At 38.8% G+C, this 132366-nt stretch overlaps 3 protein-coding genes across 3 annotated transcripts; all 3 read left to right on the top strand.

Annotated features, from left to right (window-relative positions):
- The first annotated feature begins 4097 nt into the window (after positions 1 to 4097).
- Positions 4098 to 26870, top strand: LOC146384938 (neuronal acetylcholine receptor subunit alpha-3-like). Its single transcript, XM_084930410.1, has 8 exons — positions 4098 to 4636; positions 15552 to 15691; positions 16672 to 16716; positions 19052 to 19161; positions 20403 to 20610; positions 21859 to 22470; positions 23619 to 23888; positions 24976 to 26870. Exons 1-8 carry the CDS (start codon positions 4579 to 4581, stop codon positions 25099 to 25101), a joined length of 1569 nt encoding a protein of 522 aa, XP_084786536.1. The 5' UTR covers positions 4098 to 4578; the 3' UTR covers positions 25102 to 26870.
- A 14716-nt stretch (positions 26871 to 41586) lies between these two features.
- Positions 41587 to 64425, top strand: LOC146384937 (neuronal acetylcholine receptor subunit non-alpha-3). Its single transcript, XM_084930409.1, has 8 exons — positions 41587 to 42012; positions 57970 to 58121; positions 59525 to 59569; positions 60754 to 60863; positions 61005 to 61518; positions 63008 to 63198; positions 63421 to 63637; positions 63842 to 64425. The coding sequence occupies exons 1-8, from the start codon at positions 41937 to 41939 to the stop codon at positions 63974 to 63976; spliced, it is 1440 nt and encodes a 479-aa protein (XP_084786535.1). The 5' UTR covers positions 41587 to 41936; the 3' UTR covers positions 63977 to 64425.
- A 7733-nt stretch (positions 64426 to 72158) lies between these two features.
- On the top strand, positions 72159 to 114851 carry LOC146384936 (neuronal acetylcholine receptor subunit alpha-7-like). Its single transcript, XM_084930408.1, has 10 exons — positions 72159 to 72646; positions 80947 to 81086; positions 88855 to 88899; positions 94325 to 94434; positions 101921 to 102000; positions 103209 to 103376; positions 106491 to 106685; positions 107224 to 107310; positions 108948 to 109057; positions 109863 to 114851. Exons 1-10 carry the CDS (start codon positions 72577 to 72579, stop codon positions 110463 to 110465), a joined length of 1608 nt encoding a protein of 535 aa, XP_084786534.1. The 5' UTR covers positions 72159 to 72576; the 3' UTR covers positions 110466 to 114851.
- The last annotated feature ends 17515 nt before the right edge of the window (positions 114852 to 132366 follow it).

The raw sequence follows: 132366 nt of genomic DNA, 5'->3' as shown, positions 1-132366 counted from the left end.
ACATTCTGTATCTTTCTATATTCTGATTCTGATTATATAAAGAGATAATTAAGGAATACAGAAAAAATTGCTGAACATAATATAAAAAAAGGGTTCACTTTCAAGAAATTCTTATTTAATTCTTATTTAATATTTGTACATACATTTACTGACACTTTATTTGGTACACCTTACTAGTACCAGGTTGGACCCCCCGCCTTTGCCTTCAGAACTGCCTTTAATTTGAAAAGGTACTGAAATCGTTCCTCAGAGATTTTGTTCGATGTTGACATGATACTATCACACAGTTGCTGCTGATTTGTTTTCTCCACATATAGCTCCACCATATCCCTAAAGTGCTCAATTCGAAGGAGGTCTGGTAAATCTGGAGGCTATTTAAATGCACTGTCATGTTCAAGAAACCAGTTTGAGATCATTTGAACTTTATGACCACAGTGTGCCCATCTTCTGATGGTTATTTCCAGCAGGATAATGTGCCATGTCACAAAATGTACCCATCTTCTGAGTATTGAAGCAGGCTGTGGTATTTAAATGACATTAATATGACATTAAGGGAGACAAAGTGTGTCAAGAAAATATCCCCCACACCATTAACATCACTGGCCGCTTGAACCATTGGTACAAAGTAGGATAGAGTCAAAATTTCATGTTATTTAGGGCAAATTCTTACCACACCGTCTGAACGTCTCAGCAGAAACTGAGACTCATCAGACCAAGCAATGTTTTTCCAATCTTCTACCATCCAATTTTGGTGAGGCCATGTAAAAACCCTCAATTTCCTTCTCTTAGCTAACATGAGTGGCACATGGCTATATCAAGTGGTTATTTGAGTGAGTGTTGCCTTTCTATAAGGTTGAAGCAGTCTTGCAATTCTCCTCTGATCTCTGACATCAATAAGTAATTTTTGCTCAATAAACTCCACTCACTGGATATTTGTTTTTGTTGGACCATCCTGTGTAAACCCTAAAGATGGTTGAGCAAGAAAAGCCCAGTCGATCAGGAGTTTCTGACATACTACCCCCAGCCCATCAGACAACAACACACAAACCTCATTTAGAGTCACTTACATCACCTTTCTTTCTCATTCTGATGTTTGTTTTGAACTGCAGTAGGTCATGACTATACCTACATACTTAAATGCTTTGAGTTGCTGTGACTGGCTGACTAGTTATTTCCCTTAACAAGTATTCGGACAGGTATACCTAACAAAGTGTCCAATGAGTCAGTAAATCTATGGATAGGCCACAGTTCTTATCTTCTTATATATTGTTAGATGAAAATATTTGATCGGAACTTCTTGTACTTTTGTGATACAAGTGTACCTAACAAACTGGCAAACCGATATAAAACAGCACAATTGCAGGACTGTTGATGTGGAAATAAAAAAAGAATCCATATTGCTATAATAGTTCAGACACATGAAACTTATAGAAGAGTAAACTTCAGGTAGTGCATATAAAAGATTTTGGATAGTCCAAAATGTAAACAATTTTCCACTTTTAGTCATTTTTTAACTGACTTACTGCATCTATTGCATTACAACATCACAATGTACATGTGTTATGCATTATTTTAGCATGCAGGCCATTGCAGGAAAGGCTATTGTTGTTTCTTTAGCAGAACTGATCTTCTTAGAAACTGTACTCTCTGCAGCCCTGACCTCTTTACTGTACCACACTATCCTGTCTTTCTTCCTCACAATATAGGGAAGACATGATATCCACCTCCCTGCCTCCGGGCAGCTTCCAGAAACTCTGATCATCTCTGCTCCATTAAACCCACCTCTGCAAGACGACCACGCCAGAGAGAGTAGAAAAGGGCAATCCAGATTTCATTACTTAGGGTTGAAAATAAAAGCACTTTTCTCAGGTTGAAGGGATTTGGTGCAGATATGTGAATGTGAATAATTCAACATGGTCTAAAAGTTGTAGCGAGGGAGATAGATATTTTTGTGTTATGTTTCACTGGAGGAAGAGAGATGGCACCAGTGTACATTATATGAATGAGAGCAAGTGCAGAGGAAAAAAGCACGAGGTGAAAGGAGATGGGTGAATGAGAGAAGTAAAGAAAATCAAGTATGGTAAGAGGACTGAGGGAGAAGAAAAGCATGAAGGGAAGGCCAGAGAATGACTGATTGAAAGTTGGTGAATTGAGATGGTGACTGAAAGAGAGGAAGTGAAAATGGATGGATGACGCTGAGCAGACACAAGAGGATGACACTAATGGCTTGTAGACGTCTGCATCCAGCTTTTAGGAAACACATGAATTAAACATTGCCTCAGGCAGAACACTGGAACAAGCTGTGGTGCGTCACGCTAAACAATCCTGGCAGAAACACTGACTCGCACCTAGTTCCTCCTCCAAACTGCTTCACTAATAAGACTGGCGAAGACAAGCGTGTCATGACGCCACACTGTGAGCACAGCAGTTGTCAGATGGTGACACCAGCAACAGCAAAAGCACATTATCCCTGTTGTGCTTATTCTCTTTTTCTTCATCTGTCCTTTTTTATGTGGAGCTTGTCTGGAGGGATTAGACTCAGTAAACTCCTTCCAACTGCAGAAGAAAGCAAAAGAAGGAGAATTGCACAGTGTTTTGACAACTGCTTGTGTTGAAATGAAGGGATACTGACTGCTGTGACAGCTCCCAAATAGGAAAGTCATTGTTTTGAATTTTAACACTATTAATGATATGATATGGCCTCGGGGTGAGAGGCTGGTCCTGACAAAGTGTGTTTATGTGTTTGCGTAAGCAATAACTTAGGCATGCACCTGTGATTTATGGACTTGCAGAACATTTAGATCACATGGGTGGAGTCTGACTAAAAGGGAGGACACAATTTTAAACAGTGCAACATGTTACACATGGGTCATCTCTAGTTTTGCTTTAGAAGGTAACTGTGTCTTGCAAACTCACCTCTCTGTAATTTTGGGTTAAATAAAGTAATATTAATAAACTTTTTGATCTATACATTGGCTCAATAGTTTTTTGTTAATAAAGACTTTTGGTTTGGTACTTACTAGCCTACAGCCACCTATCAATACAAAAACCTTGACCAAAAGATCTTGCTTTTAAAATGTCAGAAGGTCAAAGGGCATTAAAAGTCTACATATTATAACACACGTGCAGTCTGTTTTGAAATCATATTAAACTACGAGCATTAAGCATGCTCTGATACTAAAAGAGAACTGCTGCTTTAAGGGCCCTTAAAGCTACAAAAGACTCTCCGGATCTTTTTAATATTATTCATCATCCTTTAAACGGTAACTTATTTCTTATCACAAACAACCAAACAAACAAAAAGGTAAGTTTTTTAGTTGTCCTGACAGCCAGTGACGGTGTCCTCTGAGCAAACGGCACATCTTAGCAGGATATACTTTCAGTATATTTGGGGCTGATGTGGAAATAATGCTCTACTTTAAGTCAAACTATATTTCATTCTGTCTATATATTGACTGAAGGAAGCATCTGTTCGTCATTGTGTGTTTGTGTCTGTGTCCCCAAGCAGGTGTGGACAGCACCCGGACACGTCTCAGAGTCATGTGTCACTCCCTTTCTCGCCACTCACCTTAGGCTTTTGTGTCGGCTCAGTTCACTTCAGCACTGCTCCGCTAAGCCTCCTCTCCTTAATGACTTTCTTTGATGACGTCAAACCAAGCGTGTAAAATCATGCGCTAAAATTAAACTTAATCAGCGCTGGTAAACAGAAACCTGGGGAGCTTATAATGCGAACAGCGTGTTTCAAAGCGGCAGGAAGCATGCTTCCGAGCAGATAAACTTTCCTCTTCAGATCAGCGCAGTGCTGCACTTCAGTGGTCGGGTGAAGACACAGCATGCAAAGGGGTCTAGCTCCAGTTTTTGGAATTCAGCAAACTCGCTGGATTAATGCAGTACTTGTTCTCGAACTCGCTGGTTTATGCGGACGTGCTTCAAAACGTTATTTCAAACAAGAAAACGCCGTGAAGGCTAAAAATGAGTCAAATAAAGTAAACTGGCTGCTGTGTGGACACTTCAGCACCACGGAGAGCGCACACTAAAACTCACTGACCGTCTCACAAACAAATCATTCTGTCCTGCGTGTGCCGTGCAACTTTCTAACCAATATGTAGCAGCTGGAATGAGATAAAGTATCCGCAGATTTTACTGTTGGATCTGGATCAGATCAGACAATGTCACACTGAGAGCCCCCCCCCAAAACTATTACAGCATATTACGCGTGTGGCACTTAAGTTTGAATGTGTCATACTTTTAATTTTAGGTTCATATCCTCTTCGATCTTTGACATTTCTCTTTTTGCCAGTGTTGGGATCACTTTGCGCATGTTGGGACGGTTTTCCCTCCCTGTGCTGATCCGTATGGATGCGCCAGAGGAGATTTTTGCGCTCGTAGGGGAGGGACGTGCGAAGTCAAGTTGGGATCATATCAGGAAGGAGCGCACCGACAAAGCGAGATAGACGACACCAGGGGAGAGAGGCACATTTTCACGCCCTCTCACATTATTTCTCGTCTCATCGATTAAAGAGACAGGATTCCTTCAGGAAAAAAGTGAACAGGATCCCCAAACGACACGAGGGAGATATGCAGTCTGTGGAGAGATGGACTTTGCTGCTTTTACTCGTGGGTTTGAAGGCGCAAGGTGAGTGGCGTTCATTCAAGGTAGAGTTATATAGTATATTCTGCAGATCACAGACGCATGAGGATTTTTGGCTGCATGGTTTTCAAGGCTCCAGGACACTGGAGCCTCTCTGCGCGTCAGTGTCTTGATAGTTAACTTGGTGATTCTGGGGTGATTAGGCTGAATTACTGTGCATTCTCCGAGGCGTCTTTTAGTAACTTTGTCTTTTTCTGCCATCCTCCAGTGCTTTGTGGTCATCGCTATGTCGACTCCAAACTTTTTCTCGTTTTTATCATTTGAATAATTAGCAAAAATATCGTCAAAATATGCAAAAGATTTCCTGCCAAAACATTAATTGTAGGTTTTTGCACTAAAACTTATTTTCTTACGACTCTAACACTAGGTCAACAAAAATGAAATGCGGAAAAATCTGGAGAAAGGCAAATTAATTTTGATGAATGCTAATTTTGTTTTGAAGGGTCGATGTGATTTCACTAAGCAAAACAGATTACAGTTCCGTTTCCCCGTTTACAGGTAGCGAGACTTTTGGAGGTTATACGAGGCCTGTGCCAGTTTTGTTTATTCACACAGAAAGCAGATATGAGGGTTTTAGTCGGGAGGAGGGGGCTTGGTCTGCTGCAGGCGTTTGATAAAAACCCTCCTAGCAATGCGTGTCTTCGGATGAATCTGATGACCTTATTTCGTTTCACCCCAATTACGACACTAATTAAAAGTTGTATTCATTTCTTGTTTGTTCTTATAGTTTGTAGCAAAGGATAGGAACAAAACATTACATATTTAGCATGAGATACTTTTAAAGTTATCTTGTTGAAGGCTCGTTTGATTGTTGTAATAAAGTTAAACTTATAATCATTAAGGTATTTTCAACTAGCAGTAAAAATAATCGACTAAACTAAAACATACAAAAGTGTATGTTTTTTTCAGACAAGAGCAGCTTTGTCCAGAGAAGATTCATAAAATATATATAGAAAGGTAGGAAAAGAGGGAGGACGCAAGAAATGACTGATAGAAGGAGGAAAGAAAGCTAGACAGTGAGGAAGCGAGGAAGTCGGGTAATGAAGGGTTGAAGATAGCAATGGATGAAGGGCGATGAGAGAGAGAGGGGAAGAAGATAAAGATGAAAACAAAGAAGAGAGGGGAGATAGAAGAAAGATTGGAAAAGAGGGAAGATCTGGTGCAAAAAGATTCATAGAAGAAAGAAGGAAAGATAGCTGGGGTAGAAGGGAATAGGAATGAAATGTCAAAGATAAGAAGGAAGTGAAGGCGAGGAGGAGGAATGGAGGAAATGAGAATGGAAGGAAGAAATAGTAGGAAGCCAGGATAAAGGATGAAAGAGAGAAGGAACGAGGAGAAAGGGGTAGGCAGGGCAGAAAGAAGGAAAGGCATTGAGATGAGGCTCAAGGAAAGGAGATAAGGATGCCATCCAACTTGGAATGATGAAAGGGAAGGAAGAATTTGTGATTATTGATATGCAGCCAGTATCTTAATCATTGACCGCAGCTGAGCAGAGAGCCTGGATCTGACCTGGAGCCACTATGTGGAATAAATTCAGCGACAGTAATTATGCTGCAGCATTTCCAAGCTTTAACGTAAACATTTGCTCCAAGGGTATAAATAGCAGCTATCTGATTTATGCATGGTGGCAGGCAGACGTTCTTATGGTGTATCAGCCTTTATACACATTCTTTATTCCAAGTCCATATCACGTCTGTACCTAAAGCACATCACATGAATCTTGGAAAAAACTAAACTTGACCCTTCATCTGTTGTTGTAACTAAATTTAATAAACACTTCTAAAGACAGTGAGCTTCTAAGAAAGAAGCTGAAGCATTTTGATCAGGTATCTCACAAGATTGCTAAGATGATGCTGATTTTCATGCTTTATAGTGTAGGAAAATTTCAATGTGGGGCATTTAAATAAATTTAGGAACACAAATTAATTCTAATAATCAGATTAAATGTCATGTTTCTTGGTGATAATTTAATGACCAAATCCCATGTTTTTACAAATTCCCAAAACTGAGACCACTGAGTGCTGGTTCCTCCAATCAGAGATGATGATGATATAATTGAGAGAAACTCTATAAGGAACATAAACATAACAGTATCATAAAATCCTGTTGCAAATAAGACAAGATTAATGCTGTTGAAAATTGTTAATCTTGGGATTTAGTGCACAGGGTGGTAAAAAAACCCAATTTTTATTCCAGTTAATTATTTGAATGCAGAATGCACTGTTTGTTTCTAAGAGGAGCTGCTGCAGATTAGAGCTCTGAACTTTAAATTGGATACAATTAAACATTAAAGGTTACTGTGCCATAGCCTGAAAACAGAGACGTGGAAATTCCTTTAGTTTGTCTGCTGATCAAAGCGAAATTCATTTTATTGATGGAAAAGGCATTCTTGGTACGTGTTCCAGTAGTTGAAATTCCAGCTGAGTAAACAAGAAAGACTTGGAAGCTCAATTCTAAGCTTAGAATCCAGTCTAAAAATATAAATAGATATAAAAAATATTTATATCTATTTATATTTTCTGCATCACCAGCTGAATATGTGCACATTTCAGTGAATGTGCACTGCACAGTAAAGCTGTAGGCTGTAACTTTACAGTTGGGTTTTATTTGTGATGGTACTGTAGTTCCTGCTTAACAAGTTGCACAAATACATTCAACAGGACAGAATACATACTGCACATAAAAAAATAAAAACATGGCACTTCCAATTTTACATTGAAACTCTGCTCTTGAGCAGGTTATGCATTCAGCACAAGTTACCATGGTGATTTAACCAGGTTAAAAAAAATAGAGCCTCTTTCATGACACACAAAACTCTGACTTTAAGCTCGACATAGCTTCCTGACCCATAAAACTTGCTTTGTACTACTCCCCTCTGACCAAGTGAGGAGTTGGATGAGCTGGGCACGCAAACATTTACTCCATCACTTCAGAAAGGGACATTTTAAAGCACTCGTCTTCTTTTTCTGTTTCAGCACAATCTACAGCCAAAACTGGCTCATGGGCAGTTCAACATTCGCTTCTGACCCTGTGTTCAGTCAGCCTGCACAAAGTTTGCACTAAGTTTGGAGACACTATCAGAATACAAACTTCTGTACTGGTAAATGGACGGGTATATATATATAGCACTTTTCTGCTCTTTCTGAGCACTCAAAGCATTTCTGCACTACAAGCCAAATTCACCCATTTACACACATTCATGCAGTGCTTTATTCTATGCACTTTAAGCACTTTTTATCTGTCTCATACACACTCACTCACACTCTGATGGATGCGTCTCACTCGAGAAGGTTCAGTATATTGCCCAACGTGAACTGGAGGAACCTTGGAATGAACTACAAACTTTCCAAATAGTAAATGGCCTGCTCTACCAGCTGAGCCACAGCTGCACCTAATCTCAAATTAGCACTGGTAATGGTCTTTAGTGATTTGTGACACTGATTAATATTACTCGCATGAATTTATCCTTTTTGAAAGCTGTGAATGTGCAAAACGTGGAAAAACTTATGTAACCATACCTTTAGCTGCAGTTGTGTCCATATATTTGGATAACACACAAACTGTAAACACCAATTAAGCAAGCAATGTTTAGTTTGCCTCTAGTGATTTCAGAAGTGCTACTATTGTGTGTTACTTTAACCTGCATATAGTCACAGCACTGTCCCTTGTATTCAAATAAAGGCAATTCTCATAATGTAATTGAATGCATGACTGATGATCCGGTCAGTGAACTGTAGTGATAAGGTGTGTGTGTGTGTTTGTGTCTGTGTGTGCCTGCATGACTGCAGCTGTGTGGTAACGAGGCTTATATCACGGTAACATTTATAGCGCAGAACACAGAGCAGAGGGGGCGTGGCTAAATATGAACTGAATCACAGATAAATGTGTTGAGAGGACCTCATGTTGCATCCCTCGCGGCACATCCGCCGGTTTTCATAAAGGCTGAACCTGTTTGTTGGAGTTCAGTTTTTAGAGTAGAAGGCTTCGGGTGATGTTTGTGAAAATGTGTCCATTGTCAGTTGTTAAAACTTATTTTGTGGATAAATGCGATCCTTTATGTTACAGTTTTACAGTTTTTCTAATGGAATATGGAGCTAAAGATGTCAACATCAAACAATGGCTTCTCAGTTTGCATGTAAAATAGTTCTCATTCTGGCATGGCCCAAAGTCAAAATGATATTTCTCCTACATCCAGAGAAAGGAATATATGGGCACTTACATTCCTGGTCAGGGTCACATTTGCACCTAATAATGACAAAATGCACATGCTAAAATGAGAAAAGGACCACTGAGATATTGAACTACAAAGGCTGAGCGCTTTTCTTCCATGAAACATATTCAAATTCCTGTAACCCACTTTTTTGTGAGCATGCCTTCAGGGAAATTTCTATTAGATCTGCTCATTTCAAAGGTGAAAAAAGTTAAAAATGGATGAGAACTGCAAAATGTGTGCAGTCGAGCATGAATGTCATAAGTCCTTCAAAAAGAGCTATGCATGACCAATATTAGCATCTGCTGAGAACATCGGGACAAAAAGAATACAATAAAAAAGACAAATCAAACAAAGCTGTTTGTAGATTTTGCCTGAATGCAAGTGTGGAGCCTTTGCTGTTAAAGGCATCAGTCACATCTCATGGTATTCCATTAACTGGACACACATACACACACTCACTGCTCCACGATCCTATCTTCCTGGGCTTTTTGCACCTGTCTCTCACTTTTCTGTGACTTCGCCTCTTTCTCACTCACTAATCTCTCAGGTTCTTTTCCTCTCATCGGTCTTTTCTCTTGTTTTCCTCTCTCTCCTTTTCCACTCCCACTTAATCTCTGTCACTTAAATTCAATGCATTTCAGCTCAGTTTACAGGCACACAGGAAAAATAAACACTTCAGCTTTATACAGTGTTTACCATATAAGCATTGTACATAAAAAAAGAACCCTCGTCTATCTCCATTCCTTTCTGTTTCATTCTTTCTCACTCTCCTTTAAAAGCATTTGCATGCTCAGGGGAGGCTAAAGGCTAAATGGCTTACTCTTACACCAGCCTCTCACATGGCCAATAAAACTGTCTCTTCTTTAACAATAAGCATTATCTGTCCGGTATTCCTCTACACCTGCTTGTCTCCTGTTTCCTGTTTCTGTACTTTTGAGTCCATTAAGTGTATATGTTGTTAACTCAAACCAGGATATTTCTCCCCCCCCCCGTATCATACACCGTAGCTGTCTTATTTTTTGAGTCCCATCAAAAAGATGATCCGCTTAAACAGTAAAGAACAGAGCTGTGCAGTGGTGTCAAAAGACAAACTGAGATGCTTCCTTTAAGTCACTAGAACATCTCTGTAGGAAAGATAGCTAAGCAGTGCAGGCAGAAATAAAAGGGCCTTAGAATCTTCTCTTTCCCCCATTTTTCATCACAGCAGTGGATTAGTGCACCATATTTGCAGTGCAGGTTAAGGTGGCCAAACTAAAGACATGCCCATGCTAAGGAAAATAATCAAATTAGAGGGAAAAAAAGAGAAAATAACTAGGAATCTGCAATATAAATATGATAATTCAAAGCTTATCTCGAGACAAGTTGTAACTCCTCCCACTCAAGGAAATAATTAGGCAACTATTAAGTAAAAAGTGCACTTGTAGCAGAACTTAGTTTATTTTGGAAAATGCAACTGTTTTAAATTAATATTGGAAAAAGGTTACCCTCGGGGTATCCCATGGGAGCTGTTCAGTATAGGGTGTCTGCCTTGCTGTTACAAGTCATTGGCCCCTGTAAAAGTAGAACAATATCTTGGTGTGTATTGCTGGCAATAAGTTGGAGTTGTTGCCAAGAGGTGTTGGACTTTGTCACCGATTCTGTTCGGAGGTTTTAATGGGCAGAATTTCTAAGTGGACATTCACCTTGGTGATTTTGTGCAGATGATGTGTTTCTGTTTGCCTCATCAGGTGGTGACCTGTAGCTCGCATTGGAGCAGTTCCCACCCAAGTATGAAGTGGCAGTAATGACAATTAGAACCTCCAAGTCCGAGGCCATTGTTCTCAGCATGGCCCAATATATTCTATAGAAAATGGATGGATGGATGGATATTAAGGGAATAATCCTAACTACAGAATGCTTAAAATCAACACATTGTCCCTAAATCATCAAAATCCCATCCTTCATACCATCCCTGGCATATCCCCTGAGGGATTTTATGTTATATGGAGTCCAAAATAAGCAGCAGTGATTGACAGTTCCTGGGTCCAAACCAGAAGACAAGGTACAGTTTGTAGGATATTTGAAAAACATATAGATTAATCAAATGCAAAAAAAAAGTGTCCTGATAAACAAAAGACGGATTTGACGAATTGCACATCATAACGTATTTTTAGTTATGCTAACAGTTCCTTCAGCTCCAATCATGCTAAAATTACAATTCTAGTGTAACTGCTAGGGATTAACGCCTTACTGAATCTTTCTCCTTTTTTTTTAAACGCTGTTCTTTAGTATAGCTCTATATACAGCACATCCATATTTGGGGATCAAGCTAAGCTTGACAGACTCATGTGCTTGGTAAGATATGAGAGAGAGCTTAATGAACTATCAACAGCAAAACCTAATGTAGTTAGAGTCTTGAGTACAGAGAAAGGCGCATGTGTGACCGTGATTTTGTTCTTATGCACCTTTTCCCAAATCTCATTTTAATTTTCACAAGTGTGTGAAATATGTTCCTATCTACATAATTATTTTTTTTCCCACTCTTTACCCCATTTGATGCATTAATCCTACTATGATGAAAGTGTCCATTAAGAATTGGGAAGTTCTGACTGGTGGACTAATAATTGGCAAGTGAGGGTAAATGTGATAAATACAGATGAAAGTGAGTAGATCATTTCACTTCAACATGTTTTTTTTAAGTCTCAATGGGGAATGCATCTGACCAAGCTAAATGCAGGCATACATATGTGTGTGTTTGTGAGAGAGAGCGAGTGTGTGTATAAATGCCAGGTTTTGATCAAAGAATTGGTTTAGTCAGTGGACGTGTAGCAGGGAGCAGCTCTGTCTTTGTAATTATACTAACAAGTAGATGAAGCACCGTGACAGCTCGTTTTAGTCAAACATTTTTTTCTACTCCATTTCTTTTATATTTTAATTCAAATTTCATTCTTTTCTGTTTTTGTCTTTTTCAGTCTATCGCTTGTATCCTGAAAAATATAGTCATTGTGCAACGGACTGTTTCCTTTTTTGGATCAGATGTGAAGTGTCTGTTACCATACTCCCTTTAAACTCTATTTAGCACAGCATTAGCACATGCTAAGTAGCTACCAGACAGCAGGCTATGAAGTCTGGAGTCATAATCTTCTGAGTGACATCTCAAGAAGGCTTTGCTTTCAGTCTGTCTCTCCTCTCCCTTACTCCCTTCTTCTCTCCCTCCACTTCTTGTCTTGGTGTTTCTTTCCTTTTTTCCTCTCTTGTTGTTCTCTCTAGAGGGCTGTCATCAGAAGTTCAACACCAGCTAGGTTTCTGGTGTCATTGTTCTGTGCATAAAGACGGTTATCTTCTGCCTTTGAGCGAAGGATCTTGATGTAATAGGGTCAGCAATATTTCATCATCAGGATTTCAAGGACTTCACCAAAGAAGTCTGTTTTAATTAAAACATTTTGCTCTCATGTATCCCAAACTCAATTTGACTGCTGTTAGTCAAGTAAGAATAGCATTTATTAAAACAAAAACAAAAAAGTTTGGGAAATAAATAATGAAACACCCGAAGGTAAAATCTGCTTGTGTCTTTGAGGTGAAGAAGTTCTCCTGAACATTAGATGTCTCTTTGTCTTCTGTCTCTTAATTGTTGTGTTTTTGTGTACCTGCTGTTTTAGCTGTTTCTTTTGTCCCTTATTTTGTGTCCTCATTCTCCTTGCAAAATACTCTGTCCTGCATCTTCTCTCCTCCATTCAAGCTGCCCTGCAGAGACGAATGTGGTATTGATCTAGATATATTTATAGAGCGTGATGGGGAGCGTGAGCGGGATTTCTGCGTGACAACTCCAAGAGCACTGGGGGGTCTTGAAGGATGAAAAGTGGGTGATCATCCTCACAAACTGCAGGAGTGTAAATGATGTGACTCAGTTGGCTTCAAGGCAGCAAGCTGTGTGGGGAACTTTAAACTTATTGCTTTGATACAGCTCACTTTGAAAACTTGCACAGCTTACACAACCCCAGTAACCGATTTATCTTGGTCCTGAATGTAGTTTCAGTCTTCTTTAGAATAAATTCTAGATCAAATGTAATGATATTAAAGATTCTAGCTCTGCTGGATTAGGCGATGGATGTAGTTGCTGGTGGTAACAGTAAATGTGGTCTAATAGTCACAGAATCCTGGAGGAAACAAACACTTCTTGAGCATGGACTAAAACAGACACAACTAGTGTTTCTGTTTATAGCACAACCAGACACATTTATGTTCATTCAATATTTGGTCTCTTTTCATCACGCCAAGAACAAATGTGATCTGACTTTGTCTCATGCCAGTAACTCTGTGCCAACTGCACAGCTAAGCAGCTTTGCTGTGATGGCACAGGAAAGTTGTTCACCTGGCTCATAACCTTCTTCCATTCCCGTTCATCAATTATACTAATTATTCTCTTCTAAACTACCTTAACTTGTTTGCTTTTGTACATAAAATCAACAGCTGCTATTAGTTGTAATTATGGATTGTGGTGTCAAATATTTTCCTGTGACCTCACAATAAAACTCACCCAGTGTTTCACTTGGTGAAGATGCAGCAATGGCTAATGATTTTTGGACAGTTGGTCAGCTGGTCCTAAATGCTGCAATAATTTTAAGGTGTTTTTATTTTGTGGCAGTTCTGGTTAGCGTTATAACCTTAACTTATAAGATAAGAGGCAATATATAGTGCAATTATACTGTTGTTACTAGTATCCAGGAGAGTCCACATAGATGGTATGCCACATAGACCTGTACCAAGTAGTTGTTAACTGCTGCTGTGATGTGTTCCACTGCTTTGTAATGTCCTGTTTTGATATTTCTTGGTGTTTAAGAATCAGAAATCAGATGTGACATAAGAGCAGTGGAATCTGACTGTAAAGCTACACGTTCACTGGCTACTGTAATGACATACTTGTGTAATAACAAGTGTTAATAGAGGTCAAGTCAGAAATCCTTTTTCTATTTTGCATAGGACCAGAAGTCTTTTTGCAACCACAGTAATTGCCCATGGTGACCATTATTAGGAATGCAGGTTTAAGGTACTTCTGTACTGACATCACTTTCCATGATACTGGCATATGTGTTTTGGACACTCCATGAGAGTCCAGAGTTTTCACGTTACCCCACAGTGAAGCCAAAAGTTTGAAATCTGAATCCTGAATGGGGAACAAGCTTAAAGAAATAGCAGCTCCCCTCACTCCTCACACACAAAAAACTTTCAGCACCTCATCTCCTGTCCTCAGGCTGCAGTCTGCAGCTCCTCTGCACTATGTTAAAATAGCTTGCTGTGCATTTCCCACTAAATAGACAGATACTCGGCCTGAAGCCTTCAAGGTTCCTTCCTGGAAGTAAATAAGCTCTTCATATTTTGGTTACATACACACCCCTTAAGCTGCAGTCCTGACAAACACCTATATATAGATAAATTATAATAACTCATGCTCTCATACGGGTGAACACTGACAGCTTCCAACACCTACCAAACTATAGTTACCATTATTCAGGAGAAGAGAAGAGGACATGCATGTCACAGTGATTTATTTACATTTAGATATCACATGTTTATTTGAGTTTAACTTAGTTTATATTCCATGCTGTCTTCAGTATGGTAACGCCCGTCCACAGTGCTACACAAGCAGGCAGAAGTAAAATATTCTTCCCTCATGATGAATTACTGCGGTGCTTAGTTCATTACTAGATTCATGTCAAGTCAATGGATTTTCAACAATACCTGTTTAGACTGTACTGAAGCATGCTAAATCCACTGTCACCGTGTTGCACTGCAAAGCTTGAAACCCCACTATGCATTATCCATGACTTCGGGGCTCAGCTGTAGCTAACCTACAGGAAATACTGATATGTACATAAGTAAGTTGTCTTTCAAGAAACCACAGGAAACAATGCTACTAGGTAGCTACCTTGCTACACATTGTAGCAGGTAGCTGTTCACTCTGTCTGCCAACTGGTGCCAAACACCTGGATTACAGTGGATTCTGAACTGGAACTGCTGAGTCTTGGGTCAGACAGATGAACAGTGACTGAGCTAAACAATAACAGGTCTAGTAAGATTTAGGCAGTCCAGAAAGAAGGTGCTGAGAAATGAACAGAAGCAGTGAGACTGAAAATGTTGCTCAAGAGGTTAAGGTGGAAGGTGGGTGTGAGGCAACTGTGTCCTCAATGAAATGATGACCTTATTTTCCTCTTTTGCAGATTTTCAGTTAAACAAATGATCAGAAATGAATGTAAAGGAAATAAAAAAAAAATCCAAATAAACTAGAAAAACAACATGTTTTGTTTGAATTATTATCATTATTATTATTAGGTTTTTTTTGCAGCATGCCAGAATTGAAACTTGACATTACTGCTCTTAGCTTCCTTACTTATCATTCTTCAATTTTCATCATTTCAAACATACTGAAAAGCACCCTAAAGGTTATCTCACGGCACAGACTTGTTCAAAGCACTTTCTTTACTCTGATGATCTAAGCAGAAAAGTTGTAATCTAAAGAGAGTTCTTCATAAATTTTATAAACTGAAAAGACTTATTGATGTTTGGTGCGTTGAATTTCAGAAGAGTCTGATATATATATAATTTTTCTTTTCTATTTTATTTTAGTTCCTTCTTTGTTGTGTTCTCAGTGTTTTTTTAAATCCCTATCTTAGATGAATTTCTCCTGTTACATCCTTGTTTCACCCTCAGACTGCCTCTCATCAAAGGCTGAGGACCGACTTTTCAGGAAGCTGTTTAGACGATATAATCAGTTCATCAGACCAGTGGAGAATGTCTCTGACCCAGTCACTGTGGAGTTTGAGGTCTCCATCTCCCAGCTGGTTAAAGTTGTAAGCTTTATGACACACACACACACACACGCACGCACACACACACACACACACACACACACACACACACACATGGGTTTTTAAAGACTGTAATGTAATGCTGAAAGTGTTTTAAGCATTTTTCCACATTCTGCAACTGTCTTGTTTTATGTATTTGTCACTCATAGCAACTTCTCAACATTTTATGATAGTCTGTGTGAACAGTGAGTTGTCATTCCAAGAACATCTTGATCACATTTCCTACCTTTGAAACTGAAGAGCAAGAAGATAAGCCGTGGAACGAGAGAAGTGGAAGCGTAAAGTGAATGCAGACTTTATTTAGTCTGTTCAATTTCACAGATTCCAAAAATGCCTCACAGTGTTTTTATACAATGCTGCTGTGCTTTGGCAATGTTAAGTTCAAAACTGGTGATGGAGGTGGGGGTGCTGTGCAATCCCCAGTGAAAAGAGGTTTTCACCTCAGAGTGGAAATCCTGAGATTAAGAGGAAATTGCCAGCAGGGGCCTTTTTCCAGACTGGATTGTGAGGTACCTCTATCTGCTTGCTCAGCGAGGTGAGATTAATTTAAAGGTGAGCGCCTGGATGTGAATGTCAGGGTGTGGTAGCACTGCATGAATGTGTCATTATGTGTGTGTTTATGCACACATTTTCACCTGTCTGTTTGTCTACAAGACATGGCTTTTACAGAGTTCTTTAAGTCGATTCTGTATAATGTAAAAATATTAAGACTGCAAATCAGAACTGAATAAGGACAAGGCGTAGAGGATGTAAACTATGTAACCTTTTCATTTATTAGGAACTTGCTCACTATTGATCCTCTCGGTTAATCATATATAACAGAGGACTAAGATGTGCACGTTTCTTGTAGTCCCTTCAGTAGGCTGAAGCAGCAACACAGTCTGTCTCACACATGCACAAGCAGACAGACACAAACACATCTGCTGGCTAATGAGCTCTTTTCCTACTCTGTGTCTCTGCAGGATGAGGTGAATCAAATCATGGAAACAAATTTATGGCTCAGGCATGTGAGTAACCATGTACACACACAAACACAGATAAACACATCACACACAGCATGCATTAACAATTTCACTGACCTACCTTACAGTTGAGGTCTGCAGAGAGCCGGGTAAGTGAAGCCCGACGAGGTTCATATGTTCTAACACATTGTTTACATGTACTAAGCAGTATGGGATGCTGCAGTCTGTCTTTTAGCTGTGACTTAATGTTACATTTAGTTGGAATAAACAGGAGAGCACGAGTGGATAAGAAAACAAAGACAGCTCACATAAACATGGAAATGGAATCAGCCCAGTGATCAATGTTAGCATTATTGCTAGTCACGCTCTGCAGCTCAGCAGATCTATAGCTACAGACCCTGAACTCTTGACCTCACATTGCCAGCCAATAACATTTTCTCTCTTTCACCTCGTTGATAACATTTTGTTTCCTCTTCCCTTTTCCCTCCACTATTAATCTGTGCTTAAAAGATTACAAATACTTCTTGTAAGCATTATTGATTTATTTTTATCTTTCTTAAATTGGTGGCTAATTGCTCTACAAAGCCAAACATTTTGTAGAATCTGATGTGATTCAGTGGTGCTGCTATCCCCGAGCTTTCCAATTAAAATATATTGAAATGCCTGTATAGTACAATCTCATATATTGTTTGTAATGGCGTGGCTGTTTTGTTTACAACAAGTCCTTGCTAATGACAAGCAGTGCCAACACCACAATCACTGACAAAGACACTGGATCACAGCAGTGGGTTTACAGTGGAAGCCACTTTAGAAATCTGCCCCTTGATGTATTTATTGCAACTGTTCTGCAGTTTGACTGCAGGGGATTCTTTATTCAATAGCCTTAACACAATATTTTTAAACATCCTAGCTGTGTACTCTTTGAAATCTAGCTCCACTGACTACTTTATGTAAGTGGGAGGAAAACTTTAATGTAATACATATACATACAGGTTCTTTGAGTACTGTAGATATGTAGACACATTCAGGTGGGCACACGGGCTGAACCTCATGGTTCAAAGTAAGCTTCTATCAAAGACTAGAGATGCCATCAGTCTATTAAAAAATCTAACTCTAAACAAATAAATAAATAGTGAAATACATGTTGAGTTAAATATGCATCAAAATGAACAAATAGCATTTCTCCCTTAAGTTTATTAAGTAGGCAATGAAACAAGTAGAGCAAATAATAAAACCTATTTCCTAATTAATCAGTAATAACATCTTTGACTTGGTCTGCCCTGAAAAAGCCTCAGTTTTCAGGACGATACCTGCATATTAATCAGTCTTGAGTGAGTGATCAGTAATTATGATGGTTACTCATTTCCTCAGCAAAAATCAATAAAGATTCAGACAACTGAGCATCTCCCAAATATCCAAAAATATAGGTTTGGCACAACATGTTGCTATTTATAACTAAGCCAATGTATTACATATTTCTTTAAAACAAACATGTAATCCCATTTGCTAAATGTGTGGAAAATACATGAAAAGTATATAGAGTACACAGACATTTTGCATTCTTTGAACCATAGTTTGGGTTAATATTCTCACTATTCCTACTCTTTAATTGTGACGAGGAGAAAAAACTGTGCTTTCCCAGAACGCTGGATGTCCAGTGGCATAGCCACAATATAACCATAATTACACTGGCAAGCCTATTGTTGTAAACAAACTGCTCTGTACCTGTTTACTGAGGCTAAATAGACCTATATTTTCCTTCTTCTTTCTATTTTTTTATGCTGAAATTTTACGGTCACAACAAGCTGCACAACTGAGCCTATCATGAATTACATCGTTAGCCAATCACAATGCAAACTCTCAAATGAAAAAGGCAGTGTTGCATGAAGTGGTTAATTAAACAGCTTCCAGGTCATAACTGGGTATTAATCTGCCTTTCTAATGAATGAATTCATCTTGAATGACATGCAGATAGCCAAGACTAATGGATATACAGCTCATGAAATGCTACCTACGGATATGTTGAATGCACTCTTCCTTTATTTCTGTCAGGGAGCTATTTATTCATACGCCCCGTCTCTATGCGCTGCTCTTTATGCAGGCTATTGTTGATATCACATAGTGTTATTTTGTCACTCACAAGCTAATGTAGAAGCAAATGAAAGCCTTCAGATTTGTTTTCTCTATAATACCCTTATTTAGCACTACAGTAAAAGATCAAAGAAAGTTCTGCCTGCAGTATAAATATGTTTTTCAAAATATTCCCAAGAAGGGGGATGTCTCCAGTGACTAATACTGTCTGCAGCACACAATGCAAAATATAAAGCAGATGGTTGAATCCCGAGTCTGGTAAAACTGTTTTTCCCTTCCCTTCCGTCAGATTTGGAATGACTACAAGCTCCGATGGAAGCCTGCAGAGTTTGATGGGATTGAGTTCATTAGAGTCCCATCGAACAAGATTTGGAGACCCGACATTGTGCTCTACAACAAGTGAGGCTGTCAACATCATAACACTCATAAATTATATAGCTTAGCTGGGATCTCTGTTATGGCAACAGTATGCGCTGCAATCAGTGATTATAATATAACAATTAAAACCATAATAATGGCCAAAATAAAAATAATTATTTAAAAGAATTCTTTATAAAATGCAAAGGTGAATGATTATATTGATTTATTATTATTGTGATTTATATTTTCCTGCTTGTAAGTGTCCGTTTCTTTAAACCCAGACCAGAATATGTCTGAAATTTTAAACTTGTACTATTAAATGTTTTATTACCAATAGATCTTACATAGAGGTAAAACCACTCAGACTTTTCAGTATAATATTAGAAGTGTTTTATATTCCTCTTCTTCATTGTTTTGGCCTGCAATTTTAATGTGGGTTTGCAGGTTTCGTCCTAGGTTTATCAGCCCTGTTTCCAGCAGCAGGCAGATGTTTTTGTTAAAATAACTCCTAAACTCAGTGTCCTGACCAACGCCAAACAACAAACAGATCATTTAGCTGCTCTAATGGTGGTAGAAGAGCAGCTAACTGTGAAAGGTGAAGAAGTGAAATAAAAATAAACTGTTGATATGTATTTATCACAAGTCAGCAGAAGAGATGTTCCAAATGAATGTTAATGTCACTTTTGTGCAACACCTAACATTTTCCCCTTGCTCATGAATCTTGCGGGTAATTTAAAAAAAAAAAGCACTGACAAAGAACCCTCTATGTCATTTCAGCATGAGAATAGCCTTATTACAATATTGCATTAATGGCCATATTCTCTGAAGCACAAATGTCTTTTATACCTTCAGAGTTTCCAACAGAAAATTCCGTGAAATATGCTAATGGGACTCCCTATTGTTCAGGGTCTGTTTGTGCTGCATTGTATTCTCTCAGTTTTAGCTCAGTTAATTGTAGACTCATTACTTCTTTCTACTTACAACAAAGGTTCATATTATTAATCAAAGGTCGTTTTGTGTTTCACAATAATACATAATGCAGCTTTATTGTTCTCTACTATTTAATCCTAATAATCCTTTGTTCCATAACTGCTGGTTTTATCTTCTCCCCTTTCTTCTGTGCCTTTGTTTTCTCCTTGCATATTCTCTCATTGTTTGACATCTCTACCTTCCACCTAACCTCTGTGTCCTATTCACACCACACGTCTACGTTCTCATGCACTGTTTGCCATGGAAATACATTGTACGCCTTGTTATACATTCACGTTTGTCTTACACAGTGCTGTAGGAGATTTTCTGGTGGAGGATAAGACCAAGGCCTTGCTGAAGTTTGATGGAACTATCACATGGGTTCCTCCAGCAATTTTTAAATCATCTTGCCCAATGGACATCACCTACTTCCCCTTTGACTATCAGAACTGCTCTATGAAGTTTGGGTCCTGGACTTATGACAAAGCCAAGATTGACCTGGTACTTATTGGGTCCAAGGTCAGTCTTTGTAACTGCATTTCAGCCTCGTATAACAATAAACTATCTATTTCATTTTTTTCTCTTTCTGCCTAGTACAGACTCCATTCCAGTTAGATACAACAGGCATTTCAAACCCATTAGTTTTTTTTAAATTCACTGTTTATTTTATTAAAGGGCACCTCCATCAATTTTACACAAACGGTCACTTTGCAAGTAATGAAGAGCTCTATTGGGTCTGTAAAACAAGCTGTATAATGTCTTCTGCAGCCAGAGGCACAGTCAGAGAACCATAACTTCAATGGGGTTCGACAAAAAAGTGATATGTGGCAAATTGCTGTAGGCCAAAGTAGTAATTTCTCAGGCATGACTGCCATATAGAAGTATAGCATGGAGTCTCAAATAATAATCATTTAAATGAAATCCTTAGTTGAGGAAAATATCTGGGATGGTTGCTATAATGTATTCTTATATAAAAAAAAAGGTGGATGGAGCTGATAAAATAACTACAGTTTTAATGTTGGTCAACAATGGGTTGCTGTTATATGGAAGCCCGTTTCCGCCACAAAAAAAAGTAACCATAACTTGAAATTTCGAGTTATTAACTCAAAAGTTTGAGAAAAGTTAAGTCAAAATTTTGAGTTATAGATGCTTTAAAAAAAAATAATTTAGTGGCGTAAACTGTTAAAATATGTCTATGTGGGAACAATTTCTTTAGAAAAAGAGTTCTGCAAAAAAAAAATTCTGCTCACTGGTAAAAAGACAGAGTTTTAAAGACCTGAGCATCTAGGAAACAGTGTGAGTTCCATTATTAGGAATATAAAATCAAGCATGTAGAAGACCACATAGGGAACTAAAAGTTGGTGCTGCTTAAACACTTATTTTAATTAACTTCCTGAAAATGCAACAGTCATTGGTAACTGGATATAGCAAGTTTGTTTAATTTATTCATCTGCTATTCAAACAGATAAAGAAAACAGGTGAATTTTAAGATTAGCATTTAGAATGTAACTGTTTCATGCATTAACCACTTTGCTTGGACCTAGGGGAGGTCCAGTGGATAATCAGTGGCTCCATGACATTTTTTAAATTCAAAATTGGTTTGCAACTTCTTGCAAATTCCCATTCATCATATTTACCTGAAGAAAATAATGCATTATGTGGGTTATACTAACAGAAAAGGGAGCCTTTTTAATATAGCTTGTTGATTCTAAATATGTTTTTTTTCTTCAGATTTTGTGATTTTTAAGATCTTTATCCATGTATTAGGTGAACCTGAAAGACTTCTGGGAAAGTGGCGAGTGGGAAATCATTGATGCTCCAGGCTACAAACATGACATCAAGTACAACTGCTGTGAGGAGATCTATCCAGACATCACCTACTCCTTCTACATCCGACGTCTGCCACTCTTCTACACCATCAACCTCATCATCCCCTGCCTCCTCATCTCTTTCCTCACAGTGCTGGTTTTCTATCTCCCATCTGACTGTGGAGAGAAGGTCACGCTCTGTATCTCCGTCCTGCTCTCCCTCACTGTGTTCCTACTTGTTATCACAGAGACCATCCCCTCCACATCGCTGGTCATCCCGCTCATTGGAGAGTACCTCCTCTTCACAATGATCTTCGTCACACTCAGCATCGTCATCACTGTTTTTGTGCTGAATGTACATTATCGCACACCAATGACCCACACTATGCCGGGCTGGGTGCGCTCGGTGTTTCTCAAAGTGCTACCGAGGATTATGCTAATGCGGAGACCGATTGATGAGAACAGCAAAGTTGGGGGGCTGGACAGCAGTGGGGAGGCAGGAGGAGGTGGAGGGGGAGGAGGAGGCGGAGGAGGAAAAGGAGGGAAAAAACGGAAGAATAGCTTAATGCAGGTAAGTGGTTTTGCTCACAAAACATCTGGTTGTTGAATGTATTGGAAGTATTTTCCCTTGGTGTTGGGGTCATTTCTCCATACAGTCATGTATTACACAGAACACTTTTCTTAAATGTTGTGCAGTATGTTACTTAATTACTCTCAGGAAAAAGATATTTGTTATGCTACTTGTTACGTTACTTTCATGTTACTGATGAATGATCTGAAATACACCATCTCATAATTACAAATTAACAATATAAACCTACAGGCTACAGCCCCACACACCAACACAAATCCCTGTCCTAATGAGGACACACATGATCTTTTAGGTATGAACACAAAGCCGACAACACAAAGCAAAGATGAAAACCAGCACAAAGAGACTTTAAAGTGATCGTCACAGTGATTCTACTGTAGAAACACGAACAGGTAGAAACCAGAGGCTGCAGCCTGACTGCTCATGTTAGCATGCTGTCTGTGCAGATGCTTGCAAAGACCCAAAGTTGTGTTAGCAGCATAATGTGGTTGTTTCTGTTCTGGATGAAGTTTCCACTTTACTGTTGAACTCTTGTCCTTTTGTGCAATGAAAATAATAAAAATTTAAATGTAATGTCCATATTTTTGTCCTCCGGCACATGAACTGAAATCAGCTGATTTCAGGGCCAGTACAAGTGGAATTGATAAGCTGGATCAATAGGCAAACAGACCAACAATTCCAATAAACTAAACTACTGGGAAGTGGTTCTTCACAAGGACAGTGTCTTGATTCCCATCCCTAATCCTAGCCATCAAAAATAGTTTAATGATAAACTTTTTTGATTCGGTTTATCACAAGTGATGTAGGTTGTGTCAGTGACAGCTGTCCTCCTGTTGTTTGCACTGAGGTTATGACTCTGTAGCAGGTCAAATAATGCTTAGTTAGCTCTGCTGCAAAGTTCACACTACATTTTTGGAAATATTTGTGGGTGTTTTCTTGTTTTTTGGTTAGGTTTTTGTACTACTTGAACACTAAGCTTCAGTGAAAAGGAACAAGTCCTTCCTTAATATCAGTTGATGTTTGACTGCTTAGCTCACTTAAATATCTACATATGAAACAAGCCAATGTCTATTTGGAAATAAAGGAGGGCGTATAAGTTAATCGTAATTGATTATGATTCCCAACAGTTTGGAGGAGGATCGCTTAACTGTCTGGAGTTTGGTGAAAGCAAGCTCTCAACTATGGAGGGCTGCACTGGAAAGAAATGCCCCTGCCCTTGCCAGCATGGGAAGGAAACCCCAGAAACCCCAGACCCTGGGAAGATGACACGTCAGCTGAGTCACCAAAGCATCAACACAGTCGTGGCCTTTTCTGTGGTGTCACCTGAGATTAAACAGGCCATCGAGAGCGTCAAGTACATTGCTGAAAACATGAGGAGCCGCAACAAGGCCAAAGAGGTGAGGCATTCTTATCATTTGTCCGTGGACAGTAAGAGTTAAACAAATCAAATAGATGTTCCTATAGCAAAACACACACACAACAACTCACTCAGGTTTCAATTTAAGACTTATATTAACAAAATAAAAAAATGTATTTAAAAAGAAAAACATAGCATGTGCATTTCCTTTGCCCTCTTTGGGTTTGAAAGTGGTTGATAAGACAGTGGGGAAAGGGGTAACTGCTGTCATCTAAAACATCCAAGTAGAATTTTACCAAAATAAAGGTCAGCAAGGTTGCAAAATTCATATACATCAAATTTAGTTTAGCTCATCTATCCTCTTTCTGTGCACTGAGATTATAAAAGAAGTCCCAGTGTGATGAAATCTAAATCCATCATTACATTTGTCACACAGAAGATACATTGTTCCAGTAATTCTGTACTTTATATAAATGTACAGACGTTCATGGAAAGCAAATACTGTACATAGTAAGCATGCATAATGCATTTATGCAAAACCACTCCATACTAACAAAAAAATATGCTGGCAGGGAGAACTGTTGTATTGTTGCAGAGCGTAACCTGCTCTATAAGTTTACAACAATGTAAGTTAGAAGCAAATAATTTTAGATTTGCACTGAACAATCTCCCTCCTCTCTCTGACAGTTATAAATAAAGTGGGTGAAATCTCCCACAAGGCAAAAAGGAGCCTTTGATATGCAAAACTCGTGCCTCAATCAGCTTTGTCAAAACGCCTGTTGCTTATTTATTTATTTTTGACGTTGTGGTTTGAATGTGATTATCATAGTAATTTCTCCCTGTGTAAATTATGTATCAGTTTTCTGTTGACTTACGAGAAATTTTCAGCTGTTCTCTCTTCTATTATTTCCATCTTCCTTTTTTCCCCACACTTTCTCTGTGTTACACTTCACCTCATCGACTCCTGTAACCTCAAACACACTGAGATATTGAATCACGTGTGTCTCTCTCACCGTGCATGCCTTTTCACCTGCTTTTAAATGATCTCTGTTCATGTTTATCTCTCATTTCTAACCACTGACACTGTCTTTTTACACCTCTTGTTTTGTCCCCTCCCTTACTTACAGGTGGAGGATGACTGGAAGTACGTTGCCATGGTGATTGATAGAATCTTCCTTTGGGTATTTGTGACCGTGTGCGTCCTGGGAACTATGGGCCTGTTCATCCAGCCTCTTTTTGGCTTTGTCTCATAACTGCTAGCCCGTCAGGGTCCTCAGTCACCCTGTGCATAGACCAATCTCAAACAAGTAACTAATGGACTCTCAGTTCTCATCCGACAAATCAAAAGACAGAGTTTTTAAGTCCTAAGCACTATCTGGTATGCTGGTTTTGCTGTTTTTTTTGTGTTTTTTCCCTTTTGCAGCAAATAGAAATAAAGAAACAGTGAAGTCTAAAATGTTCTCGACGCATAAGCTCATCTTTCGTGGTAAAACAGATTTTTCTATAACTCCTTTTTTACCTCTTGACCATGTTTATTCATTTGTACTTTTAAAGTATCTTTAATACAAATATTGGACACATAATGATTTCCTGTGTAGTTAAATTTGTTAACAGCCTCAGAGACAGAGCTTTGTGGGTAAAATTCTAGCATTTGCACCCTCCTAAAAAGCAAAACCAGTCTACCTTATTACTCAGATCCATTTAGCTCTCAAAACATACATGCTAACATCTATATCGCTAAAATTGGCTCATCAGAACTGGGCTTTTCTAACCAGTGAGTGATCTTACAATCGTGACGTCCAACTTTTATAGTCCATAGGGGCAATGAAGTTCACACAGCTTAATTTTGACCTATCTTTTCCTTTTGGGAAATTTTGTATACTGCTTTCATAAAATTTCTGCCTCTGGCAAAAAATAAATGTGATAAAGGAGTCAGAAACTCAGATTCATGCCTCATCCTTATTTTGCCAAAATATGTAATTGATTGGTTTTTGTCTTGTAATAGATTTCTGTAACAGTCTGGCTCAGCTCAAAACTTGGCACACTGAATAGTCCTTTAGGACTGGAACCCGGACATTCAACAGATGCTTGGAACTTTGTACTTCCAGCAGAGATGATACAAAAACTGAACTTAACCCTGCAAGATTCCTCCTCTGAGCTGACTGATAACTGTCATACCCGTTACCCAGTCTAATTCATCAAGAATTCCACTGTCAGAGTCAGTCATGCTTGCTGCTTTTTTGTGCCATTTCCAATTACAGTTGAGACTACTGGCATGCTTGGCAGTGCTTTTACAGATAAGGGCAGGCTGTTCTTCTATTTGTAATTAGAAACCATACGTTTATAAATGTTCTCTCTAATTAATGTTCCACGAGGTAATTGGTTGGCCTGGTAAATATTGGATTAAATGGTATTTGATTAGTTGCTCCTGAAATAGCATTACATCTATTAATTCATGAGAGGATTCTATCATCCAATTCCATGGCGACTAATTTAATCTTCTTTTTTCTTGTCAATTTTGATTATTATGAAGCACAAACGTGATGAAAGAAACATGTATCACAGAAGTTTTGATGGCTTTGACCTATGGCTGATGATATATTAATCTGAATTTTGGTTTTGCACATTGTGAGATGAATGGTATATTATTCATAAAAATCAAGATTTAATTGCTCTGGCTTTACCGCACAGCTCCATTTTTATCTCTCTCTCTATATATATATATTTATATATGAATTGTACAGCAATATCAGCTTAATTTAATTTAATATGTTGAATTTAATTTATCCTTCTTTTTCACATCATATTATATTATATTTTAATGTACCTGAAATAGACAGCCTTTGCTGAAAGAAGCAAATATTGTTTTTGCAAAGGAGCTTTGCCATTCTTTGTCAGACTGTCTGAATTTCAAAATAAAACGAGTATTTCTTCAAATAAAAGGGGTTGCATTTAACAGAAAAGGTTTGCGATGATGCTAAAAAAAATCTATGACTTCATTAAACCATTTTTTAAATATACACTGACATACACTGTTGCATATGTGTGTCATTACTCTAACAAAAAGCCGCCAGAGGTATAATCAAGCCCATTGTTATGTTGTATGGAAGAGCATGTTGTTTTGTGCTATTCAGACATAATTTTAGTGTTAGGGTAAAATGCATAATTACACATGACATTGCCATATAATCATGATTATCAGAGGGTCAATCTCCCAGCTGCACATAGCAGTCATTGTTTGAATATTGCAATGAGTCAGTAATTCTATACTTAATGTTCCTTACAGAACACACTCATTTGCAGACATTTTCACAGCTGTGTTTTTTCTTCTACAACATAAAGTGAAACACCTCTTTGGGACTGTTAGCAAGAAGTGATATCCTGCCTTTTGCTCTCAGCTGAGAAGAACTGGAGAGTACTACTTAGTGCTTTCACATAGTTATGACCTTTAAATACATACATTGCAAAATAATTGTGACAGATTTAAGTGTCATATTCTAAAATATGAAAAACCTGCTTCATATGTCAAACACATTTGGATGGTTCACCTCAGAAAATTCTGCTGTCTTTAAACACTAACCATTGCATGTTGTTCGTAATTGTCTTTTAACTTAAAACTAAAAGATAAAACCTATATTTTTAAAAATGTTTTATTGTTTATTGATGATTATTCAATCATCATATGAGTATTTTTGTATTGTCTTTATGTTTATTGTTTTGTTTTTTTTGTAAATTAAATTATAATTACAAAGAATTCTACAAATCCATTCATGCTCTTTCTCCACCTCACCCATTGGACCTTCTCCTTCCCTGCTCCTCATTCCTCAACTAAAGGCTTAGTCTCCATCCCCCACATCAGACCACAGTCCTTCAAGGACAGACCCTTCAGCACTGTTCCCCCCACTCTGTACAACATGCTTCCCTCTGAGATCCACAATGCCCTGACTCTGGGCATTTTTCAAAAACAGATACAGTGTCATGTATTCACTGAAGCCTTTGGCCTTTGACCTTTTTTTTGCTGTTTTGTATGTGTGTGTGTGTGTGTGTGTGTGTGTTTGTAAAGTGACCTTGGGTTCCTTGAAAAGCACTATATAAATCTGAGTTATTATTATTAATATTATTGTTATTGACAGCGCCATCATCCTTCAGGCTTTGGATTATCTCCTGGTCTTCTTTCTCCCTTTCAGTGTGACAATCGTTCTCTGTTTGTTCCTACTGGGTATCTTTCTCCTTTTCAAACTAATTATTCAGCTCTAGTCTGCAGCTAGCTCTTTATGTAGACCACTGGTCATTTGCACTACCTATAGAGATCTAGGTGAACTCGCCATGACAGGCAATATATTTTTCTGTATCCTGCATTTTAATCTTTGAAACCTCAATCTGGGTGCGCAGAGCCTCATTTGCTGCCTGACTCTACTTTAGCTGCTTCGCCCACTTGTGAGAATGTAAAGAATGTGAATCTAATAGTACTATTATTGTTTTTGACATGTGTCACCTTGTGAAATGCTTGGACTGGCATTCTGCCTGGAATATTTAAGGAAGTTGTGGTAAACATGAAAATATTTGAAAGTTCTCCTGCTTATTTCAGTTATTTTCTAATATTTTCACCTAAGTATAATATAAGTGCAAACAGCCACAGTCCACTAAGAGCCAGGACACAAGATTAAATAATGTATGTTATCAAACCCCAAGTTTCTTACTAGTCAAGTGTTTGTTATATTTGTGGAATATCTATGGTATGACTGCCCATCCTTCTAATATTACTAGAGCCTTTATAGCTGAATGGGAGAAAACCTCAAAAGAATAGATGCTGTTAACAATGCTGATTAATGAACATGATTTTGCATTGACATGTTCAACAATCACAATAAGGTATAATATTTTCCATGCACCACATTTTGTTTGTGACATATTTTAAGTCTTTTAACTAGAAAGCAGGCACCATAAGCCCTACCCTAAACTGTACTTCACCAATTTCACCGATTTTCTGCATTGGTGTACAAGAATGTGTAAAGCACAACATTTCTATATAAGCATAATGCATGAGGGAACTTGCAGCACACTCACACTAACATGCAGCCTTACAAGAGATCCTAGTGCAGTTTGACTTACTCGAGTCTCTTCTGGTGCCATCAGAGCATGAAACACATGACCGTAGCTCAGAGGCTGCAGAAGCCTCAGTGAGGCCAGCAGCTAGAGACAGAGCTCTGGGCATGCAAAGGCTTGTCTGGAACATACTGTACATACTGAGTGGCACAAAAAGATTTAACAAATGTTTATAGAAATTAACTAAGTGCTACAGAAAAATTAAAGGTTATTTGGCCGGTATATTGTTTGCATATCTATGTTAGAGACATCATCGTTAGTGTTTAGATTTGCCTACAGTCAGTGAGACGCTTGTATTATGTTGTGCAAGGCTGTTATTGTTAAAGGGTCGTGACCAAGTTGGATCTAGAGTTGATCTTTTTGTACACTGTCCAGCAAAACTATGTAACAAAATAATACAAACTTCAACTTATTCCTCACTAAGTACTTGTTCAATAACTTTTCTGACAGAAAAAAAAGATTTAAATAAACTTTTAAATGTATTGTTGATAATAATCTAAATCAATCAAGAAATCAAGCAGACATTTTAATTAAACAAGCAAAATAAACAAACACATGCATCCAAACAATCAAATGACTCATAGAACCACAAAGGCGATAAATGGCCAAAGGAGATAGGACAACAGCCTGAACTGCTCCCTGCGGTGTGTATTCATGCAAAGTGCACTGAATTGTTTAAATAAATGAGACAAAATGAGAGACAGAGGCAGGGCAGCTGGTGATGATGGAAACGTGGTGATATAAAGTTTTACTGTCAGCAGTGCTCAGACAGCTATTGATTAACGTGATCATATTTATTGCTTCTTTTTGCATGTAAAAGAAAGCATAATGCTATGTAAGGATTTTAATGCGTCTTCATTTGCAAAAGTGGATGACTGGTTCAGGGCTTGATCTGCATTGTACTCCACACATGAGATCCATCGTTTTCCGCTGTAAAAACAGCACAATGTGCAGTAGGGCTGATATTTCAGTGACTTCACATATTGAAGTAATTTCCCCACCATCCCCTTCCTTGGGCAGTGCTGCACCACTTCCACTTCTGACCACTTGCAGTTACACATTTGTATGAAGCTCACTCTATAGTATGTCAAAAAAGGCCCCTTCCGCTTGACTTTCATTTGGGGGAAGAGTAAACAGTCACATGGAGCCAAATCTGGCCTGCAGGGTAGGTGGTTAAAAATTCTGGTTTTTAATGAACTGTGACACATCGTGGCCATGGTGAGATCACAAATCTGCACACGCAACTGCACATTTTCAGAAAGAAAATAAAGAGACTGCACTTTAAGAAATGCAGCAGTGTGCCAGTTTTAAAAATCTGACCCAATCTGACAACTTTTCAGCCTATAGGCTAGGCACATGACTTGCCACTGGTTCAAAATGTATATCTTTTAAGAAGACAGTGTTGATGAAGGTGGTGGGCAAATTTAATTTTGGTATCTTTTTATGGTTTTTATAGTCACAGTCATTTTACTTCCTTTGGAAATCTTACATATCTGTAAACACTTCTACTGAGCAGCTATTTCATCTAAATTATGTGACTTTATTTTATCACATAATTATGCCACAGGTAACACTTCAAGCCTGTGCTTGTGTGGTTTCTCTGGATGTTAGCAACATTAAATATATGATGTTGTGTATGAAAAATAAAGGTAAAACATTGCGATTAAAGGAAATTTGAGTTGGCACATTGATCCTGTCACGGTCGTCAGTGACCCAGTGTTTTGGATATATTAAGGTTTGATTTCTGTTCTGTATTTCTAGCTCTTAGGTTTTGGTTCCTGTGCTCAGTGCTCCCTCTGTTTAGTGTCTGGTGGGTGTCTCTGTACCTGCCCTGGTCCCGCCTTTCCTGTCTAGTCATCCCTATCTTTATGTTTTTGATGTACTATATCAAGTAAGTTCTGTCTGTGTGTTTCCTATTTTACTTTGAAGGTCCGTGTCTCAGGTTAGTGTATTATGTCTCGCTTCCCTTGTCTCGTTTTGGCCAATTTGATTCAGGTGTGTCTCCCTCCTGTGCACCACTTCCTTGTTACAGAGTGTGTGTATTTAGTGTCCGTGTCTGCTCCTACTCATCGTTGCATCGTACCCTCATGCTGTGTGTTTCCCAGTGTCTCCCCGTATACTTAGAATTCTCCCAGTTTAGTTTTGATATTGTTTTGTATTACTTCTGAGCCTGCAATAAAGCTTTTTTTTTTGAGTTCACATTTTGCCTCTGTGAAGTCTGCGTTTGGGTCCTCATGTCCTGCCTGCACACAGCGATTCATGACAGATCCAGTGTAGTTGTTTGGGTTTTGTTAGTGTGAAGCACACTAACAAACCGCCCCTCTGGTCACAAGGAACAGTTGGCAGCACAGGAAATCAAACTCCTTTATCCATTATCAGAAATCAAGAATTTGTCTCAGGAGCCTCATAATCTGTTTATCAAAGAAAGAAAAACGCTTTTAGCATGATGAAAATGGTCACCATCCGGTTTGTGATCAGGTCATAGCAACACAACAACACGATAGGCAGATATGATATGATTTGATATACAGAACATGCACAGATCCTCAGTTACTGATTTTTTTGTAAGGTGTCGTGCATAAGTCAGTCACTCTTTGTGGACTCTGTGATGCAGTGTATTGAGTCATCTAGCCGCAAAGTATCAATAACCCATGCTTTGGAGCTGGCAATATTTTCAGGTTCGGTGCCATTTGATTTCCCTATTTGCATAAAATTTGATTTAGATTTAATTCATAACAGTTTAGCTCAATGCTTAAAGGCAGAAGAAAGAGAAATGAAAAACATTAATGGAGCAGCTTAACACACTACTATGAAGTGCCTTCTACAACAGGAAGCTCTTAGTAATGGAGGTCAAATGAAATTGGGATGTCAAGCAGAGTTGGAATTACATTGTGTGGGGTGATTCATGCTCTATCTTTCAGTGGGATTTGCAAAAGGGAATGGAGCTCAATCCTAATAGGAAATATTATGATGTGTAATACAAATTTACATCCAAGTCCCTCTAGAAATTTTTTCCTTTCTGTACAGTGCTGGCACATTAAATCATGGCACGACTTACTGAAAAGCCTGGTTGTGGGAATGTATGAAGCAAAGAAACCCTGGCTAGGTTCAATGTGGCTGGTGTAATATTCATATACATAATTAGTTTTTTATGCTGCAAACGCTGCCAAGGATTTATGATATATGTGAAAGATTTTATTTTAGGAATAGTATGCAGAGGGCAGAAGAAGCATACTCGGTAAACTGTATGAGAGAGACGATGAAAGTGTTGAAAATTATGTAAAATGCTCTAAATTTACCATTGTAATAAAACATCTTCACCAATTGTAGCACTAAATCATGTTATCTGAGGCCTTACCGCTTTGAGAGTGATTGCTCACACTGATAGTTGGGCTGGTACTGAGCATAAAACAGCTCAGTTTCAGTTTTAAGTTCATTTTCAACAGTTGATTTAATCTTGCAAATATTACAGTAATGTGGTAATAAGTTGGAGATAGAAATACTGAACTATTCTTCAGTTCAGTTCAGTTTCTTATGTCTATAATACACACAAACACACATGCCTGTTGTTTACATAAACATGGATTCACGCAAATACATGAGATCTCTGAGATCTTGATGTGGATGAAATAAAAAAAACATTAAATTTCTATTTCTGAAGCTTCACAACACATGTTTTAAAATTGGCACTGACGTGTGTGTGGAAATCTTTCAACTTTTTTTTAGCTGCACTTATGAGGGCGTTGCTGACATTCCCTCTTTGAGAAAAGAGTTTGCTTGTGGGATACTGGAGGAGGAAAAGGGAAAAAAAGACAGAGATGTGGTCCATGGCAGCAGAGAGGTGTTCCTTTGATGGCTAGCGGAGGCAGGAAATCACAAGATTTAACGTTCGATGTTAAACTGCATAACTCTCACAGGCACACTTCAGACAGAGCAGTGGGAGGGAGATGTACAAAAACACTGTCTATTGGCGTTAGCAAAATTATATCATACTAAGTGCTGTTTCGTAATGGACAATTGCAAACCAATGAAACAGTTGTAGAGATTAAAAACTGCTGCTTCCAAATTAAGTAACTAGATAAAGTGCTTATCTTTGTTATTGTGTGATATGAAACTAAAATTCATTAGATTTCCTGAAACATGAGTTCAAATGAATGATTGTGTTATAACTCTACATCACGGTGGAGGAAATCTTCAGATTTTGTAGGCTATACAATGTGCACTTTATTTTTTTCCTTGTTGAGAAGTGACTCATTTGATTAACTAACTTGTTAAGATCTATTTTGTACATTAATGCATGTTTTAAAGATGACTATATGTGTTTTAGTATTTATATGGCTTTCTGTCAGCACCTGGTTACATCTGTTCTTGTGGTTTTAGTATGTTTACTAGAGTCGTCAGATAATCTGAAATCCTGATTTGAAACTTTCTGTATTGCTGGATTCCCCCTGCAGACCAGCACCTCTGAGCACCTGTTTCTTTGTTTTTCTCAGTCTTATTAAGAACATGGAGAGGATAGTTGATTATATCAGTTGGATTATGTGAGATGTTATTTTACATTTACAAAAATACTCTTTCAGCAATTGTAAAATATTTTGAGTAACTGATGGCGAAATAATATGCTCATGTTACTGACTTGTAAATACTTTGCACTGTTTACACGTTTGTTTCTTTTCAGGCATGTTCGTTAAGTCCCATGTTGGCTATATTAGGTTTTTTAGACCAACAACTATTTTGGTTGCTACTTGGACACAATCTTCAAGTCTTAAATAAGTTTCTCATGTGACATGAAAGAAATCTAACTCAAGCCTCTTAATTACTACACAGTAAACACTCTCTGATGTTTCCCACTGAAAAACCTATTGAAGTGGCTTTACTAGAGAAGTACTTTATACTTTTAGCAAAACAACCAACAAGGCTGAAATGTTTATTAGTTTGATCTATATTTTTATTTTGGAATAATACTCACAAATGCTGTGAGTCTATGCAGAATAAACTATCCTGGGTAACAGTAAGTCCCAAAAAACTGCAGAAGAGCAAAGGGACTACAAAAATCTCAACAATATGTCAGTCAAGCTGATTGGGTGACTGGTCTTATATAGAGGTAGGTGCAGTGGTATATGCATGGATATATACAGTGTATACAGTGAAGGCTAATGTATACTTACTTAAAAAGTGCAGTGTGAGACAGCAGACAGTCTTCCTCTTAGGCAACAAAAGAAACAGCCATGAGTTTTGGGAGAAGTGCAGGATGAAATTTGTCAATAAGAAAAAAAAAACATCTGCCAGTACTTATACAGATGATTGCCACAAGCAGATGGGAGCTGAATCTCCAGAAGGAGATAATGCAACTGATTTAGTGTTAGGAACATTACACCAGCAGATGAGTGGGTGGTGAGAAATGGTAGAGGATTTCTTTAGATTTTGTAAGTTACATCACTGTATAAAAGTAAAGTCAAACATAGGTATTCCTGCACATAAATAACAATGCACACCCTCAAAAAGCAATATATTTATTTACTTCAATTCACTATAATTAGCTGTCAGGGTTTGGGTATACCACCTACCAAAACACCAGGGCACCAATGATGAGTTTAAATATGTAGAGCAAAAAAGTAAGATATGAAGATTACAAAAGATTAAAATATGCACATATCAGAAGATCTGAGTAGCCTTGACTGTGGTTGATGCATGTGTAAATATACTCTTTATTGCCAAAAGTATTCGCTCATTGTTCAGCTGCATATGAACTTGAGTATGTATATAGTAGGCTGAAGTGACCCTTTGACTGTCAAACATTTTTGTCTAACTAAAGTACCTCTTAAGAAAATGTAAAAGCAACACAAGAAGACATGCAAAAACAGCCAAGTACACACAAACCCACACACACCCACAAAGACAGTCACGCACACGACTAACAGGACAGGAGCTTGCAATAAGTAAAACCAAGACTGTCATTTCATCTCTAGCTCGCTGTCTCTTTTCTACAGAAGCTGTCACAAAAATATTCTAATAGAGAGACAGAGATCTGACTCAGTGCGACTCACTGTCTGCCTTCGTGGATGGTGTATACCTTGATATGTGTACGCATTTACACACACACATATGAACACAAACATACACACTCCTTCTGCTCTCCTACCACTAAAGTTGCCACAAAAATGTTCTGGATGGAGAGTTTAAGGTATGACTCAGTCAGACTCCTTCACTCTTCCTTATTTTTTTCTCTCTGCTCACTGCATTACGCACATGTATAACAAAGTGTTTATATACATATATGTGTGTGTGTGTGTGTGTGTGTGTGTTCTCCTCCACAAACACCCCTCTAGACACCCATGCAAAAAATGTTAAACTTACATTGTAACAAATACCTTTACATCCGACTCACCTAGACTGTATCCCTGTCACCATGTGACCTCTTTTGAAATTAATCTCTCTCTTTCTCTCTCTCTCTGTCACGCACACAGACACACATACATGAATCCACACACAAAACCCCATAATACCACCCTGAACGCTCCAGTATCTGAAACTTCTGAAGCCCTCTGGGTGGATAACTGTGGCAGCTATCAAAGAATAATGATTCACCAAGGCTTCCTTAATATATTCTTTTCTATATACTTTCCCCCACACACTGTAGTACTGCATGTATGCTGAAAATAGAAAGTAGCACTTGATTTGTAGAGATTCAGACCAAGGAGTTTTGTATGATTAGTTTATCGACAGTATTGCATGTAGGGAATTCCACTTTAATATCTTGCATTAGAAGTTTTTGTTCCAGTAAGCAAACAGAGAATTTATAGTGAACACTTTGGGAAATAAACCTTGTTCGCTGTAAATCTATCTGGTAAGTCCTAGCAGATGTCATGATTGAAGCAATAAAATGCGTATCAAAGAGTGTAGTGAACACCGCTTTTCATTTCAGCTTAAATAGCAGAGGCAGTTTAACACTTATTCTGAAATATAAAAAGAGGAAGAGAAGACACTCAGAGATGATCACTGTGATTATAAAAACGTTTCTCTTGCCTGCTTCTGTTCTCTGAAGAGCACTTTAATGAGATTGCTAATGTGTGGGTCATTAAAGAAACATTATGATGTCACAGCGCTCTCAGAGCACCATGCTGAGTCATTACTGACAACAAAAGATACAATTCTAAAATCTTTGCTCCAGAGCATACTGCAGATCACGTGAATTCATCCCCCTCATATCACCAAAATATATTTACCCTTTCAAAACAAAGAGTGCACAAGTTAGTTGCAAGGTGAGGCAATGAATTAGACATAGTTTCCCATAAATTCCTACAAATCCTCAATCAGTATGACATGTGAAATGTGGGAAATGTATAATATGTAATATATTATGTTATATATTTAAAAAAATGAACTGAATAGAATAGAATAGAATAGAATAGAATAGAATAGAATAGGGTGATACAGCAGTGACAACCAACCATTTGAGCAGATGTTGTCCCAAGCATCACACTGCCTGTATATGCACATAGTGAATCCTGCTGCCTTTTCCCCCCTTTTGTGATTCAGTTCAGACCACCTTCTTTCACTTATCCATGATCCATGTTTGAAGCTTACATTTAACATGTACACGTACATTTAGGCAGTGGATATGGATCCGTATAGCCTTCTACATGTAAAACTGTAACAATTCAAACAGTGCTATTTATAGTACTTTAGCCAGCCTTCTGTTTAGCTGCACATTTGCAAGCTGCTTTGCAACCCATTGTGCTTTCCACATATGCGTGTGGCATGACACGAGTTCCTGGGAAATAACAATGTTCTATGACAATACTGGTCCTCACAGAACTGCTGTTTTGGTGAAACATAGTCTCAGTCGTGCGGCCACCACAGTTAAACATCACTCTCATCTTTATGCTTACCCATTTTCTTTAGATTCATCTCTTTTAAGAACTCATTGTCACCTGTCAGATAACATATCCTGAGAGGTGCTACTGTCAAGAAGCAGGCTATTGTCAATCAACGCTACTGTATTTGTTTCACCTGTTGGTGATTTTAATGCGGGATTGGTGTGTGGTTAATGTTAGTGCATGTCTCCAGGGAATGAATGCTACATAATGTGATTACTTCATGAGGGAAAAAAGCAAGTGTGAGAGTGCATCTGTGTATTTATGATAGTTTTTTTCTTCCCTTTCTAATCTGTGCATGATTTTAACATCAGCTATAGGCCAACCAGACAACCTGTTTTATTCTCTCTGTGTGTGTGTATACTTCTTCCCCCTCCTGTGGCCCCAGCTTGTGTCAGGCAGTGGGCCCAGCAGGATTTTCCTTGCATTTCCATATCATTGATAATTGACTGGCTCAGGGAATGAAGGAGTGGAATGGCAGAGCAAATGCTTTCCTGCTACTGCAGCTGCTCCTGGCTGCCACGGCAACTGGGGCAGAAAATCGGAGCTATCGCTTTGTCATAATCAACATTCTGGTTTCCAATCTACCCAAACCTTTGTGTCATCCATCCTTTCGTTTTTTCCTTGTCAAATAGACTTTTCCAGTGAAAAGCCTGTTCCTTTTAAGCACCTGAGCCTTCCCGTGCAAACATACTAAGTCCACCATCCCTTGCAGGAACCCTGAGTCTTTAGCACTAAAGAACTTTGTAAGTGTTTGGGTCTTTAAAAACTGTGTCCCTTTTTTGCATCTAAGATCTATTCTGTAAACTCAGTCTGGCAAGACCTTTTGCATGAGAAACAAATAGACAATTGCTGCTCTGTCATTAAAATAATTTCCATGTAATATTCTGTTTTACATTTCTGAGACCAGGGAATTTATACTGGCATCACAATACACAACCTGACCATAGAATTACAAAAAAAAAAAATGGATTTAGTATGTCTCAGAACATTTCTCTTTGATATTTACAACTCACCCTTTATTAGCCATTTGGTTCTTTCGCTTAATTTCCCACCTCCTATCCTTTTTTGTGTCTCATTTTTATCTCCATTAACAATAGCTACTGAGGAACGCTACTTCCTAGAAACACAATTCATTCAGCCACACTGGGTAATTGCTGGTGTGTGAGATTGTGCACCAGCCTTTCAATGTCACCCTTTTGCTTAAGTTTTTACTTGGTTTTACTTTTACTCTTTACCCCGTGTGTCTGTGTGTCTGTGTGTCCGTGGGTGAATATAGACCTCATGTTCAATTTTCAAAGATGAAACCCTATAAGTAATCTCAAGACAGAAAGAGTTATATGTGCATGAATTGCTAGTGATGTAGTCCAATACAAGTAGAAAATAAAAATAAGACATGTCCTTAATATTTACTGTTTTATGAAAAAAATATGAAAAGGTGGGGCAGTTCTAGGTATTACCTCATGCAACATGAAGTCATCACCAGGTCAGATTTTTCCATACCAGTGCTACTATGAGTCAGAGGCATGTTGTCATCAACAAAGGAGATGTCACGGTCTTTGGAAGCCTATTTGAAAACCATTTCATTTGTCACAGTGACTTCATTATGTGACTTTTATGTTTTATGTACATTGAATGAAACATTAGTTACCATAAAACAAAAAAGCATAAATAAATACAAAAAAATACATATAAAAAGGAGACATACAGAGATTTCTAGTTTTATTGATCCAGTTTGCTTAGGTGCAATGAATCTGGTTATAACCTGTTTGGTCAGATATTAGGCTAGCTAATGATGTGGAATAACTCTCAAAAGAATAGCTTATAGCTAAAATATAGTCTAAGGTAATTTAATTCTTGGGCAAATTCAATATTTTCCCCCAAAACTCTAGAAGGAGCTTTTTTTTTCCTTTTCTTTTCTTTTTTGTCGATGTAAAGATAAAGAAAGAAACTCATGGGTACACAGCCAGGGGCAAATGTTCTTATTTTAACTCTCTTGCTGTTTGGAGTGAAAAGGTCACTGAACACACACCAAAGCGAAGCTGCTAAATGGATGTGAAAATGACTCCAGTTTGATAAAGAGGATTGATATTTGTTAGCGAATTTGTCTGTAAGTGTGAGTAGTCAGGTATACGTGCCTTGCATTAAGTTTTGGTCTATTACCTCTGGCTTAAAGGGCAGCACTGATTCCACAGTGACTTAGTAGTCAAGCAACATAAAGTGATATACTCATTCATAAGAAAAAAACATGTACTTAATGCATTGCAGTCAGGGATGAATACCATCATTTAATGTGATGGATTTTCCGCTACAGTCAACCATTCATTTACTCATCAAAAGAGGGGAAGATAGAAATAACAGATATAAAGCTGATATTAAGCGACAGAGAAAAAAAAAGAAGAGAAAAAAACTGTGGACTCATCTGTGTATTCCAGCTCCTCAAGAATTTTGATAATTTCTTGTATAATTAAGGCACAAACTGCTCTACCGACCTTCCCTCAGCACTCATGACCTTAATGTGAACTCATTTTCTTAATTAACTTGGATTGGGAGTGAATGAGACTAATTACTGAAGTAGTCTGCAATTTTAAGTCCATCCAGAATCTACATTTACAACCATCGTTGGATAACAAGACTCTAAAAGCATCCACTTTCAGTTTGTTTACATCGACACAGAAGAGGCATAGGTTGTTTGTGTGTTAGATAAACATGAAGGTTTTTCTTACTTGACAGGAATGTGTTTGTCTATGTGTGTTTGAGACAGATAGGCTGGGCTGTCCCCCCGGGCAAATCTTGGCAATACCAGAGCAGTGATCAGGTGCTGGCATAAGATGGCATTTAATGAGACACACAAAGCCAACAAAAGCAGCCGAGTGGCAGATTTTCAAGCATGTGACCTGCATGTGTGTTTGTGTGTAGGTGCAGGATGATTCACCTTACAGTTCTTCTTCCAGCTGCTGTTAGCTCAAACTTAATTAGCAGAGAGAGTGGGATTCCATCTTCTTCACTAAATCGCCATGAGTTGTTTACGAGTCAACCAACTGCTCATTTGATTGCCTGCATAAATGACACAAAGCAAATGAATCTGAACTGTCTGCTCTGTGTCAGATGGGCTGGCTGCTGGCCTGTTGTGCCTCAATAAATCAACCCCATTCTTCACACTCTATTTGTTCTCTACTAGTTGTCTTTTAAACAGTGACACTGCATTTTATATTACATATGAGAAGGGTAAAGTTGCTTGACCGATTGGGAAGCCTGGTCATTGTCAATTGGTCAAATTCTCTGTCTGTTACACTGCTGACAACTGGTAGTGACGTGATTATAACTAAAGGCGATAGATATTTCTCAGTATCCAAATACTGTATGGAACATTTTAAAAATCGATAGTTAGATCATCGCATCTGCTCAGCTTGTACTGCAAGTAATTAGATAGATTGTGCTGCAGTAAGTGCTTTTCTCCTACTTTACCTTTTATAAGTGAAAGGCGATAGCTTTGGAATAAAAAAAAATACATAAAAATAATTGCGTGAGTATCTTCAGCCTTGTCGAGTCAGGCTCTAATCAAGGTCTACGATGCCCACATACATTATAACCTCTAATCAAATTTAGTTTCAGGAAGTGATGTGCAGAGTCTACAGCATAGTTCCAGTCACTGGATGCTTTTATCATCCCCTGCTCAGTGTATTTATATTATTATGATTGATTCCGTTTCTTTGTGTTATACAACCACACCCAGCCAAAAAGATCGGAGCACGGCATGCATATGTATATGGACATAACATGGCTTGCATAGCGTAAGTGTCTTTTTCTGTCTAGTGGAATGAATGAAGCATCAGTTCCGCTCTCTGATGAGTAATGATAATGCACTACCTATAAAACTGTGTAATGCGCTTCTTGGAAACTTACAGGTCACTGCTTCCTGAAAGATTATCTTAAGCCATTAATCATAAACCAAAGTGCTTCACTACATCAGCACTATTGCAAGTAAAGCAATAAGTGCTGCAGTCCATCACAATTATTTGCTCCTTGTGTGAACATGTAACTTCAGAAGGGTTGAGGAAAGGGAAAAAAAGTGGGTCGCTTCAGCAGCTGGTGTGTATCTTAGCGTGTATCTTTTAAAGTTAGTCTTCTCATTATTAAATTCCTTCTTTGTTGTACTATTCCTGTCATGGCTTAGCAAGCAAACACTGTCTGTTAAAACTCAAACAGGATTTTATGTACTAGAAATTCAGCTCTGGAACAACCTACTTGGTATTTATTTCAAGTTTTGTGGTTTATATAACGTTTTTAGAGTTACCTTACTTGTTGAATATGCAAACCACCGCTCTTTCTTACACTTGCAATATTCGTGTAAGTGACAATGAAGTGCAGTCCGTGCAGCATGCCATCACTTTGTGGTGGGGTAACAGATTCAAGCGAGCATCTCCCCACCACACTCATCACTGAATAAAAAATGTAACAACCTGTAACTCTAAACTAGAGACAACACAGCCAAGTTTAATCTCCTTTTTCATTATGCTTTTTTTTTTTTTTTTTTTTTTGGCATCATTCGTATTTGACGAGTGTCGAATTGCACCAGGCTGCACTACTTTGGAATATTTAACATTAATAATAAGACCATGCATGTAATTTCCTAATCATAGAGGCTAGTACTGCTCACGTAGAAATGTATTTTATTTTTTGTTTCTTTATTTTTTTCTCTGATTGGGGACCAGATCTGTCCTCCCCCCTACATCCCACAGTATGACAAGCCAGCCCTCTTCTGTCCCGCCCTCAGCCCATCTCGGCTCGGGCAGGATCCATCTCTGCGACGGGACACGCACGAAAAGAAGGTGCAGAGAAACCCAACAGGCGACAGAACCAAGACAAGGAAAAAAACTAAACAAAAATACACACACACACATATTCGACACAAGGTGGTGTTTCGCAGCGTGAAGGCGGTGCGTGTTGTACAAAGCCACCAACAACCGACCGTCCTTCATTATTTAAACTGCACATCACGGCGGTGACACTCCGGAGGTCCCACTTGGCTGCTGAGATGCATGCAGGGATGAACAGTCAGATAATTTGATCTTCGCTGTGGAAATATCCACTCGGTCTCGTTGATGACAGGAGGAAAGATGAAGTTTGCGGTTGCGGTGTTGTGGTTCTGCGTGGCTCTTGGGAAAGCTACGATGCAAGGTAAGAATCTGGAAACACTCGTCTTTAAACTGCTGAAGCTGCACAACTGTCAGGACAGAAAATCTAATTTGTACAAAACAAAAGCTCAAACTGACAGAAGATTGAGCAGGAGAATTGTGTCTAGTTAAATCGAAACACGTTATATCCTCAATATTCACACTAATTGGCTAACGTGCCACGGCTCTGCCCAGTGAGAAAGATGTTTTAAAAAGAGGCGATCATGCTATGTAGTTTAAATATGATTATAGTTTTTAATCAGGGCGCAGGACAAAACGATGGGGTCAGGTGAAGGAGCATGTTTATGATTTATTAAAGAGTGAGTTCACAGCGCCCCCCCTTGGGATGTTTGACTAAGAATGGGCTTTATAACACTACAGTAGAACAATAAGGGACGGTATAAATACAATACATATTCACAGCAATGGGAGAGAAGAATTCCCTTACATAATAAAGCCGTGAGCGGGCTATGCCTCATAGAATTTGATATGAAATATATTGAGCAAAATACTGTGACACAGAGATGGCAGAACAGAAATCCACGATCAAACTGCTGTCTCTTCTTCCTGCTGTCATGTGTGTGAGTGTGGGCAGATATTACTTTAACACGCTGACGCAAATTAACAATCTAAAGTTGTTTATCTGTTTGTGTGTTTGTGCACATGCCTGTGTAAATCCACTTCATCTCAGTGGCCTTGACCTTTTGCCTTAAGACTTCATGGTTTAGACGAACAAGGTGCTGGAAGCTTTCTTCAGAGATTTTGGCTCATACTGACATTATAGCATCTATTACATGCTGCAGATATGTCAGTTGCGCATCAAGAATGTGAATCTCCCATTCCATTACATAACAAAGGTGGAATGAGATCCGATGTATGAACTTTGTGACGTGGCACATTATCCTGCTGGAAGAAACCACCAGAAAATGGGTACACTGTGGCGACAGAGGTATGAATGCAGTCAGCAATAATGCTTAGGAAGGACATAGTGTTTAAATGATGCTCAAAGTGCGCCAAGAAAATATCCAATGCAAGGCAGGATGGATCCATGCTTTCATGCTGTTTACGCCAAATTCTCACCCTACCATCTAAATGTTGCAGTGGCTGTGCAAGTTGTAACATTTGTGTGCGTGTGTAAAGATGCTCTTTGCATACTTTGGTTGTAATGAATGGTTAGTTGAGTTACTGTTGCTTTCCTGTCAGCTTGGCAGTTTTACTCCGAGAACTGCTGCTCACGGGATATTTTATCTTTTTCATACCATCCTCTGTAAACCTTCCCAGTAGATCAGCAGTTTCTGAAATACTCAGACCTGCCTGTCTGGCACCAACAGCCATGCCACATTCAGAGTCACTTAAATCACTTTTCATGGATGAGGGGAAATACTGAAATTACCCCTCAGCATTCAAAGCTCGCTTCCTACTTTTCCATTATTATAACAATGAAAAGATAATCCTTCATTAGTCCCCTAGTGGTTAAATGATACAACTTGTAGTTTCTATAAATACGATTCTTTAGTATGTGAATTAACCTGAATTAACCCCCCCCCCCCGAAAATCCTAGTGATTACCATATATGTCATGAGTGACCTGGTGAATGTTAAGAGGTTCAGCTTGGCTGTTTTTGCATAATTCTGTTGACACACAGACAAACCAATAAACATCAAAACCTCTGTCAACTTGCTGAGACTGAAACAGTGACAGTGGAGTTAGAATATAAAGTTAAACTGTTGTTCATATGCACTGGTGTGTGACCAAAAAATGTGTTCCCCTCCAGTTTCCTTCTCTCATATTACCCCTCGCCGTGGTGCATCCTGCTGTGGCTCTATGTGAACAGATGGTAGTCACGGCAAGGTGATCATACCAGTTGTCACCCATGGGGTGCTTCAAATTGAGGATGAGGCAGGGTGCATGTTTGCATGCTGGGTCACTCCTTTGTCTCTATCAATCATCAACAAATTTCTTTTACTCTCTCAGACACACACACACACACACACACACATTCGACCTAATGCATTATAATTTCCCCACAGAGAAACAACCGCATCCTTCCAACCATCACAGTTCAATTCAATTCAATTCAATTCAATTTTATTTATATAGCGCCAAATCACAACAAAAGTCGCCTCAAGGCGCTTCATAGATACAGAGAAAAACCCAACAATCATATGACCCCCTATGAGCAAGCACTTTGGCGACAGTGGGAAGGAAAAACTCCCTTTTAACAGGAAGAAACCTCCGGCAGAACCAGGCTCAGGGAGGGGCGGCCATCTGCTGCGACCGGTTGGGGTGAGAGAAGGAAGACAAGATAAAAGACATGCTGTGGAAGAGAGACAGAGGTTAATAACAGATATGATTCAATGCAGAGAGGTCTATTAATACATAGTGAGTGAGAAAGGTGACTGGAAAGGAAAAACTCAATGCATCATGGGAATCCCCCGGCAGCCTACGTCTATTGCTGTCACGGGTAACGGGAAAGTACGGACTCAGTCGCGGAGCTCAGGATGCAAAGTACACGGTGCGTTTATTTACAGTGCCCAAACACAGTTTTCAAACATAAAGTGAAGTGCAAAGTCCAACAGTGATCTTCTCCAAACTCCCAGTGGTGCGCAGGTGAGTTTCCAAAGTGAGTCCCAGAGTGTGTGTTCTCCTCCAATAGCTTAATCCACGGGCTCCTGCTCTCCAACCTCCAGCTCTGTATCTCTTCCTCCTATAAACGAGCAAAAACCACAGGTGAGAAAGCTAGCCGGCTAAAGCTAAGCTGCAAGTCACAAAACACTCTTCACTACCGCGCTTCGAGTACAATCCAGCGTCGACTGCCATCTGGACACCCAGTTAAATACCTCAGCCCACAACGAAGGATGATCAGTGACAGCTGGGTGGCAAATTAGGTGCAGGTGTGTCAGCCACTGGGTGGAGGAGGAGAGAGAGAGAGAAGCACACACATACACACACACACACACACACAGGCAGGTCTCCCCGGGAAGGACTGTCCGACCATGACAGTACCCCCCCTCTAATGGGAGCCTCCGGGCGACCCACGAAACTTGTCAGGGTGCCGACGGCGGAACTCTCTCACCATACCGCGATCGAGAATCGCAGACCGCGGCACCCAGGAACGCTCTTCCGGACCGTACCCCGCCCAATCCACCAAAAACTGGAAGCCCCTACCGCGGCGCCTGGCGTCCATTATGCGAGTAATGGAATACGCCGGAGCGCCAGCGACATCCCGGGCGGGTGGTGGGGGCCCGGGAGGCGGGCACAACGGGCTGGTCCGGACCGGCCTAATTTGAGAAACATGAAACACGTTGTGTACCTTCATGTTGCGCGGGAGGGCCAGTCGGACAGTCACTGGATTCAGGATGGCTTGCACAGAAAAGGGTCCAAGGAACCGGGGAGCCAGCTTCTTGGACTCAGTCCGCAGAGTGATGTTCCTAGAGGAAAGCCACACCTGCTGACCCACCCGATAGGCCGGTGTAGGGATGCGGCGGCGGTCAGCCAGTCTCTTGTTTTGTGCGCTCGTACGCAGTAGGGCCGCTCGAGTTGCCCGCCAGATCCGTCGACAGCGCCTCATGTGATGTTGCACAGAAGGCACGGCCACCTCTCCCTCCGTGATGGAGAGGAGCGGGGGTTGATACCCCAGGGATGCTTCGAAGGGAGAGACACCCGTAGCGGCCGACGTGCTAGAGTTATGGGCGTATTCGGCCCACGCCAACTGCTCACTCCATGACGACTGGTTGGAGGAAACGACGCAGCGCAGCATGGCCTCCAGCTCCTGGTTCGCTCGCTCAGTCTGCCCATTAGTCTGCGGGTGGAAACCAGAAGACAGGCTGACCTGGACCCCCAGCTCGGTACAAAACATCTTCCACACCCGAGAGGTGAACTGGGGCCCACGGTCGGAAACAATGTCCAGAGGAATGCCGTGAAGGCGGAAAACATGCTGGGTCAAGAGCTGGGCAGTCTCTAGAGCGGTGGGAAGTTTGGTAAGGGCAACAAAATGGGCAGCCTTAGAAAAACGGTCAATGATGGTGAGTATAACAGTTTTACCAGAGGACGGAGGGAGGCCAGTGATGAAGTCCAGAGCGACGTGCGACCATGGCCGGCTGGGGACAGGCAGTGGTCTGAGGAGTCCTGAAGGAGGGGAGTTGGACGTCTTATTTCGGGCGCACACAGGACATGCAGCCACATACTCCCGGACGTCCTGAGAGAGAGAGGGCCACCAAAACAGTCTTTGTAAAAAGGTGACAGTTCGGTTCCTGCCCGGATGGCAGGTAAACCGTGCGGTGTGTGCCCAGTGGATGACCTTACCCCTGACCGCTGAGGGAACGTACAATCTACCTGCTGGACCGGTGCCGGGGTCGGGATCTTGTCGCTGAGCATCTCGGACCACCCTTTCTATCTCCCAGGTGAGGGTCCCCACAATGCACGAGGCTGGCAGAATGGGCCTCTCCTTCTCCTCAGGGTCCGTGTCTGGCGCGAACTGGCGTGACAAGGCGTCTGGTTTCGTATTCCGGGACCCGGGCCTGTAGGTAATGGTTAGGTTAAACCGTGCAAAAAACAATGCCCACCTGGCCTGTCGGGCGTTCAGGCGCTTAGCCGCTTGGAGGTAGGAGAGGTTCTTGTGGTCCGTCCACACGATGACAGGATGTTCGCTCCCCTCCAACCAGTGCCGCCACTCCTCCAGCGCCAACTTGATGGCAAGAAGCTCCCGGTCGCCCACGTCATAATTCCTTTCAGCCTGAGTGAGCCGACGGGAGAAAAAGGCACAGGGGTGTAATTTACCTGCCTTGCGCTGAGAGAGAACCGCCCCAACTCCCGAATCAGAAGCGTCCACTTCCACCACGAACGGCAGGGCGAGGTCAGCCTGGGCCAGGATGGGGGCCGAGGCAAACAGGCTCTTGAGACGGTCGAATGCTTGCTGAGCTGCTGGAGACCACAGGTACGGCTGTTTGGGCGATGTGAGTTGAGTAAGAGGCAATACCACCTTACTGAAGTCCCGGATGAAACGTCTGTAGAAGTTGCTGAATCCCAGAAAACTTTGCAACTTCTTCCGGGTGCCGGGCACGGGCCACTCCAACACAGCTTTGACCTTAGCCGGGTCCGCTCGCAACCGGCCCTGTTCAATGATGAAACCCAGAAAAGAGACAGTTGAGGCATGAAACTCACATTTCTCCGCCTTACAAAACAGCAGATTCTCCAGCAGGCGGTGCAACACCAGTCTCACATGCTTAACATGCTCAGCTCTGGACCTGGAGAAAATCAGAATGTCGTCAAGGTAAACGAACACGAAATGGTTCAAAAAATCTCGTAGGACGTCATTTACCAGGGCTTGGAAAATGGCAGGGGCGTTAGTGAGTCCGAACGGCATTACCAGGTACTCGAAGTGGCCCAGATGGGTGTTGAAGGCCGTCTTCCACTCGTCCCCCTCGCGGATGCGGACCAGGTGATAAGCATTGCGGAGATCAAGTTTGGTGAAATGGGTGGCCCCTTGAAGGAGTTCAAAAGCTGAGGCGAGCAGAGGTAGAGGATATTTGTTTTTGATAGTGATCTTGTTCAGTCCCCGATAGTCAATGCAGGGGCGTAGGGACGCATCTTTCTTTTCAACAAAAAAGAAGCCTGCACCCAAGGGAGAGGTGGAGGGACGGATGATACCTGCTGCCAGGGAGTCGGAAATGTAGCGCTCCATAGACTCGCGCTCAGGTTTCGAGATACTGTAGAGTCGGCTAGTGGGCAAGGGGGCGCCTGGGAGCAAATCAATCCCGCAGTCGTACGGACGATGGGGGGGCAGCGATTGGGCCCCGTCTTTGCTAAAGACTCGACCTAGATCATGATATTCGGCCGGCACGGTCGACAAGTCGAGGCGAGTGGGCGGCCCCGCAGGATCGTCTGACATGCAACCCGGCACTGCAGAGCGTAAACACTGCTCATGGCAATGGGTGCTCCACCCTACGATACATCCCTTGGCCCAATCAATCTGTGGATTGTGTCGCTGGAGCCAGGGGAATCCCAAAACTAAGGGTGTGTCAGGTGCCTTGAAGAGAAACAGGAACATCTGTTCAGTGTGATTGCCGGAGAGAGTGAGTGTGATTTCTTGAGTGCGGTGAGTGACAGCGGCTAAAGGCCTGCCATTAAGCGCTGACACCTGGAGCGTTTCAGGGAGAGGAACAACAGGCAAACCCATCTTGTGGGCCAAAGCCTCATCCAAAAAACTTTGTTCAGCTCCCGAGTCTATTAGTGCATCACAAGAATGGGTGCGGGAAAGAAACCGTAATTTAGCGGGGCAGCTGAGGTGGAGGAATGTATTCACCGGCGCACCCGTCAGTATCCCCACCTTTACTGACGGGCTGAGTCTTTTAGCCGTGAGGGACAGGAGTCCGCGAAATGCCCCTTCTTCCCGCACACAAAACACTCACCCACCAGTTGTCTTCTGCTCCGGGTGAATTTAGTCCGTCCCAGTTGCATGGGTTGCTCCTCGTCAGCAGGTGAGTCCGTTCCCTCCTCTCTCCACTCGAGAGAGGGGAGTCCAGTCGGAACTCCTACACCCCCTACTGACCGTCGCCCATCTCCAGTCCGCCTGCCAAACTCCCGCATATGGTCGTCTAGACTGATACACATGTTAACCAGGGCACTTAATGATTTAGGAAGCTCTTTAGTGGCCAACTCACGTTTGACATTCACATTTAAGCTGTTTAGGAATGCTCCTCGGAGCGCCTTTTCCTCCCAGCCCGTCTCCTCGGCCAGGATCCAAAAGTCCACGGAGAAGTCCGCCACGCTCCGCCGGCCCTGGTTTAAAGTAAACATGCGATGAGCAGCACTGTCAGGGTTAGAGCCTTTGTCAAACACACACCGAAATTTGCTCAAAAAATCACTATATGAGATGGAGGGTTGGGCGCTTAGGACTGCTTGAGCCCAGAGTAGTGCTCGTCCGGTCATGAGCTCCACCATGAGGGTGATCTTGGCAATATCAGAGGCATAAGCTCGAGTCTGCTGCCTAAAAATCAGAGAGCATTGAGTCAAAAATCCCCGGCTTTTGTCCAACTCTCCACTGAATTTTTCAGGTACAGGTAACGTGTGTTCTCGCTGAGGCGGAGGCGGAGATGGAGGAAGGGGACAGGCCGCTGCTACATTTAGAAGCTCCACTGGTGGTTGTGGTGGTGTAGTGGGCTCTGGTGGTTGAACGAGTGCTCTAGGTGTAGCAAGCAACATACCTTTCAGTTCAGATACCACCTGTAGTAGCGCGGACTGCTCCTCGGCCACATGCTGCAGCATTCTTTCATGCCGCTCCAACCGTTCAGCTTGAAGCGCGAGCTCGCGCTGGACGGGAGTTGAGTCCGCTGAGTCCATTGCTGGCTGGATTGTTCTGTCACGGGTAACGGGAAAGTACGGACTCAGTCGCGGAGCTCAGGATGCAAAGTACACGGTGCGTTTATTTACAGTGCCCAAACACAGTTTTCAAACATAAAGTGAAGTGCAAAGTCCAACAGTGATCTTCTCCAAACTCCCAGTGGTGCGCAGGTGAGTTTCCAAAGTGAGTCCCAGAGTGTGTGTTCTCCTCCAATAGCTTAATCCACGGGCTCCTGCTCTCCAACCTCCAGCTCTGTATCTCTTCCTCCTATAAACGAGCAAAAACCACAGGTGAGAAAGCTAGCCGGCTAAAGCTAAGCTGCAAGTCACAAAACACTCTTCACTACCGCGCTTCGAGTACAATCCAGCGTCGACTGCCATCTGGACACCCAGTTAAATACCTCAGCCCACAACGAAGGATGATCAGTGACAGCTGGGTGGCAAATTAGGTGCAGGTGTGTCAGCCACTGGGTGGAGGAGGAGAGAGAGAGAGAAGCACACACATACACACACACACACACACACAGGCAGGTCTCCCCGGGAAGGACTGTCCGACCATGACAATTGCAGCATAACTAAGGGAGGATTCAGGGTCACCTGGTCCAGCCCTAACTATATGCTTTAGCAAAAAGGAAAGTTTTAAGCCTAATCTTAAAAGTAGAGATAGTGTCTGTCTCCCGAATCCAAACTGGAAGCTGGTTCCACAGAAGAGGGGCCTGAAAACTGAAGGCTCTCCCTCCCATTCTACTTTTAAATACTCTAGGAACAACAAGTAGGCCTGCAGAGCGAGAGCGAAGTGCTCTAATAGGGTGATATGGTACTACAAGGTCATTAAGATAAGATGGGGCCTGATTATTTAAGACCTTGTATGTGAGAAGCAGGATTTTGAATTCAATTCTGGACTTAACAGGAAGCCAATGAAGGGAAGCCAAAACAGGAGAAATGCTCTCTCCTTCTAGTCCCTGTCAGTACTCTTGCTGCAGCATTTTGGATTAGCTGAAGGCTTTTCAGTGAGTTTTTTGGACATCCTGATAATAATGAATTACAGTAGTCCAGCCTGGAAGTAATAAATGCATGAACTAGTTTTTCAGCGTCACTCTGAGACAGGATATTTCTAATTTTAGAGATGTTGCGCAAATGGAAGAAAGCAGTCTTACATATTTGTTTAATATGTGCTTTGAAGGACATGTCCTGGTCAAAAATGACTCCAAGGTTCCTCACAGCGTTACTGGAGGCCAAGGTAATGCCATCCAGAGTAAGAATCTGGTTAGATACCATATTTCTAAGATTTTCAGGGCCGAGTACAATAACCTCAGTTTTATCTGAATTAAGAAGCAGAAAGTTAGCGGCCATCCAGGTCTTTATGTCTTTAAGACATTCCTGCAGTTTAACTAATTGGTGTGTGTTATCTGGCTTCATGGACAGATAGAGCTGGGTGTCATCTGCATAGCAGTGAAAATGTATGCTATGTCTTCTAATGATGCTGCCTAAGGGAAGCATGTATAATGTAAACAGAATTGGTCCTAGCACTGAACCCTGTGGAACTCCATAATTAACCTCAGTGTGTGAAGAGGACTCTCCATTTACATGCACAAATTGGAGTCTATTAGATAGATATGATACAAACCACTGCAGTGCAGTACCTGTAATACCTACAGCATGTTCTAATCGCTCTAATAGGATATTATGGTCAACAGTATCGAACGCTGCACTGAGGTCTAGCAGGACAAGCACAGAGATGAGTCCACTGTCAGAGGCCATAAGAAGATCATTTGTAACCTTCACTAAAGCTGTTTCTGTGCTGTGATGAGCTCTGAAACCTGACTGAAACTCTTCAAATAAACCATTCCTCTGCAGATGATCTGTTAGCTGTTTGACAACTACTCTTTCAAGGATTTTTGATATGAAAGGAAGGTTGGAGATTGGCCTATAATTAGCTAAGACTGCTGGGTCTAGAGATGGCTTTTTGAGTAAAGGTTTAACTACAGCCAGCTTGAAGGCCTGTGGTACATAGCCGATTATTAGAGATAGGTTGATCATATTTAAGATCGAAGAATTAATTAATGGCAGGACTTCTTTGAGCAGTTTTGTAGGAATGGGGTCTAAAAGACACGTTGATGGTTTGGAGGAAGTAATTATTGAAGTTAACTCAGAAAGATCAATTGGAGAAAAAGAGTCTAACTTAACATCAATGGTACTAAGAGTAGCTGTAGATAATATTACATCTGTGGGATGATTACTGGTAATTTTTTCTCTAATGATAAAAATTTTATTTGTGAAGAAGTTCATGAAGTCATTACTAGTTAACGTTAAAGGGATGGTTGGCTCAACAGAGCTCTGACTGTTTGTCAGCCTGGCTACAGTGCTGAAGAGAAACCTGGGGTTGTTCTTATTTTCTTCAATCAGTGATGAATAGTAAGATGTTCTGGCTTTGCGGAGGGCTTTCTTATAAAGCAGCAAACTATTTCTCCAGGCTAAATGATGATCCTCTAAATTTGTGACACGCCATTTCCTCTCCAGATTACGAGTCATCTGCTTTAGGGTACGTGTTTGAGAATTATACCACGGAGTCAGGTACTTCTGATTAGAGACCTTAGTTTTCACTGGAGCTACAGTATCCAGAGTCGTACGTAGTGAGGAGGTGAAATTATTAACAAGATAATCGACCTCTGTTGGGGTAGCGTTCAGATAGCTGCTCTGCTCTGTGTTGGTACAGGGCATTGAAGATGATAACAGTGAGTGGATTATATTCTTAAACTTAGTTACAGCGCTTTCAGAAAGACATCTACTTTGATAAAATCTACTCTCCACCGCTGTGTAATCAATTATTGTAAATGTTATCAGGAAATGATCAGACAGGAGAGGGTTTTCAGGAAACACTGTTAAATGTTCAGTTTCTATGCCATATGTTAAAACAAGATCTAGAGTGTGATTAAAGTGGTGGGTGGGTTCTTTTACATTTTGAGAGAAGCCAATTGAGTCTAATAACAGACTAAATGCCATGTTGAGGCTGTCATTTTTAGCATCTACATGGATGTTAAAATCACCCACAATAATTATTTTATTTGAGCTCAGAACTAAATTAGATATAAAGTCTGAGAAATCAGACAGAAACTCTGTGTAAGGCCCAGGTGGACGATAGATGATAACAAGTAAGACTGGTTTCTGAGTTTCACAGCTGGGGTGGACAATGTTAAGCATCAGGCTTTCAAATGAATTAAAAGTCTGTCTTGGTCTTTCATTAATTAATAGGCTGGTGTGAAAAATTGCTGCCACACCGCCCCCTCGGCCTGTGCTTCGAGGTTTCTGGTAGTTAGAATGACTCGGGGGTGTTGATTCATTTAAACTAACATAATCATCCTGCTGCAACCAGGTTTCTGTAAGGCAGAGTAAATCAATTTGTTGATCAATTATTAAGTCATGTACTAACAGAGACTTGGAGGAGAGAGACCTAATATTTAATAATCCACATTTCACTGTTTTACTCTTTGGTTCAGATGTGGATACTGTACTGTTCTTTCTTTGTAATTGTTTATGTTTAAGTTGTTTGTTGCTGGTTTTTAGTTTGTTTTTTGTCTTTTTGGAAGCTGACACAGTCTCTATGGAGATGGGTTTTTGGGGGGGTAGCAGGAGGAGAGAAGCTGCAGAGAGGCGTGTAAGACTGCAACTCTGCTTCCTGGTCCCAACTCTGGATAGTCATATTTTGGGGGGTTTAATAAATTTGTCCATATTTCTAGAAATGAGAGCTGCTCCATCCAAAGTGGGATGGATGCCGTCTCTCCTAACAAGACCAGGTTTCCTCCAGAAGGTTTGCCAATTATCTATGAAGCCCACATCGTTTCTGGGACACCACTCAGACAGCCAGCAATTTAAGGAGAACATGCGGCTAAACATGTCACTCCTGGTCTGATTGGGGAGGGGACCAGAGAAAACTACAGAGTCCGACATTGTTTTAGCAAAGTTGCACATCGATTCAATATTGATTTTAGTGACCTCCGATTGGCGTAACCGGGTGTCATTACTGCCGACGTGAATTATGATTTTACTGAATTTACGTTTACCCTTAGCCAGCAGTTTTAAATTTCCTTCAATGTTGCCTGCTCTGGCCCCTGGAAGACAATTGACTATGGTTGCCGGTGTCTCTAGCTTCACATGTCTGAGAACAGAATCACCAATTACCAGAGTTTGACCCCCGGCGGGTGTGTCACCAAGTGGGGAAAAACGGTTAGACACATGAACGGGTTGGTGGTGTACCTGGGGCTTCTGTTTAGGACTATGCTTCCTCCTCACCGTGACCCAGCCGCCCTCTTTCCCCAGCTGCTTGGGGTCTGCCGGGGAACAGCTAGCGGGGCCTACGCTATCTTCGGCTGCACCAGCTACAGGGGCCTGGCTAGCTACGGGTGAATGAAGGGTGCGAAGCCGAGTCTCCAATTCAGTAATCCTGGCCTCCAGAGCTGCAAATATGCTACATTTGTTACAGATATCATTACTGCTAAAGGAGGCCGAGGAGTAACTAAACATCTGACACAATGAGCAAGAAAGTGCAGGAGGGACAGGTGAAGTAGCCATGGTGCTAACGAGTCGGCTACGAGCTAAGCTAAGCTAGCGAAACAGTACAGAGACAGTGAGTGAATACTTTGGCTATAAATTAGGTAGTGAGTACACAGAAAGTGTGCTTCGGATGAAGCACGTGAAGATTATACTATGAAAGAAGAATGTATTTAAAAGTTGTTAATTAAATTGCTAAGCAAATAAGCTACTCAGAAACACCACTGTGTTTGAGCAGGAACAGGAAGTGATACTCTACCGCAGAGCGAGCGAACACAGTGTGTGTGTTCTGATCAATACTTTCCTCTTTACCTTTGCTCAGTCAAATATGCACACACTCACATAGTGCAGGGTCAGTAAGCATCTCTCTGAGGGAGGGCGTTGGCCCTTGTAGAGGAATCCATCCCTGTGGTGTTTGACTACAGGGGCTCCTGGGTTTTTGTTGATGAGAATCTCAAGATGGGCTGCTTCCTGTTGTGATGGGAGATAGATGGATTCAGCTGAGTGTGTTGTTGCCCCATTTCAAGTCTTTACAAACTGAGTGCGGATCTGATGCAATAGTAGGTAATCTGTCTGCGTATGAACACAGCATGTGCTTTAACTTATGGCAGCACACCCAACAGAGAACAAGAGGAATCTAAAAATGAAAAAAAATACACGGTATATTTGTGTCCATGCACACACACACACCCTTCACATTTTACCCACACTGTATTTTTTTGTCTTTTGCATGTTTTTTCCCTCAATTAATGACCAATAACTATCAAATGTTTGCATTTTTTTTTTTTTTTACAAAAAGCAAATTTATATCTGTTATATGTACAAACATTCAGAATGTTCATTCATATCATTATAGATTCAATGACAGCTTTGAGTCTGTACAGGTAAGTCTCTACAGGACATGTCTGAACTGGGGCAATTTATTGAAATACTTCCGAGGTGTTCTTCTCAGGCACCATTATATTAAATGGGAAGCATCTGTAAACTCTCATCTTTTAGTCTTTCTACAAATATTGCATAGGGTTAGGTTTAGACTCTTGGTAGGGTTAATGATGAGAAACCTGTCCTGAAGCCATGCAAGTGTTGACCTAGCTGGATGCTTCACTCCACTGTCATGCTTTAAGTTTCAGCATCACCACTTCATGAGGTATATCCATTTCAGAAATTCTTCAAGGACCTCTCTGCATTTGGCTGCAATCATTGCTATTCTTTCACCCATTTCTCTGTCCGTGACACAGAGACACATTCCTACAGTGTGAATTGCATGGATTGTACCCACCAGATAATGAGTAGGGATGGGAGTAGAAAACCATTTCCAGATTTTCTAATTAATCTGAATGATATGACTCCAAGCTTTTATTATTTTTACCAGTGCCAGCATGCATAGTCATATATAAGCCTTTCATTTTCCTCTTTTTCTTTATTGTGTTCTGGCTCAGAGATGATTGATAAGGAATCAACAAGGGAGTCAATAAAGCATGGAGTGAGCTTAGAGCTTGGAGTTCTGCTGAAATAGTTCCGTTTGTCTTTCAGACCCACTCAGTCTGTTTCGTTTATAGATATTGCACAAATGCAAGAAAGCAGTCCTACATATTAGTTTAATATGCATGTTGAAGGACATGTCCCGGTCAAAATGGACTCCAAGATTCTGCAGAGAGGCCAATGTAATGAAATCTAGAGTAAGTATCTGGTTAGAAACCAAGTTTGTAAGATTTTTAGGACCAAATAAAATAAAAAGTTGACAGTCTCACAAGTCTCTTTTACTCAAGTGACTTCTGTCTAGGCATTCTACCATAAAAGCTTGAGCTGTTGAAAGCGTTGTCATTCTGGCAGGTTTTCTCTTCACTTTAGAGGACTTCTGAACTTTTGTTATTGCAACTGTCAGGTCTCTAGTCATCTTGCATTACAAGGCTGTTCTTGCTTGCTAAGTCATTTTGGCTCGAATTATTGTGGCCACTAGATCATTATTTACCATGGCCCTCCCAAAAAGCCTCAGAAAAAAGCAACATGCAGTGTTGCACCATGATATCAAGAAATTTCCTAGACAAATGTCTTCACTATGCCATTATATATTATTGAGATTTTTTATTGCTGTATTTCAAACATAGTCAAAACAGAATAAATTATTGCAGATTACATTTTAAATGCAATCTAAAATAAACCTAGTTTCCTATATTATTTATTAATAATTATATAAATAGGGATGCCCTTCTTATCTCCCTCTCCAGCTAAAATATTATATCACGACTGTATACCAAAATGTAGGACGAAAATAAGATTGCATTGCTTAGCAGAGAGCAATGTCGCTGCATTAAGATGCAAGTGGAAGTGGGAGTTTGTTTTCTCACTTCTATCTTTTTTTCTGTCTGTTCTCATTCCCCTTGCCCCAGTTAGTGTACCCTTCTGTAGCAACTTCTCCCCTTCCCCCTGTTTCTGTCTCTCTTATATTCTAGAGGGAATTGCTTTGGGTCACTCTGTCTCACTCTTTCTCTTATCAGCACTCTCCACTCCTCTGCAGCATTCCTCTCATTTTAGAGGCTGTTGATTCAAACTTCTCTTTTCTGTCTATCAGCTTCTGTTGCAACACTACCATAGGCTGTGCCAAATATCGGGCTCTTATGCAGACAATTGCTCCAAGCTTTGAGCTGATAAAGCCACAGAGTTACTGTGGGAGGCTCTTGTGTGACTCTCAAGTACAAATACCACATAATGCTCTGAGCGTCCAACGAATGCTGCTGTCATTTGCATCTTAGTTACACACAAAGAGTAGTTTTTTTCTACTCAGTCTAGGTTTCAAACTCATACATGTATATTTTAGCAAAGATGAACTAAACTGAAATTCACATCATAATCTTGCATGTTCTTCTCTATAACTGTTTACCTAAAAAAACCCAAAAACATCTCCCGGCTTGTTGAAATGAATGCACTGTTCCTTCATTGCACTGTTTCCTGTTCAGCATGAGCGTCACTCTTTAACTGACTATTATGTCTTGTGCCTGACTGCACAAAGCGCTCTGAGCTCTTTTTGTTTCCCCTGGCGATTGTTCTGTCTGAGGTGATCATGTCAGTATGATCATCTTGTCAGCCTCGGGAGCTTAGATGCATTCGCTCGGCCATGACCAGCTGTCAGTCCGAGGCTGACAGTGTGTGCATGCCTGACTCTAAGGCCCTGACTTAATTTTTTATCCCACTTATTTTTGAGACTCCGGAGACATGTGGTAGAGCTCGTTCATGCATAACTTAAACATGTAAAACTTGGAAAAGTGTGACAGTTATGTGCAGATCTGTTTTGCACATGAATGTTGAGTGTATATGAGGTAAGTAGCCATCTGTTTAGAGGTTCAACTAGTTTTACTTTTAAGTAATGCACTTTATGATGTACAATAAGGTCAACAAAGTTTGGGACATTGACATTTTTATATATAATTTTGCCACCACAGTGGAGTAATTCAGAGGGTCTCACACAAGTGTTAAATTAACTGGCTAGCCCATGACAGCCATTTTTACACATAGGCCTCTATTTTCAGAGGCTCAAAAGTAATTTGACAATTAAGGAAATAAAATATCTGGAAATGATTCCAAGTGCTGAACTTGCTATGACATGTTAGTGTGTAAATGTGAACACTGTAAAAATGAAACCTGTTAAATATCATCATATTAACACCATCATTTTGAGCCTTACTAAACTGCTAGTGTGGCGGTGTCTTATAAAAGGTTTGCACAGCTGCACAGTAATGAAACAGCATGTTAGAAGAGCAGCATTGAAAGCCACAATGGTCAAAAGAATGTGAAATCACTGAGTGTAAATGACCTTAATTTAGGTAAATAAAGAGCTGAGTTTAATCATTGTACTTACACACATCAAAAGGAAAGGGGGGGGTCAAATGTAATGTTCAGGTACAGTCTGTGTGAAATATGAGTAATTATGTGATGTGTGTAGTCATCTGCATTGATTCCAGAAGCACATCTATTCCTTTACAAGCTGCATCTTCTCCTGCTTTTTACGACATACAACAGTCTTACATTTTTCCTTTCTGGCTTTATCCCTACTACCTTCTTCCCCTCCTTCCAGTCCAGGAAGATTTTGTGTCGCTGGCAGAGTTGGAGGATTCTCTGCTGAGGAACCTTTTCAGAGGTTACCAGAAGTGGGTGCGGCCTGTTCAGCACGCCAATGACACCATCACTGTACGCTTTGGACTAAAGATCTCACAGCTGGTTGATGTGGTGAGGAAATAACATGCACATCCACAAACCTGCAGGAGGTATACAGTGTGTATAGTAATGTCAAGTTAGTTAAATTGCTCTATAAATTGCCTCTGCTTGTTGACACTGCTTACTCTACCCAATATTTTTTATATAATATTAGGTTACAATTACAAGGATTTGGGTAATTTTGTCAGTTGGTATTGATCAAATTCTTGAGCAAAGTAGATTCAGGTGAATACACAGCTGTGTCTGTGACTCTGCATAAATTAACATAGATTAATATGTAATATGGTTAATACAATCCTGTTATAATCGTCTGAGGAGAAACGGGTTATTCACAGGAACAAGAGAGGAGTGTGTGGAAATAAGAAAAGAGGAGAGATAGCAGCAGGAGAACTAGAAGATAGGTAAGCAAGGCAATAGACAGATGGAGCATACAATAGGTGTAAATGTTATATATGGAGGTAAAAAATGAACTATTGTAGAGATGAAGCCTTCAGTGAGGATAAACAAGGAGAAGGGTGTCGAGAGGGATTTAAAGGACCTCAAAAAGAAGAGAGAGTAACAACAAAGAGAAAAGAAGAAAGACTAAAAGTGAAGTCCAAAGTGGACTTGTACATGCAGTGGGAGAGGAAGTAATGAGGCCATCAAGCTGAGAGGAATCAGATTTCATTTATTATTCACACAAGTATGCGCTCACAAAGCTGCTTGCCCCAAGTCTAAAGAGGGCAACAGTTTTACTACATCAGCATTTCACATTTGTACTTCTCCCTGAAAAGATAACATTTAGAAGAGTGCCATCTTCCGGTTTTCTGTCTAAACTGCAAATATTTATACCAAATTAATTAAATGTTGCAGTCAGGTATGCCTCACAAGCTCACGAGAGTAGACAAAATCGATTTCATAGATTTTCATCTTTCTTAATACTTTATACTTTTTCTGCTCTCAAACTCCACATGAAATGTATTCTGTCTTTGACCTTCTCCTGGTAATCCTCTACCACCCTCTCAAATGTGTTTTTATACAGTGGGTTTCATTATTTTGTATAGCACAAGATAGGAGTAAGATTGCAGGAATAGTAAACCATGTCGTTATTATATACTATTTTCCAAGTGAAAGTTTTCATTTGGAGTAACCTATCTCTTTTTTTTTTGTCTAATATTGTTTGTACTCAAAAGTGAGAAACTCTAAAATATGTGCGAGACCCCAAAAGCTGTTCCACTGCACTTATTAAGTAGGAAGCTGAAGAAGCAATTAACCCATCAACCTTTTTAGGCTTATGTCCTTTCTTTAATGCCACTCAGCTTTTTGTCTCCAGCTTTGGGTTTGCTTCTCACCTCCTCATTAGCTTCACTTATCATTTCAAGTAAGTAGATTTATAAATAATGAACTTGGTATTTTATTCTTTTTTTGTCTTGCAGGATGAAAAGAACCAGCTAATGACTACAAATGTTTGGCTCTGGCAGGTGAATACTAGCTCTACTGCTTACAAATTATAGGATCTTTAATTTTCAGTTTTCTTGAAGTAAGCTAATTTTCACTGTTATTATTCACATTTTGATAAGGGTTTTTTTTTGGTGTCCCTTGACAAGAAGATTTAAATGAGTGAGACTACATGATTAAATAAAGGTATAAATGTACCATTGCGTGTATATAAAATAATGATTATTATGGAGTAATTATCGATTTATTATTATTATTACTTTTAAAAGACAATAAAACTTGAGCACATAAATCTCAATAAAACATTTTCCATTTACGCATATTTCCAGAGGCACATTGTGAGGAGAGGCAAGAAATGTGCCCATCTTTAACACACTGTTAAATTTCGCTTTTGTATATTTTATTAAATTTGGAGAGGTTCAAAGTACATTTAAGAGGAGGATGGATCCTGAATGACTGCACTACAGCAAGAGATGATCTTCTAAAACTTGTGTCGGACTCACGGAACAATACATCTCTGGCCTTGGTGAATAGTAAATTGGCTGACACAAGATGTATAATAGATAAAGATAATAAACATGCATAGATATATAATAGATGAGGGTAGTTTTAACTGTTACATACCGCTTTTGCCTTTTTTTTTATTTTCAGCCTTTCAGTAATAACCTTTTAATGATTCCCAATACATCCTTTAAAATGTCTCACACTAGTGTTACTTTCTGCAAGAGATATCAAACGTCAGATCAGCAAAAGAACAGCAAAAAAGTATTAAGAATTGGCCCCATTCTTATTGCTGTTTACACCTGATTGTAAACATTACTTTATATCTGCCGCATTGTACAGTTTCTTTAGTGTTAATTATTTTAATTATAAATTATTTAGTAAAAATTCTGCTAGTGAGCTCTTGATAGAAATAGAAAGACGTTTTTTTAAACCACAATGACAAGGGCAAAAAAATAATAATCTTAGATTGTATTTGCAAGTAAAATCACCAGTATACTTCTCCTTAAAAATAAGGAGAAATATACTGGTGGAAAACATATTCTAGTGTCCGTTCCATTCCTGCTGAGCGAGCAGCCTGGTGCTGTCCATGGTGCTGCGCATGGATGGTACCATGGACAGTACCATGTGTGCAGAAACTGCATGCACTTAGCTTGTAGGCTTAATGTATCAGTGGGTCATTGTGTTATTGTTCGTGTTTTTATAGGAGTGGGTTGATGTGAAGCTGAAGTGGAACCCTGATGATTATGGGGGCATTACGTCTATCAGAGTGCCTTCGGAGACAATATGGCTGCCTGATATTGTTCTGTATGAAAAGTGAGTTGCACAACACTCTACACACATTGGTACCACATTCTGAGGCAGTGCTCAGTGGCTTTGTTTTTTGCCTCCCTTGCCTCACTTTTGTGACTTCAGCCTTTTTTCCTCTCTTTTCCATTTCTTTCCATTTTCTCCCAGTGCTGATGGTCGCTTTGAAGGTTCACTGATGACTAAAGCCATTGTGCGCTGGGATGGCACCATAACATGGACTCCACCCGCCAGCTATAAGTCGTCCTGCACCATGGATGTCACCTTCTTCCCCTTTGACCGACAGAACTGCTCCATGAAGTTCGGTTCCTGGACTTATGATGGAAATATGGTGGATCTTGTCCTGGTGGACCACTACGTGGATCGTAAAGACTTCTTTGATAATGGCGAATGGGAGATCCTCAATGCCACAGGAGTAAAGGGAAGTAGGAGGGATGGGGTTTACTGGTATCCATTTGTCACATACTCTTTCATCCTTAAAAGGTTGCCCTTGTTCTACACCCTCTTCCTCATCATCCCCTGCCTTGGCCTGTCCTTCCTTACTGTGCTGGTATTCTATTTGCCATCAGACGAAGGAGAGAAACTTTCACTTTCAACATCGGTGCTGGTATCACTCACTGTGTTCCTGCTGGTCATAGAAGAAATTATCCCTTCATCCTCAAAGGTGGGCAATCTATGTCAGTGTTTCTCCATATTCAAGTTTTTACTGGGCTATATTATGATTATTATTTATTTATTTTTTAATCCACTTTTCTTTCTTCTGTGTTCAGTTATCCTAACTACAATCTTAATTACAGCATGCTCTAATTAAAATGGAGCACAACCCCAACCTTCTCAATTACCTGCTGCTTGAACTGCATGTCAGCTCTATTAACCAAGCAGCAGAGAAAAACGAAAAAGCCTTCAGAAAAAACTACTTTCAAAGGCAATGACAGAATCAATGACTTTTCAGTCTGTAGCCCACTACGAGGCATATTTCATAGACACTTATAATGTTGCCTGAATGTTTTATTCAGGGTTAATATGTTATTACAGAGGATAGTTTAAACAAGAAGTAAGTAGAAATGCTATAAAAGTTCTTAAAATGTGTACCATGCTTTTTAAATGTATTAGACTAATTAGTATTTTTTGCAAATGAATAAAATCTATATTTAACAAGCTTTGAAACACATCAGAAATGCACTTTGTTCATCATTAAATATTTTTAAAGCATTTTTTTGTTAAATATAAACAAATTTCATCCATGACAGCAAAAAAAGAAAAAAAAAGGCATGAAATTGTATTTTAAACATCTACACTGGCATCTTACAGTGTTAAACTAAAGCTCTTCTCTGAAACATGTGGGTGGGTGCAGTCTCTGCTTCATTAACAGCTCCTTGAATCTCCTGATACAGTTGCTAAGGTGAAACGACTTATACATCTTGGAGTCTAGGAGGTACACTGAGTTATATGATGTCACGTAATTCCAATCATTTAGTAGCCACGAGCCTGAGCAGAAGTCTTTTCAAACATAATGCACAAAAGACTTGTAATCTTCTGCAGAGTACATGAGAAAAAGTAAATTCTACCACAAGGAATCAAAAGAATTTATTTATGTTATATACAGTGCATCCTAAAAAGCCAGTGAAACAAACTCAGGTCTCTTAACCCACTACTACATGACATTAATTTTTCTTTAAATTTGGCTAATATTCCAAATTTTGCTGATTAGTGAGTGGAGAAAGTATCCCACAGTCTTGTTCATGAGTAATGGTAATGGGGAAGTGACGGACAGATTGGGGCCACTGCTGCAGTTATATGGATGCTGCACCAGTCCAAAGTGGTGAAAAGATAGTTTAGGGGCGCTCTTGATTTACTGGTCGACCTGCGTCCACACCCTATGGTCACAAGCTTTGGTTAGTGATCGAAAGAATGACATTTACAGCTGGGCATGTCCTACTGGGGACGGACCCGGGGTAGACCCAGGATATACTTTGGTGCTCCCCTGGATAAGCTGGAGGAGGTGGTTCGGGAGAGGGAGGTCTGGTATCTGCTTAGGCTGTTGCCACCTTGACAGAGCCCCAGATAAGTGGAAGAAAAAGATAGCTGGATGGATGGAAGTATTACTGATGTTTGTACACAGCTGAATACCTGTTTCATTTTTACATTTATAGGTGATCCCACTAATTGGAGAGTACCTGCTCTTCATCATGATCTTTGTCACATTCTCCATTATTGTCACCGTCTTTGTGATTAACGTCCACCATCGCTCCTCTGCCACCTATCACCCCATGGCACCCTGGGTAAAGAGCCTCTTTCTTCAGAGACTGCCCAGACTCCTTTGCATGAGGGGACACACGGACAGGTAACAAAGATCAGCTTTAGTTAAACAAATATTTTACTTTTCTGCTGTTGTAACTTTAGATTTACTGTACAGTGTGGTATTGATCATTTCATGTAACATACAGAGTTAAGAGAGTTAGTTATAAAATTTCCAACTAACCTTCAAAGCCTAACAGTTTCAGTTAGCAGCTACACATGCAAAATAAAATAAATAAAATAACAGATGTAGTGTCATTATCTGCAGATACCACTTCCCAGACATTGAGATGCGAAGCCCAGAGCTGAAGCCCCGTCGAGGTGCGGGGAGGAGGGGCGTTCCTGGGCACTGTGGCGGTCAGCAGAGAGGCCCCCATGGAGGGAAGGAGGATGAAAACCAAGCTTGGTTGGCAATGCTGGAGAAAGCCACAAATTCCGTTCGCTACATCAGCCGTCATATCAAAAAGGAGCACTTTATAAGAGAGGTGGGCGTGGCCAAACGGGAGACTAGATGTGGGACGAATTGGGTTGCATGCGTGTTACATCATCTGTTTACTGTTACAGAAGTGGCACAGAGTCATTTACATGTCCCTAATGAGGGATGTTTTACTGTGAAAAAAATGTTTGGCGCCAACACAGACTCACACCTGTGTACTTTTGTGTTTCTGTGTCTCTCTTTGTTTCATCAGGTTGTACAAGACTGGAAATTTGTGGCTCAGGTGCTGGACAGAATTTTCCTGTGGGCCTTCCTAACAGTGTCAATCCTGGGAACTATCCTTATCTTCACCCCTGCTTTGCAGATGTACCTCAGCACACCTTCATGAAGGCACACACTCAGACTCGTGAATACTCTCCAACAGTTCGTTCTTGGTTTCCAGTCTGTCTTTAACTATGATTTATTGATAAAGTTCAATGAAACATTCACATTGTATCTTTCTGTTGTAGAGACAAGCCTGGGCAACAAACTTTTACCTCCCTACAACATGGTTTGCAGCCTGTAATAACTACTGGAAACTGTAATGCTCTAGATGCAACTTGTCCTTTGCTGTGAAATGCATGTAGAGGGGTGCAGAGGAGTACAAGCAATAAGCAGGTTAAGGTAGCGTGTATGATTTGAACATCTTTGTTTGTATAAATGTAAAAGTAATTATACATGCAACAAAATGCACAATGTCACTCCATGAATATTGAGCTGTTTTATGTGTCACATGCACTTTGTTGATTATTGTATGTTCTGTAATGATGATCAGAATAAAGAAAAAATTGAATACCACTATTTCTACGTCCTTTTTTGCGACACCCACACATGCTGAACAGGTAGAATAAAGTGTTACATCAATATATATAAATATGGTAAAATGATTAGTAGTAGTAATGATAATAATAATACTAAAAATGGATGTCTGGTACCCATAGCGTCCGCTAGATGGTAATCTAGCACTGTAAACTGCACCCAAGAGCTTCAGTGTGCACTAGAATGTGTTATTGGTTGTAATGACACAGTATATACACTAAGTGGCAGCAGACATCCATTTTTTGTCACAAAGGCACACATGACGGTCTCTGCAGAACAGCAGTAGTCTTTGTTCAACAATGTGGTGGAATTAGCGTTGAGCAACAATGGCTGAGAAACAGTTTCCAAAAGGGTTCATTTTTTGCTTTCCAATTTGCCTACATAATAATGCAACAGATATTAAAGATATTGTACATAGACTATAATAAGTTAGTAAAATAAAATCACTTGATATATTACAGAGGGATGTCTGATAGCTGCTTAGGGTGTTGCCACCTCGACCAAACCCTAGATAAGCAGGAGGAAAAGGATAGCTGGATGGATGGATGGGTTGTTGCCATGGTTTAGCATCAACCCTAGAGAACCCCCCCCCCCCCCAAGAAAAAATGGTTAGGTGCTGTGTCAGTCCTCATCAGATGAGCTCTGCACAAGGGCATATTATCATCACCATCGTCATCATTAGTAATTACACGAGGAGACAGTGACCCTAAATCTCCCCAGAACTTGTTCTCCCAGCTGACCGGGTGTGTATTTGAACCACGAACTGTAACTTTATAATGGCGGTAACTTTCTTACATTTTTAGTCACCCAGATGTTACAAGTGGCAGTCTAAGGCGATATCGTATTGTTGCATGATTTGGCCTAGTTTTTGGAAGATGAGTTTGTTCTCTGACTTATTAAATATGACTGGGATGCTTAAGCAAGAGTCTCCCCTCTTTCCCCTGCACTTGAACAGTCTGACCTCAGCCCACTCTTCCATTATTCACAGCTACAGATCTGACTCAGGAAGACAGGTGTGTGTGTGTGTGTGTGTGACACAGATAGACTGTGACAGAGGAGGGTGCAAGCCCCTCAGGATTGCATACAAATAAACAAGCTTTCAGCTCTTTTAATGGAGAAAAATCTTTGACCGTATGCGAGACACCCAAAATATTTTGAACGGAGCTCTTCTTTCCAGCCAAAAACATATTTCATGTACTTGCTTTCTTTAGAGCTGCTGGGAAATTAATAATTCAAGACAACTAAACTGTATGAGAGGTGGCGTCAGTTATTTGTGTTTAAAAAACTGAAACCCACCAAAGCACTTTAAAATATACCTTTGTCTTTCCTTATTTTCTGTACTGCCGGATCTGGATGATATCATCAAAAGCAGATGACCTTAACATGGTCATTTTAAGCATATAGCTCTGGCTGTTAGCATTGCATCTCCAACCACTTGTTTAAATTTTCTATATATCTAAATATCTTAAAGCCAATGAGAAACGTGGCCAATCTTGTCGTAATAAAGGATTATTATCAACAATGAATCATGCAAAAATAAAAACAATGGTGTGGGACTTGAGCACTTTAATCCCAGGCTTGCTCTGTCCATGACACTGCCTGTGTTAAGCACATTTTGAGTCAGTTTCTATGAATCTGAAACTGAATATAAGTTCAGTGTATTGACTTGAAGTTGCTATTAGCAACACCAAATATTTATATCAATACGCTACGGCACATACCACAAATCGTCACACCTATTTTACAGTTTATTGCTGTGGCGTTAACATGGATGGCTCGGATCTGGGGCTCGAACCGGCAACCTTCCAATTACAAGACGAACTGCCAACTCTTGAGCCACGATCGCCACAGAAAAGAAGGCACGTAAAGGGTACTCAATATGCTTTATTCTAACTCCATATTATTATGATTATTGTCTTTGTTGAATAGCACATTGAATGATTTGTAGTTCCTTGCATGATCCTTTTTAACTTTTTTTATTGGCAACAGCTGAAGTCTGAGTTCATCCTTTGTCTGAAAGAAAGTGTTTGAGCTTGTCTCCCTTTTAGGAAAACCTCACTCTCAGCCAACTATCTTGTGATTGGCTGCCTGTCACAAACAGAAAGTTCTAAACTTCTGTGTTTAGAGAGAGCTCTGTGTCTCTGTCTTTGTCAGTATAGCTAATATTAAGGAAACTGGCTATACTAATACCAAAAGACACAAGTTGAATAAGACAGAAAAACCCAGCTGAATATGAGTATTTTGATAAGTTGTTTATACAAATGGTGAAAAACACATATGACAAAAAGTTTAGTTGATTAAATAAAAGTTAAAAATCTCTCATTTGATCCCAGGAGGAGACACAAATCCCTTGAGGGTTGCATTAGTAAGAGCATCTGGCATAAAAAAAATTGCCAAATCAAATATGCAAAGCTACCCATGGTGATGACCCCTTGTAACAAAGGAAACAGCCAAAGGTAGCTTTGACCATGTAGCAGAAAGCAAGGAACAGATTCATCTTAGTGGCAGAATTAACTCGTTAATGTTTAATAGGCAGTGTTTAACAAACTAATGATCTGACAGTCGACAAGAGGACAGGCAAGACTCTATAGCACAGATTTTACACAGGTGAAAGCAATCAGACACAAATCAATAAGCTAGGGTGAAAATTGCCAAACAGGGAAATGTGAGAATGATAAACAAGTCTCACTTTTGTCCGCTGTGTTGGATAAATTACAAATGACGGACATACATTCGTGGACACAAGTCACTTGGACTCACTAAAGTTGTCATGCAGTATTTTATATTCATAGGGATCCCGACTCAGTTCGTTCCACCTGAATGAACATTCATTGCTAAGCCAGACACCGTACAAGTAAAATTCAGCTTTACCTACCTTTATGTGTCAGGTATTTTCATTTCATTTCAAGGCAATAGGCACTGCTTTACTGTGAGACAGGTTTAGAAATACACGATTAAAGCTCTCGTTGAGAAACATTCATGGTTTCTTTTCTGCTTAGTACTGACTTGGGATATGCATAGTTTATTTTCTGTGACACCAACATACAATTCCAGTAGGAATGAAAAAGAAAAGATTGAAAAGGTGATCATAGAGGCACGCTAGGGAATTTCCTGGCATAAAGAAAGACTCAATTTTCAGCTTTATATCTGTTATCACCACTGGGAACTGCAGCTTATCTGAATGAAAAGGCAGAAACACACAAGGTTCTCTACAAGGTCAGTCTCACAACCATTCTTAATGGAACAATTCCAGGTTGTACATCACTGAGAAATTACAGGGTTGTGGCCCTGGCACTGTGGGTATTGGAAGTATTGGAAAAGACCTGTTCATCCATCCACTTGCTGACCTTATATTTTCATCACATCTACTGTGTGTGTGCATGTGTGTGTGTGTAAGTGTGTACACAAGCCTTGTGAATTCATGACATAAACTGTCAGTAGCACTTACAGCACTACGAAAAGTTTGTAAGGACTGCAAAACATACTCTATTGCACTCCTCGGCCTCTTCATTTAAAGGTGTGATCCTACCTTTCAAAGAAAACACAGACCTATTTCGACGTGACCTTTACCTTTCATGTCTTCTGTCATGAAAACTGACAGTCTGAGTGAAGGGCATTTGCTGTTTTCTGCTCACTGAGATATGAAAGTGAAGAAATTTATAGAAAAATCATGGCAACGAGGTAGGTTTGTCAAGAGGGGTTAGCTGTGAGAAGGTGAATAGGTTGCTATTAGTTATGGACTTCACACAGAGGTGTCATGATCTGTGTGTGCAGATCATGTTGGAGAGAGGGTTCAAAAGCAGAAGCGTAGAGACAAGAGTGGACTTAACAAAAAGCAAGCCGTTTATTTAGGCTGGGAGAAAAACCAACAAGAATACAAAAGGCAAAAAGAGACTAGACTTTACTAACTAAACAAAACACTAAGAACTGGACACATGGATACATGGAGTAACTGACACAATATATACACATGAGGGTGATTTAAGTGGAGACACATGGAAACATACGCAGGACAAATCAGGCATAAGGAGACAGGGGAAGGAAAAACTGAACACAATGCACATGACACAAAGGACTGCCAAAATAAAACAGGAAGTAACATGCACACCAAGAGTCAGACAAGGACACACAGGCTTGACACCAAGACAGGGGTATACAAACATGGAAACACACAACAGACTGGGGAAGATAAAGGATGACAGAGAGGGAGAAGAACATGGAGACAGACACAGAGACATGACAAGGAGTAGACCATGACACAGAGGTACATTTACTCACTGTTAAATAAATCAGTACTAGATATGGAAAAGGTCATGCTAAAATGCTGCACTCATAAAAGAGATTGTCTGTATGTGAAAGTCATTTATACAAAAATTTATATATTTAATTTCTAAAAAGTATTTAGTGAGAAGTGATGTAAAGATAACTCAACAACATATTCATCGCATGTTCTTTGTAGAGTATTTCAGCAACTTTCAGTTCATTTTTTGTCGCCAAGGAGCAGTTAGGTTAGGTGTAATTAAAGTTTCTTCTACATGTAAATTTGCCCTTTCTAAACCACATTTCCAACTGTAACAAAGAAGGAAAACAAACAAACAAAAAAAACTAATCTCTTCCACTCCGGGCAACAAATAGGATATTTTCCTTGGGAGTTAGTGAAGAACAAAACAGAGTGAGAAAGAGAGTGAGTACAGGAATTGCAAATTAATGTTTTTCCAGACCTGCTAAATATACACAAGTATTTGCTAACATGTTTGCTGTCTCTATTATTTAAGGTCTATTAAACTTGAAAAAGGTCAAAATGTTACTTTAAGAAGTAATTATGACATTTTTTATCGGGTACATAAGATATAACAAAACATTTTCCTAATCCTGGATGGAAAAGATTTTTTGTTTATTAAGGTGCAATTAAAAAAATGAGAAAACAACATTGGGACCACTGGTCGTTTTAAGCAAATATGTTGATCATGTTACGAAACAGTTGTATAAATAAACTCGTGAACCAGCTCTTGAGGTAAATATCCAGACTTTTAGCTGCTAAAGCTATAAGACACATGCAGGACTGTATTCAGTATGTGTTGTGTCTTCAGTGCAACCTGATTATTTACAGTGCAATGCATTTTAAAGAAACAGAATAGCACACAAATAGGAGCAGAGTACCAGTAACAAACCCTCCAGGCTCAGCCAAAGGGACCTGTGTTTAATTTGAGTTGATAGCACTCATCATATATGCACAGAACTGTGTCCAGATTGAAGCCTTAGGGAGACAGAAAGCGACGATGGGGAGGCATGGGAAGAAGGGAATTTTTTTACACTGTGGATAAGGCAATCCAGTGAGAGTGTGGTAAATAGTGAGAGCAAGAGAAACGCTACAGGCTCTCTTGTAATGGTCTGAGGATATCATTGTATCTGATGTTCACATTCAGTGCTTCAAGAGTACAAAACAGAGACAAGCAGAAGCAGAGAGGAAGAAGACAGAGACTGCAGTTTGTTTAGGAAAAAAAGACAACATCACGCTTAAAGAGGGATTGAGTGGGAATAGCAGATTAGCAGCGGGAAAAAGAATGAAAAAAATTAGAGGACATAAGGGTGGGTGAAAGGGTGACTAAGAAGAAAAGAATAGGAAAGAAAGAACTATAATATAGTGAACGCAGGGGTGGCATAAATGACTAAGCTAACTGATGTGGAAACCAATCATATGTGCATCACACCAAACCAAACAACAACTTGAAAGGTCTCTATACAGGGTGGCAATGCTGCACGCAAGCTACAACACAAAGTGCACGCACATGCAACACACCACAACAGTCGTGCCATGCAAGGTGTGCTGCCTGTGTGCCCTGAAGATGTTATTCTCCCTACTGACAGCACCACACTGAAGCTCAGGCAACTGCCTCGTTAGAAGTAATTACGTGATGGAATATGCTTTAACAATTGGCCACATGCACCAGACTTACCTCACTGGACAGCTGCCATGCTGATTAAAGACATAACCAGTGGTGCATGCTGAAATGAAACTGTGTTCATCTAACCTAATTCATCATCTGCACCACTGCTGCAAAGACATGCCATGGATGATGTTCTTGGTATAAAATGTTGGTTAGTGACTAACACCAAAATTATTATTATTATTTTTAAATTAACATTGATTGGTAAAACAGGGAGAACCTTATTCTTCCAATCTAAAAAAGAGTAATGTGGAAGAAGGTATAACTGAGAGACCTAACACTGACACTCACTAGAACAAAATCTAAATGAACAGTGAACAATGAAAGCCAAGTAACTTTTGGTAGGTGCTGAGATACCTTTTTAAAGAATGTCTTAAAGACTCAGCATGGCTCCATCTGTGAGAAGTTAACAGAATCTACAGACCAGAATCATCCAAAAATATGTTGTAATTGATGTGTAATAACCTGGAAAAAACGAATGGAGTAAATATTTTGGTCCCTGTCCTTCTTCATGGGGTCCATGATTTTGCACGAGTACAGTAGCCTAGAACAGACATCAATAATTACTCTACAGAGGATGGTTTGTGGTGGTTTTATTGACCAATGATCCTCCTCCAAGCTTTGAGTACAAGTCTAAGATGATTTTCAGGTGGTTGCAGTCTAAAACCTAACCCTCAGATTGCATTATTCATTGTACCTTGAAACAATACTAACAAGTCTGTATATTCTTTGAAATTATTACTGACAATTTCAGAGTAAGTCATAGGGGAACAAAAGCCACATGATTCCACATGATCTGAGCCATGTCTGTTTTACTGTGAAATTCAGTTTTCAAAAGGTTTCTGGGTTTTCATTCATGTACACATGTTTGTAGTCTTATTATTTTTAATGCATCAAAGTTCAAAGTCAACTTTAGGCTGCCTCTCATTACCTTTATTTCCAACTCAAATTTCACTGTCTTCTTTTTGTCATTTCACAGATTACTTCAAAGGGGTCCCTCAGACATGTGTTGTATTGTGATGTAGAACGCTATGCTAATATGACCTTGCACCTACTTGTGCTGTGGAAGACAATTTGAGACCTATGACAATGAAAGGGTAAACATGGTGTAGGCATGGCCATTTGGAGCTAAATAGAACTTTATGGATACAGATATATAGACTGAATATAGACTGAATCACATTGAGAGCTACATAGCTAGAAAGATATATATTACACTTAAAGCTTAAAGCATTTAAAGCTGATTATTTGGCATTTATTTGGTAACACTCTATAAACAAAAAGTATTGCACAGTGAAGAACTAGTATTACCAAGAATCTCACCATTAAATTAGAATATTTAAGTTTTCCCCTTCCATAAAATACGCACAGTAATAATAATAAAAAAAAAAAAGCAGCGACATAGGTGCAATCTAAAAGTATTACTTTCTCAGTGGCAGGTTCCTGGCAAAGGAGCAGTGTGTTAGAAGAAATAAGGAGGAGCTGTAGGAAGTGTGACAAAAGGAGAAGATTTGGCTCTCTGCTCAATGTGTGCTGTTTTCTATACTTGTTTATTTGTTTCTCAGTTGTTTTAGATCCCTGTGGCATGCAGGAGGAGATCTTTTATTACACTGGGTGTGAAATCAGCCGCTTAGTCAATCAATTAAAAAAATAAAAATAAAAAGTGTGTAAAAAGTTTTTTTAAAAGTTGGGTGGGGGCGTGCTGTCCTCTTTTGGAAATGTGTGCATGTTGAGATTATGCGTTCATCGGTTCCTTAGTCATCATCCATAAAGAAGATGAGAATGAGCCTGAAATGACTGGAGGGGACAAACCTTGACGAAGTATTGCGCAGCAGCAGCTATCGGACAGGTGGCTGTCATCATCACCGCACGCACAATCGACCGGAAACGCGCGAGGGTCAGGCTCGAGATGTTTGATATAAAAATACGCGTGAGAGCAGCAGAAAGAGTACAAGAGAGCTGAATTCGATGTGACTTTTGAACAGACCCAAACGCAAAAAGACACGTTGGGTGTGTGCGTGCGTGCCCGCGCGTCTCCTCCAGCATCCGACAAGGGGAAAGAGAGTGAGAGTGAGAGAGAAACAGAGCGAGAGAGAGCAGCACCAGCAGTCTGACAAAGCTGCACTCCCTCAAAGTTTGACATCTCCAGCGGCTACAGAAAGAGTTGTGCTCCGCCGCGGCCATGGAGCCTCGGAAACGCACTGGTTTTGTACTGGTTGGAGTTTACCTGTGGGCAACATTCTGCTGTCAAGGTGGGTCACTGGAGCCTTCGGTCTGTATTCTGTATGCGTGCGTGAAAAGATGGCCAAAAAGACCGAGAGAGGAGCAATGGATTGACATGTTTTAAGACAGACTTCGGATTAGTTCGGATGTTTATCGGTCATGAGATTTGTATCCAGTGTGTTAAAAAAAAAGCCATGCACATGAGTTGTACATACTGTAGAGACTTTTATAAAAATAATAATAATAATGCTTGATTAAAATGTTAAGTCAGCGTGGTAATATCAGTAGTGTGGCTATATATTTGCGGTATATTATTATATGCGCAAAGAGTGAATCCCTAAAGATTGCCACGATTAAAAGTGCTGTATTACTGGATTTCCATGCTTGCAGCGCATGGCTCAGTGGCTGCATGTGTCTGCGCGTACACGATAGTGAGTGAACCTTCTTTAATAGAGTGGCGACAGCTGGCCCACAATAAGGAGGGCGTCCCGGCGGTGATGCACGAATTTCATGGGGCCATTCATCCCTTCAGTGTAATCTGCAATTAAAGGATTGTTAAATGCGCGACTACAGTGGAACTGAGCAAGAGATCCCTCAGACGAGGTTAAAAGTCTATGTCTGAATCCCTTGTTATATTCTGTCTTTGTGCAGTAGTCTTTTTTTGTTTTGCTGCTATTGAGAGGGTGGGGAGGTGGAGGGGGGTGTTGAACAGCCAGTTTCAAAAAGTGATTTCTTTACGTTTTAATTGCTCCAAGATTAATATCCCAACATGGTATGACTTCAAGTAAGGAGGGTGCTGTATGCTTATGTGTCCTCTCAGCTTCTCCCAACAGGTTGCTTACAGCTCTAAGAAGCCACATTGCTATTACAAAAGCAGGCAAACATGCATTCTGTATAATAAAGTGGCTGGAGGAGGGGCATTTCCTGGAGAATGTTCAAGAGCAGTTTCTAAGAGACAAGTGTGAAGTTAAATGTTGTTCACGAGATGAGTCTGTGAATCTTCAAGGAAATTGTCTCGAGTGTAGTGCATCAAACCCTTTTCATTACTCAATGAATTAAGGGATTTGTCTTCTGAGCCCTACAATGCTGCACAAAACGTTGGTCATAATTCATAAGACACCTTTTGAAGGGGGATTTAAGCTGTCCTGAAATGAAAAGATGCTTATTCATTGATACTGGCACTTATTCCCAATGAATGAGCATCATTGAGTTGTTGTTGTTTTTTTTCTTAATAATGTGCATTTCTACCAGCAACACTGAGTCACACAGTCCTTTCAGATCATACAGTAGTTACTCTCAGTATAGTCTGTAAAATATGGTCTGGATCTAGTCCTTTCATAGCTCACTGAACATGATTATTTGCAGTGGACTTACCATAAAATTTAAGCTGCTAATGAGACAGTGTAGCATGATTGCTTATTATCCTGAAAAATCTATGTATACACCCTAAATGGGTAGCCATTTTTGTTGTTGTGTTTGACAACATTTAGGTGTATGCAGCTGATTCAGAGTCGGCCATGATGAAAACAGTTCAAAGGACAATTTCTCTTTGAATAGTTAGATATAAATGATTAAGACTGAAAACAAAACTGGGATGACTCATGGGTCTGTGTTCAGAGTGACTCAGACAAATGTTAATGGCTGCTGAAAACTGAGTATTTGTCTGAATTTTGCAATTTTCAGTTTATTCTTTAGCCCACATCTTTCCTTTTTGAGTTGGGTTTAACTACCATACCATACCATACCATACCATACCATCTTTATTTATGAAATACTTTAAAATAACCACAGCTTACACAAAGTGCTGTACATTAGAATTAAACAATAAACATACATAAGATATAAAAAAAACTATTAAAAAGTAAGAAAAATAAATAAAAGAAAAAAAAATACTACTTCATTTCAATTCTAGTATATCTACAATATACAGCAGCATCATCAAACCTGTTTCTAGGTTGATTAGCGCTGTTAAGAAAAAAAAAAAAAAAGACTGGTACCTAGATGCTGACCATAGTGGAATAGTTAGCAGGCCATGAGACATTTCCCTCTGGACTTACTGGGGATCAGAATACAAAGTAAACTGTTGGTGGTCACACACCATGCCTAATGAAAAATGTTGGTCCTGGATGATAACATTTAAATCCCTCATTAGTTTTATTTTGAAAGTTTGTCTGTTTTATTTACAGGTTGTTACACCATCACCAAGTGGCTAGAAAAAAATTGATGCAGCTTTAACCTCCTAGGACCTGGCGTTCACATATGTGGACATCACATTTTGGGTTATTTAGACCAAAATACTCAATTTTGCTCTACAAGCGCCTGATATCCACTTACGAGGACATTATACTGCTACTATTCTATCGAAATTTTAAACGAATATCCTCATATGTGGCTCTCATTTTTCTTAGAAACAAAAATTAGGTAAAAAGAAAAAATCTGCTAATTCTTTGTTTTTACATTCATCAGGTCATCAGCCCAAATATCAAAGAGAAATTAAAAATGCATGCCATGGAAGAGTTCGGGTCTTAGGAGGTTAAAGAACATTTCTTATAATAAATAATGCAGATTCAATGCACAAATCAATGTTGCTTACAAAAAAAAGAGTATGAGACAACTTGTTTTTGGAATTATTAAATCATGTTTTTGTATTGACTAGAGCAATGGCAAAACCTCCTTAAAAACATATTTCCACTTCCCAGCAAAGTGACTTCATATGATATTCTCAAGGAAACTTACTTGAAACACTCAGACACAGTTGGGCTGTCTTTCTTGCTTTTCAAATTCTGGATATGTATTGATCTTTTGCAGATGTTTGCAAACCATCTGCTTTAATGTGATTCGATTTTAAACTTGGCCAGCCTTCCTCGATGTTCAGACTCGCCAAGGCTAATCAATATTTAATCTGTCTTTGTGGTGTGGTAATTGTCATGATATCTGTTCTTTAGTTGAATGGTATCTGCTTTCATGTACATTCCTTCATGTGCTTGCAGTTGTGATCCTAACTCTGTAGGAGTATTTAAGAGGAAAACTATAATAACACACACAGCAAAATGTACAATATTAATGTGAATTTCTACAATAAACACTGAAGTAAAATTAAATAAAACACCCAACAAGGAAAAACTGTTTGTGTTTGATCTACATATGTGTTATATGCTAGATATGTAGATATTTAGTTATACCGAAACTATGCTTCTGGGAAATAATAAAATCCTTCCATAAATTTTCTACTTACCCAGTTCATGGTTAAGTACAAGAGGAAGGATACACCCTCATCAGGTAGCTAACACAGTAAAACAGAAAATATTCACACTTGCGTCTACAGCCAATTCAGAATCACCAATTAGCCTAACTCCAAACATGTCTTTGGACTGTTGGAGGAAGCTGCACAGGAACACATACAAAGTCCACATAGAAAGGCCCTAGCCAGTCTGTGGATTTGAACCCAAGACCTTCTTGTTGTGAGGCAACATTGACCCAATACCACTAAAGTAAGTGCTCAGATACATTAGCAGGGAAGTGTAATATCACTACAACAGAATTCCAAAGGTCCACAAATTCCACTCAAAGGGAAAAAAAACTTTGATGTAGGAGAGTAATATGTGGAAGCATAATTTTTCACTTTAATGAGTTTTAGTTTTTGTTTTTTACTCACTGCTTAGTTTTGTATTTACTTACTGTTCGGTGCAGGAAAACCCTTTTACTTTCACAAAGTAACCACATTTAATTGTCTATTTTCTGGGTTACACAGAAATGACAAGTAACACCCTATTTAATATGTGACTGGTCGCCTGACAAGAACTGACAGAAGAAAGGCAACCACTTGAACAAAGATATATTGAATACAAACCTATTTGTACAATGCCAAAAACAAATGTAATGTCTGATAACATGGAAATGCAGTTTGGGAGCACAAGTTTTAGAAGTCAGGGCTCAAAATGCGAGTGACAATTTTCTGGGCAGAGATCATACCTCACAAGAAGGACCACTGATAGTTGGTATGAGGGCCTTTATTCCACCAGCTATCAGCTTTTTAAACAAGGTTCAATTTTCCCTGTCGGTTGTTGTAAACACTGACAACAGATTGTTTTCATTGCAATCTCGCTGACGGTCACACTTAAAGTGGTACAATGGTCTTTTATTCATTGTCCTGTGAAATTCACTTTTTACTACTCTGTGTAAACCAGCCTACCTTTTGCAGGCATTAAAGATTGACTCTCCTCTTCTCAAGCCCGTCTTCGGCCTGCTGTCTTCAAGTGTCCCTTTTATTGCTGGAAGCCAAAAGCTGTTAGGGTTTCCCTTTGGCTGGCAAAAGCAATATGGTGTACAGTAAGATGGGAAACCCAGATAAGAATTTGCTTTTTTCCCCCAATATATTTTCAGTTTGTAAAACAAAGTTTTTAGTGTCGTTTAAGGAGCGAAGAATATATGGTTTTCAGTTCAGTTATGGCAATTACAACTGTAAGATTTTGGACACAATGACAGGAATAGATTTTGGGGCAAACTTTAGGAAATGACATGCTGTACTTAACTGCTGGAGTTCCACCTTATGGATGTAATATGTAGTATTGTGAAAAAAAATGCATGATTGCTAGAAATTAAAGGAAAAAATGAAAATAAGAGAAGCACCCCAAGGAAGACCAGTTCTACTGTCAGCTGTGTTACTTTAAGCCTAATTTTAAGTACATGAAAATGATTAATGTCCAACATGCATCAGGTTTGTGTGTAACTGAGAGATTATGATTTGTTTTCTCTGCCAAGAAGAATGACAACAGTACAGATGCCAGTATGTGTAGTATTTTAAAGGCAGCATACAACTTCAAGGGTGAACCACTTATAAACTAAATTGTCTTTCTGTCTGCTGCTGTAGAATCCAGACAATAAAAAAGAAAAAAAATTATTTTCATTGCTGTTAACTACACTGTATTGATACGTCCTGTGCATCTGTATCATTGAGTTCAGAATGAATTAATTAAAACTGAAAAAGAGCTACAGTTGCAATCTGGGTGATGGAAGTATGACTTGACGATGGAAAACTGGGGCAGAATCCTGTATGTCAGTGGCAGGCTCTGAGGGTAAGATGAATATTTTGAGGATGTAGCTATTTGTGTAAAAAAAAAAAAAAAATGAGGATAAGACCACCCACAGAGCATGAGAAAATATTTCCCTAGCTTTTGCTTTTAAAAGCAAAACTAACCTAAAATATTTCTTATTTTAAGTTAATATTCTTAAGTGTTTTTTGGCATTGTTCTCTCAGTGGGTAATGATCGACTTTTTTGGACTGTAGTTTTGGATTTATCGTGATAATAGAAGTAAACATCAGATACAAAAATATAATTCTGTAAAGATATAAAAAAAAACATATTTAAGGAATTATGAAGTTACCATAGAGAAAAATGAACAACATGACTTTTTTGAATCTTCAGCTAAAGCGTTATAGTAGTTCAGGGAGGTTAATATACAACATAGACGTTTTACGCTCCTTGAAAACTGCTGCCTTTTAATTCTCCCTATGTTAAGAATTAACATAATTAATGAGATTTGTATGCTGCAGCAACACTAGAAAGAGTGTAAACATTATTAGATTACAATAATTAACACATGTACAACATCAAGCATTTCTAAGATCTTAGGTTTTACTGTATGTGCAGTCGTGTATTTGAAGAAAAAGAAGAACAACAAAGGGGCATTTGTTGTGAGCATTATTTGTATTTTAGTCAACCAGTCAGCCTAGTAATCTCTCTAGTGTGTTCTGGAGAGATTAGATCTCCATTACATGACTGAAACACTTTACCTAGAAGGTGCCTAGGAGGCATCCTGGTCCGATGCTCAAACCACCTTAAATGGCTCCTTTTGATGTGGAGGAGTAGCAGCTCTACCAAACTCTCCACCCTTAGCTGTGCCTAGAAATTCTGTCCATAAATATTATGAACAGAATTGGTGGTAAAAGGCAGACCAACAGGCACTGAGAACAAGATTTATTGCTGCTAGTGCAAACTAAGCTCTCACTACAGTTGTGCAGGAAACAGAAACAATTACAAACAGCTACAGCTAAATAAACTATAGCCAATTATAACACACAATTTAGCTCGTGCTATATTCAGGATCTTTGTTGCTTTTTAACACAACATTTTTCAGGGTTTTTCTTCTAATGTAAATATGAACCTATAGTTGTTGTGGAGATTTCTGCAGATATCATGTTCGCAGGATGCCCATTCCTTGACGGAGAAGCAACAGTCCTAAATGTTCTAAATTTGTAGATGGCATGCAGCTATTACCATTTCATTATTTTTCTGAAGTCTGCTTTCTTAAGTTTGCTGTACAATAACACATCGCAAGTACACACATACACATACGCATGATATTTCTGTCTAATTGTGAAGGTTCATAGCAGGACAGATTTCATTAATTGCCATGTTGACACCCATTTAGAGATGTATATTATTTGTCGTGGCTCTTTGACAGGTCTCTTTACTGTTCAGCTTGTTTTTTTTCGTGGCTCACTTCATTTTACTGACTCTCAACACTTTTGCTGGCTGCCACTTTCAGCCTTTATGGAGATTTCCTGTCACCCCAAGATTTAGGAGTGGCCTATCACTCGCCAACACCCTCACTCACAAATGAACAGCTAGATGCCTTTGTTTATTTTTGCCTCATTAGCTAATTAGTCATTCACTCAGTCATTGTCGGTGCACTCACGTCTTGGCTGTCACTTGGTAATTGCTGGAATATGTTAAGACAACATCTAATTTGGACATGGATCACTGGGGAGATGCAGACTGAGACCTTTTCAGCGGTGACTGAAAATGACACTGAAGTAGAGAAGTTTAGAAAATTATATAATGTCATCCTTTAATGAGAGAAGCTGCTGCTCTAAGGTTTTGGGGACCTCAAAGCAGAGAGACTGTGAGAGATAAGCAACCCAGGAATCCTAAATAAAATATATAAAGTCCATATATTCTTCCACCAATAACTCAAAAGAGCCAATCAGAAGCTTTAAAACAGCTGAAATGGGAAGCCAGTGTTGTTGTTCTGGAGAAGAAACTATACACTTGATGTTCACATCTGTGTTGCGCACACATTTCTACATGTTACTATAGGAAGAACATAGTCAGGATTTTCATTGTATGTTGCATGGCATTTATTCAAATGCTATGGTAGGAGCCCGAAACAGTAATTATATTGGTACTCTGTATAATTTATGTCATTGTGACATAATCCAAAGTCACCAAACATTATTAAAGTTTTTTCATCAGATTTTTATGTCTTGGTGTTCACTGAACCTAAAGTTATGGCTCTCTTCCATTCGTTTTACCAGAGCCTTGATTGTGTAAATTCCCCCTTGTTCTATATTTATATCAGTTGCTGTCTTTTTCAAAAGCAACACTGCAAGGCATTATAGCACAAAATATTCACATATTCTAAATAATACAGCTGAACTGTGAGATTCAGATTAAAAATTCTAACAAGTATATAATAATGTTCAACACAGGTTTACTTCAGTTTAAGCTTTGACTGTAAAGACTAGTTTGATAACAATAGTGGGTTTTTTTGTTTTTGTCTGGTTACACTAACAGATACACACTTAGAGCTGCAACCACCAGAGTCACACTTGAACACAAAAACTGTTTGAAATTTGGACTCAACAGCTGTGTGACATGACAGCTCCATCGATTTGCCCCATCCATCATCACTCTGCTTACCCTGCTCACCCTGCCTGCTGTGAAAGGGCCTTAACAGCAACTTGGTTAAAGTCACTGCTTTGACCGTCACTCAAAGTAATTATATTTCAAATTACGACAGCAGCACTGATAAAAAAAAATTTTTGCATTGTGGATGTGCTATACCCTCGTGACTGCCTGGGCTTGCTTTTGCTTGAGGGACTGTGCTTACTTGTAATTGTTCAGTGTAAACCTCTTGATGAGGCATAATGAATACGGGAGAGAAAAAAGGGAAACACGGTCAACACAATTAAAGTTCAATGATTTAATGTGCTCATCACATTCACCATAGTGCGACTTAATCAGTATTTATTGCAGGATTTGACACTGCATGAACAATGTTGGTTGTAACTGCAATAACAGTGCTGATTAGATTTAATATGGGTGGAGTAACTGTTTGATTGTTTTACAAAGTTACTGGATTGAGTGAAAAAGAAAAAGGATGTGCACAGCAGAATTTAAATTGATCAGTTCCTTGCACCATTGTTCCTTTGGTTTCCTTTGCTAGTTCGTTTTCCTCTTTTACCATAGGGCAAATCAGTACAAGTTAAAAAGTGAGTGACTATCTTGCTTCATTTTGGTTATAATTCTCAATTTATTCCCTGCAGTTTGTCATGGTGGAGTGTACCAGAGAAAGCTGTATCGTGATCTGATGGTAAACTACAATCGACTTGAGAGACCAGTCCAAAACGACTCTGCACCCATTGTGGTTGAACTCGGCCTCACTTTGCTACAGATTATTGATGTGGTGAGTCTCTGTGTGTTGTGAAGTGCCGAGAATATCTGAAGACAGTTGAAAGATTACTTTTGGAGATCAACACAGAGGATGAGGGTTTTTTTAAGACAAGTTGTACAGCAGCACACTGCCTGCAACAAACACTCATCTCGCAGCCAGTTGCACATAGAAGCCACTGCTGTTAGTTCAGTTTGAGAGGATGATTACTTTTACTGAAAACAAGCTTGAGGTTTATTGCCTACCCTAATAACAGGATTACAAAAAGGTGTTGGTCTTCTAATAATGGTTCTTATCTCTTATTAGAATCAGAATACTTCATTAATCCCAATCCAAATAATGAAAAATAACAGAATGGGGAAAAAAACAGGGGTGATAGCAACAGGCTGCATGCAGGTCGGTGCAAATGTGCTAAATATTTATCCCAAAAGATTGATTACGTGAATCTTTTCCAACTTACACTTGAAAATGAAGCAATAGCACTCCTTGATTAAATAAAAAACACTATTTTCCCACATTTTCTCATCTATTTGTCACTTTCTTTCCATACCTCCCTTGCCCAGCGTTATATGTGTTTTGGGCTTATAATGCTGTCTTACTTTGTGAAACCTGATGCATGTCTTTTAGGCTTTTTTTTTTATATTGAAGGTATTTCATCTTTCTTTATGCATCTTTTGTACTTCTTTAAAACTGTGAAGTTGAACTTCAAACTATTATTCCCACAGTGTCAAACCCAGTCAAGGGGGAAAATTAAAGATTGACATGGTGAACATGCTAACCATATCCTAACCAAAGGCAGTATAGAGTGCCTCTCTAGATATTCCTGTAGAAGGTTTTCAAGGTAAAAGTTATCTACAGTGTCAAACACTGATTCCTGTCAGTTTTCAGTTTGTTGTTTTTGAAAAGAAAAAAAACAATAAAGATCAAATATTGTAAGATATTTTAATTTCTTCTTCAGCTATTTTCTCTTTACAGAACTCTGCTCTTCTATGCTATGCTAACTTGCTGCTTATATTTGTCACCAGAAATAGGAGAAATAACCTCTAAAACAGAGGTTAGAAGGTTTCATAATGGTGACTCAGCCTAAGAATATATTATTACTTGACAATTTTTAAAATTATTTTGTCACCTCAAACACTTATTACCCCAAAGCATCATTATATTAAATTAGAGCTGATTAACAATGTCATCATGTCTTCCTAACTAGTCAACAAGCTAAGGCATATGGAAAAAATAATTCGAGTGCTCAACAGACAGATTTAGTTATTTTTGACTGCATATTTCGATCCCAGACAACATTTGCCAGCCTGAATACTTAATTAGCCACCTAACATTAGCTGGTTGCTGGTAGCCACTCCTTTAAACACTTCCTGCACAACACAATACAATACCTGCGTTTGTCTTCTTCATTTTATGGATATCATTTGAAGTGGTACCCTGAGAGAAAAGCTTGACTTAAAGCATCCATTTTTATCTTTGTGTCCTACATTTTATACCCACAAACACACACCCATACACACACCATTTAGCTCAATAGGGCACAATCCTCCCTTTCTCTGACATTCTTCACTCTTTTTAATGTTAAACCCACAGCTCTTAAATTGACACTTCTGTGGTTTGAGTAGATTTTCTGTCACATCTCATATTTTGCTCCTTCAGTGTTTGCTCTGCACTCAATCAAGTGTTTCCTCCTGTTCCCCATCTCATACACCTACTCTTGCACAAAAACACACAAACCTCCTGCCTTCTGGCCCCACCACACAGCCAGGGCACTCAACCAAAAAAGCCGAGCCGACACCCTGTCACATCCCAGAGTCAGCCCTGTGACAAGACATGAGGTTTCCTCATGATAACTACATAGTGGTACAGTAAGTCTCATACACTAGACTCCTATTCTAATTCTATTGTTAATATGAAGTCTCAAACAGCGCACACTAAAAACATTTTAATGCATTTTAGATCTTGAGCTTCCATATGGAGAATCAGAACCAAGCAGCTTCCACATGGAATTTCTGAAGAACTCGTCACATAGTTACATGACTACAAATTTCTTTTCTTTTGAAACTATTTTATAGTTATTGTAGTTTATGTTATGTAAATATGTATAGTGTGCATGTATGTGCATGTATGTGCATGTATGTGCATGTATGTGTGTTTGTGTGTTTGTGTGTTGGTCGTTTATGTATTGTTGTGCTGTTAGATGGCTTGATAAATAATGAATAAGCTGGCAAAACCAGATGAATTAATGCTTACTGGGCATCTGTAAATAATGTAAACCTCGCTGTGTCTGTGTATATGTATGTGTGTATAATTGCAATGTGTGTGTAATATGGCCTTTGATTCCTCCATCTGCTCCTGGGTAACTCTCTAACCATGGAAATAGGGCAGGTTGATGCCCACTGGGTCCATGGCATACACAGACAGACTGATGGACAACTGGTAACCATATAGTATAAAGTGCCACCATGAGTCTCATGCACCTTATTAGGAAACCAGTAAAGTTCATTGCAGATATGTAACAAAATATATTTAATTGAGGACAACACATATATACCCTTTCATTCTTTTGAGTTTCTCTTTTACCTCTGAGTGAACAACTATGAATGAGAAATAAATATTTGCAATTTTACTTTATCACACATTTATACTTGAATACTATAGGTGTTGCGTTCTTAACTGATTAGGGCTTTACATTAAAAAAGAAATAAAATTAATTGAAAAAAAAACATGTACATTATTATAAATTTAAATATGAAATCAAATGAATAATGAGCTCTAACCCGGCTATCAACATTAAATTTGCACAATCATCATATTGCCTCAATGAAGATGATTCCGTGATAAAATATAACAGTCACAATTTTGATGTACCATGGCCAATTCCACTGTTAAAAACTCATCTGCAGGATTTTTGCCAAAAACGCTTCATTGAAGACACATTCTCAACAAGTTTTTGTTATAAAAACATACTTTCACACAATGAGAATTTGCTGTGGTGATAATTTTAAAAAATATTAATACTAGTCATAAATGCTTAAGTAAACCATTTTGGATAATTCTTCTTCAACTGCCAAGTATGCTCATACTACATTCAAAGTAAGATGGAAGTCTATTTGCTTTGGGATAATAGTATTACTTAACAACTCTGGAGGAAGATTCTTGACTCTTGAGGAAGATTAAAATAGTCAGAAAAAATGCTTGTAACAGATGTTTCTTTGCACAAGAGCAGGCACTTCTTCGCTTCTGTTCATGTTTGATTCAATCAACCCTGAGATATAAAGTATCTGCAGAGAGATGCTCCTCTTTCAGATAAACTGATGCATTGCAGCAGAAGCATGACCGTATCCACTGACCTGTATATACAAGAACAAATTTTCACTATTCTTTGTCCTGATGAAGCTCTATTATTCAAAGAAACTGATGGGAAATATAAAGTCAATGCAAGTACATGAAGCACAATAGAGTTTTCTAAGAAGATATTATTTATTTCAGATTTTAGAATTTGTTGTCTTCCCTGTTTGGTGATTCTCTATCTTTGAAATATTGATCCTTTCATCTGGATTGGAAGAAAAAGAGGTAGGAAGTTATCCTATTGTTCCAAGCTGGGGATATAACTGAATGAATTCCACAGATGAAATCCTGTTTCTGGGGGAAAATGCACATGAAGATTTCAAACAAAGAACTATTTCATATGTGTATTACATTTTTCAGCCTTGAATGCTGTATCGCTTGCAGTGAAATACAGATAAAGAGCTGTTATTAAATGCAAGTGTCCATCAAGCACAGCCTACAAAAACCAATCACAGTAGATTTATGAAAAGATTAGAGTGTTTATAGCGGGTGTCACAGAGCTGATATTGCAGCTCAGTGAAATCCCACAAAACACCAAAAAAAGAGAGGTCAGCCACAAAATAGAGCAAAAACACAGCAACCTTAAAGCAAAGCCAGGTCTCCAAAACTGTACATTAGGTTGCACACCAGAGGGACATAAAATGTTTCTTTGTAATGTATACAATAGAAGGCTGTTCCATTTCAACCGTGGAGAAGGAAGCCTGTTTAAAAGAAGCAGAGATTAGAAAGGACAGGTGGAGATAAGATTGTAGTTTGGGGGGAGTTAGGGAGGAATTGAGGAGGCAGAGGGATAGGGGGATGAGGGGGTGTAAACTGTGAGAATCGATTTTCACTACAAAGAGAAGTAAAAGCAGTGCTTTGCTTGGCTTGTCGCTGATGACACAAAGTTAAACCTTTGGAAAACTGTGGTAGTTGATTATACATCCTGATAATCATGACAGAGAATGTTAATGAAATTCGATGTTGTATGGTGTGTGCTGCTACATTTACAATTTAGAATAAGAATAAAACTGGTAACTGTAAAAAAAAAAATCTCATTTACTTACATTGTTTTTTTTAATTGAGGTAACCACAATCCTGAGTGTGTGTGTCTATGTATAGTATGTATAGTAAGTATGTTCAGAATTTCCATTATATACCTATGTGAAAAAAAAAATCCTCTTTTTAGTGAAAGACTGAAAAAAACATGTAGAGACAGGGTAGCATAATCTACAGAATTTTATTTTGTCAAGACCAGTATCCTACACATTATAACTTGTACTGTAACTAAACAGAGATACCTCTTTCTATAAACTTCAAACACAACTTCCTTTTTTTTGCATATGACTTAGGTTTAGTTATAGTTTTTGTTAAAATCTCTTCTCATGAATTCCTATGTAAGTGCATTTTCACAAATGTAAGTGCATTTTCACAAATGTAAGTGCATTTTCACAAATGCACTTGTGCCCTGAGCTTTTTCAAGATATTACAGCATGTAGCTGCGTGTGAAAAAACAAGTGTCCAACCTTATCAGATCAAATATTAGACAGTTTTGCCATCAGCCCCTTAGTAGAAAGTCTGTGTAATATATGATTGTACTGCATATGAGAATAGGTGAATCACTGCAAGCATTTGCTTGCTCGTTGCAGGCTCTACACAGGTCTAAATCAAATAGAGCACTTCCAGTAATGGGCAGCATCTGAAGCAGACTAACTCCTGTTAAGCACTGCATGCAAGAAGGTGCAATGTCCTGACCTAATTCTCTTGACACTGTCTAGAGTTCATGTGTCCATGTGGAAATGGGTTTATATCACTGGCTGTACTATGTTCTCATTCAGGAACCACGGGGATTCAATATTGTGTATGGTGTCATAGCAGTTTCCCAGGTGGAAAACTCAGACTCAAAATTGGTTGATTACCAATCAGAACCTCACACTAGATAGATAAAAGGGCCATGGGTCAGTACACTTGTTTAAGAACGTTTCCCCCTCTGGCTAGCTTCGCTTTCCTGTGATGTTGAGGATAATTTCTGGCTTAACCCAGATCAGAGATAGTGCTGAGGCAGAACAAATGTGTTTAGGATTCTTTATATGCAAAATATGTTTTAATTGATTTATATTGGTAAACACAAAGAAATTATTCTCTTCTTTGTCAGTTGCCTATTTTATATGGTATATTTACTTTAATTTACTATAGTTCTAGTGTAAATGAGCATCTAAAAATGCTTTGTTAATACATTTATTGTGCCTTTTTATTGAAAATAGAAAATCATGGTTGCCAATATTAAGTGCAGTGGCAGTAGCTTTTAAATTTTGAGTTAGATTTTGGAGGGCCAAGTGACAGGTATAATTTTCAACACGTCCTGTGCTTGCCCTGGGGTGTCTCTCTGTTAGGATATGCCTGAAACACTTCACCTAGTAGGTGCCCAGTAGGCATCCTAGTCAGATCCCTGAACCACTTCAGCTGGATCCTTTGGATACTGAGAAGTAGCTGCTCTACTATGACCCCTTTACTGCTGAGCTCCTCAACGATTCTCATAGGCTGAGCCCAGAGGAAACTCATGGCCATAGGTGGGAGTAGGAACATAGATTGCCTGGTAAGCTGGCAGCTTTCCTTTCACACTCAAGTCACTCTTCACAACAAACAGATCTGTACAGCAGACACATCAGTGCTGACACTACAACAATCAGTCTGTCAGTCTCCGACTCCACTCTCTGCTTGGGGTAAGAACTCATCCTTCTAGGTGCATTACCCTTTTCTGGCTGAGAACCATGGCCTCAGACTTGTTTTTGTTATATTTTAATCCTGCAGAGAGGAGATCCTGAGGCCACCAAACCAGAAACCTTGCTCTACTTGCCTGCAACTAGAAAGTCTGTACACAAAAGTTGTGAACAAGATCAGTGACAAAGGACAGTTTTACTCAAATAAAGGACTTAAAATACCCTCAAACATCCTCCAAAATTATTGTGAAGAATATGTCAACGCCTCTCTAAAACAATTTAACGGAAACATTATCAAAGTACTATTTACTGTTTGACTACCGTTTTTAGATTATGCTATTAGGCAAGTAATATTCAACAGAGGGGATATATGTGACAGTGATTCATTTCTAGTATTTCAAATCTATTTAGCAGTAAAATATAGAATCAAAGTTTACAAGCTACTGTATACATCTTAAAGGTTTTTCCTAACATCTCAATGAAAATCAAGAATCATTCCAAGCAAATATTTCAGTGTACACGTGGTCTCCCAACTAATGTTTAAAGATAGTCTTAAAAACATCTGAAGGTGACCTGTAAGTTCATATCTAACCATACTTCACCACTTGGACTGTTTCACAAAATAAGAAATCCTGAACATCCACAGGGAGAAAAATAAAAGTAACAGCGTGAAAGAGTCTGATAAGACAGAACACTGTTCAGAAGCTTAGTTCTGACAAACAGAGAAAAATAGAGTACAGCAAATTGATTTCATGATTTTATCTCAGTAACTTTAAAGGAAAAGTTTTGAAAGGGTTGAAATAACTGTATTATTCCAGCTTCGGTCATGGGTAGAAGATAATGTGATAAGTCACTTCAATGAATCCATGAATGTTAAAAAGGGGCTATTCAATGAAGAAACACAGTACGAGATCATCCAGTTACCCACAAGCAGCTTGCAAGTGTTTCAGATGCAAGGCAGTGATAAAACATGAACCCAGTGTATCAGTGCATAACACAAGGAGCAAAATGTGCTGCTGTCATGTAGGATTTCACAAAACAGACTCTAGTTCATTCACATCTCAGTTTTTCCTCCTGCATTGTTCCTGTCTCTCTTTATCCAATACTACTACTACTATTTCTTCTATGACTTGCTTTGTTGAAGCATCTCTGAAATCAGTTTTCTCTGAATATTTTTTGCATTTATTGCTCTTGCTCTCACTCTCATCTCCCTACTTCTAGAATCATAAAAGAATCAACAGCCATCCTCTCTGTTTTTCTCCGTCTGAACATTTGACCATGAGTTGGACTTTAGGAGCTTCTGTGTATTTATACTTTCACAATATGGATAGAAATGGCTGTATGCTCATCTCTTTCTTGAAAAGCACTCACCCTGTCTATTGTCAATGGAAATTGTTGCTTGACCCTGTTTCTTTATTATTTTTGCTTCTGTTTAAAATATTGATATATGTTACTTCTTTGACATGGCAATGGAAAAACCTTGTAAATAAGAGAATGCTGAAAGAGTGCGTCATTGTCATTCAGTTAGCCGGCAGCTCAGACTCGTATGAGATGCTGTTTGACTTCATTGCCGATCTGTCTCATTATTGTGCCTTATGTTTACCAGAAGTGAATAATTTCTTTCTTTGTTTTTTTTTACTCTTGCCCTGTAGAATATTGTCATTTACTATCTGCCTGCACCCATGTCAACTCACTGCTGATTATTCTCTCCGTCTCCTTTTGTTCCCCTCCAGGATGAAAAGAACCAAGTGTTGATAACAAATGCCTGGCTGCAGCTGGTACGTCTCACTTTTAAGTCCTTTTTTGTGGGATCACCGCACAATAATTGTCGTTTAGTATATTTTTGGAAGCCATATGTGGGCTGTGTCATTCATATTTTCAATAAGTGTACACATCTGACTGCTCTTGAAGGCATAGCACAAGCTACAACCAATAACCTTTTGTTTTTAACAAAAACAATTTCTGGGAACAAACAAGAAACAGCACGATGCAGTTTTATGGCAGACATTTTTAACTGCCAAGTATAAAGGAAAAATTATGTTAAGATGGATCACAAAGGATAATATGATATTATATAATATTTAATAATAGCATGGTATAATAAGGCTATTTATTGTCAGCATTATAGCAGGGGAAGGTGATAGAAATACATTTTCAAAGATATTCTTTCAGGACTCAAGATTTAAAACACTGGGTTACTTTCTTTTGCTGTTTAAGCTTTTCTATTTTACCTTTGTTTTACTCTTAAAAATGATATCTGATTTGACATTCTCAACATTTAAAATACAAATTTTAAATCTTGGTTCCTATTTCAGAACATGAACAAACATAATGTTTTCAGGCAACTCATATTAAAATAACACTTATAATATGTCTTAATTATAGTCATGGCTTGGCTACATCCAGGTCATTGTGCTATGAAGGTGAGGCTAAAGCCACAGAAAAATCAACATCCTCCTCAACTAATACAGTCACACACTGAAATACAAAAATAGTGCCGTTCCTACAGACAGGTGACAAAGAAAGACATTACTTTTTAAGTTTTTAGGCCACTACATGCCAGTCTCTGGGATATTCCTGGACTTATCAGCATTCCCATATTCCCAAAGATATTCTCCCACTTTATATTTTGATAATGGTCTTGGCGGCGTCTGTCTAACACATCAATCCAAAATCTCCCATAGGTGCTCAGCTGGGTTGAGTTCTAGTGACTGTGAAGTGACTCACATCCATTTCATACACATCAAACCACTGAACCATAAACCCCTAGTGTCTTGTGGATAGGTTCATTGTCAGCTTGTCCAGGATCACTGCCATCAGCACAGAAATATGTCATCATAAATTTGACCACTCAGAACAACTTTGTATTGATCTGTATTTACCGTGTTCCCTAAGGAGGTAAGTGGACCAATCCATGCTAACTAAATACTGCCCAAAGCATAACTGCTACACAATATCTTCATTGTAGAGAGTCAATGGTTCAGATTTTTACTTTGTTGTGGTGTAGAGGTCTTTAATACAAAATATGTAGATTCCTGTTAAAAGTCAATCTGCGAGACTCACCTTTACTGGAAATAACTTGCACTAAGTTGAAGTAATTGTTTCCTGTATGACTTCATTAGTCTCTCATGTCATTGTGGGACAAATTTGATATTGTTGATATATTCCATTTTTTTTAGTTAATTGAGGTTTGCAGATATTCGTTAATGCTGAGCCCTCCATGGTGGCTGTTAGTCAGGAGGTAGGACAGGTCATATACTAAAAAGAAGGTTGGTAAGTTTGATCCCTGGTTGCACCAGTCTGCTAGAGTATCCTTGAATGAGTTACTGAACGCTGAGTTGCTCTTGATAATAATAATAATAATGGATTGGATTTATATAGCGCTTTTCAAGGCACCCAAAGCGCTTTACAATGCCACTACTCATTCACACACTGGTGGAGGCAAGCTACGGTTGCCCTGGGGCAGACTGACAGAAGCGAGGCTGCCATATCGCGCCATCGGCCCCTCTGGCCAACACCAGTAGGGTAAAGTGTCTTGCCCAAGGACACAACGACCAGGACAGAGAGCCCGGGGATTGAACCGGCGACCTTCCGGTTACAGATACGCTTCCCAACCCCCTGAGCCACGGTCGCCATTGCGATGAGTTCATCGGAATATGAATGTAAGATGTAGAAAAAAATGGTTGTATGAATGTGCGTTTGAATGAGACATGCTGTATAAAGAGCTTTGAGTGTTCAAACAGGCTAGAAAGGTACTACATAAGAACAACTCCACTTATCTATCCTAAGCACTGCCACATTTCAGGTTGTTGTCTGGACTTTGACTGAGCCATTGCTCATGGTGGATTTCATGACTGCAAGTTGTCCAAGTCCTTTGGTTTCAAAACAAGTCCAAATCAGTATCCCTCCACTACTGTGCTTGACAGCTGGCATGAGGTGTTTGTACTGTATGTTGTGTTTGTTTTTTTGCCAAATGTGGATTAGGAACTTTATGGTCACACATCTCCACTTTGTACTCAAGTTTCCAAAAAACATTGTTACAAAGGCCATTTGGCTTAAACCACAAACCTAAGCTGCTGCTGTGTTCTTTTTAGAGAGGAGAGCTTTATCTTGGCAAACATTCCAAACAAGACATGCTTTCTACAAGTCCTTAACATTTAATATGTTAACTGAGGCCGGTAGCATCTGAGATGCAGCTCTTAGGGTTTTTTTTGCAATTTCTCTGAGCATTTCTTGGTCTGACCTTGCGGTAAATTTACAGTCACATCCATTCCTGGGGAGGCTGCATGTATTAAAATATGCCTGAATGCTCTAAACCAGCAAACTGCTAAAACTGTTCAAATCTATTTGATAAGTAGCACCTGTCTTTTAATTCCCATGTAAGCAGTAAGGGTGTACTTTGTTTTCACATTACTCTATGCAGTCCAGTCAAAACATTACATGTCTGTATGTGTGAAGGGAAACATGGATTAGACTGTGGACTTAGGTTGCAGGTTGCAGCAAATGCCACACTATCTGTGGTAATTTTGTTTGCATATATTTCCAAGCACTACCTTCATAATTTCTTTAAAAACTTTGCATTGCTTCAACACAGTCCACCAAAACCTGTGTGTGGTTGCTATGCTGTTGTCAGACAAATTCCTATCTCTTATCCACTTAAGTAGAATTTCTATATCAGAATAGAAACTGGCAAAGAAGTAAATAGCATAAAAAATATGGATTGCAGCATTTAGTAGCTCTAGGAAAAGTGTTACATCAAACCAGCCAGGTAGGTACAACAGTCTCATTATAACAACAGCCACACTCAGAAGATCCCATTAAGTATGTCACAGCCGTCACATTGAGTTGGCTGCTGACTAGCTTACAAGTTGAATAAATCAATTATTCAGGAAGCCTCCTCTTTAATACCGGCATCTACTATGGTTCAATGGCTTAAGGGGGCTTTGCAGACATTGCAATTTTTGAGAGAGACCTAAGATGTACATTAACCAGCTCATACAAAGTCAGCCAGACAGTCAAAGAAAGGACAAGTTTGGGATTACAGGTTTATCAGTCAATGATTGTTCTACATCCAGATGTGACTGAAATACTCAGCACTGAAAATAAAAAACAAATAAACAAATAAAAATAGTGTATCTGAAATTGTGTTATTGTTAACAATCCATTGATTATGAAACCAACATTTTGTAGAATATTTATATAGTAATATGGCCATTGCTGTACAAATAAAATCAATTCACCCTTGCAAATAACGAAAATCAGATTAGTGCTACATTTTCAATTACCTCTGTTACCTCTTTGGATTTGCAGTTGACTCACATGTGTCATATATGAATTTGAAAAAAAAAATCAGCCTTTCATACTCTCAAATTAGTGATGCTGTCTTGAATTTATGTTATGCAACTCCATACCTATTCTTAGACAGCTGTTACCTTGCATAGCCTTCAGTCCTCCTCATCTGTTCCTGACAGACTACAAAGTTAGTGAGCTGTGATTAGTTCTGTTGGCTGTTAGTTGTGTGTTTCCAGCCAATGAACATGAAAAGAAGCACCAAACCGCCAAGGCCCACAGATGACAAGTGTAGTGATTAAGTCATTAGCTGCGTGAGTGCAGACATATGCAGCAGGCCCATTTGAGATGGATGGAATATCTTTGAAATCATTTTCTATTGTATATTTAATTGACAGATGGTGTGGAAACATGCTGACAGTCACAAGGACTAAACCTTTTAAATGGAAGAAAAAAAAAACACTATAAAAATACATGCATGCACATATACATACACACAAACAGATGATCCGAAATATACTGTGGCTACTTTAGCTCTGGGGATTTTTGTTGGTACATGAGGAATTTGCCCTGTGCTTTCAGCAATTGAATGCCTCCACCATATATTTATATACACACCATATAGCTCTCATGCAGCAAAAACACATCCAACTCATTGGAGCATGGAAAAACTATGTCTTGTAGTGTCTGTCACTCGGATGTTAGCAGCAGATTCTTTGATTGCTGCAAGTAGTGGGACAAGACCTCAATGGACTGGGTGTGACCCACTAATTTATGGATTTTATTAAGTTTGAATACACTTGGTCAAGCCACTCCTAAGCCGTTTTTGTAATATGGCAAAGCACTTTATCCTGTAACCACCTTTGCCGTGAGTAAATGTGATTGCAATGTAATGTTTGGATGAATGGTCTGTCCACATGAATACCCTGACAACTAGATTTCCAAACAGTGAATTGTATAGTAAAGACATGCTCAATATTGTGGTTAATCTGGATAACACGTGTGCTTGCACACAGATCTAGAAAAAAGCATAATACTAGCATACTTTTAGATGCCAGGATGAATTCCAGTATTTATACCACTGTGGATCATATATCATCATGCTGTGCATTATAAGTAATGAAAATAAGCACAGAAGCAACACATATCACACTCACTCTTTGTGTTTTTGAACTCTTTGATGCTGTGTTCAGTTAGCTGAATACTGACCTAGGCTCAAATGGGACTGCACATGGTTAGTGCCAACAACTGCTGGCCTGGCACCGTTTCTGTGCCAAGCTTCATTATCAGAGTTAGAGACAAAGTAGAAGAGCCAACAGCTGTATTAGTCTGTGTGAAGAGGAAATATTTGACTTCTAATGGGTTGAAGCTGTCCTCTTGTTAAGGACTTAAAAAGCTTCTTATCTGCGAACAGAGGAGTATCTAATACAGCAACACTTTACTAGAAGTACTTAAAAAAATCTTGTGGTAGTTTTACAGTGATTTGACAAAGAAAAAAAATCCATAGCAAACATTTTGAATATTATATTCACATTGTTTGAGTGGAAAGTAGAATCCTGTACACCCTCATCCTCTAGGATCTGCTATAGAAAATCTATCTACAATAACTATTCTTGGTTAATCACAAAACTTTTCAGATCAGTTGAGATGAGGATTCAAATACCATGTGAAACATAAATTAATATCACTGCTACTGCAGTTTCTGATACTTTTGGTCATTCAAAGGTAAAGCAATAATATGCATGGATATAGTTTCAGTAAAAAATGCTATGAAATACCAGTGATGTGATATATATGCAACTGTACCACGAATATATAGGGTGGGAAAAAGTTTCCTTCACATGTCACTTTTGTTGACCCTCCACTTTTCCATTGCCTTATATAATTTTTTCTAATTTGACACTTTGTTTTCAGCATTGGACAGACATTTACCTCTCATGGAACCCAGACAGCTACCCCGGGGTTCAGAATCTCCGTTTCCCTTCAAATCTAGTGTGGGTCCCAGATATTCTTCTGTACAACAGGTATGTTACATTCTCATCTTTTTGAGTTGGTCTTATCAGGCTAGTGATTGGGTCACTTCATTGCTTTCCAGTAACTTTTGTTCATTTATTTTACTGATTAGAACCATGCTCATCTAGCAGATCCAACTATAAGTTAATATATAGATCTTCTAATACCATTAGAAGAACATGCCTTGCTCAAATGGCTTTTAAATATTTCAACCGGAAACAGAAAAAAATCTTCTTTAACAAACAAAAAAACAAACAAAAAACTATTCTGACTTTTGACAACTTAAAACTGAATACAATTTGATATATACTTTTTCATTATCAGTCATAAAGGACTGAGAAAAGGAAATTGTGTTTTTGGAGGTTGCAGAAGCCAAAACTTAAAAGCCATCTTCTGGCTAAAATGTCAATCTGAAGGCTAAAAAACACAATTTTGAAATGACAGCAAATCAGTAATCATGACTAGAATTTGTTAGTCCAATTTTGGTAATAAGCAATTTATTTTACCATGCTAAAATACTTATTCATCAATTAATTGGCTAAAACAGTAATATAAAAAGCTTACAAACTATTTCAGACCAAAATAAAGTAAAACATTTCATAATGTCTTTTCAAACGTAGTTTCTCAGGCAATAGTTGCTAAATTTACCCATTACGTAATTTGCAGTCCATGGGCATGACAACTTACACAGTTCTTGGTATTTCACCATTTTGTATTTAAAATTGTTCACATGGTAAAGTGTAGTGAATTAGAGTGGGTATTTAATAAAGTGTACTGACTTTAAGCAAATGATAAGGACAGGCAACCCACATTACAAAACCTCCACTTTGCTGTTAATTACATCATGCTGCCCACTAGAATAATCAACACTGTTTCCTCAACTCGATTTTTACCATTTAATTTTTCATTAGATTTCATTATATATTTTGGTTTTTACATTTTCTCTCTTTCGCCATTCTTCTTCTATGTAGAAAAAAATGCTTTCTTTTGTGAATGGACACAAACACTACACTACATTGCCATGTATCTGTGTATCCAAAAACACAGCAGAATGAAAGATTCTATAGATGAAATATCACTCTGGTTACAGTATCATTTAATTAAATGATCAAGCCAAAAACCCTCTTTGGGGAATAAACCATAACTCCTTTTAGGCTTTGCATCTGTTTCCAGTAACAGCATAGGACTCTGACTACTGAAAACACTGTGCCAAGTGGGTAAAATTGCCAGTGCTTTGGCTAGTTTGAAAACTAATAACGCTTCAAGCTTCAGAAGAATAGAGAGAATTTAATCTATATTCTGTACTACCTTTATTTATTTGCAGAATTCTTCTCTTCTCTTAATTCCATGTTTTAGGCCCTGTCACCGTGGTTGTAGAGGAAGTTCAATTCAATAATGAACCACAGGCTCTTGGAAACATCCATCTGAACAAGCTCATTTCTTCCTTTATCAAAGAATTGGGCTTTAATAGCACAAAGGGGAAATAATCTGTCTCTTGAACACTGGCTCACTGGCTTCTCTGAGACAGAGGTCAATAGAACAGAACCTCTTTTCTTTCAGCATATTTGGCTGGACATGAGGCTCCTGTGCTCATTGTTCTGCTTGGCTAGATTGAAGAAATACAAAGCGCTTGGGCTGCTTCACAATGTCGTCTAGATCTGGTCAGATTTAAGAAGAATTCAAGCACCTCACATTACAGCCAGTGAGTGACTTGATCATTTCCCAGAGTCCTTTGCATTTTGACCTTTTCTGTGGCACCAGTGTTGTCCTCAAACATAACCTGATTTTAGACTTTTATAACATATACTGACAGCTGCCTACACAGTAAACAAATAACACAGAACATTTACCCTTTTGCAAAACAGCTGTGACATAATAAAAATCAACAGCAACAGCAACACCCAGTGTGCCTCTGTGGGGCACATCAATCATGATTTTGTCTACAAGCATTTTCTGAGAAAAATAGATAAATAAATAAAGTCAACAAAAAGTGAAATAATATTCACTTCAGAGAAGAATTTGGTAGGTGTCTTGAAACACTTAAAATTCCTTTGGAAATTGCAGTAAAATATTTTAGGAGTTGCAACAGCATAGACAATTTTAGGAAGGTTTTTTTTAAATAATTTTTATTCATTTATTTTATTGGCCATAGTAAGTAATCGTTACAGTTTAAACTGCAAAGTGGAAGACAGTTCTAGTTCTTACTTAAGGATGTCCACTTGCTAAACATTAATCAAAGAAATGTGCAAGGCAAGGCCACTTGAGGAAACGCTGAAGTGGTATTTATATAGTGCTCCAGTTTATGTGACTAAAACAGACAGGTATGTAATTGTGGTTCATTATTAACCTGTCAAAGCAGATGATATTTAACAGGGCATCAGCGCTTCACTTAACTCCTTGCAACAATACACTGCTTCTTGCTTACAAAGAAGTAGACTTGCAATGGGAAAAAGACAACAGGACACAAGATAGAGGTAGATTTGACTCCTGATGTTTCTGTTTCAGCTTCTTTAAGTTTATTAAATATTCTTTCATAAGGGAGAGATAGTGACAGATTTACAGCTTACCTATGACTGAGTGAGAGAGAGAATGAGTGAGAAAGAGGGATGGAAGCAAGAGCTCTGGGTGTCTACAAGGGATGATACAGAACATTAAGCAGCTTACAGTAGGGATAACTGATAATGATCAATATGCTCCTGACAGAGACCTAGATTGTAACTGACATTCTTCATGGATTCAACATAAATCTGGAGTAAAATCATTTACTCTTATTTTTATGAATCAAGAAAGCAAGCATGAGAGGAGATTAAAATTATGAGAAGATGTAGTTTTACAAATCCCTAATGGGAAACTAGGTCAGTGCAGTGGCAAGGCTTTAGCACACGCATTTTTTTTTTAATTCAAAGTGACAGGACCACCCTCATTCCACCCCCACCAAATCTCGACATTAAACCTCTATCCCCCATGTCAGAGAGATTTACCACTTCACTGCTAAGGGTTAGTAGGTAATGGGCATTGCAGGTTTTGGTTGCATAGGGAACAATCTAATGTATTTACCAACTTGTCAGATGTCAATTATTGGTATCCTTCACTCCCAGAAGGAATCACATCAAATGATCTTTTCCAAATTAAGATACTTTTAAGTCAGGATCTGCCCACTTTGTGTCACAAATGTTTACTGTCTTTACTACTATGCCCCTTAAACACAACATGAAAGCCATGGGAATCAGGACTGTTGGGCCAGCTGACAATAAGCTACAATGGTATACACTGGAGCCAGCTGAGGTGGTTCGGGCATCTGACAAGGATGCCTCCTGGGCGCCTCCTGGTTGAGGTGTTCTGGGCATGTCCCGCCGGGAGAAGGCCCTGGGGCAGACCCAGGACACGCTGGAGAGATTATATCTCTCGGCTGGCCTGGGAACGCCTTGGTGTTCCCCCGGATAAGCTGGAGGAGGTGGCTGGGGAGAGGGAGGTCTGGGCCTCTCTGCTTAGGCTGCTGCCCCCGCGACCCGGCCTCGGATAAAGCGGATGAAGATGGATGGATGGATGGATGGATGATATACATAGACCTTAAGTCAATCTTCAGACCATTCAGCCCTGCAAAAAATAAATTCTTATTTATTTATTTTATCACAGACAGCATGATGATGATGGCAGCGTAAAGTGCGCTCCTTCCCAATTGGTGGACTCTAATGCAAGTGCACATTTCTAGTAGATTATATTCTGGATTGTGGATATTCAGAAATGCTACAAGTTCCAAGTCTTTAGCCATGGTTGACACTTCACTTGACCTTTCTTTCATCTGACCCTGGTCAGAGTAAAGCCTGCATCAAGCATCTTTGCTTTGGTCCCATCAGCCTCACATCAGCCCCTAAGATTTACAAAGTCTAGGCCCAGGTCAACCATGCTAATGTTCAACCCTCAAGGTAAGTCTGGAACTATGAAGTCTGACTGGCAATGTAGAATGTCTCCTCTCTGGTGGGGAAGACGCAGCAGACAGTATAGGAAGTGAAAAGATACCAATGATCATATTCCTTCTACTGGTGTAGAGGTGTTTAGTTGGACTTTTATCTGAGAGAACAAAAAGGGTAAACCCTATGCAGCTGCACTTCTCAAAAAGGGTGATTATTTTTTTATGCCTATGAAGCAAAAACCAGTTCAAAGAATTTCATCTTATTGGTGTCTCTGAGTGGGACATTAAGGATTCCTGGCTCAGGACTTGATATCAGATACTGTTTGATCATAAGGTAGTTCATTCAACAACACCTTAGGACAAAGATCAGTGGATTGACTTTGATATTATTTCAGAGAATGTGCATTTTAATGTACCACTTTCTGTATCCTGGATAGTCTTTTTCTGTTTCTTTTTTCTAAAGAAAGTTAGTGACTTTGACTTAGTCAAGAATTTTTGAACACTAGGTCCAGAAAGTAGGGACAGTTGTAATTTTGTATTTGTTTGTGTCAGCACATAAACAAATCAATAATCTCCTCACATGAATAAAAGATGAATACAATGACAATTCCTCTCTGTCAAAGACATGGATTTGAATATTTCATCCTTTATAAATATCTGGAAAGCTTGAACACAAAAAGACTAAGCTTTCTACTTTTCTCATGTAAATAGTATAGACCATTTATCTGTAAAGAAGCATTACTTTTTTAGATTATAGCTAGTTATCTAAAAGATAAATTGCTGACACACACTACAACAGTGTTTGACAAGAATGATATGTCAGTCCAGACCGTGTCATTGCATTTCTCCACTGACTATTGAAACCAGACTTCATATTCTGTACTGCTATGTGAGAAACATATTTAAAGTTACAGTGCAGTAATGACCAATTTAATTTAAGTAATACTTTACTTCCATTTATGATTTATCCATTTTCTTTTTCACTTTTAATACTGGGATATTACACTTTTGGAATTATTTATTGCTATAAAGTAAAGTTTTTGATGAATCCCATTAAGAAAAAACTCAATAAAAAGTCAATTGGGATTTAAGACATATTGTAGTTTCCATGTGATCTTTTATTAATATGTGATCTAATGAAATGCAGCTAAAGTTATACATCAAGGAGTCATTAATGCCTGGGTATGTGTGTGCTGTACATTATTCAAGTCATTGTCTTTCATATTAAACATTTATATTGGCGTTTTGAGAGAGGGTTTAGTAAATGAAAAATGAAATGTTTTTATTTCAATTTTTAATGCTTTAATTTGTCCATGTGAGGTAGATGTATTCCGGATACCATTACAAGGCTAAATGCTAAGATCATTTATTCTAGGCAATGGATGAGAGCTACTCTGAAATATTCTCACAGTCTCTGTCTTCCACCCTTTAAGTGAAATAAATGATTAGATATAAATTATGGATGTAGCATTATAAATCTACATCCATTAAAGCTTTGTCCTGTTACACGTCTTCTGGATTTTTTTTTACTAAAATCTATGCTCCACCTACAAAGCAAAAAGCTTGTCAGAAGAATTGAAATGTTGTTTAAATGTTCCTCACTCTCCAGTTGCATATAGTCTCATGCAACAAGCAGTAAATATTTACTAATGGAAAATAACAGTGCGGTTCGAACTGTTGTCTGAGTTGCATTAACATTCCTTCATCCTTTAAAATGAGATATATTGAGTTGCCAGTGTACCTCATTCAGTTTTCCTTTTTAAGAGGTCACAGCATACTGAAATATGTGAATTAAATATTATACTTGTTATGAATACATGGATAAATAGGTATAATTGTATATCATTTACCGGTTCATTACTTTTGCAAGGAGGCTGTTTTCAGTCCATATGCTTTGTCCATTTGGTAGTTTTTCCCCTTCTTTTCCATCTCATTATCCAGCATAAACAAAACTCAAAAGTGTTTACAACCGTGATAGGGTATACTTATACACAGGAGGCTTTGAGCTAAATGATAAAATTATATGCTAATTACTCATGATGACCATGCTAACATACTCAGATGCTTGGCAATTTAGTTTAGTTCTTTCCATTTGATGACCTCCCCTGTAGCCTCATTGACAAGTATATTTCAATCAAGATGTGTGTTAAGGAGTCCGCAGATTTTTTCAAGCTAATCCCTACTTCATCCATCCATTCACTTCCGCTTATCCTTTCCAGGGTCTCGGGGGGCGCTGGAGCCTATCCCAGCTGTCATAGGGCGAGAGGCGGAGTACACCCTGGACAGGTCGCCAGTCTGTCGCAGGGCTAACACATAGAGACACAGACAACCATTCGCACTCACATTCACTCACAGATTCACACCTATGGGCAATTTAGATTGACCAATTGACCTATCCCCACTAACTGCTGTTTTGGGACTGTGGGAGGAAGCTGGAGTACCCGGAGAGAACCCACGCAAACACGGGGAGAACATGCAAACTCCACACAGAAAGACCCCGGCCTGATGGTGGAATTGAACTCAGGACCTTCTTGCTGTGCGGCAACAGTGCTAACCACCGTGCCACTGTGCCTACTTCAGTAGGTCTGAATTATAACAGAACCAGAAATTACTTGGTCCTAAACCAAAGTACACAATTTCAGACATTTTAGTTTCAGTCTAGAATTTATTAAAAGCTACACTTTTTTTTTAATATTTTTCACATGCTTACTTTTACAACAATGAATAGAGGTCACTTGAGTTTTACTACAACTGAGAGATTAGCTGCACAAGTCTGTCACTTCCATGGTTATTCCACTGGTCATTGACCAGTCTCTGCACCTGCAACTGTTTTCCTAGTGACACCCTCCATCAACCTCCATCATCCACTTGCAACCTGCCAGTTCCTAGATGGGTCCTGACCAGTCTGTAGAGCTGTATGACTGGGGCATTATTAATTTTATCCCACATTGCAACCATAATTGTTAGACACGTAGAATGAATGAAATTAATGTCACATACTAATCTCAACATAATATGAGTCAGTGGTAGCTCACTATCTAACAGTGGCATGGTTTAATTTGACTTTTAGATGTTAATTAGTTGTTGGTATATTAAATTGTCAGTGTAGAAGACTTTATTATTAGCATGTGTGTTATCAGAAGCTCAATAGATACATTTTCAGCATGACACAATCAAATCAGCCTAACAAAGCAAAAGTATTCTTCAACTGACTTCTCAGATACTCTTCTGGTTATTTTTACTCTCTGAAAGAAACATTAATCAGTTTTTGTGTTCCAGAGATTTTGAGCATGCGAAATAGATAATCCCTGGTCTGCTTGAAGGACGTCTTGGTAACAGACGACCGTGTTTATTTAACACGATGAGCAAAATTAAACACTCTCTGTCTGGATCTTCACTAATCCCCCTTGTCTCTGCCTTCTGTCACCTTCATTTACCACTTGATATTTTTTTGTCTATCTTTACTTTTGTAGTTGACTCTGACTCAGCTTAATAACTTCTATTCTCTTCTTTCTGTGTGTTTTTCTCTTCCATTTAATTGTTATGATAAAATGCCTCATTTAACTACTCTTGTCTCCATATAGTGCTGATGAGAGGTTTGATGCCACGTTCCATACAAATGTGCTGGTCAATGCTTCAGGAGCCTGTCAGTACATTCCACCAGGTGAGACATCCCAGATATTTCAGTTCAGTTCAGTTCAGTTCTTTTTTATTTCAAACATATACATTCACCAACGTTTCATAAAATCATTCCATACAGTTGTTTGAAAAGGAGTAGGCAGAAGTATATACTTCTATATTCTTACACTACCGTCCCACACTACTGCCAACACGCTAAATCCAAATTTTCATCATCTTAGGGACATCATTATCTCAACATCATCATTACTGTTATCACTGCCATCAACACCCTTCTCATTCTCACCTCACTGTTCTGGTGAACAATCTCTTCTCAGATTCCCAAGACAATGTCATTTTACAATCACTGAACATTAGAGACTGTTTCCACTTCCTCCACATACCAAAGTTGTTCCACTTGATATAGATCTAGTGACTCAGGGGGCCAGTGAAGATCATTGAACTCACTTTCTTGTTCACAAAGACAGAATTGGATTGCTGTCTTGCATTGTTTTACTGCAACAGCCATTGGAAGATGGTAAATTATGGGTATAAGAAATATATGGTCAGCAAAAATATTTAGACTATAGCATGCAGACATACCAGTTCAAGTTTGCAGAGAAAACTGTTATACCACTACAACCAACTTGGATTATTAACACAAGCTAGCTCTAGCCTCAGCATTGTCTTCTTGGCTGACAGGAGAAGAGCGCGTCATGGTCTTCCACTTATTATGCTTTCTAAAGGGCTTACCATCATCTTTCTGTCAGCTTTAACTAGTGTCACCATTCTCTTTTAGTCTTTTACATGCACTTTTCTGTTTGCAGAACTGCTGCTCACTGAGCAATTTTTGTAAACTCTGGAGATTGTTCTGGTGAAAATCTCAGGAGATCAGCAATTTCAGACTCACTCAAACTAGCCTGCCTGGCATCAGCAAAGATGTCATGGCCACTGAACTCAAATACTCCACCCCCCGACCTCCCACCTAATGTTTGATATAACACTAACTAAAGCTCTTGATCTGTTTCTAGATCAGTATTTTTTGAATCGCAAAGCTGATGTTTATTTGTATTATAAAAGGATAACAGTGCCTATAATAAATGGCTTGGAATATACTAGATTTTAGTATCAGAGAAGCATTTATTTAAAGTATGTTTAAGAAAAAATTGTCATGTAGAAGTAACTTTTTATTATTTTAAAAATAAATATTTACATAAAAAAACTGATTGGTTTCTAAAAGTAATTTATCTGCAGGTATCTTGAAGAGTACCTGCTACATCGACGTTCGGTGGTTCCCGTTTGATATTCAGAAGTGTGACCTGAAATTTGGTTCCTGGACCCACAATGGTTGGTTGCTGGATCTCCAGATGATGGAAGTTGATGTCTCTACATATATACCCAATGGGGAGTGGGACCTTGTTGGTAAGAACGAAAACAAAATGTCATGCATAGATGCTGAATAAGAAAGACCCTGATAAGACTCTCACTGAGATTCAGCATTAACTATGTGAAACATCCAATCAGTGTCACACATTTTGACAGCAGGTGTTTCAGCTGTGATTCTTTCTTTGTAAGATGCCCCTCTCTTAGTCAATCAGTCCACAACAAAGGGGTCTTTAGATGGGGTGAATAATGCAGCTTCTATTTACTATAGTCCTAAATAAATCTTCAACAAATTCTGTTTCTGACAGCATTTCTGTACAATACAGGTGATGCTAATTTCAAATACTGATCACAACAGGTAGGCTAGCAAAGCTAAAAATAAAATCCACCAGAAGTAGTTAAAAAGAACTCTCTCAGTCCATACCTTCAAGCCTTTCAGAAGCATCTAGGAATTGACTCCAGCATTTTGCCTACAGTTAGGGTTAGGGTTGATGACTCAAATGGATAAAGCATATCAAAAAACATGGAAAGTTGCTCATCAAAGTGCCGTTTAAAATCCTCCTCCTAACTTTATCCCTCATCCTACCAATATTTTTACCGTATATATTCCACTGCTTGTGTCTCCATATGGAAATAAAGAACTCACATCATCTCTAATCCAGGTTTGGGTGTTAATCGGAGGCCAATGGAATAATTTCCAGACACAAACTGACTAACACACAGAGTTGGTGCACCCAGCTGGCTGGGGGAATAGATGGGGGGTTGTGAGTGTGTGTGGTGACAGCTGGCCCAGGGATGGTTCACTTAATTCAGGCACAGCCAGGCAGCTAGCTGGCCAAGAACACACACTGTCCTGGTGCCTTAGAACATGCTCATGTTCATGCAAGAGTGCAAACGCACACTCAAAAGCAAGCAGACACGCATTGTTTCACTGTCTCAGGGGATAACTCATTAAATTAAACCATTCCTGAGCCCATTAACCTAATCTGAACTATCACAACTGAATGCCTCACCTCCACCCTTCACCTATTTATAACCTTTACCCTAAAACCAACTCTTATCCCCAAAAAGCAGTCTGGACCCTTCGGGACTGAACTTTAAGTCTCTAGGGTGACACATGTCACACATGGGTTAGTGTTCCGTCAGGTTAAAGTCCCTAAAGGGAATGGAGGACATGACCCCACACAAGTGAGCGCGTACACACACACACACACACACACACACACACACACACACACACACACACACACAAGATGTGGTAAATGCATCTGCAGGTCTACAATCCATCAAATTAATAGAAACTAACAAAGGCTATTTCTCTTCGGCAAGCGGGTGACAAGAGTTTTAAATGAAATGAAATTGAATCCGAGCAATCAATTTAAACTGAATTCCTATAGGAAGTAACGCTCACACACGCAGTGGTAATATCAAGTGTTTTCTGTTACTGACTTGAAAAAAGTTGTGCATTTTGACTGTACTGTTGATTGTGTCATTTTCACAATCAATTAATTGCTATTAGAGGTGTATAATGCTGGGTAAACCATACACAGGCAGCGCTCTTGTGGGTTGACTTTTATTCACCACTGATTGTTGATTGTAAGCTACAAGTGACTGCCTGGCAGTCACACATACTCACACAGAGGTCCTTGATTGATGATATTAATCCAGAGGACAAGCTAACATTGTCTGCATTCCACCTTAAAATGATTATACATATGAAATGGATCTGCTATTGTTACTGATCATTTAGCTATACAATTGTTCTTGTACTTGTAGTTTTTCTGACTGTGGCCAGGCCAATGTGATGTTGATTTCTGTTACTGACCTTATAAAAATCAAAATATACCTATGCCAACAACAAAGATAAAACTATAGTTTTATGCCAGATATATATGACTGCTTTTTGGAGATGTAGCTGGGTAATCTGAATCATTTACTAACATTTGCAGGTTTTAACATTTTGTGCCAGTCCTTTACTCTTGCTCGGCATATAATACAAACAATGATCATGGCACAATTCATTGCAGCTACAGCTAACTTTCCACAATCTCCAAAGAGCATTTTATTTGAAACTATTTAAATTACAGATAAAGATAAATACACGCTCCTTTTAGTTTTTGTTTATTTGTTTTTTACAAAAACAGAGTTACTGTTCAGATCTGGCCACCTGGACATAAAAGCTATATTTTCACTTTTTAGTCACCATGAAATGAACTTGAACATAAAATAAACTTTAGTCACTGCTTTTTAATGTCATTTTACTGTTTTCATTTAATTATTTGTCTACCCTTACTTGTTTTGATATGTTGAACTAGTACTGTGTACAAAAGGTTCCTTTCAAATATGCTGTATGGTTCAGCAACAGGAACTGTTGTTTGTCTGTAAAATAGATGTGGAATTATTCATAAATTTTAATAGTTTATATTTGAAAGTTATCAAGCTGGTTTTGATCAAACAAATTCCAATAACAGGATGAAAAGATGGCCAGCTGGTCAGCAAACAGATTCAAAAGCCAATTACTGCTCTCAACAAATGGCTGTCATTTTAAAGCCATGAGCTTGCAACTTCTATTTCAGTCTCTACTGTATGAGCAATTCTTTATACTGATTATAACTTCCTGCTAAACAAACAGGTGGAACGGATTTGAGATTATTGTGTTATATAAATGATAACGTCATACAATTCTAATTTAGGCACAAGTTGATTTTCTTTTGTTTTTGGTTTTTTCAAAGCAAGCTGCTTCCCAACATGATTAACTAAATCCCAGTCCAGAAAAAATAATATTAATCTGATTGGTTAAAGTCTACAAATTTATGAAATACAGAAATTGAAAGAAGAAAAAAAAAGTACTATTATCATATTCATCAGTTTCCAACATCTTCTATAAAAAGTACAAGTTGGCTTTCCATAAAATTTAAAACATTATACTTCTACAAGTATTTTGCCTGTATTTATTTACATTTTATTCATTTTAACTAATGCCTTTTTGTTAACAAGGCCATACATGAAGTTAAAAATGTGCATTATTGGCTTATTTTAGTGTTTATAAAAAAATATTCAGTCAAGCGGAAGAAAGAACTGGACCATTATTTCATAATTCTGTGTTTTTGACCTCTAAACTGACACCTTTTTACCCCTTAATATGTCTCCCAGGTGTACCAGCAAAGCGTAATGAGCTGTATTATGACTGCTGCAAGGAGCCCTACCCCGATGTGACGTTCACAGTCACTATGCGCCGCAGGACTCTTTATTATGGCTTAAACCTGCTCATCCCCTGTGTGCTCATCTCTGGTCTGGCACTGTTGGTCTTTCTGCTCCCTGCTGACTCTGGAGAAAAGATCTCACTGGGTACAGAGGATCACATACACATCAGGCCATCCTTGCACACAAAGACACAGATACACAGTTTCACGCAGAGGGACAACGATTCATGATTACATTCATGCATGTCGACAAAAATGTGCCTTTCTCCCCTACTTTGGTCATCTCTGCCCACCAGACTGCAATTGCTTACCCATTTATTTGTCTTTGCTTTATGCTAATGCTGACATTATTGCTGTGAATAAGCATTTGCGTTGAATTCTGTTCCTTAGCAGATGAACAAAAGCACCACTGTTAACGCAGCAAAGATAATCATGTGGACCTGAAAATGCCAGCTTGTTTCAAAATGCCATTCCGTGAGACAGGGCTGCACTAAATAGAAATGAGACAGTGCCCCTTTGACGGTGGATAAGATAGTAAATATTCCAAAAATAAATTCATAGCTTTTGTCACCTGTTTTGAAGACAACCAGCTGCATTTATTTTGAGTTCTCTCAAGTCACAATTTAACAGCAATAGAGATGTTTGATGAAATAATGCATCTAATGTGTGTCTGCCTTTTTCAGGCATAACGGTACTGCTGTCTCTGACAGTGTTCATGTTACTGGTAGCAGAGATCATGCCTGCCACTTCAGACTCAGTTCCTCTAATTGGTAAGACAATATTCAGCTCCTCGTAATGCTTTTATTGGTAATTATTTAATTGTTGGTTTAAAAACAACATTAAAACAATTGTGAATTGTGAAGGTTTTCACAGGAACCTATGCAGTCTGAGTATGCACATCCCTCGATTCAGTGGCTTGTAGAACAACATTTAGCAGCAATAACTTGAAGCACTGATTGGTTTTCTATATGACTTCACTAGTCTCTAAAATAATTGTGAAGAAATCTTCTTTGCAAGGTTTATGGGGAGTTCCTCTAAGGTCTTATCATACCACTTCATTTGCTGAGTCAACTGCCAAAACTTTAATAGAAGCAGTTGCAATTGTTGATAATCAGTTAACCAAGTCCATTTACACAGTAGTGCATAGAGACTGTACTCTGGTGTCCACCTAAAGACATGGATGTTAATTGGTGATTCTAAATTGGTTATGGATGCCAACATTAGAAAATGTTATTTAAATCACAATCTAATATTTCCATTTTCAAATATTTAACAGCCGAAATGTGTGCTATTTTTAGTTTATTTTTAATTGATGGAATTATTTTTGCAATAAATAGGTAAGAAAATTATAATATATCATGACTTGCCCAAAAGGTGGAAAAGGTATAAAGTGCCACAGTGAGGGTAGTGGGTCAGTATGGAGATTTTATTTTCTCAATTTACTGTCAAGAGAGAAAACCATTGAAAGTTGCTGGATGAAAAGAATAATTTACCCAGGAGACAGTTGGCTACAATAGGTTAAAGTGTCAAAATAGATCTTTATGCCTCATACTCACATCACAGGGCAGTCTGTAGCAGAAAACATTCTTTGCACAGATGGACTGATATGTTGTGGCTGTGGGCGGGTTCTGAAGAGTGTGGGGTGGGTGTTTGCTTGCTGATGCAGTATGTGAAGATTATATTCAGCGTAGGAGATACACAGTTGTGTTGCATAAGACCATACTGATGCAGACAGGGGAAGACAAGGCAGCAGACTTTAAGAAGGGAGGAGAAGCTGCAGATAGGGCTGCTGCCCTGCATCATCTGGCAGCTCAGTGATGTAAAACAAAGCCAAGAGCAAACATGCCTTTCAGAGTAGATGTTTAACACCACACACTATATCAGAGATAATAGATAAAAGAAAAAAATGTCTTTGACATTTACTATCAGAGGTTATCATACAATTCCAATTATATTGTGACACGGAAACATATAATTTCATTAGCCCGCCTTTCTACTTAATCGCTGACATCACAGCTGCATCAGAATGTGTTTGAAAAACATGCTTTCCTACATGGAAAGGATATGCATTTTTATGTCCCTGTGTGTCTTCCAGTGCCTCCAAGGCTGCGTATGTGTTATGTCTTTTGGCTACATTTTACATTAACAAAAAAGATGTTAGTCACCCGCCCCTGGGGTGTTATGACCTTAGATTTGTTGACAGGGATAATTTCTTCACTGAATAATCAACCAGCTACCTTACTTGGTGACAGTGATGATGCTTTCTAATCTAATAATTTTAAAATAACCATTTCACTTATATATTTAAATAAATAAATCATTCAGTAACAGACTACAATATCTACTAACAAGCCATGTGTCCTTTATTGAAATTGCAATATACTGATTTGTTCGTATTCTTCTTCAGCTCAGTATTTTGCTAGCACCATGATGATTGTGGGATTGTCGGTGGTGGTAACTGTTCTGGTTCTGCAATTCCACCACCATGACCCCCACGGAGGAAAAATGCCTAAATGGGTGAGTTCAATAAGGGGAAAAAAGAGACAATTTAATTACAGTATTATTTCAATAACCACCTCTCTAAAACTGTTTCCAAGCTTTGATGTGCCCCTCTTTAGAAGTTGAAAAAGGTTAGTTCTTGCAACAAAAAGGGTACACATCATTAGCACAATAACAATAACAGATCCTTCTTTGTTTAGTAAAAAAAACCCCATAAAATTAAAAAAAAATTGACTCTCCTTAGTTTCACATCATATTTTTCACCTGACAACCACTGCTCTAACATAATGCATAGAGGTACAGTCGCTGAGCCAGTATAAGTCCATTTTATTTTCGAGTTTGTTTGTGTAAGGACATGACACCAAGATCTTACACAATGATTAAAGGTACTTTTTAAAACTATACTCTGCAAAACTTTTCTTAAACCCTTTACCACTTGGGGCAACATTTTAAGAGTGGCTGTGAACAGGTCATTTCTGATGTATCCTGCTATTATCTCTTGATTTTTTCCTTTTAGTCCTGCTCTCATTCTCTTAAGAAGCTTTGCCTTTTTGGTAGGCCACCAAATAAATGCAAGAAATAGAAATTTTCAGGATGAAATCATACCAACTGTTTTTTCAATTCTGTTGCTAGCTTTAGTCATTTTAGAAGATTTTAGACTATTTTTTTGGCAAGTGTCAATTAAACTGTCTATGTAGGTTCTCTGTCATCCAGGTCATGGTAGTCTAAGGAACACTTTCCAGTGTAAATGAACATATCAATCAAATCTTTCCACCTTCTTTCCTCCAGCTAAATCTTTATCTTTCTTATTTCTTTCTTTCAGGTCCGAGTCTTTCTTCTCAACTGGTGCGCTTGGTTCCTCCGTATGAAGAAGCCTGGAGAGGAAAGCAAAACTCCAGTGAGCTCAAGCAGTCCTCCAACTTATAAGTACTCCCATTCTCCTGCTCACCACACTAGCACCACCAGCATTCAGATGAGCACCATACCAGGGCAGCCATCCACTCAGGCAACAACAACCAATGGAAACATGAACCTATACTTTAGCTACCACTCAATGGGCACAGACAACCCTGTGTTTCCACCTAGTGTTGATTCAGGTGTGATTGTGTGCGGTGGTGGAAGTGGAGGTGGAGGGAATCATCATAACGGTACCTCCCAGCTTGACATCCACTCAGACCAGACACGGACTTTGCTTTTGGAGCAGATTCCCGAAATTTGCCGGATTTTGGAAGAAGTGCAGTACATTGCGAATCGCTTCAGAGAGCAGGACGAGGGGGAGGCAATCTGCAGCGAGTGGAAATTTGCAGCTGCAGTTGTGGACCGGTTATGCCTGGTGGCCTTCTCGCTGTTCTCCATCATCTGCACCTTCACCATTCTCATGTCAGCTCCCAATTTCATTGAAGCCGTGTCAAAAGACTTTACGTAAGGCTGCTCTCTACCATCACTGACAGATAAAAACTAACAATAGAAATTCTGACACAATTAGACCTGCACCACACAAGCCTCTCTTGTACTTTTATGTGAAGACACACAAGCTCAAGCTAATTTAGAATTGATATCACCATAGATCAGTACCCAGCCTTTACCCCTCTCATTACACGTTTGTTGGTATATAGCTGGGGTAATGTGTTTTTTCCCTGTGAAGGTTGCTCTTTAGCTTACAACATACATACAGGTACATAGGAAGTTGAAGCAACATGTAGTAGTTAATGATGTAGAAAGTCAGACTAATGCACTTCTCTTCTGTATCCCTGCTGCACCACATCATTTACTTGCCACCATTTGAGCGTCACGTCTCATCAGAATTCACTTTCCCTTACAGCTTTTCTTTTCTCTTAATTTTAGAATTTACACATCCTGTCTTCACTCCGTTTTCTAGAGATGTCTTACCTAAACAACTTCAGCAGTTACATATATAGTACACGGTTTTACAGGTGTATTCTTGTAATGCATTTGTTCTTTGTATTTTATAAATAAATCCACATTTTACAGTGCAATCTGGTTAAGCTGAAATTGATTTTTTAATGAGTTAGCAAATTCACTGAGATCTACTGAAATTATACATTTCACTAATCTGAGGTGTGAAACTACTGAGTATTTTCATTTTAGATGAATATACCATTTTTCCTTCACTAACTGAAATTTGATTTAAAATTTCAATTCAACTCAATTTTATTTATATAGTGGTCCCCTCAAGGTGAAAATGCCCATTATAATTTCCCACAGCCTGACTTACAACTGTATCTGATTCATTACAACAAAGAAAGCCAAATAATTTCTTTATACCTTCATTATTATTCTTCCTTTTACAAATGGAGCTATTAGTCTAATATATATTACAGTTTTTCTCGATTGCTTAAACACTTTTCTTGAAACTATGACTCGTATTCTCAAAACAGTAAACACAAATCCATAACGTCTCACCCAATTTCCCAAACATTGTATTTTCAGGTCAAAATTAAGCTCTACACTCAAAACCATTCACTCTTGCTGAAAAACCAAACTTTGCCCACAGAAAATCACACACAAGGCCTCAAAACACACACACTACAACATAGTCTTACACATTGGTGCAATAAATTGAAAACAATATTTCAAAAACTGGCAAGTTATGTTGCTTGTGGTTCTTCCCCTCAAAAACCTTTTCACATCATGAAAACAAAAGATCCAATGTACATACAGTGGCACATTTTTATTCATGTTCCATACAGTACAACACACATCAAAAACATTATTCCACCTCAGCATCCTGTCTGTGGTCTGGGTCAGGCCCGGGAATCTCATCCACATCACAGGCTATATTGGCCCTGGCCAGGCAGCAGGGGTAAAATCCTCTTGCATGCCTGATCCACCGCTGGCATGCATCTACTGATATGTATAGGCAGGCTTCTTCCATGACCCGGAGGAGGTGAACACGGACATAAGGTTCTCTGTCATACACTTTCTACCGCCACGCCGAAAATAACTCCTCCATCGGGTTTAGAAAGGGAGAGTATGCAGGCAGAAAGATGTTAGAAAACCTTGGGTTATTGGTAAACCAGTCATGAACCAGAGCAGTGTGATGGAAGCTGACATTACACCAAACAACAGCATAGTGAGGCTGCTCTGGCTGTGCTGGTTCACTGTAGTCCCGCTGGAACATATGTTGTCTTAGACCATCAAGAAAAGCAAGGCGAAGCATAGTGTTATAGGGTCCTAGAATGGCATGGCGGTGGAGTACCCCTCGTTGGCTGATGACTGCGCACAGAGTGACATTCCCTCCACGCTGACCAGGGACATTTACAATAGCCCAATGGCCAATTATGTTCCTCCACCTCCTCCTTGGTGTCCTAGACCTCCTTTTCCTCCTCAACCTCTTCCTTTGCATCTCTTTGAATCCATTGTTTCAAACCTGAATGAGTTTCCGATTGGTGTGTGATAAATTTTGACTCGTAGTGTTTCCACTTGGTTAATTGTGTGCTAATTGAGCTCAAGCTGTGCTGACTTAAGTTAACATTATTGAATGCAAGTGCTTTCTAAATGGCCACATGGTATAAGCACTGAAAAATGTAGGGATTTGTGTGTAGAGTTTTGCAGTAACAGTTCCCCACATCTGACTCATGTGTTAAAGCAGGGGAATAGTGTTTATAGTTCAAGGAAATGGGTGTGCTTTTTGAAAAATAGCATTATGGTTTTGAAATTTTAGTTCAAAAGATTGGTTATAGTGTTTAAGCAATCAAGAAAACCTGCAATACATCGCCTGCCCTTTATAAGGTTTATTTACAGCAGACAGAAGAACACAGAATACGTAGGCACCAAAATGTTAATATACCTCTGCTAACCCTGCCTTACAGGCCAAATCTTACCAATCTCTGCTTCTCCACAGCAACCCAGTCTGTCAGTGGCAGTTCATTTAAACTATAGGAATGATTTACCAGACACTGGAAAAAATCCTCAGTCAACATTACTGTTTTGAAATGACATTAAAGCGACAAATTAATACTACCGGAACTTTTCTGTGACTGAAAACTTAACTTTTCAGGCCAGTTTATTAAAGTGTCACTTCATTACATCCATCCCTTGTGTTAATACAGTATAGTTTTGTTAGCATATGATGCACTATTTGTAAATCACTCGCACTCACTTACAGTACAATTTTTCCTTGGGTAGTAATTCATCTTTGTTTATTTGTGTGAGCTAGACATGTTTTTGTATTCTCACACAGAAACTCACAATACAGAAAGAGAATATTTTGAAATATATTCTGAGATGTGCATTTAGTACTCTTTTGTAGTGGTGAGTGCTTTGTATTTTACTCTCTAATGCTCAGTGAAAGGCAAACACTTTTCTTCCCTAATCTCTAGTGACAACATGTAACAAGGATTACTGGGTGACTTGATACAACAGATTTTTGTTCAACTTTGTCTCTTTTCACCCCCTGACTGTCCTCTGATTCTAGGGGGCAAAAGACATGAGTGAATTCCCATTTTAAAAACCCACATAAATTCACAGCATTTTTCCACCAAGCTATTGGATATTTTAAATGGTGTTAAGTGGAGAAACTAAAGAAGAATGAAGCAACACCATACAGTATACCACACAGCGATTGCAGAAATACTCACTGAAATGGAATTCATGCTGTTACAGTTAATCAATGCACCACGTACAGACAAACAGCTGCCAACTGCTGTCGACCTTTTATGCCACTAAAGCACTGTAAACAGTTTGTTATATCCAGTCATAATAGACATGAAGCAAAAGGTGAAGCCAATGAAATGTACAATGTTGCTTTATTGCCAATTCTTTTGTGCGAACTTAAGCTACATTCAAAAATCTACTTTTCTGTGACCAGGGATTTGATGTTTTTACTTGCTTTAAAGGTCACAAATATGCTTTTAAAAATAACAAGGAGTAGTCTTATAATCTTTAAATGAACAGGCAGACATTTGTTTCAAACAGATCAAAAGATGAATACCACTTTCACATCTGTGTAATAAAGGCACTATAGTCAGAGCTCTGGAGTTATCTTAAGCTACCTACATGCTGATGGTAACTTACTTGACGGACATATTTCTGTCTAACTCAGAGAAACAAATCCATTTTTTATTTTTTACCTAGTTGAACAATTCTATTAAATATTGGTCAGTGTTCTAATTGTGCACGGTCCTAGCATATTCCAAATTGTACAGTATTTGCTTAAATATGAATCCAATCATAGATGATCTGATAACAAAACATTTATTGGGATTTATTGGAAATGCCTGCAAATGTCCATGCAGATAGAAGTGGGAAGGTGTCACAAATGTGCTCCATCTCACCTACCAACGTGTTGGAACATACAGATGCAATAGTTCATATGAGGCATGAATTGAAAAGTTGCATTAGAAGAAATAAAACCATGTCAGGAATTGTTTAATGTAAAAGACAATGCAATTTACAATTCAATATATTGAAGTTCACCCACACACTAAAGGCTCGAATTGCAGTTTTTTAAAGGTTTAATTCTGCTGAATGAATTTGAAAAGTATAGCTAAAAATGAGGATGTGGCAGTTTACTTTTTGCAATGCTTTTGCATTTGTCTGTTGCTTTTAATGGTTTTTAAACTGACAATGTTGTATTTTGGTCAACTTGAGTGTCTTATTCTTTGTAGTCTGTGCCTCAGTATCATTCAGAGTCATTCTACGTTGAATAATGTACATAAATGCTCAGTGTACATGAATATTTTGAGAAAAATAAAGGAGTGACTAATAATTATTGGCATTTTGCTTGCTGACATGCTATAATTCATGAAATTATATAGTTTGATTAAAATGTTACCACCAGAGTTTTCAATCAGTCGTGATGAATTCTGGAATCGACTGGAAGTGGTCATTACTAGGTTGTTTTTTGCAATCTGAACAGTCAGTGAAATGACAGCTTGTCATCTAATATGCCTGCCTAATCACAAGTGGCTTCTATGGTATTGTTCACACAGTTTTATAAAATGTCATATTTCACTGACAGAATAATACATTATTTTTTTCTCACAATAAGCTCTAACAAAAGAGTTCAAAATTGAGAAAAATATACACACAACCAGGTTCATAAGTATTTCAACAATGCAACCCATAATGGGTTCTGTATACCATAACAGTCGATTTAAAAAAACAGACAACCAAGATGTGATTAATGTGCAGACTTTCAGCTTTAATTTAAGCAGAGATTTAAATCAGGTGGTAATTCCAAATACTAAACTTTTGTAGCCCTTCGTTGATGCTTTTAAAATAAGGTCCAGACAGATGCTGATGCAGCTGAAAAAGGCCATCATTACCCTGAAAAATAAATCTATCTATCAGACAAAACAGCAAAACTGGGTATATTTTTAAAAAGCCATGCACTGGGTAGCTCATTAACAGCCAAGGGCAAGAAAGACCACAGAAGACAAACATCTAAGTATTGAGACTGGGGGAAGTATGGAGAAGGGAAAGAACACCTCATGATCCAAAGCATACAACAATATCAGTCAATCATGATGAAGCAGAGTGACCCACAAACAAATAGCAACTGAAGCCAACTACAGTAAAGGCCTAGCAGAGGCCAACAAGGAAGGTAACACAGCAATGGATGATTTTCCAGGCTTCAGGTCATTCATTGTCTGGTATTAAACACAATTATCAAAATGAACAAACTTTGTTAATTTTATAATTATTTTTAGCCTCTTTAAATAGGAGAATTTCTTTAAAAATGTCTGTAAACAGTTAATGTAAACAATTAATATCTTCGTTAAATCATTTAAATTAAACATAAAAGTCTGCACTACAATCATCTTGACTGCATGACTTGAATTGCTTGATTGCTGGACCGTGATGTCATAGAGGCAATATTGCAATAATTCTATTATTGTCCAAATATATGTATGACCCTAACTGCATATGTCTTCTTCATGACAGTGAGATCATGAAGCTTCACATGTGCAGTAAGATCCAAGAAGTCAAGAGCCATTCAGCATAGCATAAAGGTTAAGCTGTGAACAAATCTAAATGTACCGTATTTTTCGGATTATAAGGCGCACTATAGATTAACGGGTCTGTTTTCATACATATAATGCAGATTATAAGACGCATTAAGGGAAACAAAACAGTCAGATAAGTCAAATTTTACTCAACTCATTCTTCTTGCTTCCTCCATTTCCCTACCATTAATTAATTAATGTTGAATTCTCTAGAAAGACTAGAAAATATGGTGAAGCATATCTGCCCTTTGGTTTCACCTGCACAAGTGCCAAAGTAGGTCTCCCCTGCAGAATTGGTTTTCCCTTCGTTGGGAGCACACGCTGGGCTCTCCAAATCACGGACAAACAGCATCCCACATTCGTGATTTTTAGTTCACAAACACTTGTTGTAATGACTAACTACTCCTGACATTTTGGAGATGTTAGCTCTTTATACAGTAAAGTTACAGTGGGATACAAATAATATCAGGCTGATCCTGCCACGATTTGTTCCCCCTGTCTAAATCATGGACAAACAGTATCCCACAGCTGTTTATGTTTTTAAACCCATTTTGCACAGAGAGGCATTTTTTTGAAAAATGTATTGATAGGAATGTTGAATATTATTACACAGGAAAAAAAACAACTACATGTAAAATAATTACACCGTGACACCTCTGCCTTTCTAAATAGAGGGACAGTAACTGCGTGTTTATATGTAAGCGTGTAAAACCTGAAGATAGAGACAAAATACTGTTAATCTGACTATCTGCCACTCTGCAATTCCTCTCATGTAAGCAATAACGTGGTGCACAGCTGACGTGAAAAAAGGCACATACCTTTGACGTTGCGAGACGAACTGTATTCCTCGTCCACACCTAAACGCAAAAAATGAGTTTTAAAAAATCTCAGTTTTCGGTGATTCAAAACGCCGTTTACGTGTGGACGAAACAGCTGCGTTTTCAAAAAATACCCGTGTAGGTGCGGACGTAGCGTAAAAGAGTTAGTAGTTTATTTTCTTACTACCTGCAGAATACTTGTATTTGCTTAATTGTTTACTAAATGTTTGAGGTGTGAAATAAATCGCAATTGAGCAAAATATGGGTGTGTGTGGTTGGAGGATGTGTTAGTGCGTGCGTGTGTGTGTGTGTGTGTGTGCACGCGCGCGCGAGGGGGGGGGGGGGGGGGGGACATTTTTCTGTAAAACAAAGGGGGGTGCAGCGAAAAAAGTTTGGGAACCACTGACATAGCACATCATTATATACCAGCTACTCCAACTTCAGTAACCTTACAAAAGTCACTGTTGTTTAGTTTTCTGTCTTCATGTATGTTGGAAGTGATAGCAGAGCTGTAAGTTTTATTTTTTTCAGAAATCTCTCATTTAGAACATACCATATCAAGTTTAGGTGGAAACTAGGGAGCTAACTTCCTGCTAACTTCTAACACCTGGTAAAGCAGGTTTTGCTAAAGATTTAGCAAATTTTGCTAATTTTGTTAAAGATGAATTTAGACAGTTTTTACCTCTCATTGATGCCGCAGTGTAGTGTTCGTTTTAATTTTGGGACCTGAAGTGGAAAGAGTTTTGGACCCAGATTACTCCGCTCCTGACTATGGTAGCCGTAATGCTCCGACAATCCTTCAAGCAGTGCGGCTACGTAGCTTACCAAAGTCGTACTAAAACATTTTTTGACAGATTTTTGAGCGCCGTGACCACATAAAATTGGTTTGAGGTCACTAAGCACAACCAGAATTCATACACAAAGGCGCACCGTGTTATAAGGCACACTATCGATTTTTGAGAAAATTAAAGGATTTTAAGTACGCCTTATAATGCGGAAAATACAGTAATTAACTTGCTGCTGTGTCAAGCTCCTAGCTTCAACAGAGACATCCAGAACCACGTGTTGATTTACATATGCCAGTATTGATAGATTTTTTTTTAAGATAAGAAGTGACATTTTTGGACATTTCAAAACTAATACATGTTCGATGCAATGCAAAATTCAAAGATTCCCTGTTTTAGGAATAGTATTTCTAGGCTCAGGCTTCAGATTACTACACAAAATTGAGCCAGAACCTTCTCTGCACCCTGAGCTGATAAGTTAAACTAAACTCAGACATGTGAACATGTAACAAACATTCATCAGACAGTATGGTTCAGCAGCCTTCCTCATTTCCCAAGAGGAAGGAATGGAGGAAATAAACAAAGTCAGACAGTATCCAATCTCCTTACTGGCTACTATATTAGTCAGGACTTTCAGCAGCTTAGCACACACACAAACACACAGACACCAAATGCTGCTCAGCAGTGTGATAACATGTTCAAATTGGTCAAATCTAATCTCAGGCTTCACTGCACACATACAGACAGCTGTAGGTGGCTGGAATTGCACCCCACTGTATCACACCACAAACACATGGACCCCAACCTTCCATTTGCTAGCAGACCAAGGTGACAGACACAGTGCCATAACCTTTACCTGAAATTGTCCTGGAACAGGCCACTTTGGTTGTACTGGATGCTTGCACAGTTTTGGTGAGTAATGTTTTCTCTGTTTGGTGGCACTGTTGGTCTCAGGTAATCTGGAACACACCTCTGTGGGCTTAATAATGTAGTTCAATATAAAGACCACACACCTAACATCTCCAGTGAGGTGTATGTATATGGTCCTAAACAGTTCTATGATAAAATGTTTTGCGACTTGCAGCTAAATAAATACAAGCTAACCTTAGTATTTTGAATAACTATTGTTTCTTACAATAATAAAATGCAATGCAATATAATGTCTTATTGCATCTCTATTATTTAGAATGCAAAAAGTCAAAAGTACTTACTGCATCCTGAATATGAGGAAAGCCAGCCTCTAGCCAATGATCTGAAAATCATTGCTGTCGTGGATGTTTCATGAAGTAGTTTGCTTTTGAATAACCTGCATGACCTAGTAAGTCTAATCTGATCTCTGTAATCACACATTTTCCATTCAAATGGCAGTTCTCAGCAGTATTAAAACAAATTGAACCCAGTGAGAACACAAGGCTTAACCGACATCAGGCTGTGCTGTCCATCATTGCTGACAATGGCTGGTAATACAAATGTCAAACATTTGTGTTACCAGCTGTCCTCATTGTCTTACAGATGTGGCAATCAACCATGGATGTTTTTATGTTAAAATCTACACTTCACCTTGTCTATAACCAAGGAATAATAAAAATAGAAATAATAATAATTACATCCACGTTCATCTATTTCACGTATCAACCACTTTCTCTTCTCTCCAACTTAATCCAGAAGTATGGAAATGCATGTATATGTGTGTAGTGTGTAAAAAAATAAAAAATATAAATAAAATGCTCTTAATCTGATTTCAGGGTGAATGGGGTATATAATCTCATTTACTCCTTCAATCCTTTTCCATTCTATTCTTAACAAATGCTCTCATAGTAACACTACGATTACAGTGCATATTCACAGTTATTCTTAGTGCATAATCTTGGCTCATAACAGAACTGATTGGGAGAAAAGAGGTTATTAAAGGAGGTTAGGAGGTCACATGTTGCTGTTGGCGATACATGAGAAAACCATGTATCGCATGTCTTACACATGATTAAAACTAAACTGAAAGACTGCAGTTTCTAAATGAAGAAAAAAATAAACATTTAACTTAAACTTCTGTTCAGGAGTTTCTGTAATTACAACCATGAGAAAGTGATTTTAATTAATGGCAATATTTCACTTCTGATCAGACATGTTCTGATAAAGTATATTTAAATGGCACCGCAAAGCAAGAAAACCCTAACCCTAACTGCAATAGCACATGAGAAGTCAGGCAGAACCTCATAAACTGGCAGTTAAAGTTCTCTCAGGTTTAAATCACTATTTTCCCCTTAAAGCAGTCAGGGGTGAATGGTGACAGTTACCATTTGCACTGCTGCTTTTTATTGCAGATGTTTTGTTGCAGTATATTATGTTGAATATAATGTCTCTGCTTGCTGTTATCAGATCAGTAAGGTGTGGAGAGGCAGTGTGTGTGACAGACACAGCCTGTGTCTGGCCCCTGCCCCAGTGCTGCAGTGAGCTAACTTAATGTGTTTGAAGAGGCGTACTTTCTGTTTTTGCGCTTCGTGCCTTAAGTGATACAAATAGGCTGCTGATGTGTGTGGGAGCCATGGCGGAAACATTTCATCATTTGATGATCATCATTTCTCCTCCTGTCTGAACACATACCATCTACCTTGTTTTTTTTCCTCCTTTTGCATTTGTGAAACATTACCACCTACTATATGTGCATGTCTACTCATCCCTGTTCACACACCTCTTATATCTCTTTTACACATCTCTTTTCTCCACCTCTGATTACATTTGTATTATAAAATTAAGTAAACACGTTAACCAGTAAGTTACAGTAATTAAGTAGTGCTGTGCTTCCAATGTGAAGATGAAATGTCTCTTTTCGGAATATATTGTTGTATATGACATAAATGAATTTAGTGAAACATACGTACGAGATGAAGGAAGCTGATAAACCAGTCAGGGTGAGCGAATGCATTTTTATTACACTGTATGCAATTCACTTCCAGCATATATTGTGTCTGAAAAGCAATGAAGGTTGAGAAAAAAAATTGAGCCAGCTTTTTATGTTGTATCTTTGTAAGAGGGACCTTCACTGTACCCCACTAAAATTCCCAACAATGGCTGCCCAGAAATGATTTTATGCACTTCTTGTAGTATAAAAAGCTTTTTTTCCCCAGCAGAATCAGTCAGAATGCACTGCTGTGCAAAACACTTTCGCTTTGCCAAAAATATGTGCGTGTATGTAAGAGAGTTAGTTGGGTTTTTTTGTTTGTTTGGCAAAGTTAATGGATCTAACATGTACCCGTGGTGGACAGAATGCCAGCTTTGGCTGAGGTCCTCTACAGGAAGCATGTGGTAGAGGTCATGCTCTGGCACTTAGTTCTGCTATGGGGCAAAGTGCATCACTGGCAGCATGGCGTTCATAACCGATGCAGAGCATCATCAATCATCATATTGACATGATCCCAGCGACAGGCATCCATGAACATGCTGAGAACAAGTACACCATCCTGTAGCTCTGGTAACTGTTTTAACAGATAACCATACTGAAGGGAATTATATTTTTTTAATTTATTTACTGGTAAAAAAAAAGTAAACACAAAATTAATTAGTTAGGGATTACAGAAGCTGTATAATAAAAAAGAAAATGTGAAATAAATCTAAAACTGTTTTTTATCTTTTATGCAATTTATTTTCATGAATAGAGATTTACAATTTAAAGTTGGCAGGATGGCTGATAATTTGAAATGTTATTCAAATTAGTCAGGTCATATCCTGTTTGGCTGGGTTTGATGTCCACTATTTATGGGACTTTAGAGGACATGCCAAATGAATCTGTGATCCAACAAAGAAATTAACTGTGTATATCTAAACATGAATAGATGAATAAATAACTGTGATCATTATTGTACCAGTGCTGCATGATTCATCTTAGTTCAAGTTCATGTGGAGAAATAGCTGGTATTTACAGAAAGTAATGTTCTTCTACGAACAAAATTGTTTTTTTTCTTGAGCCAGAAATAACACACACTAACTACAACCATATGTAGTCTAGTCAACGATAGTGGATAACAGATTTAATCTGACAATAGGTTCTATGCATGGTGCAATCACCACACATCAGATTTAGGGATTCAGGATAAAGGTACTTAAGTACCTAAATACATAAGTAAATAAATAACCAAACAAGATAAACATACATATAAAATACAAACACAATATATCGGATTCCTACAGCTTCCGCGTTAACATTTTTCTCTGACCAATTGAAATGCTTGGCTCTTTCTTTTTTCTGAATAAAAGAAACAAGAAAGAAAGAAAGGAAGCTGACTGAGGGCTCATTATGGCTAATGGTATATAACTATTATTTATCCTCAAACCAGAATTGGCAATCTTGTGCAGGCTGGTAGGTATTTTGGTTGCAATGACTCTAATTGGAATCATACTACAGTGTAACACAGACACAATTTGAAACATGATTCTGTTTTTAGTGTAAAAATGTGGCATACAAGAAAATTAATTGCAGACATTTTATCTAGCTAAACTAATACAAGGAGCAACACACTTTAACCAAGTTCTGCAGAGAAGTCTAATTGAAGTTATAAAATTTATATTTTAGCATTTTTTTCTTTAATTCTGGATCTTTTATTCTGCATTACAGTACCTCTGTTGTTATTAGCTAGAAAATAATGCTTAAAATATTAATATTTTAAGGCCTGAGGAAGGAATCTTGAAGTCTTGCAAGGAGGGATGTAAATAAATGTGCGCACCTTTAAGTAATGTTTTATGCTGTATGTTGCATTACAGGCATCCTGACTCTGACTCAATTTGCATTAGCAAAGTTAAGTAGATTTTCTCTTCTAAGGTAGTCAACATGTGCTGTCTAACTCAGCGGTTACCCATTGCCTTATGAACTAATGCGACTTTTCTCTGTTTGTCTCGTGTGTCCGTTTGTGTGTGTTTAAGTAAATTTTAGGGAATGTGCAATACACATGTTCAGACCAGTCTTACGGAAGAGCAGCTTAAGTCAGGGGAGATGAACCACATGCTGAAATAGGGTGTATATGGAGATGGAAAGAGAGCAAGAGAGAGGAGTAGGAGACAGAGAGATGGGCTGTGCCTCAGGGATGAACTAAGAGTGTGTATGTGTTACTGCTATTTTTCAACCTAATGAGATAACACACAAATCAAACATACACAAATGCACGTTTGCATGCATGCACACACATACACAATCAGACTAATACGCACAGCCAAGATTTTCTCTATCATATCAGTGTCTGTGAGTCACTGACAAAGAGAAGCCTGAGCTCAAAGAAGACTTCATTTGGCTTCATACAACCTCACAAAATACTCACTAAACCTGTAAACTTGTGTGTTTGGGTGTAAATATGTGTATCTCTTTCAAATGTGGATAAAAGGAGTTCTGGGGACCATTTCTCTAACCGTAGAAAACAGGAGTTTGGGTGGCGCCAGAGTTTGCACAGTGGGTGGGAACCTGGTTGTTCAGACAATTCCTGAGGCGATCTGCACCAATTAAATGTCTGTATTTACATGGGATTTGACTCTCATGCTGAGAACTCTTGAACTGGGGTGCTTCCTGTCCCGAAGCAGTTGTGTGGGAGTTAAGGTGGCCATTATTGTCTCGGATAAACAGTGTTTCAATGGCTTCATCCATGTCCAGACACTCTGCACTCCAATAGGGAGTCAAGCACAAAGAGACAAAACGCAGCATGGTGCATTGAAAACATGGGAAAAAACATTTTGAAATTGTCTTTAGCACAATACAAAGTCAACAATAACTAAGATGTATGCGGAGGTGTATCTGTGTGAGTGTCAATGTAAATGGGTACTGCAGTTTGGCTAGCATCCGTTCGGCAACCTCGTTAGTTTTAGTTCCATGTTATGCTGCAGAATGAGGAATAATATCAACTATGGTACTAATGAGAGTAGGGATGGGTACCGGTATCCGGTGCCATGATGGCACCGGTTCTGACATAAACGGTAGTAACCAGACCGAAAAGCAGCGCACATTTCGGTGCTTTATTTCGGTGCTTTTTTTTCCTGAGCTGTGATACACTTTAGATTCTAGCCAATCATTTTACGTTTCCGAGGATAGTAGGCGGGTCCAGGTACGTACGTTCTTTTAGAGCAGAGCTACAGATTAAAAATGCCCAAGGAGGACCGGTCAAATGTATGGCTGTACTTCACAGCAAAATATGCAAACTCAGCAGCCTGCAACAAGTGCTTTAAGCTGATACTGTGATACTGTCAAAGGAGGTAACACCTGAAATCCGATGAAACACCTGGCCACGCATAGCGTTTTTTTTAAAAGCCGAGAAATGCGCCGTATTTGATAGCTTGCTGCGAGACCTCACTCCGTGCACATCTACTGCGGGTGGGTTGCCAGTTATCGGACCCGGAGCAACATCCCCCAAAAACCCGAAGAATAGAGTCTTGGCCCCTAGCCCTGCCAGTGTAGCAGAAATGATGACAGATGATGTTGGCAGCAGCACCCGTTCTTCTCTGCGTGAGTAGCGTAATGTTGTTCGTGTGTAATTTACGTTGAGTAGGCTAACCACGTTATTACATTAATGCATGTAAGGTGAACTAGCAAACATCATCATAGCTACATGCGGCTGTCTTCTTGTTTGATGGCAGATACTCCCTTCACCCTGGCCAAAAAGGCTAAAATGACCAAAGAAAAAGTGGAAACAGTTAAACATGAGAGGTTTTTGGATAAAGTTTGTGTTTTTTCCATTGTTTAAGCACTGCTTCCAGCCAAGAGTGATACCATATATGCCCCATAGCTGCAGAAAAGGCTAACATTGTTATCTTTTTACAAAAAAACAGCTGAACATGAGAGGTTTTTGGACAAAGTTGGTGTTCTCCATTCTTTAAGCACCGGTTTGAGTACCGTTTAAGCACCGGCACCGTTTCAAAAGTGCCGGTTTGGCACCGGTATCGGATAAAACCTAAACGATACCCATCCCTAAATGAGAGTTATAGTTTCTTGGGATTGTAGAGGCAAACACACACATGCACACACTGATGTATTGATATTTTACAGTAGCAATCTCTTACTTTCTTAATAAAAATGCGTTTATAACAATCCATAAACTTGGTGAGCCACTCTACATTAAATTATAAAAAGGACCATAAATAATTTCTTGTAATCCTTGTAAAGTGAAACGTTCAACACATTCCCCATATCAAAACAAACAATAAACTACGTAAAACATTTACCCATATGATTCTATGATGAACTATAAAAATGACAGCACGCACAGTGATATATTTAGATGTAGTCATATAGTATATCAAGTATTAAGTGTTCCTATATAGAAACCCTATGTGTACATTAGGGCTGCCACGATTAGTCGACTAGTCACGATTACGTCGACTATCAAAATCGTCGACGACTGATTTAATAGTCGACACGTCGTTTGAAGCTTTGTAAGATCACAAAAGACGCAGGAATAAGTAGTAGGATTTAAGAGTGTAATAACGGACTGAAACAGAAGATGGCAGCACTGCATGTACAAGGATGCCAGCTGCCGTTTAACCCCGAAGTAGAAGAAGAACTAGCTCTGTCCCAGAATTCATAGCGCAGCCCAGCTCAGTTTCCAACAATGGCGGCAACTAGTTAGTTTTAATATTACTCTTATTATTCTTTCTGGGTCACAAAATAAACGTTTAACATATTTTCAGGCGCGAATGTAGCTGTGTAAACCTTAAATATCTGCTCAGTTTATCAAGGCACCACATATTTTCAAAAGCGCTCCGACGTTTTCGGAGACGTCTGTTACCAACCAGCTCGATAGCTAGCCGGGGGCAAGGCTCACTAGAGCCGTGAGAACACCGGACTCCCGGCAAATCGTTTTCAAACCCACTGCTGTCTTTCACTACTCAGGTTAAACATGATATATAAGTCACTTAGATAACTTAAAAATGTTATTGTTTGGCTTTTTTTTTCAGTATTTTATTTGTTCCTGAGTAAATCGGTTTGGCTGAGATTAAAGTTATAGTTTTTACACAGCTGAATAAACGTCAAGCAGACAGCTGATTATCAGAAGTGTGAGATGCTCCAGAATATACTCCAGTGTCCTGTTATATTTTAGATAGCAAGGAGCAGACGGCTGAGTTTATTAAACTCCACTGAAACAATCTGCAAATTTGATTTAAATTTAATAAACTATCATCTTGTCTTTATTTTTAGTTAGCACATAACTTAAACACTTAAAGCTGTAAGCTAATGATAGTTATATAAGAGCAGATGCTGCTGGTGCAATAAGCTGTACGTTTTACGTCCAATGGATGATGATCTGATTAGTCGACTAATCGCAAAAATAATTGGTGACTAGTCGACTATCAAAATAATCGTTTGTGGCAGCCCTAGTGTACATACACATGCCTATATATATGAAAGAGGGGGGAAGAGGGGGAAGGAAAATGAATAATACCTGAGGGGGAGTAGGTCAGGCCAAGCAGGAGAGTTTCTGGAAGTTAAAAAAAATAAAAGGCCTTTGGGGATTGCCCTGAGGTAGCGTTGGTTCCAGGCACTTGTGCTCCACATGTGATGTCACCTGGTGAGAACAAAGGGCACATAATGTACAACGGTCTTGTCGTGTTTATGGATGGAAATGATAGTTGCTTTAATGACAACCCCTGCTACAGTGTCAGCCCGGGTCACTCATAATCTTATTCAGAATAAACATGACAGAAAAAAAGGTTATTCGTGGCATTAAACAAAAATTTTGAATAACACATTAAATAAAAATGTCAAGCAAATATAGATATATTTACTCAGACATATGCAATATCCATTTTTTATGAAACCCAGACTTCTGAAAGAAGTTGGATGCAGGTCATTCAATTAAAGCTCTTCTGACTTCTAAGTTTTTTCCCCCCTTCAAGGACTTATTACATCACTCTTTTTCTTCAAATCACCTTTATTTTATCACCTTTAGAAAGCTTTTTGTTTTTCGATTTGTGCATGCTTTGCAAGTTATATTGGTCTGCCTGCAGTGTATGCTTGGTAATTTTGCTTTGTTTCCATGCTATAACTCCATAAGTGTGTGTGGCACATTTACCATATATTTATAATGACGTAGATTGGGGCCCTGGGTTCTTTTCTCTTATTGCAGTATGTATTGAAACTCAAGATTATGTAACTTAAATTACCTCCAGAAAATAAATACAAATTAATAATACACTAGGGTCCTATGCTTGAATGACTTACATCTCATAGCAATAAGCAAATATTTTTCACCATAAACAAAATGAACCTACTGAGTACTTAAATTTAAAAGTGTCTGTTTACTGATTATAATTTTTAAGAAAATTAAAGCCCACTTTTGTTTAGTTGTTCAACTGAAATTTCAGAGTAATTTCATCAATTAACAATAACTATCTTATTTTAAGCCGTTAAAACAACATAAGGGAAAGTAAAAGTCGCAGGACTGAATCGTAGATGGGGATCGTTGTGACCCCAAACTTAATGGTCGTTTCGCTCCATCTGGAGTAAACAAAATAAAACGGGGTAGTACCTTTGGAAAGTCACGTGTCCAGCAGAGAAGACTGGCAAGCAGGCCTCAACTCCGAAGCATCGCAGAAGCTCTCAAGAACAGCTGCAGAATATATGGGGTGTGTCTGGGCCGCTCTGGGCACTGCGTGTTTGCTGTCCACTTTCAGGCCACCAAAATGTCCAAACAAGGCAACTTGCTGCTCACAGTCTGGATGTTCTGCCAGTTAGCCACCACTTTATCAACAAACAGTAAACTTCCATGCAGCAGACTTCAGGTCGACATTCGCTGCTTTGCAATGCCAAATAGTTCCCGAGTTATCTAATCGACAACCCAAAAAGTTTGCAGTCATAAACTGTAGCTTTAAATCACCACAGGATGCCTCTCGCTTCTGCGTTAGCTCCTCTAGTCGTCTCACTTTGCCTGCTCCGAGACGCCACACGTCTGCACTTGTGTCTAGTTCCCTTCCACTGGGACAAAACTGAGCTATCAAAGTAACACGTTTTTTTAAACAAAATAAATCTAACCTTTACATTCTTATCATTTTAATCGTGGATTGCGTCACACAACAAAGCATACATTTAACTCTTTTTAACTTTGCAATATTTATCTTTTATGAACTGCGTATTTATAACAGTTTCCTCTTTCTTTCTTTTTTTCTTTCTTTTTTTTTACTAAGCTACATATGTATTTTCTGTCTTTGGTCCCTTTGAGCAACAAGATGCTCTATAAGATGCTCTATATTGCCAACTAAGTATTGCCTACCTAAATAGGTACTTTAGAATTCGTGTAAAGAACCAAGTGTGTTAGATAGGAGGACATGGTGGGTATGTTGAAAAAAAAAAGGGTTTTATTTACCCTAAAAATGAAAAAGAAATATACAAAATGAATTAACACTGGGCACTTAAAAAAAGTCAAATGAACAGAACTAAACTACAGTCAAAATAAAAACTTCACATAACTTGAAGCTAACTGCTGTACAAAATAAATCTGATCTAACACACAAGAAATTAAGGGGATTTGAATACTGGCTGATGAGACCAGGTTGATGCATAAGAGGAATACAAATACTAACAAACTATTTAACAGTGAAGAAACAAAAACAACAGTTAGTCTCATAGTTACTTCAAATAAGTAAAACTAAACACAAGACTAAGCAAAAAATGCATCTCACAAGTCAAAGAAAATTTAAGATGAGTCAGCGATAACTGCATGGCATTCCAGAACACAATTTTTGCTCTTCATAGCACCAGCAACCCTCAGCAGCCACATGGACCCTCAAGCACCAGTAAAAGAAAGAAATTCAAAAATGAATGTAACTATATTGAATGTAAAATACATAAAAAAGGACTATGTGCCATTATATTTGTGTGTCTAAGACATGTTACCAACTTCAGAGTTGTGTGGCTGCATGTGCGCCAATCACAATTCTAATTACATTTATTAGCAAAAGTAAAGTAATTAATCTTCTACTTCTACCATGTCTCTTGCGAACCATGATCTGATTTTTTATTTATGCTAAAATGTTTTAAATCATTTTAATTGCACTACATACACTTAACTGCAACTGAACTAAATGGAATTGAAAAAAAGATTCATTCTGATTGAAATCTGGAAACAGTGACAAGAAAGAGACAAAAAACCAACTCAATCTCCGTGTACAAAGAAAAGAAGATGGAATACTCAAAACAGAATTGGCTATATTACAAAAAAGAACAAAAGAAAACAATTTTATATTATATTTAAGATTCAAACACTTAAAGTCCACAGTTTTTGTAAAAACACTCAGTTATGTAAGGCAGTGAAAAATGGAATGAATGATCAGACTAATCTCTGCAGCAAGCTGCAGGCATGTTAAAGCTGGCAGTGTCTTTTTTCCGTTGCACTGCTCCTTCAAAAGGAGGAAAGGCAATACACCATGCTTTGTTTGAGCCTAAATTCTTCCCCTCAAAGGATGCATGGCTCTGGCAATGATTGTTAGAATTAAAGATTAAACCAATAAAACAGGAGTGTAATAACAATGAGAGACATCAATTTGATGTGGTGCGCTCTACTGAGACTGAACCACATAATTATTTGGAGGTGTAATTGAAAACCAGATTAGGGAAGAAAATGAACATCAAAGATATGATTAGAACTGCTAATGAAAGGGATGCCAGCTTCTTTTTTATAATAACTTTGAAAGTGTCTGTTAACATTAAGGACAAACAATATGAAAATGATATGACTAAATGCAGCTGAAACTTAATTTCTGTCTATTTTCAGACGATATTAGAAGATTAAAACTACAATTAATGAGTTTCAATGAATTTGAAAATTCATAACTGAACAAATGATATAAAGAGAAAATAAACAAATATATATATATAGAATTTAGAGCAAAGGCCCGTTCGAGTGCTCTCATGCAAAAAGCTTTAAGCAGGCTTTGGCATGTATGGGGACATCTGTTTTTGTTTTTTTCATTTTATTTCTATAAACACAGTCAAGAGGAAGAGAGCAGCAAAAGTTCACTGAGTGAGAACTGAACAAACACGGGACCACAGCTGCAGAACAGAGTGAAATTGTGTTACAGAACTGTTCTGCTTTGTGAAATCAGCAAACACTTTGTATCATGATGCTCATAATCTGTGGTATTTACAAAACAACAGTGTAGTGTCTGTTCCACACAACACAGCAATGATGGAAGCAAATATAGTGATCAAAAAGAGCCTGTTTCCTTTTGTTTAAAGCTGAACGATCTTTCATATCATTCTTCCCACATAGGACTTTGTACATATTTTTGGGATGTAGCCTCAAAATGCAACCATGGTTGAAAATTTAAAAAAGGTTTTCTATTAATGTAAAATAATAATAATATAATTCAAAATTTAAAAAATACAAATACAAAACTACAAATAAGACATGCATTACATCTGGGAATGATCACACATGACAACATACTTTAGAAACCCTGCTGTGCACACAACTGCTAATTTATTAGCTTGAACATTAAACTTATATAATTATTATATAAGCCAACTTTTCTGTGAATATTTGCTACCTACCAGTGATACAGATCAGAGCATTCCAAGGGATGCTGTCCTCTTTGCAGTACAGTTGAGGTTGAGCAGAGCACATTCTCTGTCATTGCCAGTGAACTCATAGCAGATGTTTCTTTTTCCAACACAAGACACACAAGAATCAGACAACAATTCAACCACATATAAAAGTAAAACACTCAAGAAAACAAAGCACCAATGACCAGGTTCTTTATGTGTGAAGTGAAATGAGGCCTTCAAAGCAACTGCTGGTGATCTCTGTGAAGCCTCATTTTATGTTGGCTTGCAGGCCTTTAGGAGAGTCATTAGTCACCTGGCAATGACAACATAGATACCCACTGAGAAGTCTATGAAAAATCCAGGATACTTTTTGGGATCAGTGTTTCTTCTTGTTGTTCAGGCAGTCTTTGAGTGCAGGTATGATCCCTTGCAGTGGTTTTCACAAGAAACTAGTGTACTGTGTAACTTAAACATCAAATTATTATGTCATTTGAAAACAACATTGCTAATAAAATAATCCTAACACTAACAAACCCATAAATGTCTGTTGTATTAGTTCATTTATAGTGCTGCAGTGTGTATAAATAAAAATATGGATAATCGTGATCTGTTATATAGAGGATGATAAATCAGGTACTGGCAGGATTTTACAGTAGTTAAAGTACATTTAACGCATCTCAAAGATGCAAATTTATATTTATACAGGCAATGCATAGTGCTTAACAAATTTATTAGACAGCCACCCAATATAAGGTTTATGCCAAAGCTCCCCTAAATTTTGTTTGTTTGTTTCTGGATGGTTAATCCATCACTATGCACACGCTATTGGATTAAAATTATATTTTAAGTGCTAAAATATAAATTATGTAGTTATCCATTAATTATGAAGTCTACAGTTTTACACAAAATGCTAAAATGCCAAATTAACATGCTTGCATGTAGCATGTTGGAAAAGAAAAATGTTTAGTGTCTAAATGTTTTAGTGGTTGATGTGATGTGGAGCTTGATTAATTTCTGAATTCTCTGAAAAGCCTGTGCAGAGCGGGTATAAAAATGACAGTGCAGTTCAGTGACTTCAGTAAATCTTAGTTTTAAACAAGTTTTTTACAGATTAATTAAAAAAAAAGTGTTTTTTATGACAGCTTCTCTAATTAAATTTTAAGCACTACATATATATGAAGGTAAGCTAACACACTGTTGCCAAGGGTAGACTGTCTAACTACATCTGTGAGACACAACATTATTTAAATGGATGGTTAACTCGTGAAGACGAGAGCAGTGAAGAACACAGCAGCAAGAGCAGTTACAGACTACATATGGTACTATATATTTGTTTCACAGTATGTGTGTATTTTAATATTGTGGAAACTTTAAGATGGATTACACCTCAGTGAAACCGCTTTGATTAAAACCTCACCTTGGGCTGAATACACAATGCATTTTACAAACATAAAGGAGGTTAGATAACTTCTACTACTGAATATCTGAGATTCTTATCAAAGTTTGTTTACGAAGCTGCTCAGAATAACTTTCACTACAAAAAGGACCAGGGAAATTCCTAATGTTATTACTGAACGTGAGAGTGACCTTGCTTTTGACAACATCATTTATAACATCAGCTAATCCAGACAGTTAAAAATCACATATAATTATAAATGTGTCAGACAATGAAAAGTCTAAAAAAGTGCTTTCACTTTTCATTTATTTTGCAAGTCCAACTGCTGTGGCTCATTTTGGGGGCAAACTGTATACACGTTTATTTTCTTAGAATACTATAGTAACTAATAATAGTAGAATAATGAAATCTTTTAGCGTTACAAAGCAGATGTGTTTGTAACTTATGCTCTAATCATTGTGTTTGCAGCAGAATGGGCCAATGGACAGGTAAAGACATTAAAATGAATTTGAAATGAATCTTAGAATAATCTTTGGGGAACATGCACATATAATTCTTTAAAATCATTGTATTGCAAACAGCATGGCTTCAGTAACTCCTGCAAAAACAGAAAATGTAGAGGAAACTGATTCTGCCTTGTATTACGTTAATCACAACAAATACAAAATGTCACACATAAAAACTTTACAATAAATGAGTTGCATTACCACTTATCCTTATTCTTATATTTCATAGTCAGACTGTCTTATCCCAACAACCCAACTATAATATTATTATCTAATGCCCCAGAATACAACCAGCAGTTCTATTTAATTAATGAGGTTTTTTTTGGGCATGCCATCTACT

Source organism: Perissodus microlepis, chromosome 6 (assembly GCF_051167445.1).
Source record: "Perissodus microlepis isolate ML-2025 ecotype Zambia chromosome 6, ASM5116744v1, whole genome shotgun sequence".
NCBI classification, from domain to species: domain Eukaryota; kingdom Metazoa; phylum Chordata; class Actinopteri; order Cichliformes; family Cichlidae; genus Perissodus; species Perissodus microlepis.
Note: the sequence above shows the minus strand (reverse complement) of the source record. Positions and strands in the feature narration are given on the sequence as shown.

Bases quoted from the DNA above. Each gene is read 5' to 3' on its own strand.
- LOC146384938 (XM_084930410.1), top strand. From the start codon at position 4,579: ATGCAGTCTGTGGAGAGATGGACTTTGCTGCTTTTACTCGTGGGTTTG. The intron at 20,611-21,858 runs GTCAGTCTTTGT...TCCATGTATTAG, and splicing joins TGGTACTTATTGGGTCCAAG to GTGAACCTGAAAGACTTCTG. The intron at 22,471-23,618 runs GTAAGTGGTTTT...GATTCCCAACAG, and splicing joins GGAAGAATAGCTTAATGCAG to TTTGGAGGAGGATCGCTTAA.
- LOC146384937 (XM_084930409.1), top strand. From the start codon at position 41,937: ATGACAGGAGGAAAGATGAAGTTTGCGGTTGCGGTGTTGTGGTTCTGC. The intron at 60,864-61,004 runs GTGAGTTGCACA...ATTTTCTCCCAG, and splicing joins GATATTGTTCTGTATGAAAA to TGCTGATGGTCGCTTTGAAG. The intron at 63,199-63,420 runs GTAACAAAGATC...CATTATCTGCAG, and splicing joins ATGAGGGGACACACGGACAG to ATACCACTTCCCAGACATTG.
- LOC146384936 (XM_084930408.1), top strand. From the start codon at position 72,577: ATGGAGCCTCGGAAACGCACTGGTTTTGTACTGGTTGGAGTTTACCTG. The intron at 88,900-94,324 runs GTACGTCTCACT...CTTTGTTTTCAG, and splicing joins CAAATGCCTGGCTGCAGCTG to CATTGGACAGACATTTACCT. The intron at 109,058-109,862 runs GTGAGTTCAATA...TCTTTCTTTCAG, and splicing joins GAGGAAAAATGCCTAAATGG to GTCCGAGTCTTTCTTCTCAA.